General features: G+C 50.1%; 7 protein-coding genes across 22 annotated transcripts in view; 2 read left to right on the top strand and 5 right to left on the bottom strand.

Annotated features, from left to right (window-relative positions):
- The window catches only part of OPA3 (outer mitochondrial membrane lipid metabolism regulator OPA3), a 46,917-nt gene extending 16,585 nt beyond the window's left edge, over nt 1-30,332 (bottom strand). The window contains exon 1 of the mRNA XM_041746366.1: nt 29,810-30,332. Coding sequence (XP_041602300.1) covers nt 29,810-29,951 — 142 coding nt within the window. The 5' untranslated portion in view covers nt 29,952-30,332. The remainder of the gene's footprint in view (nt 1-29,809) is intronic.
- Nucleotides 30,333-32,028: 1,696 nt separating this feature from the next.
- On the bottom strand, nt 32,029-43,854 carry GPR4 (G protein-coupled receptor 4). 5 transcript variants are annotated; one of them, XM_041746350.1, is made up of 3 exons: nt 43,741-43,780; nt 38,534-38,670; nt 32,029-36,439 (listed from the first exon to the last, which is right to left on the bottom strand). In XM_041746350.1, exon 3 carries the CDS (start codon nt 35,608-35,610, stop codon nt 34,519-34,521), a length of 1,092 nt encoding a protein of 363 aa, XP_041602284.1. In that variant the 5' UTR covers nt 35,611-36,439; nt 38,534-38,670; nt 43,741-43,780; the 3' UTR covers nt 32,029-34,518. The 5 variants fall into 5 exon arrangements, with proteins under 5 accessions (XP_041602284.1, XP_041602285.1, XP_041602282.1 ...); XM_041746351.1 differs by lacking the exon at nt 43,741-43,780 and adding an exon at nt 42,176-43,678; XM_041746348.1 differs by lacking the exon at nt 38,534-38,670 and having other exon boundaries at nt 43,741-43,854.
- A 19,825-nt stretch (nt 43,855-63,679) lies between these two features.
- EML2 (EMAP like 2) lies at nt 63,680-89,463 on the bottom strand. Of its 5 annotated transcripts, XM_041746268.1 has the most exons (22): nt 89,174-89,463; nt 86,023-86,241; nt 85,808-85,931; nt 85,535-85,639; nt 83,628-83,656; nt 83,306-83,435; nt 79,721-79,870; nt 79,143-79,212; nt 78,930-79,040; nt 77,775-77,870; nt 76,728-76,862; nt 75,785-75,884; nt 72,737-72,891; nt 72,464-72,589; nt 70,479-70,610; nt 67,947-68,014; nt 67,182-67,270; nt 66,848-66,945; nt 66,319-66,406; nt 65,824-65,919; nt 64,424-64,554; nt 63,680-64,091 (listed from the first exon to the last, which is right to left on the bottom strand). In XM_041746268.1, exons 1-22 carry the CDS (start codon nt 89,343-89,345, stop codon nt 63,966-63,968), a joined length of 2,550 nt encoding a protein of 849 aa, XP_041602202.1. In that variant the 5' UTR covers nt 89,346-89,463; the 3' UTR covers nt 63,680-63,965. The 5 variants fall into 5 exon arrangements, with proteins under 5 accessions (XP_041602202.1, XP_041602207.1, XP_041602205.1 ...); XM_041746273.1 differs by lacking the exons at nt 85,808-85,931; nt 86,023-86,241; nt 89,174-89,463 and having other exon boundaries at nt 79,721-79,880; nt 85,535-85,553; XM_041746271.1 differs by lacking the exons at nt 85,535-85,639; nt 85,808-85,931; nt 86,023-86,241; nt 89,174-89,463 and adding an exon at nt 84,158-84,224 and having other exon boundaries at nt 79,721-79,880.
- A 3,923-nt stretch (nt 89,464-93,386) lies between these two features.
- GIPR (gastric inhibitory polypeptide receptor) lies at nt 93,387-106,587 on the top strand. Of its 5 annotated transcripts, XM_041746327.1 has the most exons (14): nt 97,042-97,197; nt 98,401-98,528; nt 98,927-99,026; nt 99,475-99,582; nt 100,811-100,914; nt 101,824-101,927; nt 102,128-102,272; nt 102,979-103,138; nt 103,348-103,408; nt 103,729-103,798; nt 103,916-104,004; nt 104,094-104,232; nt 106,177-106,218; nt 106,315-106,587. In XM_041746327.1, the coding sequence occupies exons 2-14, from the start codon at nt 98,457-98,459 to the stop codon at nt 106,519-106,521; spliced, it is 1,401 nt and encodes a 466-aa protein (XP_041602261.1). In that variant the 5' UTR covers nt 97,042-97,197; nt 98,401-98,456; the 3' UTR covers nt 106,522-106,587. The 5 variants fall into 5 exon arrangements, with proteins under 5 accessions (XP_041602259.1, XP_041602261.1, XP_041602258.1 ...); XM_041746325.1 differs by lacking the exon at nt 97,042-97,197 and adding an exon at nt 93,387-93,436 and having other exon boundaries at nt 106,177-106,587; XM_041746324.1 differs by having other exon boundaries at nt 106,177-106,587.
- Nucleotides 106,588-109,686: 3,099 nt separating this feature from the next.
- SNRPD2 (small nuclear ribonucleoprotein D2 polypeptide) lies at nt 109,687-115,449 on the bottom strand. 2 transcript variants are annotated; one of them, XM_041746372.1, is made up of 3 exons: nt 115,303-115,449; nt 113,381-113,560; nt 109,687-109,951 (listed from the first exon to the last, which is right to left on the bottom strand). In XM_041746372.1, coding segments are annotated over exons 1-3 (357 nt in total). In that variant the 5' UTR covers nt 115,305-115,449; the 3' UTR covers nt 109,687-109,776. The 2 variants fall into 2 exon arrangements, with proteins under 2 accessions (XP_041602306.1, XP_041602307.1); XM_041746373.1 differs by having other exon boundaries at nt 115,214-115,345.
- Nucleotides 115,450-115,969: 520 nt separating this feature from the next.
- Nucleotides 115,970-123,410, top strand: QPCTL (glutaminyl-peptide cyclotransferase like). 3 transcript variants are annotated; one of them, XM_041746340.1, is made up of 7 exons: nt 115,974-116,327; nt 116,827-116,970; nt 118,130-118,411; nt 119,890-120,051; nt 120,139-120,238; nt 120,690-120,806; nt 122,753-123,410. In XM_041746340.1, exons 1-7 carry the CDS (start codon nt 116,052-116,054, stop codon nt 122,896-122,898), a joined length of 1,227 nt encoding a protein of 408 aa, XP_041602274.1. In that variant the 5' UTR covers nt 115,974-116,051; the 3' UTR covers nt 122,899-123,410. The 3 variants fall into 3 exon arrangements, with proteins under 3 accessions (XP_041602276.1, XP_041602274.1, XP_041602275.1); XM_041746341.1 differs by having other exon boundaries at nt 115,981-116,327; nt 119,899-120,051; XM_041746342.1 differs by lacking the exon at nt 118,130-118,411 and having other exon boundaries at nt 115,970-116,327; nt 119,899-120,051.
- Nucleotides 123,411-128,268: 4,858 nt separating this feature from the next.
- On the bottom strand, nt 128,269-134,933 carry FBXO46 (F-box protein 46). The gene is made up of 3 exons (XM_041746304.1): nt 133,557-134,933; nt 131,827-132,150; nt 128,269-131,260 (listed from the first exon to the last, which is right to left on the bottom strand). The coding sequence occupies exon 3, from the start codon at nt 131,180-131,182 to the stop codon at nt 129,329-129,331; it is 1,854 nt and encodes a 617-aa protein (XP_041602238.1). The 5' UTR covers nt 131,183-131,260; nt 131,827-132,150; nt 133,557-134,933; the 3' UTR covers nt 128,269-129,328.
- Between the last annotated feature and the right edge of the window lie 3,999 nt (nt 134,934-138,932).

The raw sequence follows: 138,932 nt of genomic DNA, 5'->3' as shown, positions 1-138,932 counted from the left end.
GCCTGTGTCTCTGCCTCGCTCTCTTTTTCTGTGTGTTGCTCATGAATAAATAAATGAAATCTTAAAAAAAAAAAACAAAAAAACAGAACTACCATATGATCCAATGTTTCCACCCCTGGGTATTTATCCAAAGAAATAAAAAATACTAATTTACTGCAGGCCCATCTATAATAGCCAAGGTATAGGGACGCCTGGGTGATTCAGTTGGTTAAGCATCTGCCTTTGGCTTAGGTCATGATCTCAGGGTCCTGGGATGGAGCCCTGTGTCAGGCTCCTGACTCAGCAGGGAGTCTGATTCTCCTTCTGCCCCTTGCCCCACTCATGCTCTCTCTCAAATAAATAAAATCTCTACCAAAAAAAAAGAAAAAAAAAAAGCTAAGGTATAGGTATAGAGACAACATAAGTGTTCACTGACAGATGAACGGATAAAGAAAATGTGCTAAGTGTGTCATATACGTACAATAGAATATGATTCAGCCATAAAAGAAGAATGAAATCTTGCCATTTGCAACAACACAGATGGACTCTGAGGACATTATGCTAAGTGAAACACATCTGAAAAAGACAAGTACTGTATGATATGTGGAATCTAAAACAAAAGCCAAAAAAAAAAAAAAAATTCATAGCTACAGAGAACAGATGGGTGGTTGCCAGAAGCGGAAGGCAGAGGGGAGGCCCATGGGTGAAAAGAGTTCAGAGGAACAAACTTTTAGTTATAAAAAAACAAGTCATGGGGATGTCATGTACAGCATGGTGACTACAGTTAATAATACTGTCCTGCAAATTTGCAAGTTGCTTAGAGAGTAAATCTTAAAAGTTCTCATCATGAGAAAAAAATTGTATAACTACACATGGTGACAGGTATTAACTAGATTTACTGTGGAGACAACACAAATATCAAATCATTATGTTTCATACTTGAAATATCAAAAACATTGTTTTATACTTAAAACTAATATAGGGCGGCCCTGGTGGCTCAGCGGTTTAGCGCCACCTTCTACCTTCGGCCCAGGGTGTGACCCTGGGGACCTGGGATCGAGTCCCACGTCGGGCTCCCTGCATGGAGCCTGCTTCTCCCTCTGCCTGGTCTCTGCCTCTCTCTCTCTCTCTCTCTCATGGATAAATAAAATCTTAAAAAAAAAAAAACTAATATAATGGTGCATGTCAATTACACCTCCACGTAAAGCAAAACAAAACAATACAACTTCTCTAAGCTAAAAAGGTAAGCACTGCCTTTGGCTCTCCAGTCCTCTGCCCTGGCCTAGCCACCTCCCTGATCTCTGGTCCCATCCTCATGCACATTCCACACTCAAAGTCATCATATTAAAATGAACATCAGATCAAGGTACTCTCCTGCTTAAAATCCATCAATGGCTTCTACTGACTAAGATAAAGTCAGATTCCTTAAAATGACCTAAGGTCCCATATGATCAGCATATCTTCTCCTACCAGTCCTCCATATGTGCTGAACTACTTGCAGTGCTCAAAACATTGTTGTTGTTGTTGTTGTTGTTTTAAGATTTTATTTATTTATTTATGAGAGACACAGAGAGGGAGGCAGAGACACAGGCAGGGAGAGAAGCAGGCTCCATGCAGGGAGCCTGATGTGGGACTCGATCCTGGGATTCCAAGATCATGCCCTGGACCAAAGGCAGGAGCTTAACTGCTGAACTACCCAGGTGTCCCTCAAAACACTGTTATACATGTGCTCCCTCATCACAGGGCTCAGCTCAGGGGCCTCTCCTCCAGGAAGCCCTCCCTGACCCCTAGGCTAGGTCAGGTGTCCCTCTGGGCTCTCCTAGACTCCTAAGCTCCCCTGCCTGGCGATGCCCACTTGGAGCCACCACCGTCTAGGGATGAGTATGTCTCTTTCAATAGACTCAGAGTCCTAGGACAGCGGGACGGGGCCCCAGTACTGTCCAGCACAAAACTGGACTCAGAGTGAATACTCACAGGGCTTAGGGAATGAAAAAAAAGAAACGAAGGGAACACACCAAAAGTTAATGTTTAGTTATTAGTGAGAACCAGTACATAGAATGTGCTCTTTTATTTTTATCTATATTGAAATATTTTTCTACAATAAACATGGATTGTTCCTCTGTTTCTACAACAAACATGGAAAAATGCTAATTGTATATCCTTGGAACCACGGTTCTGACTCTAGGAGTTTGTTACTTCCTTTGCTAAGAAAGGAATTATGGATTTACAGAAAGTACAGAAAGATACCACGAAACATACTCCTGCCCCCAACACGCCTGGCCCATTTAGCAAGGAGCTTCCTTCAGCTTCCAGGCCAGGGACCTGCTCTACTCTCAGCCAACAGCGGGGGATGCAATCTGAGCACCAGCCACCCCTGAGGTGCTGATCTACAGGCTGCTGGGACTCTGAGAAGGGGAGTGTAGGGGTGACCTGTAGGGCTAGAGGCACGTGAGTGGTACCTGGCACCATCTGGTGACCCAAAGGTTTTATGGCCACATGACAAGTCACTTTGAATAATCCTCATCAGGACGACGGGTCCTTGGGATGTAATCTCAGTTGGGATCTGAGGAGCCTCTGGATCTCTTTCGGGAATCTTTGCTGCTGCTGAGTGTGCGTCCGCATGACGGTGGGCTCTGCCAGCAGCCAGTGTGATGGGGCCAAGGGCCTTGCTCCAGCTAGATGGAGAAACTTGTTTTTCAGCTCAGGTGCTGGGACCCCACACTCACCTGTGGAACCCTAAACCCAGCCCTCACTCTCCTCTCCCTTGAAATCCTTTGTCTCCTGCTCTGGCAATTCTCTGATGGATTACCCTGGCCATTCCCTGCCCTCTCTGAGTCTAGAACTCAAGGCTGAGCACAGGGGTGAGGAGGTGTGAAGGCTAGGATCTTCTGAGGAGAGGTGAACACACAATGTGGGGTGGGGTGAGACACTGAGCAGGAGTTTTTAAACTGCAGATCTACAATCATAAGCTGCAAAACTGATCTTGTGTATAATGACCAGCATCTCTTTATAGAAAAAAAATTAAGTACATACTGTATAATTTCAATTATATTAAATTCTGGAAAATGCAGGGATGCTTGGGTGGCTCAGTGGTTGAGTGCCTTTGGCTCAGGTCATGATCCCGGGGTCCTGGCATGGAGTTCCACATCAGGATCTCCATACAGGAGCCTGCTTCTCCCTCTGCCTATGTCTTTGCTTCTCTCTGTGTGTCTCTTATGAGTAAATAAATAAAATCTTAAAAAAAAAAAAATCGGGACCGGGAAGTCGGGGGGGAGGGGCTGGGATTACAAAAGGGCACAAGGATACTTTGGGGGTGCCAGATATGTTCACTCTCCAGATTGTGGTGACAGTTTCATGAATATAGATGCTGATCAAAACTTTTCTAATTGTGGGGTGCTTGGGTAGCTCAGTCAGTTAAGTGTCCAGATCCTGATTTCAGGTCATGGGCTCAGGGTCCTGAGATTGAGCCCGGTGTCAGGCTCTGTGCTCAGCACAGAGTCTGCTTGAGATTCTCTCCCTCTACCCCTCCCACCATACCCCCCTCCCCTGGCTCAAGCAGACTCTCTTTCTCACAAATAAATAACTAAAATCTTAAAAAAAAAAAAAAAAAACTTATCAAATTGAATACTTTAAATATGTGCAGTTAATTGTATGTCAGTTACACTTCAATAAAGCCACAAAATATAAAAGAAACGGGAGAGAATAAAACGGAACCGGATAGACCAAGCCGGCCAGGAAGGAAGAGGAGTCGGTACTGGCAGGGGCATGAGGAGCAGCTCCCGGGAGGGAGGTAAGAGCTGCACTTGACCCTATTTGAGGGAAGCCTCAATAGCCTCAAATAGAGCTTGGAAAGCACGGGCTTTTGAGGATCGCACTAACCACTCTGCCTCTACCCTGTCCAGCCGGCGCTAGTGCCCTATGACCCCCGAGCTGAGCCGCAGCTCTGGCCGGCTCTCCACCCTCCGGCCCAGCCAGCCCGGCCCTCTGCAGACTGGCTGCCCCAAGGCCCCAGTGGGCGGGAGCCAGTCCCTCCGTCTGCCCCGTCGCTGCTGCTTCTCCTGCCTGATGGGGACTGTGTGCAATTCCATGGCCTTCGTCAACTAATAGACACTACTGTCAGTTTGTCTGCAGTCTGAAGTTGAGGGGCGGTTCTTGTCAGCAGCCAAGGCCCTCTCCCTCCAGATCTGAGTGGGTTTCCCCTCCAATTCCAATGTATGGTTTTACATACATCTTCCTCTCCCTAGAGCTCACCTGTGCCGCTTACTGTAGGATGCAATCTCCCACCCCATAGATTCTCTGGTTTTCAATCTGTTCCACATCCTTAAAGTTATCCCTTTTTTTTTTTTTTTAAAGATTTATTTATTTATTCATGAGAAACACAGAGAAAGAGGCAGGGAGACAGGCGAAGGGAGAAGCAGGCTCCCTGCAGGGAGCCTGATGCAGGACTAGATCCCCAGAATCCAGGATCACGCCCTGAGCCAAAGACAGACACTCAATCGCTGAGCAACCCAGGCGTCTCAAAGTCATCCCGTTTTAGCTTCCCAATTCAGAAATCCTGACTCAGATTTACTAAGTATATCCTAAGGCTAGGATATACTTAGGCTCAGTATTTAATGGCAAAACATGGATCTGTTCAATAAAACAGGAAAGCTATTAAACAAATGGACAAAAGAGCTGAACTTGAGTGAGGAGGCGAGCGGGGACCCAGGGCAACCCAGGCTGAGCTGTTTCTGGCACACAGGTGAGGTGCTGGTGATGCACACGGAGGCCTGGACCTCCAGGATGGCATGTGGGGTTTCCAGTGGTGCTGCTGCGCAGCTGAGATGAAGGAGTTCCCAGTCATCTTCAAGAAGAGTACCAAGTCAGAATATGATGATGGCAGGAAATATAACAGGAACAGCCAGACCCCGTGAAGCATCCTCCCCTCCCCTCAACATCTCCTTTTTCCTCCTATGCCTTTCACTGTCTTTGTTTTTGCTTTTTTTTGGTAATTTTAAAAATATATATTTATTTATTTGAGAGAGAGAGAGAGAGAATCTCAAACAGACTCCATACTAAGCGCAGAGCCCAACTTGAGACTCGATCCCATGACCCTAAGATCATGACCTGAGCTGAAACCAAGAGTCGCTCAACTGACTATGTCACTCAGATGTCCCCTAAACCTTCCATTTTTAAGGGTTTGGGACATACCCAATAGTTCCTCCTTTCCAAGAATCTAGGTTAGAGGCCATGGGTTCCTATGGCATGATCTTGGGTAAGTCACCTTATATTTCTGGGCCTCTGGCTCCTTGTCTGCAAAACAGACCTAATCAGAGAAGCTTCCAGCTCTGACTGTGGAGTAAGTATGAAGGCCCAACGGCCAGGGAAGATGAAGCATGCAGTTCTGGAAACCCTTACCCAGAGTTCTTTGTGGAGGAGGAGATTTCCTTCTGTTAGCAAGTTCCTGGACTGAGTGAAGGCCCCAGGTTGCTGATTCCACCCCAGTCTGATGTAGGAACTTCTCTCTGTACCTCCTCCTTCCTGGCAATTCTCCTGAGCTGGGGCCTCTCCTCGGTCATCCTCATTGCACCTGAGAGGCAACAGGTCCAAGAAGATAAAGCTGGGCATTCAAGGATGTTTGCCAGAGTGAGGTTGAGAGCAGTTATGAAATGTGGAAACCACCCAACTGCTAGAAGATGATTCCCTGTTCCTGCACGCAACAGTCCCTTGGGACTGGACCTTCTTGTCCCATGACACTGCAATGCTCTAAAGGAAACTTCCCCAAGTGCCCTGGCACACAGGCCCAGGATGTGAGAGAGGGGACCAATGAGATGCATCATCCAGGATTTGCAAGATGGAAGGAGCTAGACAAGGCCTCCCAACTGCAGCTTCGGCTGGGTTCTGCTGGCAAGGCTGGACCACCAACTCTGCGGACACCATGGCTTTTTGGCCCCTGGATGGCATTTGGTTTATGGGTTCTTCAACACAATGTTTAAGTGGGCAGCCTCAAAGGCAGCAGCTCCCCTGGTGGGTCAGTCCTGCAGGGTCATCTAGAGGCCCAGCCAAGAGTTGATTCACACAGCCCTTCCAATGACTTGCAAGCCTCACTCTTTGTATTAAATTGCATTCTGCCTAATTTAGTTTGAAATGCATCAAAAATAAGATGGATCGATGGATGGACAGAGGGATGGACCAATGCGTCAAAGTGTGATAAAGCAAGTATGGTAAAATGTTAGCGGGAGAATCTCCACGGTGGGTATGAGGGTGTTCAATTTAAAAATCTTTCAGTGCTACTATATGTTTGAAATGTTCATAATAAAATGTTGAGGAGAAAAATCCTTTTTTCTGGGAAAAGCCAGAATGTTTTCTTTCCTAGGTGACCCCTGATGATGCAGTGGACCTCAAAAATGATGAGAGCTTTCTGTGGCAGATATAGAAATGTAATAGGTGAACTGAGCAGCTGTCTTGGCCTCAGCTAGGTGCCCAACAGAGGGAGAAATCTCCTAGTCAAGAATGGAGGCAGAATTGGGTACAATGCCAAGGTTCCAAGAATAGGGACCTCAAGAGTCACTGGATTTCTGACTCCCCTCCCTGGGTGGCCTGAGATGAAGGTGGGAAGGACTCCCTTGGGCTCCCTCATCCAGAAGAACATGCTGGTTAAGAGTTAGTAGGATTCAGAGGTTCCCAGGATGAAGCTACAGCAATACCCCCTCTCCAAGATTCAGTTTCCTTATTCATAAAATGGGTTTAATAATATTGTAGTTTTGTTTTTGTTTTAAGATTTTATTTACTCATGAGAGATACAGAGCGAGAGAGAGAGAGGCAGAGACACAGGCAGAGGAAGAAGCAGGCTCTAAGCAGGGAGCCCGACATGGGACTTGATCCGGGGACTCCAGGATCACGCCATGGGCTGCAGGTGGCACTAAACCACTGCGCCACCAGGGCTGCCCTGTTTTTGTTATTTATTTATTTATCTATCTATCTATTTAAAATATTTATTTATTTATTTATGATAGAGAAAGAGAGAGAGAGAGAAAGAAAGGCAGAGACACACAGGCAGAGGGAGAAGCAGGCTCCATGCTGGGAGCCTGATGCGGGACTCGATCCCAGGACTCCAGGATTGCGCCCTGGGCCAAAGGCAGGCGCCAAACCGCTGAGCCACCCAGGGATCCCCATTGTTTTGTTTTGTTTTGTTTTGTTTTTTTAGAAAGAGAAAGAGAAGACGTGGGGGGAGAGGGAGAGATAATTTTTAAAAAGATTTTATTTATTTATTCATGAAAGACACAGAGAGAGAGGTAGAGACATAGGCAGAGCCTGATGCAGGACTCGATCCCAGGACCCCAGGATCACAACCTGAGCTGAAGGCAGACACTCAACTGAGCCACCCAGGCATCCTGAGGGAGAGAGAATCTTAAACAGGCTGCACACCCTCACAGCCAGATGTAGGGCTTGATCCCATGACCCTGAGATCACGACCTGAGCCAAAATCAAGAGTTTGACATTTAACTGACTGAGCCACCTGTACAGCGCCCTAGGTTTAATAAAATGGGTTTAATAATAATCCTCACCTGCAGGGTTAGGTGAGATCCACCAAGACTGTTGCCTGGCTCCATCAGAAGGTTTTAATAAAGAGTAGCCACTGTTGTTATAATTAGGCCCAAGGCAGGGATGCTGAATCTCAAAACTGAAAGCTTTCATCTGGTGTAGAAGATGACAGAAAACACACTGGGATGTGCTCCTGGACACTTGGAGGACAAGCAATACCCAGAGGGGGGCCAAGCCAGAACTCAGACCCAGTCTCCACTTCCTCCAAGAGCCTCGTTTTCCATGTCAGTAGGATGACTGGGAAAACAGCCTCCAAGAAGAAAGGACAGTTCTTCTCACATCAGGCTTGAAGTTAATAAATGGAGAAGGAAGGAGATAAACAGAAATCAACCAGGCAAATACTATAATAAAAATTCTGCAGAAAGATCCACTGATGGATGCTAAAATTAGTGGGCAAAACTTGGAGGAGAAACAGGATATATGCATAATCTCAAAGTATCTTCCCCAAGATATTTAACTCATAAAGGGAAAAAAATAATACAGTGGACAAACCCAGCAGACACCACTTTAATCACATGACAAAGGGTAATCTGACCACAAATTAGACAAGCTGACATCATGATGCTCTGATGTGGTACACTGAGGAGAACACAGCATCGGTCCTGTGGCACTCTTGACAAAAAAGCAGAACCATCTTCCTGACTACGAGAAGGCATCAAACTAAAGGACAGTCTACAGAATAACTAATCAGTACACTTCCAAAGGGCCAAGGTCTCAGAGGGACATTTTTCTAGATATGTCTCCTGAAGCAAGGAGGAAAAAAGCAAAAATAAACTATCGGGACTACATCAAAACAAAAAGCTACTGTACAGCAAAGGAAACAATCAACAAAACTAAAGGGCAACCTACAGGATGGGAGACAATATTTGCAAATCACTTATCTGATAAGGGGTTAGTATGCAAAATACGTTAAGAACTTATATAACTCGGGGATCCCTGGGTGGCTCAGCGGTTTAGCGCCTGCCTTTGGCCCCAGGGCGCAATCCTGGAGTCCCGGGATCGAGTCCCACGTCAGGCTCCCAGGCTCCCGGCATGAAGTCTGCTTCTTCCTCTGCCTGTGTTTCTGCCTCTCTCTCTCTCTCTCTCTCTCTCTCTCTCTGTCTATCACAAATAAATAAATAAATAAATAAATAAATAAATAAATAAATAATCTTAAAAAAAAAAAAAAGAACTTATATAACTCAACAGCCCAAAGACAAATAATTCAATTAAAAATGGGCAGAAGACATGAACAGACATTTCTCCAAAGAAGACACAACAGATGGCCAACAGACACATGAAAAGATGTTCAATATCACTCACCCTCAGAGAAATGCAAATAGAAACCGCAATGAGATATTACCTTACACCTGTGAGAGTGGCTAAAATCAAAAACACAAACAACAGCAAGTGTTGGCGAGGACATGGAGAAAGGGGAATCTTCTTGCACTGTTGGTAGGACTGCAAACTGGTGCAGCCACTCTGGAAAACAGTACAGAAGTTCCCCCAAAAGTTGAAAATAGAACTACCCTACAACCCAGTCATTGCACTGCTAGGTATTTACCAAAAGAATAAAAAACACTAATTCAAAGAGATACGTGCACCCTGATATCTACAGCAGCAGTATTTACAACAGCTAAATTATTGAAGCAGCCCAAGTGTCCATCAATAGATAAATGGATAAAGAAGATGTGGGGATCCCTGGGTGGCGCAGCGGTTTGGCGCCTGCCTTTGGCCCAGGGCGCGATCCTGGAGACCCGGGATCGAATCCCACATCAGGCTCCCAGTGCATGGGGCCTGCTTCTCCCTCCGCCTGTGTCTCTGCCTCTCTCTCTCTCTGTGACTATCATAAATAAATTAAAAAAAAAAAAAAAAAAGAAGATGTGCTGTATATATATACAGAGGAGTATTATGCAGCCATAAAAAGAATGAAATCTTGCCATTTGCAACAACATAGACAGATCTAGGGGATATAATGCTAATAAGCAAAATAAGTAAGTCAGAGAAAGAAAGATACCATAGGATGTCACTCATGTGTGGAACTTAAGAAACAAAACAAATGGGCAAAGAAAAAAAAAGAGGGAAAGAGAGAGACAAACCAAGAAACAGAGTCTGAGAAACTCTCTCTATAGAGAACACACTGCTGGTGACCAGAGGGGAGGTGGGCAGCAGGATGGGGGAAATAGGTGATGACAATTAAGAGCGCACTTGTCAAAAAAAAAAAAAAGAGCGCACTTGTCATGATGAGCACCGGGCGATATATGGAAGTGCTGAATCACCATATTGTACACTTGAAATTAATACAACACTGTATGTTAATCTACTGGAATTAAAATGAAGTTAATTTAGAAAAAAAGAATCAAGGTCGTGGAAGACAAAGACTGAGACACCGTCACAGGTTAAAGGGGACCAAAGAGACACGCCAACTAAATACAACATGGGATACTGGATAAAATCCTGGGGCAGAAAAAGGACACTGGTGGAAAAACTGGTAAAATGTGGATGAGGCCCGTTGCTGCGGGAACAGTACTGAGCCACATTTGCTTCCTGGGTTTGCTTGGTGTTCTGTGTTTATACAGGGATGGATCATCGGGGGAAGCAGACCGAGAGGGATGCAGGACCTCTTTGCACTGGTTTTACAACTTTTCTGTAAATCTCAACATCAACTGAAGGCAAGAGATGAAAAAAGAAACAGCCTCTGGGTGGTGAGTCAGTGAGGACAGAGACCCTTTCCAACTCGCTGCTGCCAGTGTAAACGTGCTGCACACCCTTGAGTCGGTAATTCTGCTTCTGGGAATGGATGCCACATTTACCCGAGCAAGTGGGAAAGGCTTGCCTGGAACGTTAGTCTGGCAGCATTGTTTATAATAACTATAAACAAAAAGCTAGCAAAGACCCTACCAGACTACCTATGGCCTCATAAATTACAGTAATTCTGTAAGCAGCTGAACAAAAGAATAAGGAAGTTGTTTTATGTGCTGATAGATGTTCTCCCCAGGATAATGAGGGTAGTAAAAAGCAGTGAGGTCTAGCATGGGGTACACTGTTTGCTATGCTCGTGGCAAAAAGTTGTGTGTGTGTATGGGGAGGTATGTATTAGCATTTGCTTGGAAATGCATTTTTTGTTTTTGTTTTTTTCCAGAAAATATACAAGATAAGAGTGGTTTGCCTCCACGGAGGGGAACAAGGTGCCCCAGGGAACAGAAGTAGAGGGAGACTTTACATCCTCTTTTGAACCTTAAGCCATGAGAACTTACTATCTTTTAATAGGCTGTCATAAAATAACAACAATAACGACAAAACTAACCAACAACAAGCCACCCCAGAATCCAGGATTCCTGGTCAAGCCTGTTAGATTGAACACTTTACTTTCTCCTCAAGCCCACAGAAATGCCAGTCAAATGGAAAGAAGCTAGAAGGCACAAGTACACAGGGAAAAGGAGGGAAGTGAAAGAGAGGCATCCAGACAGGCCTCAGGGATGCAGATGGCAGTGAGGTGACTGCGCCAGTATGGAGGCCAACCTGGGTACCCATGGAGAGAGTGAGGATAAGCTGAGGACTCCCAGGACCCCTTCTGGCCTGAGAGGGAACTTCAAAGGGTAAAACGGGGGGACTCCTGGAACAGCTGATGGCAAGGTACTATGTTGAACACAGGCCTGCCCCCTAGCATGGGGCTGGTGGCCAATGCACAAAGGTCAAGAGTCTGCTAGGGTTTGGATTTGAAGGGGGCGAAACCACAGCTTCCCAAGAGGTACCAAAAGGGGCTCTCCTCAACTGTGAGCCTCGATCATCCCAGCAGTTGGAAAAGACTGGGCCAAGGACATCTCAGTGGCTTCCAGGCTCCTGCTCCCCTCTTCAGGAACACAGCAACCCCTCCCCTCTCTCCCTCCAAAGCCACAGTGAAGTGAGTATTTGCTGGGTTTGTTGGCCCAGCATCCATGCCCCTTTTTCTGGAAATTGCCCGACTCTCTTTTGGGGAAACTCATCCCTTACTCTTCCTCCACATGGTTCAGGGAAGGCCAACCCCACCCCCAGCTTTAGGTACTGGCATTCGGCCCTGGGATTTTTCCAGGAATGTCAGAAAAGAAGTTGTCCTCTCCCTCCTTTGGGGTTGTTAAGTGAACAGGATGTGAACCTAGAGCTACCGAGGCCATCTTGTCCCCCCAAAAAGAGAGCTTGCCTAAGAAAGAAAACAGCACAGAGAAACACAGGGCCCAGGGATGAGACAATGACTTCCTGGCATTGTCCGGGTTCCTGAACCTAGTTGAGCTTGAAGCCAGATACTTCCAGAGTGTTTAGGCATCTGTCCAGTACAGCAGGATTCTGTTGCTTGCAAATAAGGGCTGGGGGAGGAGCCAAGGTGAGGTCATCACCCCTTCTTGACAAACAGGACTGCAGGTAGCCATGCAGGGGAAACACCTAGAAGTAGACACCTATGAATGTGGGTGTGTAGAACAGGACACCAAATCACAGCAAAAAGGCTAGAAGGACAAACACGGATAGATTTTCTACACAGAGCAAGTAATACTTTTATAAACAGAATCAAACTTTCTTTGAAAAATGGGAAAGCAAATTCCTTTCAATTCCTTTTTATCCTCAGTTTCTTTTGTGACCACAACACAAGAATCCTCGCTGCTCTCTGGATCAAGTCTAAATGTGTTAACATGGCCCAGTGTGATCTGTCCCTGAACAGCCATCTGGGTTCTTCTCGTGCCACTTCCGATCCCACCATCTACTTTCGGCCATGCCAGCCTCCCATAAGTTGTCCTTGTTACACCTTGACCCTTATACATGCTGTTACCTATGCTTCCATGTTCCCACTTTGTCTGGCTCACTTCTCCTTGAGCTCTGACCCATCTGCTTCTCCTGGAAGCCCCTCCTCAAGCCCCTCCCCGAGCCCCAGACTGGCTAAGGACCCTCCCCTCAAGACTCCCCCAGCCTAGCACAGACCACTTGTCTGGGGACCGCTACCTAGCACAGGACCCAACACGGAGGAGATTCCAGAAAGTCCTGGATGGATGAATGAGAACAGATGAATAAACAAAGCTGGGACAGGGTGTCTTTTACTCCTGTGTCCCTAGCACCTACCACAAAGCATGGAATAAAAAAAAAAAATGTTCATGAGATGTATGTTGAAAGAATGAGACCAAAAGTGAAAAGTCTGAGTTATAAAACCATATCATCTTCATGAGAAAAAGATGCATTATTCAATCAATGCTGTTGGGACAAGTGGACAGCCAACTGCAAGAAAAGATAAGAAGGATCCCTACTTCGCACCTAATACCCCAAATAAATTGCAGATGCATCAAAGACTTAAACATGTACACAAACAGGACTATAAAATTACTAGAAGAGGGGTGCTTGGGTGGCAAGCATCCAACTCTTGATTTTGGCTCAGGTCATGATCTCAGGGTCCTGGGATTGAGCCTGCATCAGGCTCCAAACTCAGTCAATAGAGTATATAACAATATCAGGGTCATGAGTTCAAGCTACATCTTGGACACAGAGACTACTTAAAAAAAATAGTAATAATAATAAATAAAGTAGTGCGTAGAGGGAAACTTATATTTAAATATACCAAAAAAGAAGAAAGTTTAAAAAGCATTAATCTAAAGTTCTATCTTATTAAAAAGCAATACATTACACCCAACAAATAGATGAAACTAAGGATAAGAGCAGAAATCAATGAAATAGGAAACAGTTAAGAAAACTCAAATAGCTCACTCAGATAAGTATCTGACTCTTGATTTTGGCTCAGGTCATGCTCTCGGGGTCATGAGATCAAGCCCTACTTCGGAGCCAGCTTAAGATTCTCTCTCTCCCTCTGCCCTTCCCCACACTTGCACACACACCCCACGTTCTCTCTCTCTCTCAAAAAAACAAAGAAATCAATGAAATTGAAAACAGACAAATGAGAGGAAAATAACAAGGTCAAAGGTGATTCTTTGAAACATTGATAAACCACTAGCAGGACTAGTAATCAAGAATAAACACACACACACACACACACATAAATTACCACTATCTGGAATGGAAGAGGAGACATTACTACAGATTCTATAATTATTAAAATAATACAACAGGAGGGGCAGTCTGGCTCAGTTAGCAGAACATGCGACTCTTGATCTTGGGGTTCCAAGTTTGATCCTCATGTTGGATACAGAGAATACTTTAAAAAATAAAATCTTTTAAAAGACTATCAAAGGAATATTATTAAATACTTTATGCCAACAAATTCAACAACTTACATGAATGCTATATACATTGAAAAACATAACTTACGAGAACTGATACAAAGAAGTAGAAAATCTGAATAGTCCTATAAGAACTAAAGAAACTTGAAAAAAAAAAAGAAAAGAAACTTGAATGTTATTAAAAACCTTCTTTTAAAGAAAACTGAAAGCCTAGATGGACATTTATATCAAATATTTAAGGAGAAAACCATACCGGTTTTATATAAAATCTCGCAGAAAATAGAGAATGAGGGAATATTTTCCCATTTGTTTAATGGGATCAGCAAAACCATGATATTAAAACCTGTCAAAGACATTACAAGAAAATAAAATTACATAATATATCACTCATAACCACAGGTATAAAAAAAATCTTTAGGAATATATTGGCAAATCAAAGCCATCAAAATGTAAGAATAACACACCATGACCAAGTGGCATTTATCCAGGAATACAAGATTGATTTACTATTCTTTAAAAAAATAATTTGGGGTGCCTGGGTGGCTCAGTAGTTGAGTATCTGCCTTTGGCTCAGGTTGCGATCCTGGGGTCCTAGGATCAAGTCCTCCATCCTGCTCCCCACAGGAAGCCTGCTTCTCCTTCTGTCTATGTCTCTGTCTCTCTCTGTATCTTTCATGAATCAATAAATAAAATATTTCAAAAAATAAAATAATTAATATTTTAATTCATGGTAACAATAGAATTGTGGCTGCCAGCCTCCAAGATAGCCCCCGATAATTCCTGTCTCTTGGCATTATATAGTTCTTTCCCACATAATGTTAGAGTTGGTCTGTATGACCAATAGAATATGGCACAAGTGGTAGCATGTCATTTCCACAATTACGTCATAAAGACAATGACTCTTCAGTCTTAGTCATCTTCACTCTTGGATCACTCTCTTTGGGGGAAGCCAGCTGCCAGATCATGAGTAGCCCTAAGGAGAGGTCCATGTGCAGGGCAACTGAGCTCTTGGCCAACAGCTAGGAAGCAGACCTTTCAGCGCCTGGTGAGTTTTCCGTTTCAGACACTCCACCAGAACCACTCAACAAAGCCATTTCTAAATTCCTGATTCTCAGGAACTGTGTGAGATGATAAATGTTTATTATCACATGAAACAGTACTCAACATCACAATTCATCAGAGAAAAGCAAGTGAGTTGCCATTTTACACCAAATGGAATGGACAAAATTAAACTGTGAAAACAATGATTACTGGCAAGGATGTGGAGCAACTAGACCCACACTGGAAAACTCTTTGGCAGTTTCTTCTAAAATTAAGCATACCTTTATCTTTGGAGTGCCTGGGTGGCATGGTCAGTTGAGCATCTGACTTGGTTTCAGCTAAGGTCTGAGTCGAGGGATCAAGCCTCCTATCTAGCTTAGCACTTGCCACAGAGTCAGCTTGTCCCTCTCCCTCTGCCCCTCCCCCTGCCCTTGCTCTCTTTCAAATAAATATTTAAAAATCCCTAAATTAAAAAAAAAGAATACCTTTATCTTAATCATATAACTCAGACATATCACTCCTAGGTATTTACCCAAAATAAATGAAAACATGCTCCTATATAGACCCATACAAGAATGTTCACAGTAGCCTTACTGGTATAAAATTAAATTAAATTAAACTTGAATAAAGGACACCCAAATGTCCAAATGTCCATCATTAAGAGAGGTGATAAACCAAATATAGCATGGTCATATATTGGAATAAAAGAATACATACTAAGAGCACTAAAAGAAATGAACTATTGATACATGCAGCAGAAATATCTCTAAAGAATATGAACAAAAGCTAGACATTGAGTTCATATGCATGATTCCATTTATATGAAGCTTAACAACAGGTAAAACTGGGCAGCTCCGATGGCTCAGCAGTTTAGCACCGCCTTCAGACCGGGGTGGGATCCTAGAGACCCAAGATCGAGTCCCATGTCGGGCATCCTACATGGAGCCTGCTTCTCCCTCTGCCTGTGTCTCTGCCCCTCTCTCTCTCTCTCTCTCTCTCTCTCTCTCTGTCTCTCATGCATAAATAAGATATTTAAAAAAAATAAAAAACAACAGGTAAAACTAATCTATAGTGAAAGAGGTCACACAGGTGACAGACCAGGAAAGGAAGGAACTCCTAGGGGTGATGGAAATGTTTAGGATCTTGGAAATTGGTTACATGGGTATATGCCTTTATCAGTACTCATCAAGCTACACATTTTATCTTACTGTATTTTTCTCAGGGAGAGAGAGAAAGAGAGCACTTGCACAAGTGGGGTGGGGGGAGCGGCAGCAGAAGCGGAGGGAGAGAACCCTAAGGAGACTGCATGCTGAGCACGGAGCCCAACGCAGGGCTCAATCCCATGACCCCAAGATCATGACCTGAGCCAAAATCAAGAGCCAGACACTCAACCATCTGAGCCACTCAGGCACCCTTAAACTAACACTTTATATCTGCACATTGCATTGTATAAATATATTATACAATAAGGAATATGCAAAAAAATAAAATAATAATTAAACATAAGAGGAGTCTGGAAGCCAATGGGCTGATTTCTTATTCTGTGTTGCCCCAGGGAACTTGCTTCTCTCTCTCTGAGATTCTTTCCCATTCATAAAACCAGGACAATCATATAAACTCCCTAATAAAGTGGTTAATATCATTTGTTGAGATCATAGAAAGCATAAGTGAAAACTGTTATTATCAGTTGAGAATTATTACAAACAGTAAATAGCTTCGAGCTGGTCCCTGCCTGGGATGCCCTTTCCTGGATGTGTTCCAGTCGGTTGAAAGCCAATCCCAACACTGCTCTAGGTGTTACAAGATTTGTGGTGCCTCAAGCCAGGCAGGAGCTTCCTCCCACGGACTGGGCCCCATCGTCTATCGCTGCCTCTGTGAGACAGCAGTGATGCACGCTGCCACCAGTCACCACAGGGGACATAGTTGGTTCTGTCTACCACGCATCTGGGGAAACCCATCTCCCCCACGCTGGCTCTAAAGGATTCAGCAGTCGTAAACCCTACCCTTCAGACTGGCCAATCAGACTGCAATTCTCAGGCTACAATGACTAGCTCAAGGATGGGGATATGGCCTAGACTGGACTACTGAGATTCAGCTTGGGAATCTGGGTGGGACTGCTGGGAAGAAGGACCTCTCTGGGCTCTGGAGGCACCAGGCAGGTAATTTTTTTTTTAAGGTTTTATTTATTCATGAGAGATACACAGAAAGAGGCAGAGACACAGGCAGAAGGAGAAGCAGGCTCTCTATGGGGACCCTGATGTGGGACTTGATCACAGGACCCCAGGATCACACCCTGAGCCAAAGGCAGACCTGAGCCAAAAGCAAACGCCCAACCACTGAGCCACTCAGGCGCCCCACCAGGCAGGTGATTAATATCCTCACATGTGAGCTCCTTGGGAGCAGGGGATTTTTGTCTGTTTTGTTGACTACTAAGTCAAACCTCCTAGAATAGTTCCTGGCATACATCAAGAACTAAGCAAAGATCTGTTGAGTGAGTGGATTATCCAAATATGTCCTTGTTCCAGACAATAACCCCACCTTTAGTCCCCATCGACAACTGGAGAGACCACTTCGACTTAGTATAGGCGGCACCTGGGAATTCTGGAGGCACAGGAGAAGCAGCTAATAAATGAGGCTAAGGGGATCCCTGGGTGGCGCAGCGGTTTGGCGCCTGCCTTTGGCCCAGGGCGCGATCCTGGAGACCTGGGATCGAATCCCACATCGGGCTCCCGGTGCATGGAGCCTGCTTCTCCCTCTGCCTGTGTCTCTGCCTCTCTCTCTCTCTCTCTGTGACTATCATAAATAAATAATAATAAAAAAAATTTTAAAAAAACAAAGGAGGCTAAGAGTGCTCTGGAGTGTGCTCTGGGGCCAAATGGTCCTGGATTCAAGTCCTGGCTCTGCTACTTACTTGCTCTGACCTTGGGCAAATTTCTCAACCTCTCGGCATCTCTAGTTCCTCTTTCTCAAAATGGAGATCATTGTTCTTGGCTTGTAGGGAAGTTGGCACATTCAGGGCTTGTGCATGAACGGTATCAGGTCAGTGAACAGCTCTGTTCAGTTTCTTCATCTATTAAGGCAGTGTTAATGCTTAAGCCTTAGTGTTCATGATGATTTTTTAAAATGTATTTATTCATGAGAGACAGAGAGAGAGAGAGAGAGAGAGAGAGGCAGAGACACAGGCAGAGAAGCAGGCTCCATGCAGGGAGCCCGATGCGGGAATTGATCCTAGAACTCCAAGATCATGCCCTGGGCCAAAAGCAGACACTAAACCACTGAGCCACCCAGGGATCTCCTGTATTCATGATTATTAATGCTACTTTATACTTTTTTAAAAATATTTATTTTTTATTTTTAAGTGATCTCTACACCCAGTGTGGGGCTTGAACTTACAACCCTGAGATCAAGAGTTGCAACCTCTACCAAAAGAGCTGGTCAGGCACCCTCACTTTATTACACTATTTTTACTGCCTTATTGTTTTCTTTAAAGATTTTATTTGTTTATTCATAAGAGAGAGAGAGAGAGAGAGAGAGGCAGAGACACAGGCAGAGAGAGAGGCAGGCTCCATGCTGGAAGCCTGACACAGAACTTGATCCCGGGACTCCAGGATCACACCCTGGGCCAAAGGCAGGTACTGAACCACTGAGCCACCCAGGGATCCCCATCTTTACTGCCTTAACAATATCCTTCTCTGCCATTAATGTCTAGAAGTATATTCATCCTCCTGACCTCCCGCAGAGCAAGTGGTGGCATGCGACTCAATTCTGGCCAATAAGCAGTAAGGGAAGTCTCCTGTGGGCTTTTGGGAAAAGACTTTTCTACTTGAAAAGCATGCTGTTTCCCAGCCCCCCACCCCCAATTCCTCATACACACACAGACACACACACAAACTCCCTCCTTTGGACACTGCTGTATAAAGGCTCGATGTCTGGCGTTCCAGCAGCCCTTTGAAGCCTCGAGGAGAGTTATTGACTGAACACAAAGATGGTAGAGACAGAAAGAGTCCTCAGGCCCCTAATGACACCACTAACTCCAAACCAACCACAGAGCTTCCTCCCCCAACAAAAAACATTCTTTTGATTTAGGTTTAATTAAGATTTACTGGCTGGATTTTCAATTAATCACGGATAAGCACAAAGTGGTTCGTATCTTGATCTTTCTTTCACAGTAAGCAATATGTGATTTTTGTAAATTTAGTTGATTCAGAAAACCTTGAAGGAAAAAAAAACAACCACCCTAAAACCCAAAAGTAACATAAAATGTGTTTCCATTTCAAAAGAGATAAAAACAGCTGCCCAGCACACTAGGCCCTCAGGGGAGGGTAGCTGCTGTGGCCGTTTGCTCATCAGAGGTAGGATCTGGGGGGTTTGATAGCAGAGGGATAGCTGAGTAGAGAGGGGGATCAAGGGAGCTTCTGCCAAAATCACCAGCTATGTGGGGGCTTAGGAGTCTTAGGTGGGGCCAACTAGAGCAGGAAAACAGGAAAAGAGGAGGAGTCAAGAGTCAAGTCAAGAAGCCGGAAGGCGGGTAAGACTCCAGTGAGGGGCAGAGGCACATCCTGGGGGGCTGAGCCAGGAAATGACTACAGAGTCTCAAGGAGGGGTGAGCACAGAGAAGCAGACAAGGTGTTTGGAAGAAAATGTCAGAACTTCTGGTTATGCTTATGTTTTGAAGAAGGAGGAGGGAAGGGTGAAGAAAGAAGAGTAACAAGATGAAGGAAGGGGAGGAGGAGGAGAAAAAGAAATCAGGCTTTTTTAGTACCTCCCAGCAGGCAAGTGCCATCAGCAACCTCAGATGCTGAAAGGGCGACAAAGGCGCCCTCTCCTGGCCACTCTGCGTAGTGCAGCCTAGACAAATAGACTCCTGGGGACAGGGACAGTCTCGGGCTGCGAAACAACCAGCCCGCACAAAAGGGCTTCTTAAGGGGCCCCTGTGTGGCTCCGTCGGTTAAGGGGTTAAACGTCTGCCTTCTGCTCAAGTCATGATCCCTGGATTCTAGAATCCAGCCCCACATCGGGCTTCCTGCTCAGCAGTGTCCCTGCACCCTCTCCCCCTCCCCAACACTCTCTCAAACAAACAAACAAATAAATAAATAAGTAAGTAAATAAATGAATGAATAAATAAAAATATATTTTTAAGGCTTCTTTAAAAAGCCTCCTGCTCAAAAAACATGGACTAAAGATTTAACAATGTGAGCTCAGGCAAATTCCAACAAACTCCTCTGCATGTGAAGGGTGGGCCAGAAAAAAAACGAGCAGCGGGATTAAATGGATTAAAAACAGCTGACAGCACAGGTCTCTCATTTGGCTCTCTCTGCCAGCTCTGACGGCTGGCCGAACACAAAGAATGTCAAAACTAGTCTCTCACAGAGGGCTGCAGCAAGAGTCTCCAAATGTATTTAACAATGTCTGCATAAGAAAATATTTTTAGCGAGAGCAAAAGCATTTGGGTGGCCACGAACACATAAACTAAAACTTTTATTTTTTTTTTAAGGTTTTATTTATTCATTTGAGAGACAGTGAGAGCCAGAGATCACAGAGAGGGAGAGGGCAAAGCAGACTCCTTGCTGAGCAGAGACCACGATGCGGGGCTCAATCCCAAGGCTCTGAGATCATAAACTGAGCCGAAGGCAGCCGCTTAACTGACTGAGCCACCGAGGTATCACTAAATATTTTAAAGTATTAATTCCACGCCTTCCGATTTTTTAACATTTTTAAATGTACACCATATATTCACGGTATTTTATGTCAGCACTATATATGACTGCTAACTACACACACACACACACACACACACACACACAGGATGTGCAACATGTTTCCTTAACAGGAGAGCCTAATAAAAGTAGCCTTTGCAACATGTTTCCTTAACAGGAGAGCATAATAAAAGCAGCCTTTGGAGGTCACCAGCAGCAGCCTAGCTGTCATGCAACATAACTCATGTGGTGCTCTGGGGATTATAAATAGACTCCAGGGAAGTGATTTTCAAATGTTCAGGCACAGGAGGATCCTCTCTGGACAATGTTAAAAATAAAAATGCCTAGCCCTTCCTTCCCCAGATGGACCCAGTCAGGGCCTACAGGTGGTATTCCTCAGCAGCTCAGGAAAGCACCCCACAAAACTCGCTTTTTTTTCCTTCAGATATCTTTCAGTGCACCCATCCTCTCCACAGCTACATCTCATCTGGTATTTGCTTAGTCCTTATACTGAGCTCTGAACATCAGCTGTGTTCTGTTTGGCTCTTGTTCCAACTTCCTGGTCATTTCTGATTGGACTCATGCTTTCATATCCCTCCTATTTTATCCTTTTCCCATACAAATATAGGCAACACATCTGATCATTCTGATATCCAGTGTTTGCAGGCCTTGTGTTTGGTGTCTGCTGCTTCTCGCTCATGGTGCCTATTTCTCTGTCCAGTATGTAATTTATCATGAGATGTGCCGGAACTCCATCTGGAGGAATTCTCCAAGGCTCAGGCAGCAGAGGCACTCCTCCAGAGAGGAGGACTTCATTTCACACAGACTTCGTTTCACACAGGTTCATTTTCAGTTTGCTATTTCTAGGGCCTTTCAGAAAGTATAATTTAGGTTCCAGACCCCCAAGAAGGACAGTCAGTGGCTGTAAGTTGTCAAAGGAGGCTTTTTTTTTTTTTAAGATTTTATTTATTTATTCATGAGAGATACAGGCAGAGGGATAAGCAGGCTCCCTGCAGGGAGCCCAATGTGGACTCAATCCCAGGACTCCCAGGATCACGTCCTAAGCCAAAGGCAGGCAGTCAGCTGCTGAGCCACCCAGGTGTCCCTAAGGAGACTTTTTCAATCTCCATTCAGCCCTAAGGCTGTGCCTTTGCATGGTGGGGTTTTTTTCTAGGTCACCCCTTACCTAAGCAGTGCCTTTCCTGGGATTTGGTTTTGCACAAGATGGTCCCCTGCCCAGTGTTCCCACAGGACAGCCCCTGTTCCCAAGGGCATGTGAATCTGTCCATACCCCTGTAGTATATAAGGCAGCTTCAATACTTACACTCCCCTCCTTGGTTCCTTGCTCCTGCTTTCTCCTTGCTGGGGGTGGCGGGGGGGGGGGGGGGGGGAGTTGGGGGGGGTGTCAATTTCCTTCCTTTCAAGTACACATTCCATTTCAAAGGATGCTTTAAATATTCTGTGAAACCTCAGGTAGTGAGAGGCCTTCTACTCCCCCATACTGCCCTCTCTGTTTGACTTAGAGCTATAACTCCAAGCCTGGCCCCTAATCAGACAAACACAGTAATTGCCCCATGCTAGTGAGAAAGGTTCATGGGAAAGCCCAGCCCCTTCTGCCTGTGATTAGCCTGTGAGTGCTGACTGAGGAAGAGGGACTACCATCGCCAGGTGGGAAGTACTGACTGCTGGGCTACAGACAGCAAGCCAGGAGTGTGCAATGAGGAGGATCACACTGGAACGTTTAGCATTAAGGGGATGGTGATGGGGTGCCTGGGTGGCTTAGTCAGTTAAACGTCTGCCTTTGGCTCAGGTCATGATCCCCGGGTCCTAAGATGGAGTCTCACATTGGGCTCCCTGCTCAGTGCAGAGCCTGCTTCTCCCTCTCCCTCTGCCACTCCTCCTGCTTTATGCTCTCTCTCAAATAAAAGCTGGGACCCCTGGGTGGCTCAGTGGTTGAGCGCCTGCCTTCAGCCCAGGGCGTGATCCTGTGGTCCCAGGATGGAGTCCCACATCGGGCTCCCTACAGGGAGCCTGCTTCTCCCTCTGCCTGTGTGTTTGCCTCTCTCTGTGTGTGTTTCTCATGAATAAATAAATAAAATATTTTAAAAAAAAATCAAATACATAAAAACTTAAAAAAAAAAAGATGATGATGATGACAACAGTAACAATGATAATGATGCCTGCCATTTCTATACATTCAACAAACATTTATGCAGCACTTCAGGGCCGCGACACTGTTTAATGCTCTATGGATATTAGCTCATGGAATTGTCATAACAATATAATTTACAGACAACGAAAATGAGGCCCAAAGAAGCTAAATCACCTGGCCAGGGTCACACAGAAAGTGACAGGACCCAGATTCGCACACAGGCAGCGCAGCTCCAGAGGAGGGGTACCTGGATCGCTCAGCCACACTGCTGTTTACTGAACTTAGAACGTGCCAGGCCTATGCTAAGCATATTCGTGCATGCAACAGATCCTCCCTTCAGACCCTGGAGGCAAGGATTCTGAAACAGAGCTCAGGAGGCTGAACTCAAGGTGTCGGCAGGGGAGTATATGTTTCCTTGCCTTTTTCAGCTTCTAGAGGCTGCGTGCATTTCTCGGCTCGTGGCCCTTCCTCCCTCTTCTGTTTTGTTTTGTTTTTTTTTAAGATTTTATTTATTTACGCATGAGACACAGAGAGAGAGAGGCAGACACATAGGCAGAGGGAGAAGCAGGCTCCCTGTAGGGAGCCCAATGTGGAACTGGATCCAAGGACCCCAGGATCACGCCCTGAGCCAAAGGTAGATGATCAACTGCTGAGCCACCCAGGCGTCCCCCTCCTCCAGCTTCAAGACTAGCAGGGCAGGATGTTCAAATCATTCCCTTTCCTATCTCTTTCAATTACAATGACCCTTATGATTACACTGGCCCACCTGGAATATGCAGGAACCTCTCCCTAGGCCTAAATCCTTGATTTAATCACATCATTGTCGTGGAAGTTCAACAGGTTCCTGGGATTAGGATCTGGACATCTTTCAGGCACACTTATCTTGCCTACTATGAGCAGCAAACTGGAAAAATGACCAGTATACTCTAAAGGAATAAGCAGAAACAAACTGGGAATTTTCCTTGCAGGAAAGGTCCCAACCTGTCTGGCATCACCAAACTTTTATTTTCTTTTTTCCCCCAGAAACCCTGGTTTAAAAAGATCCTTGCTGGCAGACAGTCTCTCCTCCGCTGTCTTGCCTGCTGCTCCCCTGCAGTATATTCCAGAAACTTCTGTTCTTTTGTTTGACCCTGGGTGAATTCCTTCACTGCCTGTGGTGCTGGCCCCCACCCGATCTGGTTGCCCCACATTTGGTAGCCCTCATGGAGATCCTCTGCAGCTAAGGACTCTCCCCATGCTCTGGGAATTTCTTGGGACTTCTCCTCGGCAGACTGACTCCTTGGAGAGGTGACTCTTAGAAGCTCCAGGTAGCCCCAGGGGAACCAGCCGGACTGCCCGAGCCCGAAAGGGTGAGGGAATCGGCCTCTTAAAGGGATCCTTTCCTCCTTCTCCTTTCTCCTTCTGGCCCTCTGGCAGCCTAACCCTAGTACTCCTCAGACAACCCAAGGCCAGGGCAGCTCCCAGGTATGGTCTGCAGGTCTAAGGCCAAACAGGTCGGACTGTGTCGGAGCCTGTGGGGGTGAAGGACCTCTCCTCTCCCACTCTGGCCCCCGTGGGGCCTCCAATCCCAATGTGTGGCGCAGCTGGCAGTGGCAGCTCATCTGGGGCGAACCTGCACATGTCATGGGCTCGGATGGGTCCCTGCCCTGCTGCCAGCTGACTTTCAGCCACCTTGCTTTTCCCCCAACATCCCCTTTTCCTTTTGTTCCCGTAGGTCCAGCCACCATCTCTATCTACGGACAAAACGCATTCCTAGGCATCTGAGCGAATCCAACAATTCCACATACGAGACATAGTTCAACAAGAATTCCAGTCCAGGGGATCCCTGGGTGGCGCAGCGGTTTAGCACCTGCCTTTGGCCGAGGGCGCGACCCTGGAGACCCGGGATCGAATCCCACGTCGGGCTCCCGGTGCATGAAGCCTGCTTCTCCCTCTGCCTGTGTCTCTGCCTCTCTCTCTCTCTCTCTGTGTGACTATCATAAAAAAAAAAAAAAAAAAAAAGAATTCCAGTCCATCCCATGGGAGGGTCCCCTCCCCCTACATGCCATGGCCCTGGCCACCAAGGAATTCCACTCAAATTGCCTAGTAGCACATTAATCTTTTTTTTTTAAGATTTTATTTATTCATTTGACACAGAAAGACAGAGTGTACAAGCAGGGAAGCAGCAGAGGGAGAGGGAGAAGCAGGCTCCCTGCTGAGCAGGGAGCCCAACTCAGCTCCATCCAGGACCCCAGGACCATGACCTGAGCTAAAGGCAGACGTTTAACTGACTGAGCCACCCAGGCATCCCAGCACATTAATCTAATACCATGCTCTGGTCTGTCATTGCACAGACACCCCCCCCCCCACCATCAAGTCTAGGGAGGGACAGCACCCCCCACCCCCAACTCCAGCATGAAGCAGCTACTGAAGATGAGACCTCTGCCCTAATGCCAAAGTCTTGTCATTGTCCATCTATCAGCAGGGAATGTGGAAGCTGCTTTTAGGCAACAGGCTTGAGCACTGGAAACCGGGGGAAAGGTGAAAGGGCCCAAGGTGACCCCTGGCTAAATGCAAACAGACCCACTGGGTGGCCCACCTTGAAATATCCATAAGCTCCGGCTGACCAATGGGCTACTTACAACCAGGCACAGGTACCAAAAAAATCCCAATAGTTCCCCTTCCTCTTCACTGCCCCCTTAACTACAGCCCCCCACCACTGCCTCCCAGCAGACAGTCCCTCCTTTGCCATCCTGCTGGCTTCTCCCATGCAGTGTATCCAATAAACTTCTACCTCCATAAAGAGAGAAAGAAATAAAATTAAATTAAATAACACAGATCCTTGCCTCCCCAACACAACGCAATACTGATGATTTATGCTTCTTACACTTACTGTTCTTTCCTCAGGCGTCCACCCTTCCCACCCCAGCCTCCACTGTGAGAAGACAGCCAGCCCTACCCTGCTGAGTCAAAAGAACCTCAGCCAGAGACACAGATGCTAGATGTGCTGGTCAGCACCGGAGGCCTAACCCAGGAGAACACACAGCTGCTATAGGTGCTGGAAAATTCCAATCACACGGGCCTGGCCGGGGATGTGGGGGGAGAGGGGGGAGGAGGGGCGCACAGCAAAGGGCAAACAGCTGGGTGAGGATGGTAACAGCATAATTTTTTTTTCTTTTTCTTTTTTTTTATTAACAGCATAATTTTTAAAGTATAAATACAATCAGTCAGTGCAGCCCAATGTGTAATAGCATTGTCAACTAAACCCTGGTCATCAAACTGAGCCTCTGGTCCTTTCTGTCCAACGCGCTCCTCCTTCACTCGGCCCTGTCACGCCCACTCCAGGGGAAATCCTGCCAGCGCTGCCTTCCAAACAAATCTACTGGGTATTTATTCCTAAGGGGAAAAGGAAAGGTGGTCTTTCAGTGGTCACCACCTTAGCTAAGGGATCCAAGTCACCATCACAAATGACGGAACAAACAGCCATCAGGAGCCCCCTGAGGTGATGTCCTTAGACACACCATCGTGTGTGTGCTGTTTGTGCCAAAGATGCTCAGTGTGAATCAAATCAGAGGAAACAATCAGAAAACTCCAGATTGTGCGACACTATGGGACAACCTGGCTTGGATTCTTCCAAATGGCAATGACATTAAAAAAAAAAAAAAAAAAAAAAAAAAGAAGAAGAAGAAGAGAAAAAACAAGAATACCAGTATAGAGCCGGATCAGCAAACTTTTCCCATAAACGGGCACAGAGTCAATATTTTAGATTTGTGGGCCATAAAACCCAATACCACAGCCACAGACAAGATGCAAACCAATGAGTGTGGCTGTGTGCCAATAAAACTTTATTTACAAAGACAGGCAGTGGGTAGGATGGCTGAGCCATGCTATAGATTGAAAGATATTAAAGAGGCAGGACAGGGACACCTGGGTGGCTCAGTGGTTGAGTGTCTGCCTTTAGCTCAGGTTGCAATCCCAGAGTCCTGGGAGCGAGTCCCGCATGAGGCTCCCCACAGGGAGCCTGCTTCTCCCTCTGCCTGTGTCTCTGCCTCTCTGTCTTTCATGAATAAATACAAAAGAAAGAAAAGAATAAAAGAAAAGAAAAGAAAACAATCAAATATGGTGCATGATCCTTGAGCAGACTTTAGATTAAAAATAATGATAAAGAGCTAAAAAAAAGGACATTTTGCAGATAACTGGAGAAATCAGAATATGAGCTATATATATTAAATATTAGTTATATATTAAATAATATTGTTATCAATATCATTGTTAACAATGTTAAATTTTTCACATGTGATACTGGTGCTGTGTTATATACAAAAATGTTTTTGTTCTTTGGAAACACTGGCTAAAATATTTAGGAGTAAAGTATTATGTCCACAATCTATTTTCAAACTGTTCAGAAAAAAAGTGTGTGTATGCATATATACATACATACATATACAAGGGTGATGACAAGGCAAATCTGTTGGCAGCTAATAACTGATGAACTAGGTGGTGAAGGGTATATAATTGATGACTAGACCATTCTTCCTTTTATTTTTAATAACTTAAGCTTTTTTAAAGTTTATTTTTAGTAATCTGTACTATCAACATGGGGTTTGAACTCCTGATCCCGATATCCAGCGTCACATGCCCTTCCCACTGAGCCAGCCAGGTGCCCTTTTACCACCATTCTTACAACTGTTCTGAGGGTCTGAAATTTTTTTAAAAAGGGGGGGACGGGGCCCCGCCCGGGTTTGCCCAGGGGCTTCGGGGGTGGAATAGGGCAGCAGGGATGCATGTGGAAGGTTCTGGAAAGTTCTACTGCCACGGGGACTTGTTTGGATGCCCAGTGGACCTGTACACTTAGTAAAACACAGTGATTCAACCTGCAAACAATAAAAAAATAAAAATAAAAAGAAGGGGGGGAAATGTCTTCAGAAACTGACCTCTCCTTCCCACTCACTTCCCACCTGGAGTACCATGGTGACCTCCTCCCTGCATCTAACCTCACCCTATGGGGCAGCCTGGGTGGCTCTGCGGTTTAGTGCCACCCTCAGCCCAGGGTGTGACCCTGGAGTCCCGGGATCAAGTCCCACATCGGTCTCCCTGCATGGAGCCTGCTTCTCCCTCTGCCTGTGTCTCTGCCTGTGTCTCTGCCTCTCTCTCTCTCTCTCTCTCATAAATAAAATCTTTAAGAAAAAAAAAAAAAAAACCTCACCCTATGATTGCCAAAGGGATCCTATCAACCTGTGCCTCAAACCATGTCCTTCCTCTGCTAATAGCCTTCAGTGAGTCTCATCCACTTGGGAGTAAAGCCAAAGCACTGAAGTGGTCCACAATCCCTGCACAATCTGCCCCTCTTTCCACTACTTCCCTCTCTCTTCAGTCCCCGTCCCTTTGCTCAGGCCTCCTGGCTGTTCATCACACATACTCTCACCTCAGAGCCTTTGCATGTGCAAGAATGCTCTTTCTCAGATACCTGCACAGCTTGCTCCTTCCTCTCCCCCTTATTCCCAATGAGGTCTCCCTGATCCCCCATCTAAACTCTCAGCCTTCCCCCCAGACAGTCCTCTTTTTGCATCTCTGATGTTTTCTCCAGAGCAAGTACTGCTATCTAATATAATTCATATTTTCACAATTTATTTTTTTTGGTCGGTTTTTTGGTCGGTTCCCCCCATCCCTGCCCCAAGAATGTAAAATCCCCAAGGACAAGATTTTTCGCCTTTTCTTCTTTTCTGTATCCATAACATCTATACAACAGCCATATCTTTGTGCCACCCACTGACTTAACATTTTATATCCATTTACTCCTCACAACATCGTAAGTATTATTTACAGCATAAATGCACATACAGCCTATACACGAAATGGGAATAATAACAGGGTCTACCTCATAATTTGAGGATTTAGTGCTGAAAGACTATGCAGTGCTTAGCATAGGGCCTGGCACAAAGCAAGTGCCCATTAAATGTTGCTATCATATATAACCCATCGTACAGAAGAGAAAGCGAAGCTCTGAGGGGTAAGTGACTCAGGAGTCGTCGGGACCAGATTAGAATCCATGTCAGTCCCACCCAAGAAGTCACTTTCTACCCCACGGCGCTAAGACACATCACAGTGTTTAGGAGAAAAGCAGTGGCAGGAAACAGAAACCAGCCCTGGGAACCCGCAGTGCAGGATTTCAGTCCTGACTCTGCACAAACTTCCATGTGTGACCCACGCAATTCACTTCTGGTGTCGAGGCACGTTTTCTCTTCTGCAACCTGGGGGGAGTCGTTTCCTCTCCCTGATATGTGAGGGTCCGGGCAAGGAGGTGGCAAAGTGGTTGAGTGACTGCCTTCGGCTCAGGTCATGATCCCGGGGTCTTGGGATCAAGTTCCTCATCAGGCTCCCCGCAGGGAACCTGCTTCTCCCTCTGCCTCTGTGTATCTCTCATGAATAAATAAATAAAATCTTAAAAAAAAAAAAAAAAAAAGTGAGGGTCCAATGAGAGCCCACAGGAGAGCACTCTGGTAACTTCTCCCTTCCGAAGATCTGCATTTCTGGGGGAGGCCCCACTAAACACCAAAGGACCACCAATTCGGCAAACTTTAAGTACCCAGACTTAGAAGGAAAACAGGTACGTTCCCCTCAACCATCTGGCCTTGGAGCAAGCTCCCTGCTCTCCCTCGACATCATCCCCAGCCTGTTGTCTGGTGAGATTCTCCTCACCCTTCAGGTCCCAGCACAGAGGTCTCCTCTGCCAGGAAACCCTCCCTGAACGCCATGCCAAGGTATCTCACCTCCCAGGACGGGAGAGAAACTGAGGCAGGGAGTGGGGTTTAGGAAACCAAACTATCTAGGGATGGCCTGACAAACGACCAGGTCCAGTCCGTCCTCGGTCCCGCCCCTAACTCCTCTCCGTCCAGGGATGTCCCACCCACGTTACTCCTGTCTCCCGTACTATTGGTTCGTCCACACGTCAGTCTCCACGCGCTCTCTTCTTCTATTGGCTGGTATTCCCAACTCGGGCACCAGCACCCTGCCCCGCCCCCTGCCCCACGCCCGTTCTTACTATTGGGCTACCTGCCTGCCCTTCTTCCAAGGAACCTCCCTATTGGCTACAGGACTTTGCCGGTTGAGGCTGTGATTGGTTGTAAACAGAAGCCATCCCCTGAACCACCACCAGAAAGGGGTTGGAGAATGGAAAGGTTGGAGGGACGTGGGGTCAAACTCACGCTGAGCCGGCGGGAGGCAGATATAGGTCTTGAAGAACTCGCTTCGGCGGGCGGCCTCCTTAATGCGGTTGGCAAGCGGCTTGCTGACCTGCCGGATGCCCAGGTATAGCAGCTTCGCTATAGGGAACGCGCCCACCACCATCTTGGCGGTCGCACAGGGCACGCGCAAGCTTGCTCACTGGGCGGGGCGCCTCCGATCTCTCCCTCCTCCCCCGCCCGCTCGTCTCCGTGCGTGCGTACGTGCGTACGCTCAGGGGTGGAGCACTGCAGGGGCGCTCTCTGATGTCACCGCGTCGACGGTGACGCCTGACGGCCGATCGCTGAATATGCAAATAAAAGGCGGAAGTGAGGCGGGTCAGGGGGCGGTGCCGTTAAACGGCCGTTCGCGGGAGCGTGGTTGGATTCCCACGCCCGTCTTGGCTGCTGTCACCGTGTTCCTTCGTGACGTCTTGTACCCAGGTGGCTTCCCCGCTTGGAGGAGGCTCTTCATTAGTCCTAATTAGGGCTAATGAGTCCCAAATACGCTTTCCCCGCAGAGGAGAGCTCTCACTGGGAGTAAGAAGAAACCGACCATGTAGTGAAGGACCTGGGCTGGGAATTCCCAGCTCCGCCATTTACACGCTGGTGTTGTGAGGCCAGTGACGTCACCTTTCTGGGCATCAGTATTCCCGTCTGCAAAATGGGAATTTTAATAACACTTAACCGGTGCACCTGAGTGGCTCGGGTTGAGCGTCCGCCTTTGGCACAGGTCGTGATCCCGGGGTCCTGGGGTTGAGACCCGTATCAGGCTCCTTGCAGGGAGCCTGCTTCTCCCTCTGCCAACATTCTCTGTCTCTCTCTGTATGTCTCAGGAATAAATAAAAATAAAATCTTGAAAAATAATAACAGCCGTGTTGGGGAGTAGTAAGGCTTGCATGCGAATCTTGCCTGTAAAAACAGGGAGTGAACCGTGCTAAGTGCTTAGAATGGTGCCAGTCACAGTAAGCCCTCGAGGAACAGTCCGTATTGCTCTACGGGTCTGAACACTGACATCGCTCACTCCAGCCTGACGGTGCATTTCATCCCCAGAAATAGCTAATCCAACCCTTTCCTGAATAACTGACCAGTTGAAGCCCAGACGGGGGCCCCGGGGTGGGGGGTTGGGGGTACTGCTGGTAGAAGGTCTCTCAGCCCACAGAAGGTGATAGCCGGCGTCTTGGCTAATGAAACCTCACCCGTTCTCAGGCAGCCCCACTTCCTCTACTGGTGGGTGAGGGTCCCCAGGGAACTGGCTCAAGAAGGAGTTTAAGGACATGTCCCAGACTGTCCTCCCTTAGCCAGCAGGGAGCAAAATCATATAAACAAGGTCAGGAAGGGGTTGAGAGAAACTTCTGGATGGTGGAGTCTTGATGGGTAATTGAGAGGGCCTAGGAGAGGGAGAGGAGAGGGCAGAGGAGCAGTGTGTAGGAGGAAACAACCCAACAGAAGGCAGAGTCAGGGACCCCTGGGGTTTTCCAGAGGACCCAGGGCTTTCCTCCGTGTCCACTCTGACTCCTTTAATGTCCTTTGTCAAATGCCTGACACGATGGACCTCCGTTCCTCCGTCAGTAATGATGATACTGACATGCATGAACCTAAATATTCTAAATTCCTGCCAAGACCCCATAAAAACAACCCTTCCGGGGCGCCTGGACGGCTCTGTCAGTTCAGAGTCTGGCTCTTGATTTTAGCTGGGGTCATGATCCCAGGGTCGTGAGATCGAGCCCCACAGGTCAGGTTCTGGGCTCAGCCGGGAGTCTTTGAGATTCGCTCTCTCTTCTGTCCCTCCCTCTGCCCCCACTCTTTCTCTCAAATAAATAAAATCTTTAAAAAACCAAACAAACAAAAAACGAAAACAGACCCAAAAAAACCAAACAAATAAAAAACCCACAATCCTTCCCCAAGATCCCTTCTGGACTGAAGGTGTGACAGCTTGGGGCCTATTCGAAGTCCATTATCTATGTGGGACTGAGCCCCTCCCCATTTTACAGACTAGCCAACTGAGGCCAGAGGAAGAAAAGGATTTACCTAAAGCTCCAGGGGTAATCAGAATGGAGCCAAGGCCAGGATTTCTTGAGTCCCAGCCAAGTCTTCTCCTGATTCCTGGGGGTGTTAGGGGCCCAGAGACCTACTCGGGGGCTGAGGTCCCCCATGATGGGTTCAGGAAGCTTCCAAACTGTACGTGACTTTTTTTGTTTGTTTGTTTATTTCGCTACTGTTTCCTCAACTCCTAGAACAGTGCCTGGCACACAGTAGATGCTCAATAAATATTTATTGAATGAATAGGAATGAGCATTTGGTTGGAAAGGTAGAGGGCAAGCTTTCATCTGACTCCGAGGGGATGGTGTTCCAAAAGGTTCTGGCCCCTTACATCTCCATCCCAGTAGCTTTATGGCTTTGGGGTAGGAAAATTACTAGGCCCCATAGATCCCAGGCTTCCCTCTTTTCTCTCCACACCCAATACCAAAGCCCCAACTTCCTGCATCTCAGTAACCCCCCTCCTGCAAAACCATTTTCCTCATTAAATACATTTATTTTTCTCATTCCCGTCCTCCCTCCTCTTTCTTCTCTGAGAAGGATTTCCAGGAACCTTTTCTGGGAACTTCTGGGACAAGAGGCTGCATGTGCGTAGGAGGAGGACCTTCATGTCTCATCAGGAGCTTGGAGCCTGTTACATATCCATTGGGAGGAAGGGCGGGAGGTGACCTGTCAGCAAGGGCAAGGCCTGTCCAGGGCTGGGTGCTTCCTCCTGCTCTCCAGCCGGGTTAATGGAAGGATGGCCGTTCCTGGTGATCCCTGAGGGCCAGCAAAAGGAGGGTGACACCGTCAGCCAAGGCAGGCAGCCTCAGCCACCCTGGGGCATGGGAACAGAGGCAGAGATGTTGGAGAGGGGGAAAGGAGCCCAGGATAATCCCAGTGCTGACTCACCCGCTGTGTGACCCTGGCCTTGTCATTTGGCCTCTCTGGTGACCGCCTGGAATAGGGCCTGGGATCATTCCCACAGGTCCCAGCAGTTCAGGCTCCCTGGTCACCCTTTTCTCAGGATGGGCAAGGGGCTCATGTTACATAATCCCAAAAGTATCAAAATGATGGATGCTTCTTCCATCATTTTGAAGTATCCCTTCAAAATAAATCCCAAAGTTAACCACTGTTCCTTGCTTACTCCCCCCACCTCCACCCCCTTTCAGCTGCCAGCATCTCCTGGCCCAGCCCAGACAACTGCAGTCACCTCTCACCTCCCAGCTTCTGCCCCTCACATATTCTGTTTCCCACTCAGCAGCCAGCCAGCCAGCAGGATCCTGTTAATATTTAAGTCAAATCCCATCCCTCCTCTGCTAAGAGCCCTCTTGTGGCTCCCCTTTACTTCTGAGTAAAAGGCAAAATTCTCACCAGGACCTACAAGCCCCGAAAGATGGAAAGATTGGCCCCATCCCTTGCCAGTACCATTAATCACCATCCATTCCTCTCACCCACCTGGCCTCCCCCTGGTTCAGCTGCACCCCTCCCAACCTCCCCCTGCTCCAGCGGGCCTGCTCCATTAGCCCCCCTCAAAACTCAGGCACTCTCTAGCTCCAGGGGCTTTGCACTCATTTCTCTGCCTGAAGTCCTCTTCCACTCCCCCACAGCCACAGGGCTGACCCCCTCCCCTGTTCTTTGTCCCAGTGTTGCCTTCCAGTGAGCAGTCTCTTCACCTCTTTCTCTAGATCAGAGTCCACGTCATTCCCTCTCCCCTCACTTGGCTTTATTTTTCCCCAGTACACTTATCGATTCCAAACATTATATTTATTTTTATTACTTGTTTCCTGTGAACCCCATAAGGGTGGGGCCCAGGCATTCCTGGTCACCTTTTGTCCCCAGCCCCAGCCAGCACAGGACTGGGCCAAGAGTGGATATAAATAAATTTCTGTTGAATGAATGAATAAATATCCTTTTTTTGTCCTGAGCCTCTTCAAAAGCCTGTCCTGCTCACTGCTCTTCCAGCCAGTCTGCCCTGATTGGACTTTACTTGGGTTCTGACAGCCTCCCTCCTCCCTCCAGCCCTGACTTGGAGAATGTTATTTATCTAGAAACTCACACTTGTTCTTCATGCCCCTACTCCCATAGACGACCAGGGAATTCCCAGGGGTGAAAATGACCCACTCTATACCCTCAGTGAATTTTTTCTTCCACATTCCCCTTCAGCCACAAAATTTTACCTCCTTGTTGAAAATCATCCTTTTATCCCCCTCTTTGTTGTTATCTTCTGGATAACAAACCAAATGTTTGACTTACTTTACTTGTTCCCTCCTCCAGGAAGCCTTCTGTGACCCTCAGACTGGGTCAGATGCCCTCTGGGCTCACCTGTCTGAGTCCTACCCACTCTGGAACATCTGGGGACAGGTCTGTCTCCCTGATTGAAGTGGGAGCATGTGAAGGAAGGCCAGCCAGCATTGTCATTTGTCACCCCTGTGGTCACTTAGCACCACCCAGCACAGCACTAGGCACAGTTGGACTGAATCCCTAGGGGATCTCAGTGGAGGATGATGATTGACCAGTGACCCACCGACCTCAGCGACCTCACCAGTTACCCCGGTGCTTCTGCTCATGAATATTAACACTGCCTTATTTACATAAATTTGCATACACCCGACCAGCAGGGAAGGGACTGTGGGATAACATGGGGGTAGGGGGGGTCCTGTGCCAGTGGAGATTCACTGTGCCGCCGGCGGCAGCATCTTCAGCTGCACCTGGTCCGCTTGGGAGGGCGGCGCGGCCGCCCAGCCAGCTGCCATGGCCTTGGCCATGCTGTTCCTCTTGGAAGTGAGCGGGGTCTCCAGGGTCAGCGAGGCGTTGGCCATCTCCTGTGGCTTGTCACTGGCCAGGAAACGGAGCAGATTGTGCAGGGCCTTGGCCACATCGCTGCGGGCACCCTCGTTGACGAGGCAGTAGAGGATGGGGTCGGCCACGCAGTTGAGGCTGGTGAAGGCCAGCGAGCTGTGGTAGGCTGAGAAGACACGCTCCTCGAAGCCACAGTCCCAGGGGCGGCCCAGGTAGACGGCGCTGCGCGAGAGCAGGAGCACGTGGTAGGGCGCGAAGCACACCAGCACGATGGCGATGAGGCTGAGCGCCAGCCGCTTGATCTTGGCCTTCTCCTGGCGCTCGGTGGACACGCTGCCCCGCACGGCCCGCAGGATGCCCCGGTACGACAGCAGCATGAGGGCCCACGGGAAGAGGAACCCTACGAAGACCCGGTAGAGGTTCATCCAGGCCACCCAGCCCTCCATGGGGAACTTCTCGAAGCAGAAGGTGTGGTTGTAGCGGTCACGGAAGAGCTCGTCGTGGAACAGGGGGGCGGAGTTGGCCCCCAGCTCCGTGGCCCAGACCACGGAGCTCACGGCCACCGCCGTCTTGACGCGGCGCAGGCGGGCGAACCGCAGTGGGTGGGCCACCGCCAGGTAGCGGTCCACCGAAATGCAACACAGGAAGGCGATGCTGATGTAGATGTTGGTGTAGAAGATGAACCCGAAGAGCTTGCAGGAGCCGGGGCCGTGGATCCAGTTGTCGTGGTGCAGGAAGTAGTCGACCCACAGGGGCAGCGTGCAGATGTACAGCAGGTCAGCGATGCTGAGGTTCATCAGGTACACACCCAGCTCGTTGCGTTGCCGCACCTGGCGGTAGGCTGCCCACAGGGCCAGGCAGTTGGTGGGCAGCCCCACCCCGATGACGAAGATGTAGAGGGACGGCGGGAACAGGTGGTCCACGCGCGAGTCCACGTGGCAGCCCTCCCACGTGCGGTTGCCCATCCTCGGCACTGGGGCTTTAGAGGCACTTCCCCTGGCCCACGGGGGCTGTGGGGCCACAGGGGGCGGGAGGCCATTGGGCCCCCTGAGCCCCCTCCTTGGAGGCTCAGGGGGACATGATGGGGGGCAGTCCACAGAGAAGAGGTGAGGGTGACCGTGAATTGTGGGCCAGCCTGGGCAGGGAAGGGTAGATCTTGAGAGGTGAAAAATTGGAGGAAGGATAGAATTAAGATAGGAGGGAGGCTCGGGGGGTGGGGGGAATGTCAGGATTTAAAAAAAAGAGCTTTGTCAAGGGGGCGTTTATAGACCCAATCAGAGCATCAATGAGGGCATATTAGAGTAGCACAAAAATTGGCTGAGGGGGGTGTTTATGGAGGAGATGAAGGCATCATTGGGCAGTGGGAAGAGACCTATTTGTACAGGATGTAGAAAGTACGTGTGGCCATGTTGCAGTGGCAGGGGTGGAATGTACTAGAAGATGCGTGAAATCTATGAGGTAGTTTTGAGACAGGACAGACTACAGTTAGGGAGGGTTGAGAATACCACGCAAGGTCAGCAGGGTGCTGGCGCTTCCCAGGACCCCAGTAAGAAATAAGGAAACAAACAAGGTAACCAGTGAAGAGAAGACTGTGGAGGGGTGTCCTTGGTCTGGGAAATGTGAGCAGGGTGTTTAAGAAACAGGAAGAAGGTGAGCAAGGGCTATTATGGAGAACTACGGATGGAGTGAGGAATTTGAAGGGGGTAGGGGACGGGCTCCAGCTTGGTCTTGGTGGGAGCTGAGCAGATGGGATGAGGTGGCCCGTCTCACCATTCAAAGCTGACTTGACAGTGCCTGTGGAGAGAGAGGTCTGTGGTGAGGGGAGTCAGGGGCACCCCATTCTCCCTACAACCCTCGCCGTAAGCTGTGGGCTGCAGAGCCCAGACAATACTTAATTGGGCCTCATTCTAAGAAATACATCTCTATAACTGCAGATTTGGGGGCTCAGGTCTATGTTCCCTGATATATGTTTTTTTTTTTTTTTAAGATTTTATTTATTGATTCATGAGAGACAGAGAGAGAGAGAGAGAGGCGCAAAGACACAGGCAGAGGGAGAAGCAGGCTCCATGAAGGGAGCCCGACGTGGGACTCGATCCCGGGTCTCCACGATCACGCCCTGGGTTGAAGGCAGGTGCTAAACCACTGAGCCACCCAGGCTGCCCCCTGATAGATGTTAAACACTTAACTCAGATTTTAGAACTTGCTTCCAGAAACCGTGTAAAATGCACCGTGTAAAATTCAATCCTATCATTTCCCAGACATGGAGATGAAACCCAGAAAGGCTGCTCACTCCCACCAAGGATGCAGAGCAAGGCCATGATGGAAGGAGGGCTGGGACCAGTCTTCCACTGCTAACTCAAGACATCCCATTCTTGATGATGGTGACGATGGATATTAACAGATAAAGTCGAATGAAGTCCTACTACATCGCAGACCCTGTCCTAAGCACTTTGATGGGTAATGACTCATTACACGTTCAGGAACCCTGCGAGGAAAGCACTGTTATCCTTCCTATTTGACAAACTGAGGCACAGAGCAGTTCGGAGACCTGTCCAAGGTCCTGATGATGACAGAGGGACCATCTCAGCTCTCACTCTTTCTCCAGCCAGTGCATGTTTCCACCCAAGAATAACTGGACAGAGAGGGGCCCTGGGGTAGGGGGTAGGGGGTGCTGGATGTGATCACATTTGGGCAGCAAGGGGAAGGCCTGGCAGCAGGGCCCACGGTCCTCCCTCGGGACCACTTCCCACATGGCCTCTGCTCCACCTGAGTGACAACCTTGGGCCTGTTCCCCCCTTGGGAAGACCCACAAACACAGGGAAAAGGACAGTCATGGACCAGCCCCTGACCACTGTCAGCCCCAAAGGGTGGGGAATGAAGTCCCGAATCAGGGGCTACTTTGGAAGCTACTCTATCCAGGGCTTTCCACGGGGTTAGTTTTTTAACCTGTGAAAGCTTTTATTATTCTTATTACTATCATTTTAAACAAGATCGTAAACTGGAAACCCATCTAAGACAGTGGAAAAAAGTAGCTGCTCTGTGTTTTCAATGAAATGAGGTCGGGGGAGAGGGGCCACCTCTGCAGAATCCCAGGACACACTTAGAAAGCCACTGGTTGAGGGGCACCAGGGTGGCTCAGTGGTTGAGCGTCTGCCTTTGGCTCAGGGTGTGATCCTGGGGTCCTGGGATTGAGTCCCACAGGGAGCCTGCTTCTCCCTCTGCCTGTGTCTCTGCCTCTCTCTCTGTGTCTCTCATGAATAAGTAAATAAAATCTTTAAAAACAAAACCAAAAACCACTGGTTGAGTCAACTGGACTTATCAGGAAACCAAGGCACATAGAGGGGAAAGGATGAGCCCAATATCACACATCGGGTTCTCAGGAACCACCCAGATGCCAAAGCATCTTTCCACGGAGAGTTCTCTTGGCCCTACTTCCACAATAAGCCCTCAATCCATGCATGTCTCTGGGAACCCCCCCCCCGCCACTCCCTGCTCTGCACCACCATCATGGCTTGCTCGGACTGTTGCAGTAGCTCCTCTGCTTTCCTGGCTGCCATTCTGGCTTCCTTCAACTCACTTCCCACAAGGCAACCACAAAGGTCTTTTTAACATGAAAATCAGCTCTCCTTACTTCCCTGCTTGAAATCTCCCAGTGCCTTCCCAGTAGACTGAACTTTGGGTAAAATGTAAACTCCTTGCCCCAGGTGACAAGGCACTGCCTGACCTCTGCCCCCCTTCCCTCCCCCACTTCAGCAGGCTCAAGGCCTGTGACCTTTTCAGCCTCAAAACCTCTGTTCTTTCTCATATCTTCCCGGGACTGAGCCACCTCACTTCCTGCACTTCCTCAGGGAGATGCTACCCACCCTCAGGGCTCTCTCCTCACATCACCTTGTATCTTGTTCCCATCTGTCTGTCTGTCTGTCTGAAACGGACATTCCAGGAGAGCAGTAACCTTGTGTTGACTGCTCCAACTGGAGCAGCACCAACTGGAGAGGCCCAGCATATAGTAGACACTCCATAAATGACTGTGGGTTGAAGGAACAGGCATGGGTCAGCCCATCCCGCAATGCAGGCTCCCTCTTCCCTTGAGGCAGCTACAAGTTCAAAGAAGTCCCCCGCAGGGTCCCCAGGAAAAGAGCTTGGGAGGGAAAAAGTGAAAAGGGCAGGATCTATCCGCTGCATAATTGACTTTAAAAGGTCAGGGCTGGGACGCTTGGGTAGCTCAGTGGTTGAGCTTCTGCCTTCAGCTGAGGGCCTGATCCCAGAGGGGTCCTGGGATCGAGTCCTGCGTCTGGTTCCCAGCAGGGAGCCTGCTTCTCCCTCTGCCTATGTCTCTGCCTCTCTCTCTGTGTCTTTCATAAATAAATAAATAAATAAAATCTTTGGGGATCACTGGGTGGCTCAGCGGTTTGGCACCTGCCTTTGGTCCAGTCATGATCCTGGAGTCCTGGGATCGAGTCCCGAGTCAGGCTCCCTGCATGGAGCCTGCTTCTCCCTCTGCCTCTGTGTGTGTGTGTCTATCATGAATAAATAAATAAAATCTTTAAAAATATATAAAATAAAAAAATGAAAGGTCAGAGCTGAGTCCTCCTAAGTAAGCCCTCCCTACCTCCTGTGGGGTCCTTAGCAGCCCAGCATCTCCCCCACCCCAGATTCACGGACAAAGGTTCCTGGATCCTGTGGACAAAGGGTGGAGACAGGGCTTGTTCGAGGCTGGAACAGTGCAATCTGGCCCCTCCCTTTGAATCTTCTCCACCCAGACCAAGTCACTCAAAAAAAAAAAACCCTTGCTCAGTCTCCCCTTCTTCCTGACCCCTGATATCCGCCTCTCTCACCTGTCTCTCCCTCTTCTTGTAACATGGAGAAAATTCATTCTTTTTCGAGAGTCTCAGTTTCTCCTCCTTTTTAAAGATATTTGTTTATTTGTTTGTTTGTTTATTCATTTATTTATTTATTCATGAAAGACACAGAGACATAGGCAGAGGTAGAAGCAGGCTCCCCACGGGGAGCCCAACTGGGGACTCGATCCTAGGACCCCAGGATCATGCCCTGAACTGAAGGCACGTGCTCAACCACTGAGCCACCCAGGCGTCCCTCAGTTTCTCCTTCTGCATAAAGGAGGTGGGGGGCGGCAAACTTTTATACTAGTCCCATCACAGACAAAATCCTCGGTAGGACATAGTATCATTTATAACATATGCAGCATTTGAATAATTGTTGTTATTCCATGGGCACAGGAGAGCCGAGACAAGAAAGGAACCAAGGCTAGGAGTCCCCTTTACCCAACACTGTCCAGACCCTCCTGGGCTCAGCTGAAGCTGGAAGAGGGTAAGACAGGCATGAGACTTATTTCCGGAAGCCAGAGGAAATACACTTCTCATGGCTAATTTCCTCCAGGAGGAACTGGTTGGGTGCTCATCTCACCCTCCTCCCATCCCTCCTCAACCCACCTGCTTCCTGGGGATTCTGGGCATGGGGGAGGGGCACTCAGCTCTCTCTTCCCCACCCCCAACCCCCTGTGATCTGCCCACTATGAAACCCTCAAAAGCACAGACCCTGAGACTCTTAAGAATTCCACAGTGCCACAGGTCCATATGCCCCAACTGGGAGTGCAAGGCTATTTCTGATCTCTTCCTGGTACACATGGGGAAACCGAGGCCCAGAGTGGCCAGACAGTTGTCTGAGTCACACGATGTGTCAGGACTGGGCAGATCTCCCATCGTCCTTAACCTTAACCTAACCTTAACCGTCCTTAACCTTAACCGGAGAGCTTCCCCTTCCCCGAATGTTTTGTCTTCTCACTCCCTGTGCTCCTTGCAATGGTTCTCAAGTCTTTCGGGGGCTGTCAGCCCCCTTTGAGGATCTGCTAAAAGAGACAAGGACTTTCTCACTGCCAAAAAGCAGGTGGCCGTCTTTTGTGCCCCTCCATCACCTGATTCCCTTGCCCCAGGCTCCGGGGGGGGTGGGGGGGGGGGGGACGGGAGGCGGGGAGGTCTGGCTCCTCTTCAGCTGGATCTGGGTTTTCTCCCTTACTTGAGCTTTATTGCCGATTCAACCCCCAAATCTTTAACAAGAAGCTCCCCTTACCCCACAGGCCCCCCTCTCTGGTCCCTACTAGCCCCTCCCAGAAGGGCAGGGAAGGGAGATAAGACCAAGTGTGGAGCGATAGTGCAGGGACAGGAAAGACTGGTCAGACCCCCCGCCCCCACTTCATGCCTTGGCTGCTCAAGCCAGATAAGTCCCTGCGCCCCAGCGGCCACCCCGAAATCAAGCAAGGTTAAAGGACTCCGGAGAGTCGAGAGGACCAGAGGAAGAGGTGATGTGGCTTCCCACATCCCTGGTCACCCTCAGGGTTCACTCACCAGCCTTGTCCTGGAAGCAACCAGACTGCCGCCTCTCTGCACCCCCCTTCCCTCCTCTGCAAGCTCCCGCTTACCTCCACCCCCTGGGAAGCCCCGGGGGACCGGCAGGCTCCGGTCTGCTCATTAGGGGACGAAATGTGATCACCGCGCCTCGCTCCCCACCTGGTGCCCTGGCGGGCCGGCGGAAACCGGGGGACAGTCAGGCCACCGTGACCACCTCACAGGCTCAGTTTCCCCATTTCTATCAAAGGAGTCCCCCCCAACCCCCTCATTCCCACACCCCTCAGAAGGGACACCGGGGTCCTCCCCTCCTCCTCCTCTATCCCTCCAACGCTGTCCATTCCAGCCCTCTCAAATCCTCAGGATCTATAGTTAGTCCAGTTCATGGTTTACCGTTCTATTATTAAAACATTCTAGCGCTTTACCTTTCTTCCATTCTATTATTATTATCCTAGCGGCTTTCCACGTCCTCAGTTTCTAATATTCCAGGAGTCTCACATTCCAAGATTCTAAAGTTCTATTGTTAGAACGCTCTATGATTTTTTTAAAACATTCTACGACTTTCATAATCTATTATTAAACTCTCAGCGATTATTATCTTGGCCCAGCAAACACGAATACGTATTTCCCTTTTCATTTTTACAGAAATGGGAACATGCTCAGATATATGGTGAACCCCACTTCCTATTCCCCCCTTGTCTCTTTTGCTTTCTCACAGCCCAGCACCCCAAAGGTCTAAGGTCGCACGGAATTCCAAGACACTGGGGATTCGCGGGAGGTTGGGGGGTGTGAGTTGTCACCTCCACCGAGCTCCTAAAGTCTCACTGCCTGGGGACCCTGCTAGGAGCTCAGGCTGCCTCCGTACCCCTTGTCCTGCCGGCCTTCCCTCATCCCTCCCAGCTCGCTCACACCAGCTGAGTTATTATTTGTCTAGACACAAACCAAATTATAGGGCCTGTCCCGAGGGAGCAGTGGGCTTCATGGGGAGGGTCAGGAGACAGAAGCAGGCGGGAGTTAATCCCTGCACCCCCCTCACTTCCCTCCCCCTTCTGAAACTCCACCCTTCCACCCAAACCAACTCTGGTCCCCTCTCCCCTCCCTACCACCATGGTTTTGGAAATATTTTCTCTTCTATGCTCCCCTCAGGATTCCAGCTATTCATACTCACCCTGGCATTCTTCCCTCCTCACTGTGAAGACCTCTTTTCCCAAATTAATCCGACTTAGTGGCAGCAAAAGAAGCCAGGTCTCTGGATTGGGGCTTCGGTGGAACCGGAGTCCCAGCCCCCAGCCTGGCATGGATTCATTGTGGGGACTCCTGCTCTTGGGCCTCAGTTTTCCCATCTGTAAAATGGGTGCTTGACCTAGATGGCTCCGTAAGCCCTTTGAGCTCCTCCACTTTGAACACTGAAAGCTGCCAAGATTCCAACACTAATCTTTTTGGATTGAAGTGTTCATGTATCCCGAGGATCTTTGATTTGGAGCGAGCTTGTGCGGCCCCAGTCCTCCCTCTGATCATTCTCACGTCCTGAATCCTTCCATTCAAAGACTTCATGTTCATGGGTTCTTGATTATGATTTCCAGAATTCAGGAGCAGCCCATCATCTCTTATTTCCTCCTAGTAGGACCCCCCCCCAAGGAAAACCTCCCCATCCTCCCCCCAAACCCGAAGTTGAGTTCATTCACAGAGACAGAGCTTGGAAGGTGCCTTCTTGGTGGGTTCAGGGGGGGGTGGTAGCAGGGCCCTGGGGTGGGGGGTACTAGTGGGGCGGGCCCCTATCATCTCCATCTGTGCCAGCAAGTCAATCCCCCAGCACACATCCTGTCTGAGTGCACAATACACATCCCACTACCAACAATGGCTCACAGAAATTCCAGAACTGTCTCTCAGCCTCGTTGGGGGTGGTGGGATGTCCAGTTCAAGCGGGGGGTGGGGGGTGGGGGGAGTGAGGTGGAGGCAGGAAGGAGTTAATGGTGACCTAGCCAAATCCTGGAAGGGAGGAAGTGGGGGAGGAAGTCCACCCCCCAGCCAGGAATTCCTGAAATTGGAGGGTGGGGTGGGTGGGACCTCAGGAGCCGTGGGGTGACTCTCTAAAGGGGGCACTGGGGTCACAGCGTCACTCAGAGTGCACCTGGCCCAAGTGGCAACCCTACTCCTCCACACACACACACACACACACACACACACCCAAGCAGCTCCTCAGCCGAGGGGAAAGCTCTGGGATGCACGAGAATTTGGCATGAGATGACGGTGGGCTGAAGGTGCCAGACCAGGGTCTCCAGACAGAGAGAGAAAGAGACAGAAACACGAGAGAGAGGCAGCCAGACAGGAAGGGAAAGGGCGCAGAGATGCAGAGACGGGGAGAACCATGCAGCTGGAGACCGAGAGACCCACCGGGGTTGAGAGTTCGAGAGACTGAGGCACAGAGGCAGTGGGAGGCGGGGAGAAGGAAGGGATACGGGGACGCGGAGAGAGCCAGGGAGAAAGGGGCACCGAGACCTCCAGAGATGCAGAAGGGCGGGCACACCCGGAGGGAGAGGGGGCGGCGGCCAGAGACCCAGCGGACACGCGCGGAGACAGCGAGACGGACCCCGAGCGCGGTCCGCGCGGAGACGGCGGGAGCGCGGGCAGCGGAGAGGGGCGGGACGGGCGGGCGCGGGAGCCTGAGGCAGCGGGGCGCGGGGGCGCGGGGCGCGGGGGCGGGGGCGGGGGCAGCCGAGGTGCGGCGCCTACCTGCGCGCGGCGGCTGGACGGGGCGGGCGGCGCCTCTCGGGGCTGCGGCGGCGTCTGGGCTCGACCGCGGCGCAGGGACCCGGCGGCGACTCGAGCCCGCCCCGGGCCGCGCCGCCGGCCGAAGCCCCGCCCCCGCCCGCCCCGCCCCCGTTAGCCCCGCCCTTGTCGCCGCCCCTTAACCCCTTGGGGCTTTGCCCCTCCCGCAGGCTTCCAGGCCCGGGGAAACCTCGCCTGCCGCGGGAGCACCCCGCCTGCGCCTCCGAGGCCCCAGCCTGGAGGCCCCCGTCTCATTAACCCGTTTGCTTCCCTCCCTCCACCCGCACACCTCGTGCTGGACCCAGCCCTCAGCCTTTGACCTTCCTTGAGCTGAGCCATTTCCTCCCTTCTGAGGCCCCGAGTCCTTAACTTCGTGGTCATTGCATGCCTTCCTTCCCAAGGGAGAGAACAAACGAGTCTAAGTCCCCGCTCCTGCTGTCAGGGCCACCTCTTGGCCAGCCAGACCTTAAGGCTGGTGGCCTCTCTGTGCCTCAGTTTCCTCTTCTGTCAAAGCGGTCACTCACTCCTTTCGGCATGGAGATGTCATTTCAGTGTCAATACTATCAAGTCTGTAAAACATGCCCCCGGCCCCCTGCCCCATCCTTCTATTCCTCCCTGTTGTATTTACTTTTCCCCACAGAACTTTTGAAATTGTCTGTCCCCTCCCCCTCGTGGGGGGAGGGCTCCTGTCTGCATCTGGTTTGTTTACTGTTGTGTGTCTGTTGCCCACTGCCCCGGGGGGAAGACGAGGAGGCACATGATAGGTGTGCAAGACACATGTTTCCAGGGAGTGAATACGTGAAGGGTAAGTGCTTCAAAAGTATTTGCTGATTTTTATCATGACTATCACGTCCTTCATAAAGTGGTCCTGAGAATTCATTCTTGGTCAAAGCACTTCAGACAGACCTGGGATCATGTAGCACTCAGAAATGACAGTTATTGGGTTCACAAAAAAGTTTTTTTTAAGATTTTATCTGTTTAGTCACAAGAGACACAGAGGCAGAGATATAGGCAGAGGGAGGAGAAGCAGGCTCTGTGCAGGGAGCCTGATGCGGGACTCGATCAAGGGACCCCAGGATCACAGCTGAGCCGAAGGCAGAAGCTCAAGCACTGAGCCACCCAGGTGTCCCAATTTTTTTTTTTAAGAGAGAGAACGAGGTGGCGGGGGGGAGTGCAGAAGGAAGGGGAGAGAGAATCTTAAGCCAACTCTGCACTGAACATGGAGCCCCACATGGGGCTCCATCTCAGGACCCTGAGATCACGACCTGAGCCGAAGTCAGATGCTTTAACTGCCAAGCCACCCAGGCGCCCCTCATTCTTTATCGTTAATAAAAACGAAAATGTCCAGATCTTAAGGAACAATAGAATGAATTGTGACAGATACACTCTTGTGACTAAGCACTCAAATTGAGACATAGAACATGTCCAGCACCTGAGAGCATTGTTCTTTGCTCCTTTCCAGGTAATACAGTCTACTTCACCCTCAGAGGCAACTCTTTCTTTTTACACCAGACATTAGTGTTCCCTGTTCTAGAACTTCATATTAATGAAGTGATACAAGTAGTTCAGTACTTGAGTGTCTGCCTTCAGCTCAAGTCATGATCCAGGGTCCTGGGATCAAGTCCTGCATTGGGCTCCCAGCAGAAAGCCTGCTTCTCCCTCAGCCTATGTATCTGCCTCTCTCTGTGTCTCTCATGAATAAATAAATAAAATCTTTAAGAATAAATAAATGAAGCAATACAGTTGGGATTTTTTTAAGGTAGCTATTCTTTTTTTTTTTTAAGATTTTATTTATCCATTTGAAGAGATAGAGAGAGAGAGAGAGCAAGAGAGAGAGAGCATAACCATGGGGAAGGGTGGAGGGGGAGAGAGAGACTGACTCCCCACCGAGCGGGTCCAATGTGGGACTGGAGCCCAATGTGGGACTCGACCCCAGGATCCTGGGATCCTGACCTTAGCCAGAGGCAGATGCTTAACCAACTGAGCCACCCAGGCACCTATTGTTAATAGTCATTTGCTGTGTGCCCTCAGACAAGTGACTTCACTTCTCTGAGCCATATTACCTACTTCTTCTCAGGGCTCTAGAGAGACACAGAAAGTGAGAGAGTTAACTGAGCACCCAAGCAACCTGCAATGCACGAGGGAATAAAAGCATTTTCCTTTCATCCTCCCTCAAGGAGACAGGGAAAGCACCAAGGGAGATATCATGAAGGCTGTGGCCGCTCCCCAAGTAACCCCATACATATCCTATCAGTTTCAAACCAAGTCCCATAGAGCCCACCTGTCACAACCTTGGTCATTTCAATCTCCTCCTATAAAGAAATTCTAAGGGTCCACTGGTAGGGGAGGATCCCTCTCTCTCCTGGGCTCACCCTAGGTTTGTGCTGATCCAGTCCTGGTAGGAAATAGGTACCCACTGGGAGCTTAAGTGGGAGCACTTATGAAGGTACATTTCAGAGGGGTGGGCAGGATGAAGGAATCCACATAGTATGAAGGGCACCAGGGGACCAGCCACAGGGAGAGGCAAGCCTTTACCGCCCCGAGGGCAGGAAGCTGGAATTTGGGGGGGAGCCCATAGAACCTGGAACTCTAGGTAGGCCACTGCCAGAACAGCAGGGATGCAAGGAGGGGCGCCCCAAATAAATACTCCCACCTTTCTCCTCCCACATTCCGATTTCCTGTCAGTGCCTCCAATGGGCAAAACTCAACCGGAAGGCGGATGGCAAGGGATCCCCACGGATGGAGTCCACTCAGGGTAGCCTCCCAAGGTCCGGAGCAGGAGAAGGAAGGCTCAGAAGGAAGGGGGGGGGGGGCACTTGGAGAGACTCGCCTGCGCTTCTTCCCTGCAGGTCTAAGGCTGGGCACAAGGGGGCGACAGAGCACCAAGGGAACCAAAGAAAAGGATGCGTCACCTGCCCTGACCACTTCCAGAACTTGGATGGTTGAAAAGAGTCAAAAGGTGGGGGGCAGTAAAGGAGACTTTGATCCGAGAGCTGCAGAAACTGGCTTCTGAAACCTGGAGATCTGTAGGGGTGACATGATGGCTGAGTGTTGTCAGTTGAGTAGCAGTTCTCTGAGTGGACACTTCTAGACATGGTGGCAGGTGCAGAGGAAACAGCATATAGGGAGGTTCAGAGACACCAAATATCACAAAGAAGGGCAAATACGGGTGATTCTTTTTTTATTTAAATATTTTTGTTTGCTCATGAGAGACATACAGAGAGAAGCAGAGACACAGGCAGAGGGAGAAGCAGGCTCCCTACAGGGAGCCCAATGTGGGACTCGATTCCAGGACCCCGTGATCACTCTCTGAGCCAAAGTTCAACCACTGAGCCACCCAGGAGCCCAAATATGGGTGAGTCAAATGGCTGGAGATAAAAGATGGGGACAGGAGAGGATTCTGGCTGAAATAGCAAAGACAAGACAGGATTTTTACAAAGTAGGGGGAGGCAGCTCACATGCAACGAGCATTTACTACATTCCAGGCACTGTTCTAAGCACTTCATGTGAATATCTCATTTCATCCTCAAAAAACCTGCAGGGCGGTAGCATTTCACAGATGAGAACACCCAGGCACAGATGAGGAGGTCGAAGGGCAGGAGTTTTGGCAGCTGGGCTCCAGTGCTTTTACCACTGTTCTCCTATTTCTCGGGTTGGAAATTGAGTATTGAGGAGTTTGAACTTTGACCCCTTCATATAAAGCACTTACAACTACTTCAGACACTTCAACACACATGTAAAACTGACACTCATTCAGCAAACATTTCCTGAGCCCCCGCTACAGTGCTAGGCAGCCCTGGGAACCCAGCAGTGATCACAATGGCCATGGCATTCCCCTCCCAGGGCTGGCAGCCAGTGTGGGGGTGACAGATCTGTCCCTTACTGAGACACCTCAGGTCAGGGGGGATGCTGGAACCCAGAGGGGCTTTGTCACAGTTTGTTGGGGAAAGAGGAGGAAGGAGGGAAGACAAAACTGTCAGAACTTCCACCTGAAACACTCCCCCAATTGGTTCATTTCTTACTCATCTTCAATGTTCAACTCAGTTATCCCTTCTAGGAAGCCCTCCTGGATGCCCCCTTTGTCTTCCTCTGTGCCCTCAGGGTCATCATTGTCTGCTTTCCCCACTGGACTGTGAGTATTTTGAGGGCAGTACCGGGGATGTCTCACCACTGTGTCCAGTGATGCCTAACTCAAGGGCCTGGCTGAGAATAAATATGCTCCAAAAAATTAAAATTATAATTATTTTTTAAAGATTTTATTTATTTATTCGTGAGAGACACAGAAAGAGAGGCAGAGACATAGGCAGAGGGAGAGTCAGGCTCCCTGAGGCGGGGAGGAGACTCATGTGGGACTTGATCCCAGGACCCCGGGATCATGACCTGAGCCAAAGTCAGACACTCCCAACTAATATTCGACAAAGCAGGAAAGACTATCCACTGGAAAAAAGACAGTCTCTTCAATAAATGATGCTGGGAAAATTGGACATCCACATGCAGAAGAATAAAACTAGACCATTCTCTTACACTAGACACAAAGATAAACTCAAAATGGATGAAAGATCTAAATGTGAGGCCCACATCAGGCTCCCTGCATGGAGCCTGCTTCTGTCTCTGCCTCTCTCTCTCTCTCTCTGTGTGTGTGTGTCTTTCATGAATAAATAAATAAAATATTTTTAAAAAAAGATCTAAATGTGAGACAAGATCCCATCAAAATCCTAGAGGAGAACACAGGCAACACCTTTTTTAACTTGGCCACAGCAACTTCTTGCAAGATACATCCATGAAGGGAAGAGAAACAGAAGCAGAAATGAATTATTGGGACTTCATCAAGATAATAAGCTTCTGCACACCAAAAGAAACAGTTCACAAAACTAAAAGACAACCTACAGAATGGGAGAAGATATTTGCAAAGGACCTATCAGATAAAGGGCTAGTATCCAAGATCTATAAAGAACTTATTTTTTTTTAATTTTTATTTATTTATGATAGTCACAGAGAGAGAGAGAGAGGCAGAGACAGAGGGAGAAGCAGGCTCCATGCACCAGGAGCCCGACGTGGGACTCGATCCCGGGTCTCCAGGATCGCACCCTGGGCCAAAGGCAGGCACCAAACCGCTGTGCCACCCAGGGATCCCTATAAAGAACTTATTAAACTCAACAGCAAAGAAACAATCCAATCATGAAATGGGCAAAAGACATGAACAGAAATCTCACAGAGGAAGACACAGACATGGCCAACAAGCACATGAGAAAATGCTCCTCATCACTTGCCATCAGGGAAATACAAATCAAAACCGCAATGAGATACCACCTCACACCAGTGAGAATACGGAAAACTAACAAGGCAGGAAACCATAAATATTGGAGAGGATGTGGAGAAAGGGGAACCCTCCTGTACTGTTGGTGGGAATGTGAACTGGTGCAGCCACTCTGGAAAACTGTGTGGAGGTTCCTCAAAGAGTTAAAAATAGACCTGCCCTACAACGCAGAAATTGCACTGCTGGGGATTTACCCCAAAGATACAGATGCAAAAAAAAAAAAAAAAGATACAGATGCAATGAAACACCGGGATACCTGCACCCCGATGTTTCTAGCAGCAATGTCCGCAATAGCCAAACTGTGGAAGGAGCCTCAGTGGCCATCGAAAGATGATGGATAAAGAAGATGTGGTCTATGTATACAATGGAGTATTACTCAGCCATTAGAAGGTGGCTCATTTGCCTCTACATGGATGGAACTGGAGGGTATTATGCTGAGTGAAATAATTGGAAAAGGACAAACATTATATGGTCTCATTCATTTGGGGAATATAAAAATTAATGAAAGGGAACAAAGGGAAAGGAGAGAAAATGAGTGAAAATATCAAGAGGGTGACAAAACATGAGAGACACTTAACTCTGGGAAATGAACAAGGGGTAGTGGAAAGGGAGGTGGGCGGGGGGTGGGGGTGACTGGGTAGTGGGCATTGAGGGGGGCACTTGGCAGGATGAGCACTGGGTGTTATGCTAAATGTTGGCAAATTGAACTCCAATAAAATTTTTTTTTTAAAAAGACACTCAACCACTGAGCCACCCAGATGTTCCTAAAATTAAAATTAAATTAAAATTTTAAAGAATAAATATGCCCCTTTCCCATATTAAAGGATTCATTCACTGATCAACATATATTTGTAGAGTCTTTACTGCATGCTAGACACAGTAGATACAATCTTTTTTTAAAGATTTTATTGATTTATTTGAGAGAGAGAGTGCAGGAGCAAGGGGGAGGGAGAAGCAGGCTCCCTGCTAAGGTGGGAGCCTGATGCAGGGCTCCATCCCAGGGCTTGACAAGATGTAAAGAAGTGTATAAGGCTGTTCATTCTCCAGAGCATGTTTCCCGGGCAGCTGTCCTCAGCTGGGCTCGAATAAAAACTCTCTCTGGGACACCTGGGTGGCTCAGTGGTTGAGCATCTGCCTTCAGCTCAGGTCGTGATCCCGGGGTCCTGGGATCAAGTCCCACATCGGGCTCCTTGCAGGGAGCCTGCTTCTGCCTCTGCCTGTGTCTCTGCCTTTCCCTCTCCCTCTCTCTCTTCTTCTCTGTCTCTCTCATGAATAAATAAACAAAATCTTAAAAAAAAAAAAAAAACCCTCTCTTTCTTACTTTGAGAAAAGTAAGAAAACTCTCTCTGGGCACCTGGGTGGCTCAATTGGTTGAGCGATTCTTGCTCTCAGCTCAGGTCTTGATCTCCAGGTCATGGGTTCAGGCCCTGTGTTGGGTCCCATGATGGGCATAGAGCCTATTTTTAAAAGAGAGAGATTCTAAAAGGTTCATTTTATGTTGACAGATCCTTGGCTAGAAAGATAGAGGGAATGGATCCCTTTGACATGATTGAACGCCCTCCTAGAATTTCATGTTTGGTGCTGGGAGCTGTTGTTTCTGAAGGATATGAACATTTGAAGCCTTACAACTTAGGCAACTGTCCCTGGAGACTCACGGATATCTTTCTTACTGGCCAAATGGGGCTTTGCAGATTTCTCCTGCAATAATTTTTTCCTCTTTTAGGAAGAGGTAGGCTTGCTAAGTTGCCTCTCTGAAACTATAAGGCTCTGAACTTTCCATCCGAAGAGATCATCTTTACAGTTGAGACAAGGAAAAAAACCACAAAGTGTAATGTTCCACTTATTCTTTTTTTTTTTTTTAAGTTTTATTTAAGTAATCTCTGCACCCAATGTGAGGCTCAAACTATTGATCCTAACAGATCAAGAGTCACATACTCTGCCAGCTGAGCCAGCCAGGAGGAGCCCCTGTACAAAATTCCTATCTATTGTTTTGTCCAGAAAAAATCCTATGTTTGGTACCTTAAAATGTTTATTAGAAAAGTTTCTTGGGACCCCTGGGTGGCTCAGTGGTTGAGTGTCTGCCTCAGGCTCAGGTAGTGATCCCGGGGTCCTGGGGTCAAGTCCCTGTATCGGGGTCCCCACAGGGAGCCTGCTTCTCCCTCTGCCTATGTCTCCGCCTCTCTCTGTCTCTCATGAATAAATAAATAAAATCTTAAAAAAAAAAGAAAAGAAAAGAAAAGTGGTTCTCAAAGTGTGGTGCTCACAGCATCAGAATTATCTGAGAACTCTTTGGAAATGCAAATTTTCTGGAGGACCCCAGACTGACTGGAGTGGAAACTCTGAATGGGTGGTTAGGAGAAAATGCATTTTCAGTATAACACTGCAGGTGACTTTTTTTTTTTTTTTTAACATTTTGTTTATTTATTTGAGAGAGAGAGTGAGAAAGAGAGAGAACATAAGCTGGAAGGAGAGAGAAGCAGGCTCCCCACTGAGCAGGGAATAGGGGGCTCAATCCCAGAACCCCAGAATCCCCAGGGATCTTGTCCTGAGCCAAAGGCAGACACTCAACCCACTGAGCCACCCAGGCATCCCTCTGCAGGTGACTCTAATCCACCTTCAACTCTGAGAACTACTGAGAGAATAGGAAAAAAATTCCCAAAGCAACTCCAAGTGCCCCCAACATTAAAAACAAGATGTAATTATTTTTTTAAAAGATTTATTTATTTATTTACTCATTTTTTTTTAAAGATTTTATTTATTTATCCATGAGAGATACAGAGAGATGCAGAGAGAGAGGCAGAGACACACGCAGAGGGAGAAGCAGGCTCCCTGTGGGGAACCCGATGCGGAACTCAATCCCAGGACCCTGGGATCACAACCTGAGCTGAAGGCAGACACTCAACCCTTGATGAACATTAAATCCTAGCTATGTCTGACTGCGTGCTTCCCGGAAGGGACAGATTTGGAACTGTTACCCAGTTGGGGCGCTCATCTAAGGGGGGACCACTCCTTTGAGGCTGGATCGTGGATAAAGCTCACAAGAAAGTTGCCTGGATTAGATAGGAGTTCCATACTTAGGTTTTTATTTATTTATTTATATGTTTGTTTGTTTGTTTATTTATTTATTTATTTTAAAGCAATTCTTTTTTTTAAGATTTTATTTATTTATTTATTCATGATAGACACACAGAGAGAAAGAGAGGCAGAGACACAGGCAGAGAGAGAAGCAGGCTCCATGCAGGGAGCCCGACGTGGGACTCCAGGATCATGCCCTGGGCTGAAGGCAGGCACTAAACCACTGAGCCACCTGGGCCACCATGGGGGTTTTTTCATATCTTTCATTTGTCCTTACCCATGGGCTGGCTGGTGTTCTTAATCCTGCTCTCAGACTGAAAGTACTTCTAGCTTAGATAAATGACACTTAATGCAGTATGAAAGAGCGGTCCCTAGGGACGCCTGGGTGGCTCTGTGGTTGAGCATCTGCCTTTGGCTCAGGGCATGATCCCGGGGTCCGGGAATCGAGTCCCACATCGGGCTCCCCGCAGGGAGCCTGCTTCTCCCTCTGCCTGTGTCTCTGCCTCTCTCTCTGTGTCTCATGAATAAATAAATAAAATCTTAAAAAAAAAAAAGCAGTCCCTTCCCCGCCTCACTTTTTATTTTATTTTCTTTTTTAAGATTTTATTTATTTATTCATGATAGACACAGAGAGAGAGAGAGAGGCAGAGACACAGGCAGAGGGAGAAGCAGGCTCCATGCAGGGAGCCTGACATGGGACTCGATCCCGGGGCCTCCAGGATCACACCCCGGGCTGAAGGTGGCACTAAACCGCTGAGCCACCCGGGCTGCCCCCCACCCTCACTTTGTAAAAGATTTTATTTATTTATTTGAGAGAGTGAGCATAGAGGAAGAGGGAGAGGGAAAAGCAGACTCCTCGCTGAGCAGGGAGCCAGATGTGGGACTCGATCCCAGGACCCTGAGATCATGACCCGAGCTGAAAGCAGGTGGCTCACTGGCTGAGCCACTCAGGTGCCCTGGAGTGAATTTGGTTTCGAAGGAAAAGCAGCAGGGGCGCCTGGCAGGCTGGGTCAGGAGAGTGTGCACCCCTTGGTCCTGGGGTGGTGAGTCTGAGCCCCACACTGGGTGTAGAGCTTACCTAAAAATAAATAATCAATTAATTAAAAAGAAAACTAAAGAAAAAGCACCAAACCCAACCCCCAGGGTCCACGACTCTCCCTGGTGAGCTCACCTGCTCCCAGATCTCAAGAGCCTACTTTTTGCTTTAATACACTTTCCCACTGTGCTTGCTTGTGTCTGTCCCCGAATTCTTCCTCATGACAAGACCAAAAACCTCGGGGAACTCCTTGGGGTCTGGCTACATCCAGGTGGCCCCAGGGGTCCCCGGGGTCTCCCCAGTTCGCCAGGCGACATCTTTTTGGCGACCGCAAAGGGACAAAGTGTAAGCGCCGCGGGTTCAGTGACCCTCTTCCCCGGCGAGTCTCCCACTCTTGCTGGAGAGTTGCTTAGTCACTGTTCTTGTTCTCCTCTCTCTGATCTACCAGGAAGAGGCTAAAAAGGACACCTCGTGTGCTTCCTTCCTTTCTGCTCCTTTTGTAACACAGTTGGCCTCGATATAAGCTACGGGATGGAAAGTCTGATCAGAAAAATAGACCGGAATCCCCTATTATGGTCAGGTCTTTAAGGCCCTGTACCCCAAACTCTGATCTGTTCACACCCAAGGACACCCCTGTCTTCACCCTCTGGTCCTCAATACATCAGCAGCCCAGTTGCCTCAGTCTCTGCTGTTGACTGGCTGTGTCACCTGTGTTCTGGCCTGTTCTCTGCCCCGCCCCCACCATGTCCTGTGAACAGGTGGCTGCCAGGATCCTGTACCTGCCTCCTCCCTTCTGTCCTTCCTGAGCCACTCGGCTCCTCTCTGTTTGCTTCTGCTTTTGTGGATGGATCTGGAATAGAGAGGACCGGATGGAAGTTGCTGCGGGCCTCTGGTTCTATGCCAGGTTTTCTCCCTCTCTCGTTTCTGGATTAAGGGACAGGATAACTGGAGCCAATTGTCTAGTTAGTCCACCTCGGATCAGGGACTTTAAGGAATATTCCCCAGCAGCTGCCAAAACACCTTTTTTTTTTGTTTTGGGGAGGTTCCTGTCTTCTCTGGCTGGACGCGGATTGCCTATTTTTACTTCTTGTTGCTAGAAAAAAAAAAGTGTCTGTTCATCTGTCCAAGATGCTGAGCTTTAGGATGCAGGGTCCTTTCTCTCTGCCTTCTGGGCTTTTATCTGCCTCCAGGCTTGCTGGCGGCACCTCAGCTATTCTGCCTCCATCCCCCATCTTCCTGTTTCTGCACCACCATGGGCTCCACTTGCATAACTGGCTCCTATTCTATCCTCAGCGCCTCAGACCATTGGCACCTGCTCCTGCTCCCCTCACTATCAAAGAGTGAAGAGCACCGCTCCCTGGACTTAAACCGCCCACTTCAGATTTCCCCACAGGTGCCCCACCTAAAATTGACCAACTGGGGGACAAACTGACTTTTAGTGGACCCAGGTGCAACATTCAGTATTTTTTTTTTTAACATTCAGTATTTAAACTAATTTAAGTTTGTTGGTTTAATTAAGGTAAACATCTGTAGAGTTATCAGCATTAAATATAAGAACCTGGGATCCCTGGGGGGCGCAGCGGTTTAGCGCCTGCCTTTGGCCCAGGGCGCGACCCTGGAGACCTGAGATCGAATCCCACGTCAGGCTCCCGGTGCATGGAGCCTGCTTCTCCCTCTGCCTGTGTCTCTGCCTCCCTCTCTCTCTGTGTGTGACTATCATAAATAAATAAAAAATGTAAGAACCTTTTTAGGGGCATTTAGGAGGCTCAGTCGGTTGAGCATCTGTCTTCGGCTCAGGTCATGATTCCACAGGTCATGATTCCAGAGTCCCGGGATGAAGCCCCTCATCCTATCCCTGCTCAGCAGGGAGTCAGCTTCTCCCGCTCCTGTTCTCCCTACTTGTGTGCGTGCTCTCTCTCTATCAAATAAATAAATAAAATATTTAAAAATAAATAAATAAAATAAAAATTAAAAAATAAACAATAAAAACTATTCTAGGGGTACCTGGCTGGCCCAGTCCGTGGAGCCTGTGACTTTTGATATCGGATTGTGAGTTCAAGCCCCATGCTGGATGTAGTTATGACTTAAAAATAAAATCTTTAAAAAAAAAAAAAATCCGGGACGCCTGGGTGGCTCAGTGGTTGAGCGCCTGCCTTCAGCTCAGTGTGATCCCGGGATCTGGGATCAAGTCCCACATCTGGCTTCCTGCAAGGAGCCTGCTTCTACCTCTGCCTATGTCTCTGCCTCTGTCTCTCTGTGTCTCTCATGAATAAATAAATAAATCTTTAAAAAAATTTTAAAATCCCAAAACTTTTATTCTACCAAAGTTTAAAGGTCAAATAAGCTATTTATTATTTCTGTTGCAATTTGTCAACAAAAAGATGACTTAAATGATGGCTAATTTTATCTATCTCAAGATTTTTCTGTTAAGTAACTGGTTTTTTTTTCTTAATTTTTATTTATGATAGTCACACAGAGAGAGAGAGAGAGAGAGAGAGAGAGAGAGAGAGAGAGAGGCAGAGACACAAGCAGGCTCCATGCACCGGGAGCCCGACGTGGGATTCAATCCTGGGTCTCCAGGATCGCGCCCTGGGCCAAAGGCAGGTGCTAAACCACTGCACCACCCAGGGATCCCTGTTAAGTAACTGTTAAGAACAAGTATATTGAATAAATTAAAAAGTTTATAGGCAAAACTTGTAAATAGTTTTCAAAATCTTGGTAACCTGAAACTTTGAAGTGTTGCTAAGTTAAATGGTAATGGGGTTGAATTATTGGACATCTAAGTCTTTTCCAAATAAGATAGAATATGGAAGCATTGATTACTGAACAGAGGTTTATGCTTTTGGCTTCTTAGTACAGAGTAACCGAGGATACTTGAGTCTGTTGTAAACATGCATTATACTTTATTAAAAGGTTGTACTATGGAAAAACTCATGTTTTTAGAAATTATGAAATGTATTCATGGATTTCAGATCTAAAGAATTCTGGTCTAACAGTTCACAATGGCTTACTACTTAATTTTCACTAGAGACTAAGGTTTCTAAGAGTTAAAAAATTCTGCTAAATGTAATTAAGACTCACAAAAATAAGGGAAGAACTCCTTATGCAAGAAATGGTGTGGTTTTAAAAAGAAAGACATAAGGAATGAGAATATATTTTGTTGAGGGGAAAAAAGAAAGTAATTGTGCCCTAAAATAAGACTGGTTGGGGTGCCTGGGTGGCTTAGTGGTTGAGTGTCTGCCTTTGGCTCAGGTTGTGATCCCGGGGTCCTGGGGTCAAGTCCCCGGAATGAGCAGGGAGCCTGCTTCTCTCTCTGCCTATGTCTCTGCCTCTCTCTCTGTCTCTCATGAATAAATAAATAAAATCCTTAAAAAAAATGGTTGTTTGGAGAGAAAAGTTAGGACAAAATCTGAATGAAAAAGAAAGTTATAGGGGTGCCTGGCTGGGTCAGTTGGTAGAGCACAGGACTCTTGATCTCGGGATCATGAGCTCAAACCACACGTTGGATGTGATCACTTAAAAAAAAATCTTTAAAGAAAAAAAAGGAAAAGAAAAGAAAAAAGAAAGTTATAGAAGGTTTGTGAAGGGAAATATTTGGGGAAGAATTTTACGTGTGGTCAGGACTAAGATTGAAATGAATAGGATTTTAAAAGTACACTGGTATAAGATTGAAATTCTGCTTTTCTCTCTCTTACAGAGTTTTCTTGGATGGTTGGTCTGCTCTTGACATGAAAATGTAAACACAGTTTTTTTTTTCCCCTCTTCTTTATCTGCCAGGAAAACCAAAGCTTCTATGTTTTGTCTTTATTAGGTCTTTGATTACTTAAAGTTAAAATGGCTCAATATTAAAGGAACTGACTTTTGCTAACAGCTATATAACTTCCAGCAGAATTCCTTATTGTCATCTTGGTTAAATACAGTTTTGTAATGACCTGTAATCCTATTTAGGCACGTGCTTTAAAACCTTCCGAGATTTTTCACAAAATTCCCAAGATTTAAATTCTAAATGAACGTCTTTTGACTAATCAGGCTTGTTTATTTGGTATGTTACAGTTACTTGGGGTTTTTTGTTTTGTTTTGTTTTTTGTTTCATTTTTGTTTTGTTTTGCTTTGTTTTAGAGATTTTATTTATTCATGAGACACACAAAGAGAGATGCAGAGACATAGGCAGAGGGAGAAGCAGGCTCCCTGCAGAGAGCCTGATGCAGGACTGGATCCCAGGACCCCGGCATCATGACCTGAGCCAAAGGCAGATGCTCAACCACTAAGCCAGCCAGGTGGCCTTTTTGTTTCATTTTTTTAAGTATTTATTTATTCCAGAGAGAGAGAGAGAGAAGGGGCAGATGGAGAGAATATCCAAGCAGACTCAGCTGAGCACAGAGCCCAGATGCAGAGCATGATTTCAAGAGCCATGAGATCAGGACCTCAGCCAAAACCAAGAGTTGGATGCTTAACCAACTGAGCCACCGAGGCCCCTCCTCCTCCATTAAGTTACTTGGAAAGCATGTCAAACAAATAATGATAACCCTTAGGTTGTCCTGAATGGGTAAATAAGATAACTATCCAGAAAATATATGAAATTCCTGAAATTTTAATTTGTCCTGGTAAAGGTCATTACTTGAATTCTTGAATTATGTGTCACAGAAACAACCGGATTTCCTTGTCACTTGCATTATAATGAAGCCTCTTATCAGATCTTTTTTTTTTTTTAAAGATTTTTATTTTTAAGTCATCTCTGCACCCAACGTGGGGCTTGAGCTCACAACCCCGAGATCAAGAGTCACATGCTCTTCCGACTGAGCCAGCCAGGCGCCCCTAGGAAACTTTCTCTTAAGATATGAATGACTTACAGCAATATGATAAAGTATTCCTTTGTGAACAAGTTGGAACATTTAACTTTTCTCCCTACCTGAACCCTCCAGAATTCAGAAGCTCTCTGTGGGTATTCTTTCTTTCATAACAATTCCAGTTATTTGCATAAGTTCAATGAGAATCTGTTCTCCTTGTAACAGGATACCATTGGAAACACGGGTTATATTACCAAGGCTTTGACTGGAACATCACATTTGAGAGAAACATGCATAGAATCAGATATGACAAAAAAAAAAAAAAAAAAAGAATCAGATATGACTGGACAGTTTTAAGGTTCTAAAGTTGACTATATGGAACCAATGGAGCTCTTGGAAATGTTGTCCTGATACCTTGTTTAGAGAGTCCCCAGCAGCCTTATTAGTGGGTACAAAATATCACTTTCTGGAAGGTGCAGGAACCTGAGGATATTTGGGTGACCTCCAGAAAAGGAACACACCCACTCTACAGGAATTGCAGGCAAGGCTGACAACATGTATTTGGCTTGGCTCTGGCCCTCAAGATGCTATTAAGAGTTCAATTTAGGGGTGCCTAGGTGGCTCAGTCGGTCAAGCATCTGCCTTTGAATCGGGTCATGATCTCAGGGTCCCGGGATTGAGCCCCACATCGGGGCTCCTTGCTCAGTGGGGAGCCTTCTTCTCCCTCTCCTTCTGCTGCTTCCCCTGCTTCTGCTTTCTCTCTGTCAAATAAATAAAGTTGAAAAAAAAAAAAAGGTTAAGGGCACCTGGGTGGCTTAGTTGGTTAAGTGTCTGACTTCAGCTCAGGTCATGATCTCAGGGTTGTGGTATCAAGCCCCTCATCAGGCTTCCTGCTTAGCAGGGAGTCTGCTTGTCCCTCTGCCCCTCCCCCCACTCATGTTCACTGGCTCCCTCTCTCTCTCTCTCTCTCTCTGAAATAAATCTATTAAAAATTAAAAAAAAAAAAAAGAAAAGAAAACCATGATGAACCAAGGTCTCTGTTCCATTGCTATGACCATCTGACATCTGTTTTCTTTCATCAGTAGGTTTAGAAGATTTCAAATGGCACAGGGAGGCTCTTAATAAATACACAATTAAGACCTTAAATGATTCTCAAAGTAGCATTATTATTATTTTTATTTTATTTTTTAAATTATTTTTTACTTTTTAGAGAGAGAACACATGAGCAGAAGGGAGGGGCGAAGGGAGAGAGAAAAATCTTAAGTAGTCTCCACATCCAGCATGATCCTAACAGGGGACTCCATCTCACAACCCTGAGGTCATGACCTGAGCCAAAATCAAGTCAGATGCTTAACTGACTGAGCCATCCAGGTGCCTCAGTAGCTTTACATTGTTAAATGCTACAGTAACCCAAATGTGTAACACAATTCTACAAAACTGAATAACCAGGCAGCCTGGGTGGCTCAGCGGTTTAGCGCTGCCTTCAGCCCAGGGCTTGATCCTGGAGACCTGGGATCGAGTTCCGTGTTGGGCTCCCTGCATGGAGCCTGCTTCTCTGCCTCTGTCTCTGTGTCTCTCATGAATAAATAAATAAAATCTTAAAAAAAAATTGAATGGCATTAGATGTTTGAACAGCAGCACAAGCAGGAATGTGTGCCATTATTAAAATGGAATATTGCATCTACATTCCAGACTATGACAAAAATATAATAGGATTACTTAGTGATATAGATAACCACATTGATTCTCTTAAAAACTCTACAATGTCACTTAATGATTGGTTAAATGGAGGGAGACTGTGGTCCACCTCAAAGGGTCTTCTTACCAGACATTATTATTATAACATTGATCCTTTTTTTTAAAGGATTTAATTTATTTATTTATTCATGAGAGACACACACACAGAGAGAGGCAGAGACATAGGCAGAGGGAGAAGCAGGCTCCCTGTTGGAAGCCTGATACAGGACTTGATCCCAGGACCCTGGGACCATGACCTGAGCCAAAGGCAGATGCTTTAACCACTGAGCCACTCAGTTGCCCAATATTGATCCTTTTTAAAAGTTTATTTACTGGGATCCCTGGGTGGCGCAGCGGGTTTAGCGCCTGCCTTTGGCCCAGGGCGCGATCCTGGAGACCCGGGATCGAATCCCACATCGGGCTCCCGGTGCATGGAGCCTGCTTCTCCCTCTACCTGTGTCTCTGCCTCTCTCTCTCTCACTGTGTGCCTATCATAAATAAATAAAAATTAAAAAAAAAAAAAAGTTTATTTACTAAAAAAACAAAACAAAACAAAAAAACAACAAAATAACCCCTTTATTTACTTATTTTTTTTAGTGATCTCTACACCCAAGGTGGGGCTTGAACTCATAACCCTAAGATAAACGGGTTAACCCTATGCCCCCTCTAGACTCTATAGCAATGGCCTTTCCATAATAGTTGCTTGTAGGGACATCTCTATGACCCCTGCTGGCTTGAAGAAGTTACAGGTGTTGTGCCCTTTGCCTTTCAATAACCTTAAAGATTAAAAGTCAAAAAAAAAAAAAAAAGATTCAAAGTCAGTGGAGGAAAGAATGAGGGAGAGAAGCAGAAAAATGATCACCTTTAGCCCACAAGGCTGACCTGCATAGTTTTGATAAGGATCAAATAAGTACTGGTTGCTACATTCCTTTTTTTTTTTTTTTTAATATTTTATTTCTTGGGGCACCTGGGTGGCTCAGCAGTTGAGTGTCTGCCTTTGGCACAGGCGGTGATCCTGGGGTCCTGGGATTGAGTCCTGCGGGAAGCCTGCTTCTCCCTCTGCCTATGTCTCTGCCTCTATCTCGATCTCTCATGAATAAGTAAATAAAATCTTAAAAAAAAAAAAGATTTTATTTGAGAGAGCAAGTGTGCATAGGTTGGGGGGAGGAGGGTAGAGGCAGAGGGAGAAGCAGATTCCCACTGAGCAGGAAGCCCTGATGTGGGCTCTATCCTGAGACCCTGGGATCATGACCTGAGCTTAACCGATTGAGCCACCCAGGTGCCCCTGGTTTCTACATTCTTATAGAGTCTTGTGACTGGCCATACATCTCACGGACAGCTGATATTAAACTGAATGATAAGCACCAGAGAAATCCTGTTCCCGTGCTACTTGAAAAAAAGAGAAACAGTGAGTTGCACCATAAAAGATGCCACAACAGTTAAATTGCTGAAACAGCTGCATTCCAGAGAGTAAATAGTTGCTAATTAATAAAAGCAAAGATTTCTCCTCCTCGTCCAAAGGCAATAGCTGGGGGCCCTCAAAGCTTGATGCTTTTTTTTTTTTTTTTTTTAAGCTTGATGTTTCTGCTGAGCTAGTTCAAGGTGCCCCTCTTGACCTTGTGGCTCCTTGATGCTGGACAGACATCACCACCAAAAACACGCAAGCTTTCAGCCAGCCAGTCAACCCCTTCTGAGATCGTTATGCTCTTCCTGTCACGTTTCTATTTACTGCCACAACACCCTGAATCCTGCAGCTCCTCTGACCTCACCAGAAGAAAAGGAACCTCACGAGGGTCTTGCCTCCATAAGGGAAACTTCTCTAGCTCTGATTAGAGACTCCCGTTGAGAACTCTGATCTATTTTTTTTTCTATTATTTTTTTTGGTTGACGGATCGTACTTATGGTGGTCGATTTTATGTGTCAACTGGACTGAGTCATGAGGTGCTCAGGCAGTTGGTCAAAATTATCCTGGATGTTCTTGGATGAGATCAACATTTACTTTTTTTTTTTTTTTTAAGATTTTATTTATTTATTCCTGAGAGACACACAGAGAGAGGTAGAGACAGGCAGAGGGAGAAGCAGGCTCCCTATGGGAAGCTCCATGTGGGGCTTGATCCCAGGACCCTGGGTTTAAGACCTGAGCCTGCAGGACCACTGAGCCACCCAGGTGTCCTTCAAGATTAACATTTAAATGGTTAGACTGAGTAAGACAGATTGCTCCCCCCAGGGTGGGTGGGCCGCATCCAATTAGTTGAAGGCCCGAATAGAAAAGGCTGACCTGACTCTGAGTAAAAGAGAAATCCTATCTGACTGCCTCTGAACTAGGGCGGTGGCTATTTCCTGCCTTTGGACTTGAAACAAAAACATAAGCTTTCCCTGGGTCTCCAGCCAACCCAGCTTTCAGATGGGAGCTGCACCACTGGCTCTCCTGGGTCCCCAGCCTGCAGACTCACCCTACTGACCTTGGGATTTTCACCCTCCATAATCACGAGCCAATTCCTTATAAGAAATCTCTCCCTCTCTCCCTCCCTCCCTCTCTGGTCTGTATCTATATGGCACGTGCCCTAAGATGGCTTATGAATTTCGTGATGTTCAGAAGAAATCAAAACAATAGTATTTTGTGGCAGATGAAGACGAGAAACTCAAATTCCAGGATCCATTAATAGGTTTATTTGGACACAGCCAGGCTCGTTCATGTATGCATTATCTGTGGCCATTTTCACAGTGTTAGTTATTTGGGACAGAGAATGGGTGGCTCAGAAAGTCTCAAGTATCTACTACCTGGCCCTGCAGGGAACCAGTTTGCCGACCTCTGATTTAACCATTCTGTGGTGTAAGTTGAGGTAGCGGTCGCTCTGGGGGGCAGCGCTTGGGAGGGGGCACAAGGGGACTTCTGGGGGGCTGGGGATGTTCTGTTCATCCACCTGGGAGCTGGCTGCATGGATAGCATCAGTCTGCGAGTTCAGCAGACGCGTTGATGAGTGTGCTTCTCTGCATGTTTGCTCAATGTCAATAAACAGTTAAAAATGCACTCAAGTTGGGATCCCTGGGTGGCTCAAAGGTTTAGCGCCTACCTTCGGTCTAGGGCGTGGTCCTGGAGTTCCGGGATCGAGTCCCATGTCAGGCTCCCTGCACGGAGTCTGCTTCTCCCTCTCTCTCATTAATAAATAAATAAAATCTTAAAAAAATATATTTAAAAATGCGCTTAAGTTTATGGATACTAAGAGAAATCCCCAAGAAGAGAACCCTGATAAGCACAGTTGAGTCTCCTGAATCCAGCTGGGCCCCTTTTGGACCACCCACTATCATGACCTGGTAACGTATTATTATTCATGCTGGAGAGTTGGGTTTCTGGCTCTTGCAAACCCAGAGCCCTCATATGCCATCTCCCAGACACTTACTGTCATCTGCCCGCTTCTCTGAAAGGGTTCCTTGCTCTGCTTTAACCTGTGGCTCAGGGGGAGGCTTCCTCTTTCTCACACAATCCCATCCCCCTGGCCACAAGGATGGGTTCCTGGGGCTGATCTTCACCCAAATGGAGCCAATCACAGTAGCCCAAGCAGCAGGCCAAGTTGAAGGATCTGCAGATGCGCCAATCACAACTTCTCCCTGGGATTTTTCGGATTTGAGGCCAAAGGCTGGCAATTAATGCACCTTGAAGCACCCCCTCCCCCCTTTGTGTCTGTGGTGTGGAGGATGCTGGTCTGAGAAAGATGCTGATTCACGAAAGGTCAGAGAAGGTCATGGAGGGAGCATCCTGATTGCCCTCCAATCTTTGGTTCGATGGCCCTGACATCCAGAGGCACATCTGTCCTTCCTGTTTGGTGATGTGGGCCAACTGAGTCCTCTTTCGTCCCTCATCGCAGCACTGTCATCGCCACACACCCCGTCCCATGCACGTGCTTAAGGACACCGAATCTGTGGACACATACACAGACCCTGACGCTCCACTTCAGTGCATGTGTCTTTATTTCTGGATGATATAAAAGAATAAACTTAAAAAACACTCCAAATCAAATACTTTAATGGCTCCCCCAAAGCAATGTGACCCCTCTTCCCACCCTGATAAATAGCGACTTTTGTCAGCCTACCCTCCCACCCCCATAACCCCCTCTGCTATAGACATACTCTGGGTATATATTACTCTACTCGGCAATAGACATCTCCCGAAAATAGAATTCCAGCCCTGCCACCTGACTCTCCCCTGCCCCACGTCCCTGGGATTCTCCTGCCCCCTTTAGACCACCCGCCACTGCAGCACACTGGTGTCCTTGCCCCCCGTGGTCAGGGCCATGCTGTCATCCCACAAGAAGGCCACATTCGTCACATGGCTGCTGTGTCCGCCGTATTTGTGGCTGAGGGCCTGTGAGACGGAAAGAAAGAAGTGAAAGGAGGTGATCTGTCACGTTCGTTGCTGCAGCCCCTGCGCCAGGCACACAGGAGGTGCTCAATGGATATGTCTTGTGTTAATAAGGCTCAAAGAAGCAAAGAGCTCAGAATCATAGGCTCTCAGAGCAGAGCGTTAGCGCTACTACAGACTCTGAAATTTACCAACTTTGAGGTTGAGAATGACCCTTGGGATCAAGCCACTGGCTCCTTGAACGGATGGGGAAACTGAGGCCTGAAGAGGGCTGCCTCACTCTTGCTCCCAGTGCCGTGGTATCCCCACCCTGCCGGCCCCTCAGGGAGACTCACTCGGGGCTGACAGCAGGGGTAGCTGAACAGGTGGACTTTGCCAAAGTCATCAGCTGAAGCCAGCAACTTCCCATCATGGGAGCGGGCCACGGCATTGATGTCAGTACCATCCGCTCCCTCAGACCAGATCCCTGTGGGCAAGACGAGGGGCGGGTGGGGTGAGATGTCAGCTGGGAGCAGGGACCACTGAGGTGAGCAGGCCCCAGCCTCCCTGCCTTCCTCCTACCAGTCTGTCTCCAGCCAGGGACGAGAACTGGAATGATCTTTTATAAATGCGTAATTGATCCCGGCTCTCCAATGCTCAAAACCCTTCTCTGGCTCTAGCTGGTCTTGGGAGAAATCCCAGGCTACTGCTGCTGCTTCTTCTTTTTATTTTTTTTTTTAAATTTTTTTATTTATTTATGATAGTCACAGAAAGAGAGAGAGAGAGGCAGAGACACAGGCAGAGGGAGAAGCAGGCTCCATGCACCGGGAGCCCGATGTGGGATTCGATCCCGGGTCTCCAGGATCGCGCCCTGGGCCAAAGGCAGGCGCTAAACCGCTGCGCCACCCAGGGATCCCTGCTTCTTCTTTTTAAAGTTTTATTTTATATAAGTAATCTCTACACCCCACATGGGGCTTGAACTCATGACCCTGAAATCAAGAGTCGTATGCCCTTCTGAGCCAGCCAGGAACCCCAGAAAGCTCAGTATGATCCCCAGGCTCTGTGCCACGCTGCTCCAGCCTCCTCCTCCCTGCAGTTCTCCTTGAATTCTGCAATGATTTAGCCCTCCTGTCTTCTTGGATTTCTCCAAATGCCAAGTTTTATGGCACCTCCCTGCTCTTGTGGGAGACATGCTATGGTTCCCTGTGCCTAGAGACTGCTTTCCTTCCTCACTATACCTCCGCATCCTCCAGGTCCAGCTTCGACAGCCCTTCCTTCAGGAAGCCCTCCATGATTCCCTCCTAGGCTGGGACAAGCCCAGTCCCAGCCTAGTCTACTAGGGGTTGTCTGGGGACAGGTGCATCTCCTCCACTGGACTGTGAGGCTCATGATGGCAGGGCTGGGGCTGTCACGGTCACCACTGTGTGCCAGCTCTGGCCCGCTCAGGGCTGGGCACAGAGGTGCTCAGGGAAACTGTTGGCTGCACTGATGCTTGAACAAATGGGTGGCTGGGACACTGGCAGTGTGACCGTCTCTGGGCCAGGCCCACCACCTATTGGTCTCACTTCATTACAGCTCCAAGGGCCCTAAATGGTCACCTCACCCTGCCCTTCCTCTTACCCAAAAACTGCCCTTGTGTATAAAAGAGTGAATTTTTCGCCCTGGGGGTAAGCAAGAGATTACAAAGGCCACTAGTCGACAATGTTTCTTGGAACTCCTGCTCTCAATGCTCCTGCTCCCCCATTCCAGAACTTACCGAACACCCCAAACCCCAGGACACAAGTAGCTGTGGCCCATTCCACATTCCTCACAGCATCTGCACTGGTGATCTGCTTACAGGTAGCTGGGTCCCCTGGAGCAGAAAACAGGGGTGTTGAGGGTTCAGAGCAGGAAAAACTACTGACTTAACCCATCTATTTCACAGTTCAGGGACACAGAGGTCCGAGACAGGAGGCTAAGGTCATTCCACCTCTCCAGACTGGGCTGAAGGGGTGGATCCTGGATGGTGACTCTCAAGGCCTGAGCAGGGGCATCTGCTTAGAAACCCGGACTCTACCCATTGAACCAGGAATAGGAAGAAATCAGAAGCCAGGAGACCAATCAATCAGAACAGCCCCTGAGTACGGGAGCCAGAGGACAGAGATCTGAAAGCCCTGTTTCCCTTCCCTAGAAGTTGGGGAAGTGTCTGCAAATCACACAGGTAAGTTAGGGAGGCTGAAGGAGCACTGCCTTTAGGTTTTGGAGAACTCACAGTACAGAATCTCGTAGTCGCCGGAGTTGGTGACAAAGCAGCTACTGTCCCGGGCCCAGTCCAGGTGGGTGATAAAGCTGGAATGCCCCTGAGGGGGGAGGGGAAGGGGTGGAGTTAGAGCTGGACGGGGTGGGATGAGACCAGGAAAGGTGGAAGGCAAAATACAGAGGTAGGGTGAGAACACAAGGGGGCTAAAGGAAGGATACACAGCCTTTGGAGCATGGGGGCGGGGCCAGACTACCGGGGGCGGGGCCAGACCGTGATGGGCGGGGCCAGACAGAAAGGGCTTAGAACACAGTGGGGTTTGGAACAGGTGGGCACAGCTAGACACAGAGGGGCGGGCTTGTAACACAGGGGTTGGGGGGGTAAGGGAGGGGGTGGGCAATGTGTGGGCGGGGCTAGGACGCCTGGAAGTGATCAGGGCAGAGTCAGTAGCGTTGAAGCTGTGCTCCCTTGAAGGAGAAAACTGGTTAATTCTGCAGCCCCTGGACGGGGTGGCGGCGCGGGCTGGGGGCCACTGCCCACTCACCGAGCACTTGCCCAGGCGGCTGACCTTGCGGCCGCCCTGGTCCACCGTGTACACGTACACCAAGTTGTCGTGGGAGCCCACGGTCAGGTACGCCCCGTCTGGGGGAGGGGGAGGGGGGCTATGAGGAGGCACCCAGGCTCTACCCCCTTCTCTGTCAGATTCAGCCCCCCACCCCGCTATTCCAGATTCCTCAGCTGTCCCAAGCTCCAGCCCCGCTACAGTCCTAGACCGGCCCCTAGGCCTTGCCACACAGCTCCACTCCTGCCCCCTGCTAGGAACTGAGCATCAGTTTCCAGGCCTGGCTTTTCCAAGATCGCTGGGCCCCGCCGCTTACCTGGAGAGAAGCTGACCACCGAGATCTGTTCATTGCCATCGGTGTGGATAGCCACCAGGTCATGGGTCTCTGTGTCCAGTAGGAGCCATCTTTAAGGAGAAGGCATGATTGGGGGAGGGGATGGGAGCTGATCTGGGGGGGGGGCGGGGACAATCTGTGGGGCTTAAGGGAGGGACCCCAGAAAAGATTTGGAGAAAGGGACGGCTGGGTGGCTCCATGGTTAAGCGTCTGCCTTCGGCTCAGGACGTGGTCCTGGAGTCCCCAGATGGAATCCTGGAGTCCCCAGATGGAATCCCACATTGGGCTCCCTGCATAGAGCCTGCTTCTTCCTCTGCCTATGTCTCTGTCTCTCTCTATGTCTCTCATGAATAAATAAATAAAATCTTAAAAATGGGACACCTGGGTGGCTCAGCGGTTGAGCGTCTACCTTTGGATCAGGGCATGATCTGAGTCTCGGGATTGAGTCCCACATCAGGCTCCCTTCATGGAGCCTGCTTTTCCCTCTGCCTATGTCTTTGCCTCTCTGTGTGTCTCTCATGAATAAATAAATAAAATCTTTGTTTAAAAAAAAAAATCTTAAAGAAAAAAAAGATTTGGGAGAGAGAGGCAGACTCCAGAGAAATGTTGAGAGAACAGTCATTGGTGAACAGTCTCTTAATCACAGATTCTGTGGGCCCTGGGGACATTGGGTAGGGGGGTGGGTGTCAAGGGACAGTTCTCAGGGGAAGCAGAGAGGCCCTCCCCAAATCCCCTACTCAGCTTTACCTGCCAGTCACCGTGCCCACAGCCAGGACAGAGCCACTGGGGTGGAAGCCAGCAGAGCGGGCAGGGTCCTAAGGGAAGACAGGAAGCAGGGCTGAATTAGAAATGACAAATACCCACCATTTGCTTCGACGTGGATGGAACTGGAGGGTATTATGCTGAGTGAAATAAGTTAATCGGAGAAGGACAAACATATGTTCTCATTCATTTGGGGAATATAAATAATAGTGAAAGGGAATAGAGGGGAAGGGAGAAGAAATGTGTGGGAAATATCAGGAAGGGAGACAGAACATAAAGACTCCTAACTCTGGGAAATGAACTAGGGGTGGTGGAAGGGGAGGAGGGCGGGGGGTGGGGAGGTGACTGGGTGGCGGGCACTGAGGGGGGCACTTGACGGGATGAGCACTGGGTGTTATTCTGTATGTTGGCAAATTGAACCAATAAAAAATAAATTTATTACTAAAAAAAAAAGTATGATAGAAAAAAAAAAGGAAGCAGAGCTGAGAACTGGGGTCTCCAGTCTACCTGGCCATCAATCCTGGACCTCAGAGCCAACTCTCAGCCCGACCCAAGGGCCCTCACCTTCCTGTGCTGCCCTCTAGTAACCCGCTGCCACACACTGCAAGATGGCTTACAGGAAGTGCCCCACAAAGGCTGGTTATGAGTATAATTACACAGGTGTTGGGCAAGTGATTTTACCTTTCTACATCTATTTCTAAGCAAAACGGGATCAGTTATCCCCACTGCCTTATGGAGGTTGTGAGAAATTAAAAGGATGAAGTGGGGTAAAGTGCTAAGCCAGTTCTCTGGGCATGGTCAACAGACTGCCCAAATCAGAAGAATCTAAGGGAGCTCATTACCAACTTGCAGATTTCTTGGTCCCAAACTCAGATCTCCTCCTGAATCAGACTCTGTGGACGGGGTTAAGGATTCTGTGTTTCTATCAGCTCCCAGGTGGTTCGATGCCACAATGAGGACGATGATACATGGCCCTAACAATTTCCAGACCACACCATCCCTGACTCAGAGAAGTTCAAAGGCCATTAAGCATTCCCAGATCAGAGTTAACCCTGCATTCCTGGAGCAAAGCCTCAAACAGTGGTGTGGGGGATATGCTGGACTGAGGTTCCAGTGTCCCACACTGTATAGGCAGGGGAGCCTAAAAATTACACTGCCCAGAATCCTTTGCAGCTAGGGTCCCACTGTGATTTGGGTCAGGTGATCCGTTGTGCTCTTGTGGGCTCTGGAAGACAGAAGGCAGAGGTCCTGCCCTTCTATTTCCACTCAGCATTTGGGCTCTGAAAGCAATGGCATTTGCTATGCTCCTGAGCTGTCACTGGCCTTAAAGGGTAAGAGCACAGAGTATCCAGTATCCAGTGCAAATGTAGCCAGTGGTGGGTTGCTCTAGGGCAAGCCGGTCCCTCAGAAGCCTCCACAATGATGGAGAGGTTCATGGTCTGTACTTCCCAATATGGTGGCCACTACCCACTTGTTTGAAACGTAGCTAGTGCAACCGACAGACTGAATTCCTGATTATATTTATATTTTAAAGTTAATTGATAAGCCACACGTACTGAACAGAGCAGCTACAGAGCTAGCACTTGCAGTGACCACAGTTTCCTGGATCCTGGGCTACAGCTAAGACGATGGCATTTTCTTGAACTCAGTGTTCCTGACCCCACCCTCCTGACTGGAGAGGCAGAGGCTCCCCTGGTAGATTGGTTCTGTGATGGTGCTCTGGGCCGCCTTCCAGGGGAGAACCTGCTCCCAGAACTTCTAAGTAAGTAAGTCTGAAAGCACCCAACTCTCTGCATTATATCCCCTTCTTGGGGCACCTTGGGTGGCTCAGTCAGTTAAGCGTCTGCCTTCGGCTCAGGTCATGATCCCGGAGTCCTGGGATGGAGCCCTGCATTGGGATCCCTGCTCAGAGGTGAGCCTGCTTTTCCCTCTGCCTCTGCCTGCCACTCTCCCTGCTTGTGCTTTCTGTCAAATAAATAAAATCTTTAAATAAAAATTAAAAAATCCCCTCTGCTTAGGGGTGCCTGGGTGGCTCAATTGGTTAAGCATCTGACTTTGGCTCAGGTCCTCATCTCAGGGTCCTGGGATAGAGCCCTGTGTCAGGCTCTGCACTCAGTGGGGGAGTCTGCTTATTCCTCTGCCTCCCCGCCCCCCACTCCTATGCTTTTACACATGAATGCTCTCTCTCTCAAATAAATACATAAAATTAAAAAAAACTGGAATGCCCGGGTGGCTCAGCGGTTGAGGATCTGCGTTTGGCTCAGGGTGTGTTCCTGGAGCCTGGGGATCGAGTCCTGCATCAGGCTCCCTGTGAGGAGCCTACTTCTCCCTCTGCCTATGTCTCTGCCTTTCTTTGTCTCTCATGAATAAATAAAATCTTAAAATAAAATTTTATATATATCAAAATCCCTGTCTGCTTAAAAACACCAGATGTGGTTTCCATTTGATGCACTGAGCCCTGACCCACTGAGACAGACGGTTCTGTTAGACAAGGGTGCCGGGGCCCCATCCCCTTACCTCGATGATCCTGCTCCACAGGGGCTGGTGGGACTCCGCGCTCCACAGATGCACCAGCTTATCCTGCCCACATGTCACAAACTGTGCCCGGCTGGGGTGTGTGGCCAGGCCCCACAGCTCTTCCACGTGGCCCTGGCAGAAATAGGAGACAGATGTATGGAGACTGCCAATCCATGTCCATTCCCCACCAAGCCTGGTGGCAGAAAGAAGTGCTAGACCAGGGGTGCCTGGATGGCTCAGTCAGTTGAGAGTCTGCCTTCGGCTCAGGTCATGATCCTGGGGTCCTGGGATCGAGCCCCACGTCAGGCTCCCTGCTCAGTGAGGAGTCTGCTTCTTCCTTTTTCTCTGCCTCCCCTCCTGTGCTTTCTCTCTCTCTCTCTCTCTCTCTCTCTCAAAAAAAAAAAAAAAGCTAGACTAGCCCCAGCAATACACTGGGGTCACAGGTGCCCCACGGAAGATCCTTTCCCCAGAGTGTCTGGAGGAGGCTGTGACAGCAGATCCTGGCCCTGGTATATGGCTTGAGGCAAATGCTGCCCCTCCCCCCAGGCCTGTCTTCTCCAGCTGGGGGGACAAGAGACATGCCGGGTGGGGGCTCAACCCTGGCAGTCAGGTGGCTTCCAGAAGGCTGTGGGATCCCATGGAAGGTACCTGGCCTGGTCAGTCTGACCTCAGCCCCATCTTACTGGCAGTCAGATGACTTCTCCCTGGATCCTCAGTTTAATCTTCTGTAAAAGGGGACTCATCACCATATATGTTTCATGACACTGTTGTGCTCATTTGAATCATGGGTGCAAAGTGTCCGAGGCGCTCACGAAATGGAAATGGCTAACTATTATTATTAATATACACTATTAATATTAGATAACAATGAGCAGTAATAATATAATTATTGACGTTAGTATAATTTTTAATGTTAATAATAAAGCTCTAATACATTAATCTATTAATAATATAATCAATAATATGTAATATTGCTACTATGTGTAGGAGTCTCTTGGGTCCCTTCTGGCCTTGGGACATCTAGAAAATCCCTCTAACCCTTGTTTTCCTTCATGTTCTATGGAAACCAGAGCCAGAAGGAGATCTAAATGCAGGAGCAGGGATCTCAGCTAGCCTGATGGGGAAAATGCACAAAAGGATAAGTGGGGGAAGCAGAACTACTGACCAAGGAGTAATTTTGGCCAGGACTTCTGGGCCAGGCACCATTCTAAATGCTGTATATGAAAAATAGATAGATGAAAGATAGATAGATAGATAGATAGATAGATAGATAGATAGATAGATAGATACTATATATGAACTGATTCATGGGGTCCTTACAAACCCCCCATGAAGACAGGTTCTGTGGTTGTCTCACTTCATGGAGGCACACAGGTGGCTCACTTGCCTCACATCACACAGCTAAACAGCAGCAGGGCTGCGATTCGACTCCAGGCAGTCCCACTCCAGAATTCCTGTTCACAACCACCATACTATTACCATCCCCAGTAGGGGTAGGGTGGGGTGGAAGGGTGTTAACTGGGTTTGGGATAGGGTTTGGGCACATTAGGAGGGAGGAGTCACATTTGAGCTGCAAGAAGAAAAACTGGCAGACTCCAGAGGGCCTTCTCAGATCTGTGGAGATGGCACCTGCGGGGTGTGTGGCCCAAGGCACCTGCCGTCCATGTGACCACCAGCCAGGACACTTAACCAACAGAAAGGGCCGCCACTCCTGATCAGAAGGGCAGGGGTGGCACGGCTGTGGCAGGGTCCTGGGGACCCTCTGCTGCACCAGCTGGTAACTCGTTGGCTGCTGGAGCACAGAGAGTCCTGGGAGGGGGTACTGGGATAGGGGTGGGTTCTTGGGTGGGTGCAGGTAAAGGGGAGCTGAGTGGGGTTTGGCAGGCCAGAGGAAAAGGGATGGGGCAGGGAGGTGGGGCGAAATGGAATTGGGAAGAGAGATGGGAAGATCCGAGGAGGAGGACAGATGCAGGAGGAGCACTCACCTGGACAAGCAGTGAGAAGCCCGTGTGGACAGAGCCCTGTAGGATGGAGTTGCGGGTAGTGCCCACGTACAGGGTGTCCCCCCGGCCCTCTGCCACGGTGCGCACTGGGCCGAAGTCCTCTGGGACCTGAGGGTGGAGGGGGTGAGGGTAGATGAGTGTAGGAGCATGCAGGGAAGGGGTGAGGGGAGACCAGCCGGAGAGGAGGGTCTATTCAGAGCCTTGGTGGGGTAGGAGATCCCCTCACCTTCATAGGAGCCTCTCCCCACTCCTCACCTCCACCTCCTGCAGCTTGCTGTAGTCGGAACCCCAGAGGACCACTCGACGATCACGGCCTCCTCCGGACACCAGCGTCCCGTCCCGCAGGGCGCAGAGCCCAAACACACCACCATCATGGGCGCCCAGCATCGCCTGTGTGATGCGGTTCCCACCTGTGAGGGTGAAGCGGGGGGGGGCCAGGGGCAGGGATAAGCATGGGAAGGCTGTCCCTGTATCGACCCCTGAAAGCACCTAGAATGCCCAATCCTACATTCAGCTATTCACTCACTCACTACCTATCTATTCTAATATCTTATCATTCATCCATTAAACCATCTGAACTAATGTCTACCCATCTATCCTTCCACTTTTGATCCATCCACCCCCTCATCCACCCATCCATTCCTCTACCCATCCGTCTGTCTACTGACCCAACCACCCATTCATCCACCTCTCATCATCCATTCCCCTTTCATCCAACTATCATCCACCTGCCAATCCATCCTTCTATCCAAACATCCGCCCATTTGCCTGCCATCTCTTTTCCGGCCCATCTACCCATTGCCCCATCTATCCACTCATCTGTCCATTTGACCATCCACTCATTCATCCATTAATCCACTCAATCAACAATTATTTAACTTGAATTTACTCTGGGCCCAGCTTCATGCTGGGGACACAGTGGTGACCAAGATGATGTCAGATCTTGCTGTTACAGGGCTCAGAGTCCAATTTCAGAGACAGATCTAGTACTAGTCAGTGGCAACCCAAGGTAGTTGGGGCTAGGATGGGGGGAAACCCAGGGGACTGTGGGATCCCAGAGAGGACACCCAGCCTGGTTGTTGAAGAAGGCTCCCTGGAGGAGAAGATGGCTGAGCAAGGATCTGAAGGATGAGTAGGAGTCAGCTAGGACAACAGAGGGTGGAAAAGCACTATGGGCAGAAGGAACAATGTGCACAAAGGGAAAGAGAGGAGAGAGCATGCACTGTTTAGGGAACCATAAAAAACCTGGTCTGGGGCACCTGGGTGGCACAGTTGGTGAGCATCTGACTCTTGGTTTCGGCTCAGGTCATGATCTCAGGGTCATAATATTGAGCCTAGAGCCCCAACTAGGGCTCAGTGCTCAGTGCTCAGTGCAGAGTCTACTTGGAATCCTTTCCCTCTTCCCCCCCTCTCCCACTTGTGCACACGCATGCACACGCTCTCACTCTCAAATAAATAAAATCTTAAAAAAAAAAGAAATCTGGGGATCCCTGGGTGGCGCAGTGGTTTAGCGCCTGCCTTTGGCCCAGGGCGCGATCCTGGAGACCTGGGATCAAATCCCATGTCGGGCTCCCGGTGCATGGAGCCTGCTTCTCCCTCTGCTTGTGTCTCTGCCTCTCTCTCTCTCTCTCTGTGACTATCATAAATAAATAAAAATTAAAAAAAAAAAAATTTGGTGTGATTACATGTAACATATGAGGGGCAAGGGAAGGTACGGCCAGACCACACAGGGTCTCAGAGGCCTCAGTGAGGAACCTGGACCTTGTTTGGAGGGAACTAAGGAGGAATGGAAGAGTTTGGTGGAAGAATGGGGTCAGATTTACACTTGGTTGAGAAGAAAGGGAATTCCAGGAGGCAAGACTGAAGGCCAGGGACCAGGGAAGAGGCTGGGGCAGCAATTCAGAGGGACAGTCCTCTTCAGTGCCCATCTTTCAACTTATATGTGGTATCACAGGTACATATACCATCCTGTCCTCTTACCTCTCCACCACCCCGCAGTCCCATAGGACGGACTCTGTGGTGGGTCTGGGGTTACAGAAATTAATCAGACCCAGTCTCTCCCCTTGGAGAGCTCATAGCCTGATGGGAAAGACACACTGCCAACTGTTCAGAGCTTATTCTCAGCTGTCTAAGCTCAAGGGAAGCTCCAAACAGCACTGTAATGAAGGTAGTGGTATTACACCCATATTACTGATAGGACAACTGAGTCTCCATCATAAAGCAGCACCTGACTCAGGCCTGTCTCCCATATACTCATGTGCGGTGGGGCAGGGTGCCTGGCTTGGTCATTTGCTGGGTCATTCCCTTTCTCTAAGCCTATGGTTTTTCTTTTTCTTTGTTTTGTTTTCAAGATTTTTTTTTTTTTTAACATTTTTCTTTCTTTATTCATGAGAGACAGAGAGGCAGAGACATAGGCAGAGGGAGAAGCAGGCTTCCTGCGGGGAGCCCAGTGCAGGACTTGATCCCAGGACCCTGGGATCACGCCCTGAGCCGAAGACAGATGTTCAACCGCTGAGCCACCCAGGTGCCAAGATTTTTTTTTTTTAAGTAATCTCTCCACCCAACATGGGTCTGGAACTCACAACCCTGAGATCAGTAGTCACATGCTTTACTGGCTGAGCCAGCCATGCGCTCCGGGAGCCTATGGTTTTTCATCTGTGCAGCCTTGAATAAGGAGCATCATGTATGTGAAAGCAAACGTACCCAGGCCAAAAAACTCATTGATTGGTTCATGCCACCCATCTGCTGGGACAAGCCATTCATTTCTTCCTTCACAATTCATGCAAAGGCTGGGGCAAGCTTTCATTCACCCCATTAGCCTTTGCTGGGCCAACACACCAACCCATCGGTTGGGACAACCATTCATTCATTTACTTGTTCATTCACCTCATCACTCGCCATTAAGGAGGACAGTGGAAGATGCTTACTCAATCTTCCACTCATCGGGCAGAACAACCCTTCATTCACTCCCTTATTCTTCATTCACTGCTCTGGGACAAACCATCTCTCCACACACCCATCCACACACCTATCCGTCCATTCACCTGCATCTGGGTTAACCAGCTCATTCGTTTATAATTCAAACTTGCTCCCTGCCATGGGATTTGCAGAAGACAAGGCTGGGGGAGTAAGTCAAGAGTTCGTGGAGATGGGGACAGGGAAGCTGGGCCTCGATTGGGGGTGGGAATTAGGCAAGTGAAGATTCGGCCTGGGTTATCTTATGTTCCACACAGCTAGGACAGAGGGAGGCTGAGTCAAAGGGAGTTAGGGAGGACTGGACCACACAGGTGGGGTGACACTGACCTTTGCCCCAAACATAGAGGTTCCCCCCAGAGTCCCCGGTGACCACATCGCCACCCTCCAGAAAGGTCACACACAGCACATACTTCGGTTTCTCGTGTTTCTAGGGTGGAGGAAGAGGGGAAGGTGTCAGAAGGCTGCTGAAGCAGACAGCTTCCCAGAGCTCACTTGCCATCCAGGACCGTGGTCCTGGGGACACCCCTCCATGCTTCTGGGGGTGAGACCCAGTGCGGAGCATCCCGTCTCCAGCCTGCCTGCATGGATTGCTCCATGGTCTAGAGCTTCTGACCACTTCGTCTCCCTTGCCCAACCTTGGGCCCACTTCCTGCCTCTTCTCTGACTTTTCTTCTATCCTCTCTCTGTCCCTGGGTCTCCCCCTCTGTCCATTCCCAGGTCTCCCTCCTCTGTTCCCGTGGTCCCCCGTCTGTCCCAGGTCTCCCACTCTTTCTGTCCCTGGCTTCCCCGCTCCACCCCTGTGCCTCTCTCTACCTCACCCCACCTTCCCTCTCCTCAATCTCTCTGTTTCATCTGTGCCTGGTGTTCTCAGGGCCCCAGTTCTTACCAAAGGCAGGCCAGCCCTGTCAGAGGTGCCCCTGCATCTTCCTTTCCAGGCCCCCTACTTCCTGCTCAGCATCTCTCTGTCTGGGTACATATCTCAGTCGGCCAGTCAGCCTCTGACCTCTGTGTTTTTCCATATTCTCAGCAAGCACAGCACTGCTTAATGAGCATTTACTATCTGTCAGGAGCTGCTATACTCTTTACCCCATTGAATCTTTACAACTTTAGAGTTAAGGAGGATTATCTTCCCGGTATGGATAAGGAAATTGAGGTAACATCTCATCATCCCCATAATCTCCAGCCTCTGGGACCCTCGTTTTGTTGTCTGCCTGGGTGTCTCTGCCTGCCTCTCTCAGGGTCAGCCCATCCCCACACCCCTGGCACTCACCTCAAAGAGGCCCTGCCGTTTGCTCAGGCTGCCCCCCTCCAGACTCCAGAAGTAGATGTGGGATTTTCCGCAGGTGATGAGCAGGGTGGGGTCTGTGGGGTGGAAGGTGGCCACCAGCACAGCCTCGTTGGAGCACTTTGGGGAGTGGGGAAGATTCTGAATGAGGACCTCAAAGCCACCAGGGCCACCCCACGTAGGACTGCCCTATATAGCTGCATGGGTTACGCACTCCACAACCTGTGTATTTAGTATAAGGCAAACTAAAGTACAGGAGGCAGGGCCAGCCTGCCTAAAGTGTTATTTATATCTAAAGTGTTATTGCCATCTTCATCAATATAAAAGCAGACCTTGGAGAGCCCCGACTCTCCATCAAGTGCTGTGCTAAGCACTTTATCCATTAATTCCTGTAATCCTCACAGCACCCTGTGAGGTAAGGCTCATTAGTGCCCTCCATTACCGATGAAGATGTGAGGCTCAAAGAGATGAAGTCTCTTGCCTTAGGCTATGCATGCAGCCAGGTGAGAAAGAGTCAAATCCAGAATCAACTCAAATAGATCTGATTCCAGAGCCTGGCTTCTCAATCACTGAGTCTCTATCCCCTAACTGGGCCCCAACCAGCACCTAGATCTCCTGCCCCATACCAAAAATAGGCACATGACCTTGTGCAAGTAGCTGTCTCCTCTATCATGCCTCATACTCAGCTAGAAGTCAGGCCACCACCAGAGATCCAAGTCAATGTCCTGGACATTGCAAGGCTCAGGTCAGTAGCTGCCTCGTATGGACCTATTTTGTAGGCCTGGTCCAGCCACCTCATATCACAACATCAAAGTCAGGGCCCTGCTAGGAAGATCTTACCATTATCCCCATTTTACAGATGAGGCAATCAAGGTTCAGAAAGGTAAGCCTCTTGCCTGAAGTCACACAGCCACCACATGGTAAAGCTTGGACGTAAACATGAGTCTATCCGATTCCAGACTCCTAACTGCTGAGATCCAGCCAGTCCCACAGAGGCACCCCAAGGAGAGAGGATGAGAACAATCATCCCACCTTGCCATCCACCACCTTGGCCTCCTTGGCCCAGTCCCACACAGAGAGCATGTGATCGTTGGATTCGTCCACTGCACACAGCAGGTTGCCCCCATTCTAGAAAGGGGAGAGAGGTGGCAGGGGGTGGGGGTGGGAGGAGGGCGGAGAAGGTGGGTCAGGATCCATCTCAACACTTTGCCCACAGAAGCATTCCCCACTCAGGCTTGTTTTAAGATTTTCAAAGCTCCTGGCCCACGATATATGAAACACATTCAAATACTTTCCCTATCCAGCAGCCGGACACACATTTTAAAGGGTTTCTATAATTTTCCCTTTTGAAATGACTTGCTCCCAAAGAAATTAATCTCATTTGCCCTCAGCTACTTTTTCTCTGCAGCCACCACATGGTCAGGAATCCTGAGACCATTTAATCTGCCCTCTTAGATGGCATGATTTTTATGTACATGAATTTCAACAATCAAGTTGGTAAAATATTGGGTATTTATACTTTTGGTTGAACAGGTTTTGATTTTGTAGGGCTCCCCGCCCCATCCCCATATACACACCGTGTGACAACAAACTAGCTTTTCTCCCCCCACAGCCAGTGCTCTCAAAGCACTCCTTAGGCCTCAGAAAACTTCTGAGGCTCTAATCCAAGTGTTTCTTACACGATCGGTGGGAGGACCAGTTGTTTTTTATTCCTCAATCCATTGCATGTCAATACTTAGGTAAACTACATTTTGATAAAAATGTAAAATATGATGAAAAAGCCCACCGATCTCAGACTTGGATGTTGTGGGAAATATCAAATTGCTCTACAAATTCCTAAAGGCTTACTCTCCATTTCTGTGCTTATCTCACCCAGACCTGCCAACGCCCATCCTGCCAACATCCATCCAGGCCGCCCACAGGGAACCACGCTGGCCCTACACACTGGCTCACAATGCCTAAGGGATAAGGACCTTTCAAGAATGAAAGTTGGTGCCAAAAATAATGCCATGAGCATGAGCATGAGCATGAGCTGATCAAAGGATTGCTGAGGAGTTCGTCTGGGGACGATCAGGACATGTGAGTCCCCCTCACATGGGCTAAGAGCATCCCCGTGAGGTCACAAAGATAGGCGCTAACTCCTGACTCTGGAGGTGGGGGGCAGTCGAAGGGCGGCGCAGGACTCACAGATTTGGAAAAGCCTACACAGCACACAGCTCTGTCAAACACCCCCAGGCCCAGCACATGTAAGGTGGAGAGGGAGACTGAGTCCCAAATGCGCACGTGTGGTGGTAGTGGCTGCAAGGAAGAAAGAGGCCTGTTACCTGGGGGGGGCCCAGCTGTCTGCCCCCACCCCCACCCCACCCCAGTCTCCAAGTCCTGCCCCCTCCAGTCTGTTACCTTCCCCTCTTTAGTGGTGCCTGCCACCTGCCCGGTGGCAATGGTGACCATATCAGGGTGGACAGCCAGGCTGAGAGAGAGGACAGACGGACAGGGCTCAGTGGGAGGGAGCGGGCTCACGGCGGGCCCTGGACACCCCTCCCATGGCAGGCTGAAGTCACAGGGCCTGGGCTATTCATTCCACAAGTTGGCTGAGTGATAAACATCTATTTTGTCTTTCCGGAAGGGTAAGGGAGGAGGGGGGCACTCTCTGGGTACTCAGCCTCAGAAGCAAGCCTCTGGTCTGGGGTCTCTAACTCAAATGCCTGCCAGGCTCAGGCCTGCACCCAAATGGTGGCCAGGAGAGCGCCCCCACTTATAGGGGCTCTCTCTACCTGGCTCCAACACGCTATGGGATTGTCTGGGGGCACCACCTAGGAGGTTTCGAAAGAAGTGCAACATCCAGGCATCTGAGGGAACTCACTGACCTTTAAGATACTGATAATCGATCCACATTTTTTCCCCCTGAGTTCAGCCTGTCGGCCCAGCAAAGTCCTGGCCCCTCCCCCCACACCCCCACTGCCCCTCCCAGGTCTTACCATTTGATGTCATCGTTGTGTCCCAGGTAGTGCCGCTGCCTCTGCTCCTCCACACTGTACAGCACGGCCACGGAGGCCACGAAGTACACTATCTCCCCGGTAGGCAGCAGGTAAAGGTTGGCCCGACAGTCCCGGCCGCGGTAGCCATAGCTGGAGATGCCCGGGGGCCGGTCAAGGAGCCTGTTTATCATTCCACATGTGCACTGACTACTGGGGGCACCCACTTGGGTTAGGTTTTCCTGCTTTCACTAAGACCCCCTCCCCCACTGGGGATACACCACCCCCAACACTAGGTCTACCAAAATATTAACCCTCCCAACCTATGAATGTGACCTTACTTGGAAAAGGGAGTCTTTACAGATGTAATTAAGGATCTCAGGATGAGATTATCCTGGATAATCTGGGTGGGCCCTAAATCCAAAGAGAGTGCCCTTCTAAGAATCAGAGAGGAAAAGCCGAGAACAGGCCGGGGGAGGTAAGGGGGTGGGATGGGACCCTCAGGAAAATCAGAGTCTGGAGTGCTGTGCAGTGGCTACAGGTCAAAGAGCCCCAAGTGCTGCTTGTAGCCACCAAAAGCTAGAAGACAGACATGGGACAAATTCTCCCCCAGAGCCTCTGGTGGAACTGTGGCCCTCCTGGCATCTTGATTTTGGATTTCTGGCCTCCAAAACTGGGAGAGAAACATTTTCTGTTTTAAGCCACCAAGTTGTGGTAATTTGTTACAGCAGCCACAGAACATGGATATAACCTCCCCCTCCCACCCTTTCTCCAGAAGGATCCTGTTAAGACCTGTGAACACTAAGTTAGCTCACATCTGCTCCAACCTTCCCATGGGTCCCGACTAACTCAGGGCAAAAGTCAAAATCCTTACGAAAGCCCAGGCACGAGGCCTGGTCTGATCTGGGCCGATTCCTCAGTCTGGTTCCACTCACACTGGCCTCCCTCTCTGTTCTCACCTCAGGGCCTTTGCACTTGCTGTTCCTTCTACCTGAGTACTCCTCTCCTTCATCTCTCCATGGCTCCCTCACCTTCTTCAAGTCTCTGCTCTACTGTCAGCTCCTCAGAGAGGCCTTTCCTGCCCATACTATTTAAAACTGCAAACTAGGGATCCCTGGGTGGCGCAGCGGTTTGGCGCCTGCCTTTGGCCCAGGGCGCGATCCTGGAGACCCGGGATCGAATCCCACGTCGGGCTCCCGGTGCATGGAGCCTGCTTCTCCCTCTGCCTGTGCCTCTGCCTCTCTCTCTCTATCTCTCTGTGACTATCATAAATAAATAAAAATTAAAAAAAAAATTTAAAAAAAAAAAAAAAAAAAAAAAAGAATTCAGTATTGAGAAAGGAATGACTGACACTCCTCTGTTCAGAACTTTCTATGGTTACCCCCATCTTGGCCTGGCGGGTCCCTTCCTGATCTCAACAGGGCTTCTCTGATCTTGGAATTCCTCAAAATGCCAAGATCATGACTCTGGCCTTGACAATGACCTTTCCCTTTGCCTAGTATACTCTACCTGCTACTCTTCTCAGCTGTCACTTCCTTGAACACTGGCCTCATGTCACTCAGTAATTATCTGGTTAATTGGTTAACTGTCCCTATTCCCCAATGAGACTGTGAGTTCCGTGGTGGCCAAGACTGGGCTGTTTCATTCACTTCTTTAACTCCTCCTCTGCCCAACTGGGGTCCCCCATCCCAGCCTTGCTCACTGTGGGTTGTCACTGTCAAAGATTTTGTCTCCACACTGGATGGGGAGCCCTAGGAGGGGAAGAGGTCATGGTGACTACTAAGTCCCCAGCCCTTGGCCCCAGATGTTCAGAAATTATCCAGGGGCGCCTGGGTGACTTAGTTGGTTAAGCTTCTGCTTCTATTCAGGTCATGATCTGAGGATCCTAGGATGGAGCCCTGTATCGACCTCCCTGCTTGGCAGAAAGCCTGCTTCTCCTCCCTCTGCTGCTGCTCTTGCTTGTGCTCTCTCTCTCTGTCAAATAAATTAAATCTTTAAAAAAAGAAAATATCTGAATGAATGCTGACATGTCTATCTTGACCCCACAGAAAACTGCTCTACCCTGCAGTTATTTCTGAGATGGGGCATCTGAGGCCCATACTGATTTTTGCAGCCTCAGCTGATCCAGCCTGGCACAACAGCTGAGTATGCTTTGAGTCTCGTGAATATTTCCAGCTGTCTCAAAGAGACCCTGGCCTCTAAGATCCCTGCCTCCTCCAGAGCAGAAAACCAAGGCCAAGAGAAGAGGACAGATACTGGGTCCCTAGGATGCTGATCCCTAGCCCCACTGGGCTTTTTAGAAAAAGCTTGGGCCACAGAATCAAGATTTCTTTGCCTCAGAACACTTCTGACTCCCCAGGACAGTGCTCAGTGCCCCCTCTTGGACTGTTTTCTCATCCAGAAAGTGGTGGTCATAATTCCCAAACTGCAGGCTTCAGAGAGCTCTCAGACGCTGCTCGTTGTACAAATACATTCTCAATTCTACAAGAGAAGGATCATATCATTCACCATATCTATACATAAAACACTTTAGAACAGTGCCTGGCATCTAAGTCATCAATAATGAGTAGTTACTATTTTATCAATCTGTTTATAAACCACATATCTTGAGCTTGGCACCCTTATGCACTGTTTCATAGCCCTCCGAATCTGAGATCACGAAGCCCCTTTTTTAGAGGACACAGCTGAGGTAGAGAGGCGAGGCAACTCGTCCAGGGTCATACAGCCAGCCAGAGGCTGGGCGGAGGTTTCAACCCATTCCTGCCAGGCTCCGAAGATAGGATTCTTCTTCGCCATTTCCAATTTCTGTTTCTTAAATACATCAAGCTCGCTGTGGCTGCAGTGCCCTTGTACCTGCCATCCCTCTGGAACATTCTTCTAGTTCTTCCTATGCTGGCTCCTAATTGTTCAATTTACGCAGCTCAAAGGCCCCCTCCTCAGAGAAACACAGTGACTCCTCTCACATGACCTTGGGTTCCTGTGTTCCCAGCATTTATTACCTTTTTAAAAAAGTATTTATTTATTTATTTATTTATTTATTTATTTATTCATGAGAGACAGAGAGAGAAGCAGAGACATAGGCAGAGGGAGAAGCAGGCTCCCTGTGGGGAGCCACATGCAGAACTCAGATCCCAGGACCCCAGGATCACGACCTGAGCTGAAGGTGGATGCTCAACTACTGAGCCACCCGGGCGCCCACCAGCATTCATTACTTAACTGAAATTACCTTATTTGACCACTGGCTTCTGGTATCTTCTGCTCTCTCCCCACCCCTTCCCCGCCCCCTCCTTAGAAGTTGAGCTCAGGTTGATGGCTGCAATGTAGGAGAATATCTGACATATGGAAGGCACTCAGCAAACATTTGCTGCTTTCCTGAATCATAAAGGGTCATTCAGCTAACCTGCTTTCCTGCTGCTTCCTCCGGACTCCAAGATCATTCTGACCCTTCAGGCCACAGACCCCTGCCAGTCCCACCTGATTCAGAGCAAAGACCTTCCCTCCTGGAGTCTCAAACCTGAAAGACATCTGGAGATGGCCCCTCCAGACTGGGGGATGAAGGGCGGGGAAGAGATTAGGGCAAAAGGATACACCCAGTCCAGCTTGAGCCGGCTAGGAGGCAGCTCGGAGCGCGTGTCCAGGCTGTAGGTGGGCGCCATCTCATCAGGAATCAGCATGGGCACAGGGCGCCCCCTCAGGAACATTTTCACGGAGCCCTCCTCTGCCAGGACACCCCCCAGAGGTCAGGCCCCTGCACCAGCCCCCATCCCTATTCCCTCTCCCCTTCAGGCTTCACTTAAAAAAAAAAAAAAATGGGCGGGGAAACTGAGGCCAAGGAGGCAAAGATTCAATAAGCCAGGTCTCCTGACCTCCAGCCATCCCCAGCCATGCCCCTCCCCCTGTCCCTACTCACCCATGCTGAAGATAACTTCTTTGGTTTTGCTGTCAGGAAATGGGGAGAAAAAGCGCCCTAATTAGCAGGCAGGTCAGACAATGGGGAGAAACCACTGCCCCCACACACACACCGCTCCCGGGTGGTCTGATGAATAATGGGGGCCGCGTAAGGAGCGGAGCGCTGCCTCTCTGCAGGCCGTGTGCTTTGCTCGGTTGATCTTGCAGAGCCTAAGACACAGGCCCAGAGAGGCAGTGATCGCCAAAGATCACACAGCACGAAGTGGCAGGGACGCGATCCTGGAAGACGCGAGTCACCAGGGACCCCTCCCTCCTAATCAGCACCGCGCTCCCAGCGCTCCCCACCCCCAGTCCCACAGCGCCCCAAACTTCAAGCAGCAAGGGAAGCGGTGAAGGGGCGTGTCTCCACAGTCCCCTCGCCGGCGGAACCCGGCGATACTCGCGGGCCTGGGTCCCTGGCGGGGACGAGGGGAGACCGGGGATCCAGGCCCCGGGAGTGCAGGGAGGAGGGGGTCTGCGAGAGGGTCTCACCCAGCTCCAAAGCTACTCATGGCGGCGGCTGGCGGAGCTTCGGGGCCGGGGGTGGAGCCGGGACGGGCTCCGCCGCTTCCGGCCCTGGGAGGCGCCTGCCCCGCCGCGCCCTGCCCCGCCCTCCGCGGCCGACCCCGGGAGCCGGCCGGTCACTCTGGGTCTCAGATCCCGGGCTGTGGGGTCCTGACACCAGGCTCTTTGGGTGGGGGGGGATGGGGGAGAGTGTTGTTTGAGCACAGGGATAGGGGGCACGTCTGTCTGAGTTCAAACCCCAACTCTTCCACTTCCTAGCAGTGTGGACAAGTTGCCCAACCTCTGCCTCGGTTTCCCCGTTTTAAGAATGGGGATAACAAGAGTACCCACCTCGCGGGGTGATTGCGAGGATTACATTGTTTAATTCACGCAAAGTGCCTGGAGTGGTGTCTAGCACATAGCACTATATGCATGTTTGCTATTATTTGAGTGGGGTTGAAACGTGTGGTTGTGACTCAGCTCCAGCCTTAGTTCAGCCCCCAGGCCCACAGCATCGTGACTCCGTCCTTAGGTTTTTACTCCTCCCAGACCTTCAGTGTGGTCCAGCTTTTGGAATCGACCACGCCCAACATTGTGATCACACCCACCTCCCTTTCTGATCCGTCCCCAAAGTTGACTCCTCTCTTGATAATTGACTGCTCCTCCCGGCCCTCTCCCCGCCTCGGGTCCCGCCAGGCATTCTGACTACTACCTCTTTACCGGGACCCAGACCCTGGGTTGAGTTCTTTCAAAGCTTCCAGGTTGACTCCGCCTCCTCGCGTTTTGGTCACGCCCATATATGGCTCCGCCCCTCTGGCCTAGTCTCAGACTCTGCTCCACTCTCTTCTAGTATCACACATGCCACCAACTGGTATCCCGCCCAGTGATCTGCAGCCCAGGTTCTGGTTCTGCCTTGGCTAACACTCTGGCCATGCTCTCAAATCCGGATCATACCCCTCCCTCTATTCCCCTGTTCCCTGCAGATACTCCTTTGAGGCTTCTGCTCTTCGCCCCACCCCTAAGATTCAATATGAACTTTTACCTTAAGGGCCATGCCCACAAGCCTGGTTCCTCCCTGATTTCCCTAGACACCCTAACCCCTCACGTCTCCTAAATCCTGGCCCAGCCCCTTAAGGCTTGACCACGCCCCTCAATGTTGGCTCCGCCTTCCACTTGGACCATGCTACCTCGGAATCGGTCTCTCCAAGCCTCCGTCACTGTGCCCGCATTCTGAGCTAGATGGCCTCGCTCTAAGTCATCACGTCGTGGCTTGGGGCATCACCCCAAATTCCCCATCCCCTCTTCCATGACTATCTGGGGTCCTGGCCGCACCCTCCGTGACGTGACCCCACCCCAGACACCTACCCTTCCTTTTTGGCGCTGCAGTTACTGCTGGAAGATGTGGTGCGGCTGCGGGGGTCCTCGCGGCGCACGGAGGCGAGGCGCTCTGGTGACAGATAGCGGCGGGCGCTGCGAAGACAGAGCACGTAGTTAGGGACGGAGCCTTGAGGTTAGCAGACCAGGGTCCGAGGCGAGCGAGACCCTCCTGGGGCTTTCCGTGGCTGGAGTTCGGGCACAGTTCCCCCGTCTCCCACAGGTCTTGGAGGAAGGCTAGAGACCCCGGCTTCCGTGCCTTACCTGCGCCCGGAGCTCGCCTCCTTCTTGGGGGAGGACGGAGAGGTGGCATAGCCGCCCACGCGCCGCGGGGGTCCCGCACCATTGAGGGGCGTCCTGGTGGGAAGGCCTTTCAAGAGCTGACACACTAGAGGATGGGGTTAGAGGACAGAAGTAGTGAGTATGAGGTCCAGGTCCTGACCTCTCCCCATCTCATCCCTCTGGTCCGGTAAAGATACCCGAGGCTGTGGTGCCTAAGCGTGGAGGCGCGCGGCCCTTGGGGGTTCCCCGCGCGCGCAGCGCTGCGCCCTGCTCCTCGCATGCCCGCAGGCGACGCAACGCGTCAGCCAACGCCGCCTTTAGGACCGCGAGCTCGTCTTCCTGCAGCTGCAGCCGCTGCTCCAGCGCCGACACGCGGTCGTCCACTTCCATGCCGCTCGTGCCCGACAAATTGTCATCTGGAAGGAAGGGTAGCGCGGGCTGCGGGGGCCACTCCGGAGCTCCAAGGCCCAAGCTGTTCCCCCGCGCGCCTTCCCGCCCTCCTGCCCTCCACCTTCCCGAGTTAGAGGGGCCAGCCACCGCACCGCCCCTTCCTCTCCCTCAACCTGCAGCTGCCTGGGACGCTGGCAGATGGGCCAGGAAGAGGGCTCCGAGGGGAAGGAAATCCCCACCGCTCTCAGACCTATATGCCCCCACACTCCTCTGCCCGCCCTGGAGGTGTGACCTTTAGGGAAGTCCCTTCCTCTCTTACTTTCTAAGATTCTGACAGTCAAGAGCCTTTCGGCTCTGATTTTAAGATTCTATGACTAAGATGCTAAATATCTGTGAGTGATACCAATATTTTAGGTTTTTTTTTTTTTTAAGTAGGCTCCACGCCCAACGTGGGGCTTGAACTCACAACCCTGAGATCAAGGGATCCCTGGGTGGCGCAGCGGTTTAGCGCCTGCCTTTGGCCCGGGGCGCGATTCTGGAGACCCGGAATCGAATCCCATGTCGGGTTCCCGGTGAATGGAGCCTGCTTCTCCCTCTGCCTGTGTCTCTGCCTCTCTCTCTCTCTCTCTCTCTCTCTCTCTCTGTGTAACTATCATAAATTAAAAAAAAAAAAAAGAGTTGCACGCTCTACCGACTGAGCCAACCAGGCGCCCCCATATCAATATTTTTTTAAATGACACCAACTTATTCCTAGTGACACTATCGCTCTAGAATTGATTTTCAACATCCTCTGACGAATATTAATATTTTATCGCAGGTACTAACGTTCCCTTTCTGTTTCTTAAGACTTTCTGAGCCAAAATGTCATGCCTGGTCCCTCCGCTTCCCATTATCTCCGGACCAAGGGGTTCGACCCCAGAGTCGGCTGCAAGGACAGAGTTTCTGCGGCCCCTGGCGGTAGATTTGGGGGTTGCAGGCAGCGCATCTCAGACCCAGGAGACCCACAGGAGGGAGATGAGGGCGGGGATCTGACAACCAAACTCTCTATCCCAGCCGGAGCTTCTCCCCTGTTCCTCTTCTTTATTCCGCTTCTGTATTCCACGCCCCAGATTCTCTCTCCCTCTCCTCTCCAGCCCATGGGTGCAGCCAAAAAAACTCCTCCATCACCCCCCCACACACACACACACCCAATCCATTTTCCCCAAGTGGGAGGGGCTGAGGTGTCCCCCTCCTCTTTCCCTCCCAGACCACTCATACCCAGACTCATTGCTGCCAACAACCGAGGAAGACCTGGCTCCCAGCCGGGTGGAAGTAAAGGTGGTATCATTAACAGGGACGGGATGTGGAGGTCGCACCTGCTATCCCGCGTCCGTAGGCCGCCCCGCTGGGCTCCGCAGTGCAGCCGGGTCCGTCCCTCCCCTCCGTCTCCCCCCCGCCCCCCCCACACCCCTAGCGGCCCAATCGCCAGCCCGGCCTCGCCCGCCCTGCCCCCCCCACCCAGCGCCTCTTTGGTCCGGTGCTTGGCCCTGCAGAGGAAGGTGGGGGGGCCTCCCGAAGTCGGAGGAAGGGAGCGGTCAGGACTTAGAACTCCGAAGGGGTCCCGCTGGCATCACGTTTTCCAAAGGAGGAAACTAAGAACGGAGGCTGGGGGAGTGTGCAGAGACTCGCCAAAGGTCACCCAGTCACTCGATGAAGGGGCAGGAGGGCCCAATCACCTCGTTGTGCCAGGCTCCCTCCTCTTACCTACCATTACTAATACCGCCCCCCCCTCAAAAAAAAGAATAGAGAGGGAGAGAAAAAGAGAGACCCCTTCTAGCATTATAGTGAGCAGGACGCTTCATGCAAACACTTAGCACGGTTTCCTGGCTCATGGTACATGCTCAGTAAACCCAGAATGCAATTAACTATTCTTGTGGTACCTACTGCTCCAGGCAATTCTAGTAATGGTAGTATTATATCCATTTGAGAAGGAGGGGAGGAGGGAGAGGATTGAGGCCCAGAGGGATGAAGTTACTTGCGCTTGGACACACAGCCTTGCAGCCGCAGAACAGATACTGGACTCAGGCTTAGGCAGCCTGCCTCTTAGAGGGGCAGAGGGGGCCAAAGTAAGCATCCTGGTCCTCTGCCAACTCCAGCGTGACCAGGGGAGTGAGTCTCCAAACTGGAGTCCCTTCTCAGGGCCCCCTGAGTGAAATGGATGGGCTTTCACCTTGGTCCTTCAAGCCCCCTCGCAGAGAGGCCACAGCTGCATTCTTGGGCCAACCCCGTCCCCCCTTAACTCAATTCCTCTGCTCCGTTCTGAGCATCCACCCACCCTCAGCCTTTTTGCCCAGAGATCAGCGCTCTCTTCTCCCCTCCACCTCCACCTCTCCTCCACTTCCCCTCCACCTCCTGCTCCCCTCATCTGGGCCTGATGCTCACAGTGGCCCTCAGTGGCCCTTCACGCAGAAGGAAAGGGTGTCTAGGAATAAGGGGTGAGTCTTGATTGGGAGTGGTGGGGCCTGAGGATTTGGGGGTAGAGTGGAGGCTAAATCCTCTGGTCATCCTACCTGCTTCCACACCCAGCCCACAAAACAACACCAAATGCCACCCCCCCTAATCTGTCAGTCCCTTTGCCAGGGAGAAGGGGAAGGGTCCCAGAGGACTGGGAGGGGATAGAACAGAGTTCCTGGTCTCCAGGCCTCCACCCTCAAACCCCAAGCTCCTGAACGTTCTGTCCTCCCCTCTTCATCCAGCCACCTGGGGAGAAGGGGACGGTCGAGATGGGTGGAGAACTGGGATCAGGGCTTTGGGGATCAGGGACCTTGCTCTGGGGTCGGGGTCCTCTGTGGTGGCGGGTAAGGAAGGAGGATCTTCAGCAAGGGGAGAGGATGGAGACTTGGAAGGAGGAGGTTGGGGCAGGAAGAAATGGGTCCGGCCCTGGGCGGAGCCAGGGTCGGAACTGAGGAGGGGTCTCACCGTTGCAGTATTGAAGCAGCGAGGACGTGTCGTAGAGGCCGCAGAAGGCCGGGCCGCGCTCCGCCATCGCCCCGCCACAGCCACCGCCGGCCCCCCCAGCCCCAGCCTGGGCCCGGTCCCCCCCTCCAGGCCCTGCCTCCCGTTGCCATAGCAACGCCCTTCTTTCCAGCATCCCCGGCTCGGCCCGCCCGGCATCAGGCGGCCGGCGCCGGGCCTGGCACCGGGGTCATCCCCCAGGATGCCGGGAAAGGGGGGTCGGGACACCCCCTGCCAGGCCCCCCAACACAATCCTTGAACCGGGATTGGTCGAGCTTAGATCCCCCTAGGTACTGTCTGGTCCCGCCCACAACCGGCGCGTATTCTCTCTAGACCCCCTCCTCGCCAGCTCAGGACCAATGAGAGCCTGTCGCGCAGGCCCCTCAGCCAATAGGGATGCAGAAATATTGGAAGGGGCAGGGTCTTCCCTGCTTTTCAGCCTGAAGCGTAGCCCCCGGCTCTGAGAAGAAGATAGGGTGAAGCAAGACACTCCCAGAAGCCCCAAACCTTCTCTCTGATCTTTTACTGAATTTCCCAAAAGCCCTCTCTCAGAACCGGAGCCCAACTCCAAAGCCTCAAATCTTCCTAGATATCCACTAGCTCCGCCCTCTTAGAGTCCTTGTTTATTAGATGTAGACCCGCCCCCAGGCTCTTGGCTCCACCTTAAGAATCCTGCTGGAGCCAAAGTTCTATTGCGGCCCCCAGAGCCTTTGGCACGGCCCCCAAGGTATCCGGGAGCTATAGTACATAGGGTCCCGCCCCCAGAGCCCTTGACCTGATCTTCTTATAGGATTAGCTCCGCCCCGAGGTTTAGGCTCCTCCCCCCAGGTTGGCTGTCCATCCCCAACCTTTCCTTCCTTTCTTATAGGTCCCTTGGTTCCTCCCCTACAGCCCTCATCTCCCACAACTTCATTATCCAGTCCGGGTTTTGACAGAGGCCCCGCTGTGACGCCAGGGAAAGCTGGCGGTGTCAGTCGGAGCTGGCTCTGATGTTGGGGGAGGAGGGGAGGGGAGAAAACCTGACAATGGATTTAAAGAATAGTGGACCACCTTCCCCCAGTCCCCATTGAAGGTCAGCACCTAGTCCTAACCAGGCCATGTTTTATACGAAGGAGAAGAGAGCCCAAAGCGGGAAGAGATTTATTTACAGTACGCACCAGCAGGCCATGAAAGCCCTGGGTTTTGGAATCCGATGGACCTGACTCCACCAATTTCTGGTTGTGACCCTGATCTTCATCTTCCGCATCTGGAAAGTGGGCGGTCATATCGTGCCTCCCAATCTCATTCACTCAAAAATCTTTACTGGAGACTCCTGTGTGGCTCAGTGGTTGAGCCTCTGCCTTCAGCTCAGGTCATGATCCTGAAGTCCTGGAATCGAGTCCCTCATCCAGCTCCCCCGATGAGAGCCTAGCTTCTCCCTCTACCTGTGTCTCTGCCTCTCTCTGCGTCTCTCATGAATAAATAATTCTTTTTTAAAAATCTTACTGATTAAAAAAAGAGGGGGAACAAAAATGTTTACTGAGCATCTTTGGTGTGCCAAGCTCTGTTCTAGGTGCTAGAATTTCAGTAGAAACCAAGTCAGAAAAAAAAAGGCGGGGGGGATCCCTGGGTGGCTCAGCGGTTTAGCGCTTGCCTTTGGCGGGGGGGGGGGGGGGGGGGGGCGTGATCCTGGAGTCCCGGGATCAAGTCCCACATCAGGCTCCCTGCATGAAGCCTGCTTCTGCCTCTGCCTGTGTCTCTGCTTCTCTCTCTCTCTCTGTATCTCTCATGAATAAATAAATAAAATCTTTAAAAAGAAAGAAAGAAAGAAACCAAGTCAGCCCCAGACTTTTTTCTCATGGCTCTTGCAGGGTGATGGAGGAAGTAAGCCATCATATACAAAACAAATAAGTAATAATAGCTAACATTTAATGAGCACTTACTACATGCCAAACACTCAGTTACCTTCACCACGAGCCCTATTTTTGCCACCATTTTACAGATGAAGAAACAGGCACAGAGCTGGTAAGATAATTTCAGAACCTGGTATTCCAGAGATAAGAATGAGTGTTGTAAAAAAAAAAAAAAAAAAAAAAAAAAAAAAAAAAAAAGAATGAGTGTTGTGACCAAGGGCAGGAGGGTGAGGCTAATTTGGGGAGAGTGGGGCAAAGGGAAGTCTCTCTGAGGAGGTGACATTTGAGCTGAGATGTGAATGACAAGGAAGCAATCATGCATGAAGTTGTGGGTGGGGGGAGCTTTCCAGACAAAGAAATCAGTAAGTGCAAGGGTCCTGAGGTAGGTATGAGTGTGGCATATTCCTGGGGCAACAAGAAGCCTGGTGAGGCTGGTGCTGCAGAGGGAGAAGAGAGCAGGAGGTAGACCAGGTCAGTGAGGTGATGGGCCCATCAGATCCTCTAGGGCCTCCAAGATGTGGGAAGATGCTTGCAGTTTGTTACTGTATCCTCCGTGAGCCCTGGTGAAGCCACAGATGTAAATCACACAGAAGTGCAGTGCCTGGCACACCTAGGCACATGTAAATGATAGCAACTCCTATCCATTTCTCAGGGACCAATGAGAGCCTGTCGCACAGGCCCCTCAGCTAATAGGGATGCAGAAAGATTGGAAGGGGCAGGGTCTTCCCTGCTTTTCAGCCTGAAGCACAGCCCCTGGCTCTGAGACGAAGATTAAAAATAATGAGTCCAAAGTGACACCAAAGTAGATCTGGGCCGTTATCATTCTATGATCACAGCTGATTGTGTTGTTGATAGAAGCAAACCAGGAACCCAGATATCCCACCTCCCAAACTCCTACTTGTCCCATCCTCTACTTCCATGAGCTCAGAAGTCTACACAAGCTGCAGTGTGCTAAGGGCTGTTACTGGAGTGCCCCCAGTAGGGGATACCTACCAGTGGGAGCCCAGAGTTCAGATCCTGTAAGCTCCACATGTTGGGGGAGGGATGTGGAACTATAGGCAGAGGAGTCCAGCCCAGTGGGTTGTGTGCTTGTATGTATGTGTGTGTGTATGTGTGTGTGTGTGTGTTGGGGGGGGGCGGGTGTGACACACAAAGTGAATCTGTCCTTGCCCTCGAGGGGTCAGGATCTGTGTGAGCTCAGTGACCTTGGCCCACTAGCTTTTGCTTCTCTGCAAAATGGGAGCCATTCCAGCACCCACTTCCCAGGGGAGAGGAGCAGGTTCAGTGAGCTCAGTCCTGTCAAGTGCTCAGCACAGTGGCTTTTGGGTACAGCTAATGGAGCTAGTTTCATTACAAGCACTTTTGCAGGGAGATGTCAAAGGCCTGAAAGACAGAGAGTGGGGCGGGGGGGCGGCTGTGCCAGGGCGGAGGGGGCAGGGCTCCCTGTTTGGCTTCATCTTTTCTCTCTGCCTCTAGGTTTCCTTCTCTAGGTTTCTTTCTGGGCCACTTTTCTCTCTTCTCCGCCTGTCTCCTTTTATGTCTCTGACTGGAAATGGGTCCTCTATCCCCATCCCTTAGGAGCTATGTCACCTAAAGCAAGTTACCTCCCTTCTCTGCTACTGCTACTAAGCCTGCATTCTGCTTTTCCGTCAGCTTGATTTTCCCCATCTTTCTGATTCTTTCTTTTTTCTTTGTGTTTCTCTTTCTATCTCTCCTTCTGTTAATCTGTCTCCCGGGCAGCCCGGGTGGCTCAGCAGTTTAGCCCTGCCTTCAGCCTGGGGCATGACCCCGGAGACCTGGGTTCCCTGCATGGAGCCTGCTTCTCCTTCTGCCTGTGTCTTTGCCTCTCTCTCTCTCTCTCTCTCTCTCTGTGTGTGTGTGTGTGTGTGTGTGTGTGTCTCATGGATAAATAAATAAAATCTTTTAAAAAATCTGTCTCCCTATTTGGGTCTATGACTGGGCTGGGCAGGAGGGCCGGGCCTCTGGGACCTCCAGAGTCCAGAACCTGATACATAATAATTACCCAGTAAAATGAATAGAACCCTGCTCTGTGCCAAACCAGTGTTGGGTGATGCGTGGGGCCCCATAAGCTACTGAGAGAGCCCTGATCCTGTCCTAACAGAGCTCAGAGTCCGGGAGAGGAAGTTGTTATTGGTTGAATGGATAAGTGAGTGAGTGAGCTAACTTTGAGGCAGGCTTGGGAAACTCGACAGAAATTGGGTGGAGGCAGTTGAGGCAGAAAATATTGTGGGAACAAAGGTCAAGGGCTGGGGAAGAATCTGAAGAGCTGGGACATCTTGGAGAGAAGGCTGGGGAGCTCAGCAAAGGCCTGGTGGTGAGAAAGGAGGTGGTGGTGGGGAGCCTGAGCTTCCTCCTGAGGGCACTAGGGAGCCATTGCAGGTTCTGAGCTGGAGAGGGATGGGAGAGTTTGTGCCTTAGTATGACCACTCTGGCCACCTAGCTGTCCTATGCGAGGTGGGGCTGCAGATGGAAAAAAAGAGGGATGTGACTCGGTTGAGAAGGGTCCTGGGCCAGAACAGAGGCTGGGGGAAGATTCTAGAAACCTGGAGAAAAATGCCCAGCCCAGCCTGCTCTTGACGCTGGGAAAGGAGCTTCGGGGCTGGCCCGCCACCACCAGGGGGCAGCCAGGGCTACAGGTTTTAATCTCTCAGTGTCTTTTCCCAGGGTGGGGAGGTTTACACATTGCTTCCAAGGTGGGTAGGGGGTAGTTGGAGTTGTCTGTGGGGACCCGGCTGAGAGCCCCTCTGCTCTCCTGCCCCCATCCTGGCCTCTTGGGCCCCTGGAGCCCCCACCCCACCAGCAGGAGATTATGTCAACACAGCCCCGCTGCTTCTAGCCAGGACAATATTTGCCCTCAGGATCTGGGGAGGTCTCTATGGCAACGGGCTGCTGGTGTGGGGGCGGGGAGAAGCACCCCTCCCGGAAGAGGGCGAGGGGTGCTAGGCATCTCTGCCTCATCTCTGTCTGATTGTGTCTTTGAGAGTTTACCCCCACCCCCATCTGTCTGTGTTCCAAACCTCTCTATCTGAACCATCCCTCCTCCCTATCTCCATCTCTCTCTCTGGATTCCTGTCTGTTTATCTCTATCTCTCAGGTCTCATCTCTGTGGGTCTCTGTCTCTGTTTCTTACTGTCTCTTTCTGGGTTTCATGTCACTATATCTTAGTTTCTCTTTGGGTCTTTGTCTCTCACTTGGATCCCATGTCTGTTTTGTCTCTCAAGGCCACTATCTCTGGATCTCTGTCTCTTTTCTGTCTCTGGGTTCCTGCTTTCTCTGGACCATATTTGTGTGTATCTGCAAGTGCAAGCACGCATGCGTCTCTGTAGATCTCTGTGGGTCTTTCAGGCCTCATCTATCTGCAGTCCTGAATCTCAGGGGGGATCCTGCAGCCTCCCATTTCTGGCCTTGGTCCCCATGGGGTGCCCCTTCTTCCCATCTCTCTCTGCCTCATTTCTCCTGTACCATCTGCTGGCACACCAGGCTCCTGCCTGCTTCCCACAGGCTCTGCTTGGTCACAGCCCCAGCAGGGCAGGCATAGGCCTTCCAGCTTCTTCCCTGCCACCAGCCACCTTGTCCCTTGGGGGTCACTGCCTGCTCCCAGCGGGGGGGTGGGATGACCACAGCACCCACCAGGCCACAGGACCAGAGGCAATGGAGAGAGAGACACCCAGAGATGGCACCCTGAGAGCTGATAGGAGATAGGACAAGGGGAAGAGAAATGGGAAAGGTTAAAGATGGGAGACAGTGAGAGAGAGACACACACAGAGAAAGAGGTGTGGGAATCAGAGAAGGCTGCGTGTGCATGCATGTGTATGTATGTGCACATGTGTGTGAGTGTGTGCGTGTGTGTGTGTGTGTGTGTCCCTGCTGCCCTCTCCCCGGACCCTGGGAGAATGCAGAGGACCCAGGAGGGCTGCTGTGGGCAGAGGGCCAGTCTGGGACCTGGACACTGCCCCTCCTGTGCACTTCGTGAACTGAGGTCCCCTGCAGGGGTGAGTGAGGAGCTCCAAGCCACAGCAGCGTCCTAGCTGGCTCGCCTCTCCTCAGGGCCCACCTTTCAGGCTCTCTCTCCCTCCACTCTCCCCATCTTCCTCTCAGTGTGGCCTGTTCACTGTCCCTGTCCGCCTAACTCTCTGTCTCTCTCTCTCTTTCATTGTCTATGTCTCTCTCCCTGTCTCTCTGTGTATCTTTCTCTGTCTCTTCTGATCTCTTCCTCTCTGTCTCTCTTGGTCTCTCTCGTCTCCGTCTCTTCCTGTCTGTCTGTCTCTGGTCTCTCTGGGCCCTTGGTTTCTCTTCCTGTCTCTCTCACCACCTTAATTCCTCTCCACAGCTCCCCTCTTCCCCAGTCTCTCCCCTCCCCATACGCAGCCACCCCCCCTGCCCCACCTTCCCAACCCTAATCAAGTGGCCCCCCAGGCTCTCTTGGGGCCAAGGAGAGACTCCCTCCCAACCCCAGCCTCTCCCCGAGGTGCTGGGTTATCTCAGACCTCTCTCCCTCTCCACTCCATGAACTGAGCCTTTCCCAGGACCCAGAGGGCGCCAGGAATGTGGGGCAAGGAGCAGGAAGGCCAGCTGGAGGCCAGGGAGCCAGGACCACCCCCCCTTGGCCACCCCGCTCTCCTAGACTTGTCTCCTTCAGTCTCCTGGTGCAAGACGCATCCCCCCAACTCCCTGCCCTGGCTGTGCCTTAGGGTCTCAGTTTCTCCTCTGCAAAGTGGGCATATTCACCTCTGCCCCACTTATCTCCTAGGTCCCAGGGGAGTGTGTGTTCCTGACTGTTACTAGTTGACTAATGTGCACAAATCTGTGCTAGTGGGGGATGAGAACGCTGAGAACTGGAACTCGGTTTTTAAGGCTTCCCCTCTCATGTAGATGAGATGTTCCCTGTGTTTTAGGGCAAAGGAAGAGACTGGAAATGGAGACTGTGGGAAGGTGTATGATTTGGTGGTGACTGTGACCGTGAGACCTAGTGAGGCTGTGGGTTCGAGTGTGATCGCAACATGATGGTGTGTGATCCTTTGTGCATCTGTGGGGATGTGTGGGATGCTGTGATGGTGGCATCGTGGCATGTGATGTGTGTGTGACTATGTAGGACTCATAAGTGCGGGTGAGGACAGGGTGCAGAGTTGAGTGTCCGTATCCTCATGGCTCTGGATGTGACCCTGTGAGGGTGACAGCGTGACGAAGTGACACCGAGAGTGTGTGCCTTAGTGACAGTTGGAGAAGGTATGTTGTTGGGATATGACTGTAGACTCTGGTGACCGTGTGAACTGTGAGAGTGGTAATGAGTATGGTTGTGTGACCTTGTGTGTCACAGGTGATGGCACCAAAGGATTACATGTCTGTGAGGGACCACATATGGGTGCGTGTCTGTCATCAATGGTCATTCTTCTAGCCTCTGCTCTATGCCAAAACTGTGCTGAGTGACGCTGGGGACCTAGAGGTGACTGCCAGTGAGGAGACAGAAGGCGTTTGTGATGGGACCTAATGATTGTGTGACTGCGTGTGTGACTGCCCAGGATCATCAGCACTGTGGGAAGTGGTGATTGTGTTGCTCTGTGAGTGGAGGAGCCTGCACTCCAGCTGCACGGCTGTCACTGTGGATGCCTGTCAACCTGTAGGGAGAGACCTTGGTTCTCTGAATGTGACTGTGGATTGCGTGACTGTAAGTGACCATCAGCAAAATATATTTGCAGTGAGGCTCAGTGTGTGCCTCCGTGCTGTGCCACTCCATGGCTTGGTGAATGGGACTACGTGTGACACTGTGTGTGGCTACGTGACTCTGGCTGTGTGCCATGGCTGGGTGGGTTGGGTGGGATGGGTGGGACAGTGTGAAAGACTGTGGGCCCGGCTCTGTGACTGCTCTTCCACGTGAACTTGAGCAGCAATGACCCTCACTTGCCGCTGGCCCCAGACTCTGGGTCTCAGCCCCAGAGCTCCCCCTCCTGCTCCCTGGCCCCGCCCTCTCCCACCACCCCAGGCTGTCAACTCCTCCAGAGCCCAGGAGAGGCAGTGGAGGCAGCGGCAGAGGCAGCAGCAGCCTGAGTGAGTGATCAAGGGAAGATCTGGGGACAGGTGAGGGCTTCCCCATCCCAGCTCGTTCCCCTGCCCCCATGTCCCACTCAAGTCCCCGGGGTCCCCTCTTTCTCTGTGTCTTAGCTCATGCTTTTGTCTCTTTGTCTCTCTGTGCCCTCATCCTTCCTTCCGTCTGCACGTCTCTTCATATCTCTGTTTAGCCTCTGGATGGCTCGGTTTCTCTACGTTTATCTCTCCTTGGATCATTTTCTGTGTCTCTCACCAGGTCTCTATCCCCTGTTTGTTTCCTAACCCACATTTTTGTCTGTCTTCTGCTCTCTGGTCTCTTGCTGTGTTATCTCATTCTGTTCAGTTTATGTATTTCTGTCTTAACCATTTCTGGGGCTCCCTCTGAGATCTTCCCCGCTTCCCCCTTTCTCCACATGGTGCTGTGGGGGAGTTACTGGGGTTAGACGGATTTTCAGGCATGTGGGCCCCTGCAAACCTAAGCCCAGAGTCTGGCTCCTCTCTAGTCCCTAGGGAGAGGGTTGTTCCATTGACTCTGGGCTTCATCCACAGCGGGCAAGTTTTTTTTTTGTTTTTTTTTTTGTTTTTTTTTAGATTTTATTTATTTATTTGAGAGAGAGAGAGAAACAGAGACAGAGACAGAGACAGAGCACAAATATGGGGAGGGGCAGAGGGAGTGAAGCAGAGGCTGCTGAGCTCGGAGCCCGCCCGATGTGGCGCTTGATCTCAGGACTCTGGGATCATGAACTGAGCAAAGGCAGACCCTTAACCTATTGAGCTTCCCAGGTGCCCCTACAGCGGTCAAGTTTTATAAGGTCGGGATCCTCCCGATCTGCCATTTGAAAACCCTCTGGGCTTGGAGAGTGGGAACTCCGACGGTTATTTCGAGCTCATGCCAGACAGTTTCTATGCCTTCCTCTCCAAGGCAGCCCCCAGATTCTCCAGAACCCCTAGGTCTAGACTCAGGGTGACATTAGCGCTTCCGCTGGGAGCAGCTCTAGGGCAACCGCGCCCTCAGCAAACACCCCCCTTCCACCGCTGCTGCCCCAGCAACAGTTGGGGGCGGGCCTAGGAATCACGTGCTGGATCTTGGCCTCGCCCACCCTCCTCCACCCCTCGAGTCATCACTTCTGGGGGCCTGGGGAGGGGGCCCCTGCCTCCTAGTCCGTTTGTTTGGTGGCGCTGGGGCTGGAGGCGGAGGTCAAAGGCTCCTGACTCTGCCTCCTGACCCTTCAGGCCGGACTGCCCCTACGCGACCAGGCCCTCGCCCCCCATGCCCTGCCGCCCTCGCAATGCCGATCTGTCCGCCTTGGCGGCTGCTACTGCTGCTCTCGTCGTGGAGGCCGCTGCTCGGGAGGGCGGAGGTGAGGACCCGAGGAGCCGCAGGAGTTCAAGGCTAGAAGGGAGGTCTAGAGACGGTTTTAAGTCTCCCCGCGCTGCAAGAGAGAGTTTTAAGACTGCCCCGCCTGTCTAGATTCAAGTTGTTTCCAGTCTCTTCTTTCCTCTTCAAATCCTCCTGATGATTTCCAGCCACTCCTTCCCCTAATTTTGCTGAAAGTTTTCAGCCCTCCACAGCAACTCCGCTGGTCTAGGCACCCCCCCAGACTTAGAAGGGATTTCTAAGCCACCCAAGACTCCCGGACAAAACAAGGCAACCTCTTCTAATACCTGTAGGGTGTCTCTAGCCCACTTGAGCCCTGCTGCCTGAGAGTGGGGATCGGTCGAGTGTGTGGGGGGTGTCCTCCCTGCTCTTTTTCCATAGACAGACTCTGTCGGTCAGACGGCGGGGGAGCTGTACCAGCGCTGGGAACGGTACCGCAGAGAGTGCCAGGAGACACTGGAAGCCGTGGACCCCCCAGCAGGTGTGACTGGGAGCGGGGACCGGGGATGCGGGAAGGACTAGGGCCGAGAGGGGTGTGCTTGAGTCGGGCTAGGGCTGACGGTTCAGGGGGGCCTGAAGGAAGTCTGGGGTAGGGGTGGGCTGGGTTAGAGCCGCCTGGGTGATGCTTGGCTTGGGTGGGAAGGGCCTAGACCTCAGTGCGCGGAGGGACGCAATTCCGACCAGTGGGAGAGGCCTGGGAAGAAGCTTGAAACCGGGCGGGGCCTCGGCGGGGCTGCATGAGGTGGGCGGGGCCCGAAGGGGGCGCGAGTGGGGCGGAGCCTGGGGTCTGGTGAGAGGGGCGGGGGCCGGGCCGGGCCGGGCCACTCCAGGTGGGCGGGGCTAGGGAGGAGCTTGCCTGTGATCGGCCGAGAAGCCTTGGGTTATGTTCAGTCTGTCCCCACGACGTCCGGCCTCCACGCCCACCCCAGACCTCGCCTGTAACGCGTCCTTCGATATGTACGTCTGCTGGGACTACGCTGCACCCAACGTCACCGCCCGTGCGTCCTGCCCCTGGTACCTGCCGTGGCACCGTCACGGTGAGGTGCCCCCTGGACCCCAGGCCCTTCCCTGACAAAATTAACTTCTAACCCTGCCCCAGACACCACTGCACCCCTCCCCAACCCCCCACTCCGAGTTCGCCTACACTTGATCTCCTGCTCCTCTCTGGCTGGGTGTCTCCGTCTGCCTGACCAACCCTGGCTCTGCCACTTAGTGCCCCTTCTCTCTCTATCTCTCTGAGGATCACGGAGTTCTTATTTTCTCTGGGCGTCTTGGTCTTTCCATCCTAACTGGCTATTTGGCCTGGAGCAATTTATTCAACTTCTTTATGCCTCAGCTCCTTTTTTTTTTTAAATAAAGATTTTATTTATTTATTTATTTATTCATGAGAGACACAGAGAGAGAAAGGCAGAGACACAGGCAGAGGGAGAAGCAGGCTCCCCGGGACTCCAGGAACAGGCCCTGGGCTGAAGGAGGCGCTAAACCGCTGAGCCACCCGGGCTGCCCACCTTCTTTAAAAAAAAAAAAAAATGGGATCCCTGGGTGGCGCAGCGGTTTAGCGCCTGCCTTTGGCCCAGGGCGCGATCCTGGAGCCCCGGGATTGAATCCCACGTCGGGCTCCTGGTGCATGGAGCCTGCTTCTCCCTCTGCCTGTGTCTCTGCCTCTCTCTCTCTCTCTGTGTGACTATCATAAATAAATACAAAAAAAAAATTTAAAAAAATTACCTATTTATTCATGAGAGACACACAGAGAGGCAGAGGAAGAAGTAGGCTCTACAGAAGCCCTATGTGGGATTCGATCCTTTGGCTCTGGGATTATGCCCTGGGCGGAAGGCAGACGTCCAACCGCTGAACCAGCCAGGTGCCCCAGCTTCCTCTTTTGTAAGATGTGGTTGATAATAGTGTCATTTTCATAGGCTTGTTCGGAATATTAATTTAATTAATATGCATAAGGGTGTATTATCATCACATCACTTTGGCTATCTCTGCCTTTTTTTTTTTTTAATTTTTATTTATTTATAATAGTCACATAGAGAGAGAGAGAGAGAGGCAGAGACACAGGCAGAGGGAGAAGCAGGCTCCATGCACCGGGAGCCCGACGTGGGATTCGATCCCGGGTCTCCAGGATCGCGCCCTGGGCCAAAGGCAGGCGCCAAACCGCTGCGCCACCCAGGGATCCCTATCTCTGCCTTTGTCTTACTTTTATCTTTCTGTTTCAGTCTCTGTTTCTCTGTGCCTCTGACCCCTTCCTTTGTGTCCCCACAGTGGCTGCAGGCTTTGTCCTCCGCCAGTGTGGCAGTGATGGCCAATGGGGACCTTGGAGAGACCATTCTCAGTGTGAGAACCCAGAGAAGAATGGGGCTTTTCAGGTAAGAAGTGTTGAGGGATTCAGGTCAGAATGTGCAGGGAGAGATGAAAAGGCAGCTGCCTCAGGCTAAACTTGAAACCCCTTGTACTATTCAAAGACTCTAGGTTCCAAGTGATAGAGATCTAACTTTTTAAAAAATATTTTATTTATTTATTCATGAGAGACAGAGAGAGAGAGAGAGAGGCAGACACACAGGCAGAGGGAGAAGCAGGCTCCTTGCAGGGAGCCTGATGTGGGACTTGATCCCCGGTCTCTAGGACCATGCCCTGGGCCGAAGGTGGAGCTAAACTGCTGAGCTACGGAGGCTGCCTGATAGAAATCTAACTTAAATAAGTTGGAGAAAGAAAAGTGGAGAAAGAAGAGAAACATATTGGCTTCTGTGATTGAAAAGTATAGGACAACAGCTTCAGGCATAGCTGGATCTAGTGCTCAAAAGATGTTGTTGGGAATCTTTTTGTCTCTCCTCACACCATGATTTTGCTTTCCTCTGTGCTGGTCTCATCTTTTCTGTGGGGTGGAAAAGTGTGGTCCTCTTAATTAGCACGAGGCTCACATACCATCAACCAAGCAAGACTGTGAGGAGACTGAACTTTGTTCTTAATAGCTCTAATGTGATGTCCAAGGATTGCCACTTTGGGTCATGCATCCACTCTGCATTAATCACTGTGTATGTGTGTGTGTGTCTGTGTGTGTAGGGGGTTATATAGAATGCTCTGATTGGCTGGTCACATGCTTAGCCCTGGAGTGAGAGGTGGAGTCGGCCCCACTCAAACAAGGTTGTTGGATTCCCAAGAGAAAACTGGGATGCTAGCCAGGAACAAAAAGCGGGGCCCCTTTCTGACCCTGGGGAAAACACTGAACTCTGTTCCTGTGTCCTCCTACCCTCCTGAACTCTCCTACCCCAACCTAGGATCAACGGCTGATTTTGGAGCGGCTGCAGGTCATGTACACCGTGGGCTACTCCCTGTCCCTGGCCACATTGCTGCTAGCCCTGCTCATCTTGAGTTTCTTCAGGTGGGACCTCTAGCCTTGAGTCACAGCAGAAGAGACTGGGTTCCAGTTTGCCTAGTAAGATGGGGTAGTCAGGCTCCCCTAGCAACAAGCATCCAATGGTGGTTCTGTGGGACAGGCTGGGAGGTGATTTGATTTAAGGGGCTCTGTGTGGCCAAGGACAGGTGTCCAGGGGTCCCCAGACTGTGCCCCAAATCCCTTAGGCGGCTGCGCTGCACTCGCAACTACATCCACATCAACCTGTTCACGTCTTTCATGCTGCGTGCGGCGGCCATCCTCACACGAGACCGTTTGCTACCTCCACCTGGCCCCTACCCTGGGGACCAGGGCCCCGTCCTGTGGAACCCGGTGAGCATCGCCCCTCTTTCTTAAATTGGGATTTTGCCTCCTCTGGTGGGGCCAAGAGATTCCCAACCCATTTACTACCTCCTACACTATCAACAGTTTATCTCTCTGGAGCTCTCCAAACACATTTGAAGAGGGGTCCTTCCAACTCAGCCTCCTCCTAGTCCACCCCATCACCTCCTTCCTCATTATCTCCCTGGACTTTTTCACCAACAGAGAGGGTCCCTCTGCTGGAGATGGGGTGTGGCAGGATGGGAGAAACTAACCCGTGGGGGGTGGGGTTTGGTAGATACCAATCTGTTACTTGAGACAAAGGTGGAGAGGCTAGAGGCTGGGGGTGAGAAAAACTTTCAGGTGAAAAAAACTTTCCCGTAGCGAGCTGGGTCATACCGATTGTGAAGAAGCTATGTGCTGGGGGAGTCCTGGTGCTGTCCCTGAGAGAGGCCATAGTTGGGGGGGGAATTTGGGGTGGGGGGGGAAACTGACAACAAGATGGGAAATACCAATTGTTAAAGTGGTAAGAGCTGGACAGCTCGTGTGGGTAGGGAAAGAGAATAGAAGAGAGAAATCTATCACAGACGCCATCCTCTGGCGATGCAGAGCAGGAGGTAAATAGTCGAGGGCAGGAGATAGGGTGGAAGAATGACCAGGTGGATGGAGGAGGAAGGCTTGGGGACACCCTGGAGGCCCTGACTGCCCCCTCCCCCAGGCCCTAGCTGCCTGCCGTGCGGCCCAGATCGTGACCCAGTACTGCGTGGGTGCCAATTACACGTGGCTGCTGGTGGAGGGTGTCTATCTGCACAGTCTCTTGGTGCTCGTGGGAGGTTCCGAGGGGGGCCACTTCCGCTGCTACCTGCTCCTCGGCTGGGGTGAGCCCCGACCCTGTCCCCTGCCCAACCTGGCACGACTCCACTCCCCCAACTACCCTGCTGGTCTACCTCAGGGGTGCTCCTTCCTTCTCTGGGCTTTTGCCTCCCCATCCTGGCGGGGGAAATTCCGCGGGTCTTGGGCCTGGCGGGGCCTGTGCGCGCGCTGACAGCTGCGGCGGGGTGGGGGGCGGGGGTCGGGGTCTGCACAGGGGCCCCCGCGCTTTTCGTCATTCCCTGGGTGATCGTCAGGTACCTGTACGAGAACACGCAGTGAGTCTTGGGGTCTGGGGTGGGGCCTGGGAGGCGGGCGGAGTTCTGAGGGACTTGGGCGGGTTGTGATGGAAACGTGGGGAGGTTCGGAGGGCAGGTAGGGGCTGGGAGGGCGTGGATGGGTTTTAAAGGAATGGGGAGCTAGGAAAGGTGGTGTCCTGGAAGAGGGCGGGATGGGGGCGAGGCCTGGATCTTAGCGGGCGCGGCTTTAAAGGAACGGGGGTGTGGCGCTCAGGAAAGTGGGCGGAGCTGGCGAGAGAGGGTGCGTGACCCTGTGAGTCCTGGGGTTTTCTCTTAGTTCTACTCCCCCCCCGCCCCAGGTGCTGGGAGCGGAACGATGTCAAGGCCATTTGGTGGATCATACGCACCCCTATCCTCATGACCATCTTGGTACGGCCGACTCTGACGCCTCCTGGCCCTCTGGAACTTCCCACCCTGGGAAATGGGGGCCTACCCTCTGTCCCCAGGACAGGATTGGGCCGGCTCAGCCTCTATCTCTCCCTGCAGATTAATTTTCTCATCTTTATTCGCATTCTTGGCATCCTCGTGTCCAAGCTGAGGACGCGACAGATGCGCTGCCCGGACTACCGGCTGAGGTGAGGGAGCAGGACGGGCATGGAGGGAGCGGGGCGGGGTGCGAGACAGGACCTGGGGCAGGGGGACCACTGCCACCCTCTACCTCCAGGCTGGCTCGCTCCACACTGACGCTGGTGCCCCTGCTGGGCGTCCACGAGGTGGTGTTTGCTCCGGTGACAGAGGAACAGGCCCGGGGTGCCCTCCGCTTCACCAAGCTCGGCTTTGAGATCTTCCTCAGCTCATTCCAGGTGCTAAGGCGATAAGTCGGGGTGCCGGGGTTACACCCCTGGTCCTGGGGCCCTCCTCCCCAGAGGAGCATGGGGGCTGCAATCGTCCACTGATGCAGCCACCCAATAGGGTGTAAACATGTTCACAAGTTCATTCATATATTCTGGGCAAAATACTGAGCTAGCTCTGTCCAGAGCTGGGGAGGTAGGAAGGACCAAGAGAACAAAGCAGGTAGCCTTAGCAGTACTGCCTCCTAGAGACGATGGAGGGCATTGCAGCCCAGGCAAGGACAGGACCAACTTTGCAGCTCTGTGGCCTTCACCTAGGGTCTAAGTCTAGGGTGAGGTAAATGAGGTGCCTGAAGCACAAAATGTAAGGAGGCACCAAAATTCAAGGCCAACAACCTTGTGCTTGCCTACCTAACCCTAGTTGCCATGCTGCTTTTCCTTGCTGGGCCTCAGTTTCCTCATCTCTAAGTGGAAACAATACTGATCTCACCTCACAAGGCTCATTCATTCATTAAATTCAGGAAAAATTTACTGAACACTTACTGTGTACCAAGCACTTTTCCGGGCCAAGAACCAAATGGTCCCTACCCTCTATCAGGAGAGACAGATTGCTAAACATTCTATGTAAATAAAATATCCAGAATGTCAGATGGAGAGATATTCTTAGAAGTGGGGGTGGGGGGAAGCAAGAAAATAGAGAAGCAGACAAAATATGGGGTTATAGACAGTGGGTGAGGGCCTCACCGAGAAGACGGCCCCTAATGTGGAAGAGAGTACCTTTCCCGATGGAAGAAGGCCAACATGCCTGAAGTGGTGGGAGCTACAGGGAGCAAGGGGGAGACATGACAGTGAGGTAACATACCCGGGCAGATCCCTGGGCCAAGTGAGTACCTTGGCTTTTCCTTGAGTGACTCAGGAGCCACGGGAGCAGAGGGAGGTGATCAGAGGTAGATTTTAACAGGATCATGAAAATGAATAATAAGATTTGTAAGATCTTAACATAAATAATTCATTGTATTAGTTTACCAATTTATTTATTTTTTAAAAGATTTTATTTATCCATTCATGAGACACACACACACAGAGGGAGAGAGAGGCAGAGACACAGGTAGAGGGAGAAGCAGGTTCCATGCAAGGAGCCTCATGCGGGACTCGATCCCGGGTCTCTAGGATCACACCCTGGGCTGCAGGCGGCACCAAACTGCTGCGCCACCGGGGCTGCCCTAGTTTACCAATTTATTTGTAGTTATATATTACATATATATTTTAAAGATTTTATTTATTTATTCATGAGACAGAGAAAGAGGCACAGATATAGGCAGAGGAAGAAGCAGGCTCCCCAAGGGGAGCCTGATGTGAGACTCGATCCTGGCCCAGGACCCCAGGATCATGACCTGAGCCAAAGGCAGATGCTCAACCACTGAGCCACCCAGGTGTCCCTATATATTTTATATTTAAAGTTTATATGCAAAATGTATAAACTTATATAAAGATAATTCTTAAGTAAAATTAATTTATTAATAATATGTAATATATATAATAAAAAGTTATATCAAGCTTAAGAAAAAGGTTTAACACTGTGTGCTGGGCACTCCAGCTTCTTGCATAGGATTATCTTAATTCTGACAACCAGCACTATAATATGACCCCATTTTACAGATGAAGAAATGGAGGCACAAAGGGGTTAAGCACTTGCCCAAGTGGGTCAGAAAATGGGGAAGCCGTTATCATAATAAGATGGCCTACCTCGGAGGTTCCCTTTTAATTAACCCCCTTCTTGCTCAACAAACTGAGGCAGGCAAAGGGGAGCCTGGAGCTTGAGGGTGACTGAAATGGCCTAGGACCAGGGTAGTGGCAGCCTAGGTGGCCTGGAACCAGGTAAGGGTCTTAGCTTATACAGGGGGTGTCTGTGATCCTGCCCCCACTTGTGATTTAACCCCTTGCGTCCTCCGGCAGGGCTTCCTGGTCAGCGTCCTGTACTGCTTCATCAACAAGGAGGTAGGGACGGCCTCGGCTCGCCGCCCGCGCCCTCTGGCGGCCGCACAGGGAATGGCCGGGAACGCAGGGAATGTTCTGAGCGCCGTCGCATTGCAGGTACAGTCGGAGATCCGCCGCTGCTGGCACCGCTGCCGCCTGCGCCACAGCCTTGGGGAGGAACAGCGCCAGCCACCGGAGCGCGCCTCCAGGCCCCTGCCCTTGGACTCAGGCCCCTGCCGGGTTGCCGCTGACGGTGCCCGGTCCTTGGGGACCCTGCCGGGGTCTGGGGATGAGGCCAGCCGGGTCTTGGAAAGCTACTGCTAGGCAGTGGAGATCCTGTGTCCGTTTTAGCACGTATTCATTGAGCACCTGCCGTGTACCAGGCCCAGTGTGGAGGGCGCTAGAGAAATTGGGGTGTAGTGGGAGGGGGAAAACAGAAGACAAAGTCCCCGTTCTTCTAGAGTTCACAGTTCACAACTGAGGGGGGTGAGCAGCAAAGACAAAACAAGTTATACATACACTGTGGAACTGGCTAAAGAAGAACAATTAAAGGGAGCCTAGGGTGGCAGGAGGGCATCTCCAAGGAGGTGACACTTAAGCCATACCTGCAAGAGGTGAAGAAGGCTGCTTTGGGAAGAGGATTCTAGGCAGAAGCAGCAGCATCCGCAAAGGCCTTGAGGCAAGAAAGAACTCAGCCATGCATGAGGAACAGACAGGTGGCCTGCATGGCTGGAGTGGGATGAATCTGGGCCAAGAGATGTGGGGAGAGAGAAGCAGGCAAGGGCATTGAAGATTCCTAGCAGCAGCGTCTCCTGGGCTAATGTTTTTTTTTCTTTTTTCTTTTTTCTGGGCTAATGTTTTAAGCAGATCCTCTGTCTGCTATGTGAGGGAACAGATTATTAGGGGCAGGAGTGGCAGCTTCAGAAGCATGTGAAGTAGTTGGGCTCTGGCACTATTTTAAAGGTAGAGCTGAGGATTTGCTGATGTTTTGCATGAGGGAAGTGCAGCAAGAGAAGTCAAAGAAGACTCCTAGGTTTGGGATGGTGGAGAGAGAGGGAGATGATGTTCAGTGGGGGTTGAGCCAAGAGTGTTCTTTGGACATGCTGGGCTGGGAAAAATGCCCTGGAGCTCACAGGACAGGTGAGAGATGGAAAGAGAAATGTGAGCAGCACTGGGGGCCAGAAAGGACTTCGTGTGCAGACTAAACATGAGCCATTCAAGGCAGGCCTCAGAGCTGCAACTAGGACAGACCACTGCCGGCTGCGGGTATGGACGCACCTCTCCACCCTCCTGGGCAGCCCTTGGAGACTGGGAGAAATAGGGAGAAACCGACAGCCTGTGTCTGGACCACCTGTACACACACAAGACCCTCACTCCTAAATCCTTCCCCCACTTAGAACTGCACTTAGATTTAGTTAGTACCTGGATGTTATTTCCCTTGGGGTCCCCAGTCCCCTGGACAGATGTGCCCCACAGCAGCTTAACAGAGTCCTTCTTCATAGGTTTGGGGTGTGTGTGTGTGTGTGGTGCTAAGGTAGGGGCCTTGTAAATAAAGCATGAGAAATAGCTGTACTTTTTTTGCGTATGAGAGGAGGGTCAATCTTCTCCCCTAGGTCATCAAGAGAAATGAGGGGTGGGCTGTGTGCTTGTGGTAGCCTTGCAACCCCTTCAGTCATGTGTTGCCACAAGAACAGGGACATTACACCACCACTGTCCCCCATGCCTAAGAGAAATCCTGATTGGGACTGTTCATGTGATTTCCTGATACTTTACTATTTGCAATGTATACAATTAAAATATTGTGTGTGTGCCAAACAATTCTGAGGGCTGCTTCTCTAAAAGATAGTATAGGAATAGTAAGGCTGCAGAAACCAGCCTGGTTCAAACTTCACTTGGCTACTTATTCACTGGGTGACTTGGGAAACATTCCCAGCCTGTGCCTCGGTTTCCACTTCTGGCAAGCGAGTAGTGATGGTACCTATATTCTACGGTTGCCTGAGATTCCAGTGAGTTATTCTTAGGATACTTCCTGGTGCACGGTGCATGCTTTTCCTGCATTCTGTTTTTGTTTTCACCCAATGACAACTAGGCAGGGGTGGGTGAAGATGTGAGGAAATTCAGACTGATGCCAGGCAGGGTGCCTGAGGCTGGAACTTTGCTGCCAGGTTGCAGGGCAGGGAAAAATCCCATTTCCTGGGGGAGGATAAGTCAACAAGAAGGGGAAGCAGGGCAAGGATCTGGATCTGAACCCAGGACTGTGATTGCAGGGCTTGTGCTATCCCAGCTCCTGTACAAGAATTGAATCCTTGCAGGGTGGAGAGTGGGGCAGGAGTATCTCCTGCAGCAGCACCACTACTGCCACATCACAGATAACTTGGCTCCATCATTTCTTGAGTGACCCTGGGCAAGGCACTTGCTCTCTCTGGGTCTCAGCTGTCTCACCCATAAAATCAGATAGCTCTAGTATCTACCCACCAGATAACTGTTCTCATTAGATGTGAGCCACTCAGTAAACGTGCATCTTTATAACCTCATAGCTGTTGCCCTATGTCAAGCCTTCTCCTACAGGGTCCCTTGCTCTGTCACTTACGGACTCATGGACTAACTCAGGATGTGCTTTCACAACTCAGTGTATCAGACGTCTCATTTTTTCTGAGGCCTGCAAACCCCTGCACCCACCTAGTATTTGGTCTTATTTGGGGAACAAAGCAAGAGATGCAGGTAGAGACAGAACACAGAGACATGGGTGGGGGAGAGCACGATGTGTGCGAATCAGAGCAAGACAACGATCTTCCTTATACCCCCACAATAAGTGAGCCCCCCTGTCCTACCTCTATCTCCATATGTGTCAGAAAATTTCTCCCAGGGGTAATTAAGTTGTAACTTGTGGGCAGTGGAGCTCAGGGTTAAGCCCCAGGCTCTGGCACAGGGGAGGTTTGAATTATACCATCACCGCTTCCTGGCTGGATCCCCTCCGGGAAATGCTCTCTCCTTTCTGTACCTCAGTTCCCTCCTCTGGCAATGGAGGTCATAATGAACAGTGTCTGCTCACAGTGTCTGCTCAGCACAGAGGAAAGGGCCTGGCACCCTAACAGCTGGCAGGTGTTAGTGGCAATCACTACCACTGTTTGGGTACCGACTACTCTAACTATATCCTCCTCCTCCTCTCAGTGAGGGGCTGGTCAGGGGTCTCCTGGGTACTGCTGTGTCCCCAGCACTGCAGCCAGACCTCAACTTATTGAGAGAGAGGCAGAGGAAGGGAAAAGAGACACAGCGATGAGAAGCTAGAAAAGATTAAGAAGGGAAAGAGAGCCCTCTGTATCCAACCCATTCACTTCACAGATGGGGAAAAAGAGGCCTGGGGAGGGGCAGAGACAGGGCCTCTTCACGGGATCAGAGAAGTCTGCACCCTAGCACCTGGCCCCACACCCAGCTGCCTCCCTTCCCCAAGCCTGTCCCTGTCACAAGGCTCTGGGAACAGACAGATGCCACTAGACAAAACCCAGGACTTTATTATTCCCATTACAAAGGGCAGGTCTTCGCAGGAGGGAGCAAATTCTGACGGCGGGGAGGAGGCCGCTACTTGCCAGCGATGAGCGGGTTCCGCAGGACCACAATGACGGAGTCCCCACGCAGGAACATCTTGGAGATGTAGCGGTCCTTGTTGACTGGCTTGGACTTCTTCTTGCCCTTGCCGCTCTTGGGGACCTCGGTCCACATCTCCTTCACATTCTCCAGCACCATGTTGCAGTGCCTAGGGGTAGAGGGCAGGCACCAGGAGTGAGGGGGAAGCCTTCTGCCCACCCCTCTTCCAGCAGCTCACATGGGATGAAGGTGTGGGCCTGGGACAAGGACAGCCAGGGACCCCCCACACCACCTCTGCCAGTCTTCAGGTTGAGGCTTGGCCAAAGGACTTCACTCCTCTGTGCCTCAATGTCCTGCTTTCTGACATGGAGTCATTCACAGTGCCTCCCTCATAGGGCTGCTGTGAAGATAAATTAACCAATACAGCATTCTTGCAAAGACTTAGAAGAGGGCCTGGCCCAGGGGAAAGGTAAGCAAAATGGGTCTGCTTGTGCTTCTCAACTCCAAGTACTTCTGAAAGCATCAGCAAAGGAACTGCTGCTATTTGTGGAGCCAGAGGCCCCTGGGGCCTATGGAGGTACGTGATGCCTCCGCCGCAGTTGTGCTTGGTCCCTATCTCCTCAGGGTGCCAGGTGGACACGTTTGAGGACAGTACAGATTAGCCCACTCAGCAAGCACCTGCAATGAATACAGCAGTGAAGCTGACAGATGCAATCCCTGCCCTGATGGGATGTGAGGAGAGAAGAATGCTAAGCAAGTAAACAGATGGATCTGATACACTGTCAGATTACAACCCCTGCTATGAAGAAAAATTAAAGCCAGGTGAAGGGATAGAAAGATAGAAGGAAATGTTACTGAGTGGCAAGAAAAATAAAGTATTTAAGAGTGGGGAAGCTCTGTGCCTTGCTGTGGAGTAATATACACGAGAGACTGTTGAGTAACAAAACCAAATATGCAAGTGATCTTTTGAAGGGAAGAAAGGGGGTAGGAGAAGCATCTATACTGCCTGCCTCCTTTTGCTTTGTACAGTACAGAATCCTGGAAGACACTTGGAGGCCGGGGACAAGCTGCATGGAATGTTATCATTGGACTGCTATTACTGTTTTTGGAATCCTGTGAATACATTAGCAATTCAGAGAAAAATAAGCTTAAAAAAAAATGAAGTAGCATACCCACGTGGAAACATTCCAAGGCATGTTGTCAGGTGAAAAAGTTGAGGTCTAAAACTGTGTGGTTTGCTATTAGCAGTGATTTAAAATAAAGCATCCTCTTGTGTCTGTCGGTCTGATGTCATGTGAGGGGACCTGAGGAATTTGCCGTGGAAGGATTCCTGGGGAGGGCAACTGACTGACAGGGAGAAAAAGACTTGTTCCTCATTGAGCACGTTCGTTTCTTTTGAATTTTGCCTCAACTGCATGCACTGCTCACTCAAGAAAGGAACATAATTAATACAATAAGTAACAGGGTTAAGAATGCCTTAGCTGACCTGCAGGGATGTTCACAGATCACTGAAAAGTGCGAAAAACAAGATGCAGAGTAGCACATGGAAGATTCTATCTTAAAAACAATTACATTTATGATATGACAACATGTCAATTCCACCTCCATAAAGCTGTTAGCTGGGGACCCGGGTGGCTCAGTAGCTGAGCATCTGCCTTTGGCTTGGGTCGTTATCCTGGGGTGCTGGGATCAAGTCCTGCATGGGGCTCCCCATGAGGAGTGTGGTTCTCCTTCTACCAATGTCTCTATTTCTCTGTCTCTCATGAATAAACAAAATCTTAAAAAAAAAATAAAAAATAAAGCTGTTATTTAACACCACAAAGAAGCCCGTGTGTGTGTGTGTGTGTGTGTGTGTGTGTTTGAGCATGAGTGAGTGAATTGTGGCAGGATACACATTAGGGTGGGAAGCTGATGTGGGGGTATGAGGAAGAACTGGGGGAAAGTCCTCTTAAAAAAATGTGGGGGGGGGCACCTGGGTGGTACAGTTGGTTGAATGTCTGACTCTTGGTTTTGGCTTGGGTCATGATCTCAGGTCATGAGAGTGAGCCCCACATCAGGCTCCTGTTCAGCATAGTCTCCTTGGAACTCTTCCTCTCTGCCCCTTCCCCCCAAAATAAATGAAATAATCTTTAGAAAGATGTGGACAGGGGATCCCTGGGTGGCGCAGCGGTTTGGCGCCTGCCTTTGGCCCAGGGCGCGATCCTGGAGACCCGGGATCGAGTCCCACGTCGGGTTCCCGGTGCATGGAGCCTGCTTCTCCCTCTGCCTGTGTCTCTGCCTCTCTCTCTCTCTCTGTATGACTATCATAAATAAATAATAATAATAAAAAAAATTAAAAAAAAAAAAAAAAAAGATGTGGACACACAAATGTATATGAATAAACCACTACCTATTGTGCTCTTACTAAGCACCCAGGTGCCCTCTTCTAAGCAGTAAGCCAGTAATTCTCACTACATCTCACCCCCAGAAGGAAAACACTAGTATCACCTCCAGCTTGCAAAGCAGGACACTGGAGCAGTGGGATGATGTTTTAGAAGTGGCACAGCCCTGTTCAAATCTAGGTCTATCTGCCTTTTTGGGCCCAATACTTCCTGTTCTCACTCTTACTCTCCTCGAGAAGAAACCGAGGCTCCGAGTGAAAAGACTTATTCATGGTCATGTAACAGCTTGTGGCAACATTCTAGACTTACACTTCGCCATACCACATCCCAAATGCTAACTGAAGGCTGCAGGTTTTATGTTTATTGAGCATTTATCATGTTAGCTACTGAGCCAAGTACCCTTCCTACAGAAATATTTAATCCTCACAACTGTTCTACGAGGGGTATTTTTATGACGCACAGTTTGCAGACAAGGACGCTGAGGCCGAGAGAGGAAAAACCACTTGTTGTTCCTTCTGGCTGAAACACTCAGACCCTGGCTTGCTCCTTCATTGTATTTAGGTGTGTTCATCATGGTCTCTTCCTATGGGACCCCTTGCGTTACCGTCTAGGACAACACCTCCTTCCCAGCACTCCACACTCTCACCTGCCTTTACTTTTCTTATGACACATTGTTTGTGTCCTTGCTGTTGGTTTCCCTACCTACAGCATAAGCTCTCTTAAGTATAGGAGTCCTCTTTCAGTCATTGCTATGTCTCTGGAGCCTAAAAAAAGTACTGGGCATGGTACTTTTATTTTTTTCTTTTGGGGCATGGTACTTTATATCGTAACTGCAAAACCTGATTAATAAGAGCTTCCTGGTGCCAGATGCTGTACTTCTAATGATTGTATTACACATCACATGTATTAAGTCACTGAATCTCTGCAATCACCAGAATTACTGCCATTGAATGGAAGAGATAAAGTTACTTGCTGAAGGTTTCATGGCTGCTAAGAGGCAGAGTCGAGATACAAACCCAGGAAGCCTGGCTCCCAAGTACATGCCCATCACTACTGTCCTGCACAGCTGGAAGGACAACAAGACACCGTTGCACTTTGAGGTCTGAATATGCTTATGCCCCAGGACTCTGAAAACCTTGTATTTGGGTTCCTCACACTGGAACTGTGTCTGCATTTCCAAGCCTGGACAGAACACCTTCCAGGACCCAGGTGCTCACCTGTCGAAGGCCTTCACACGGCCCAGGAGCTTCTTGTTGTTGCGGCAGTTGATAAGCACCTGGGTGTTGTTCTTGACTGACTGTGTGAGCACAGAGAGCGGACCCGTGTTAAACTCTTCCTCCTCCCGCTTCTGTAGCTCCTCTGGGGTCATCTCACTCTTGGGTTTGTTGAGGAGGCTCCTGAGGGGCAAGCATGGAACCCGTAGGTGAGAGGCCCAGAGCTGGAGCGTGGGTGGTCACATGGTCTCCCCAGCCCACCCACCCCCCTGCTCAGTCCCTCTTGCATGGCATCACCAGCTGGATGCTGAATAGACATTTCCAACCGTATACATCCTCAGTTGAGCTCCAGATCTCCCACTCAAACCTACTCTTTCCACAGCCTTCCTCATCTCCATCATTCTAGTTCCTTGAGCAGAAACCCTGATATCAACTTGACTCTTCTCTCTCACATCCTACATTCAATGTCAGCAAATTCTGTCGTCTGCCTCTAAAATATACCCAAAATCTGTTTCTTACCATGGCCTAAACCTTTATCATCTCTCTCCTGAGAGCCTTACTTGTCTCCCTACCTCAGCCCATGCCCCGGACCGTCTGTTCTCCACAGCAGTCCCAGAGGTTGTATCAAAACCTAAGTCATATCATTTCACTCTTCGAAACCCTCCCATGGCTCCCATCTCTGTGTAAAAAGTAAAACCCAAAGTTTTTACAATGCCTGGCATCTTCTCATCCTTCTTTGTTCCAGCCAGTGGCCTTGAAGGTGGTCCTTTAAGATATTAGGCAAGGGGCGCCTGGGTAGCTCAGTGACTGAGCATGTGCTTTCCGCTAAGATTCTGACCCGAGGCGGGAGGGGGGGAATCCCTGGGTGGCTCAGCGGTTTAGCGCCTGCCTTTGGCCCAGGGCGCGATCCTGGAGTCCCGGGATCAAGTCCCACATCAGGCTCCCGGCATGGGGCCTGCTTCTCCCTCTGCCTGTGTCTCTGCCTCTCTCTCTCCCTATGTCTATCATGAATAAATAAATAAAATCTTAAAAAAAAAAAAAAAAAAAAAAGATCCTGACCCAGGGATGCTGGGATCTAGTCCCACATCGGGCTCCCTGTGGGGATACTGCCTCTCTGTGTCTCTCACAAGTAAATAAAATCTTTAAAAAATATATAAGATATTAGACAAACTTTCACCTTGGGCATCTCCATTCGTTTTCCCTCTGCCTGGATACCTCCCCAGGTATCTTTGTGGTTCTCAGGTTCTTCAGGTCTCTGCTCAACTGCTGCCTTCTCAATGTGTCCTGCACTGGTTATTGAGTTACTTTCTCTCAAAACGAGTACTCCCCATTGTTTGGATCCTGCTCTTTTGCTTCTTTACTCACTTAGCTCTGATCACCTAACACACGCCACACACTTTACATTTTTATCACCGGTGTGTTCATTGTCTGCCTTTTCCCACACCCATAAGCTGCAGCAGGGCATTTTTCTTGCGGGATGGGGGTCGCAGTCACAGATGTATCTCACGTAGTTAAAGCAGTGCCTAATACGTGAGTGCTGAATGAATACCAAATCAGGAAAATCATTAAGGCGATTCGTGAGCCGAAAAAGTCGCGAATGAGGTGAACTTCTCCAGCTCAAATTGTACGGGTAAGTCCCGTACCTCAAACAGTTATTTTTAAAACTCCGCACTCCCGTTTCCCAGGTTCTTTGCTTCCCCTTAAAATCCATTTCAACGAGACTCATTATCTGGGAAATCCCGGCTCATTAAATGATCAAGTGCCTTCCCTCGAACTCAGGACCCGTCAAAGGCCCCATGCCCATCCTCAAACTCGTCAGAACGGTGCGTACTTTACCCCTAAAATCTCTGCCTCCGATCCCGCCTCGCCCACCACCGGCAAACGGCCACATCTACGCCCTCGACCCCACTCCCGCCGGGCCTCACATGGTGGTAGCGGCTGCGCTCGCAGATCAGCTCCGTCTTCCCCGCGTTGCTCCTGCCTCTGAAGAGAGGGCTACAGGCGGGACTTCCGTTTCCTGTGGCCCACTTCCGTCGGCGCCTGCGCAATCCCAACCTGCACGGTGTGGGCGAGGCCTGTTGCCGTGGCAATCCGCGCCGGCCCCGCGCAGACGTGGAGTAGAAGCACTGCGTAGTAGTTCAGGGTCTTTCAGGACCATATGGAGAGAAGACAATGGAGACAAGAATAAAGCGGGTCCGACTCAAATCGTTTCGTTGTAGAGCGGCACAAGTTGAAGAAGGGACAGGACACGGCATTCCAAAAGCCCGCCGGCTCCGCCCTCGGGGGCGCGGCCTCCGTGTGGCCAATCGGCTCCTCGCTTCTGGGACGGACACCGCCCCTTTTCCATCGGTGTCGGTTCGTTTACGTGTCTATTGATCTTTCCGACTTCGAGTAACCAATCCTTTGCCTTCCTACGGGAGGGGCGGAGACCTGCTCCTAGGTCCAACGTTTTTCAGGATCAAACATTGCTCATTGGCTTCCGTTCCTCCGCTGAGGCGGAGCCTCTCCCTTTCGCTCTACCCTTTTGGGTTGTGCAACCCTCAGGGGAACCAACCCCAAAGCCCCAGGGAGACAGGAAGGCGTGTTCTCAGAGTGAGAGTCGCCATTGGTTTCACTGACCGAGGGTGGGTGGGATGGTGCAGCCGCTCTTCGTGTTCATTGGTTCGGTGATTCCATGGGGTGGGATTTGGCTGGGCCTAAACTATCCGCGGTCCGGGACCGGTTTCGGGGCGAAGCTGCCATGCCTTCCGGGGGCCGCGGGCGGTCCCGGCTACGGCTCGGGGAACGTGGCCTCTTGGAGCCGCCCTCCCCGCCCAAGCGCCGCCTGCTCCCGCGGGCGCACTTCTTGCCTCTGCTTCTGCTGGCCCTGGCCCTGGCTTCGGCGACCTACACCATCTGGAGCGGCTGGCACCGCCAGACTGAGGAGCTGCCGCGGGGCCGGGAGCTGCGGGTGAGGCCCGGCAGGGGCACGGGCACCGCGGGAGCCCTCATTCCCCGCCTCCCCTTCCCTGAGGTCTCAGGTTGACGTGGCTGTGTCGTCTGGCCCAAGCTGCAGGTGCTGCGGTCTCCGTCGTTAGAGCGCATGCCCGTTGCTAACGAACTGAGGCTTTGGGCTTGTTCTGTAATAGGTGGTTCTACATAAGAGGAAGAGTCTGCAGTAGTAACACTGGGAGTTCTGGGTTCCAATCTGAAAGTCAGCTATTTGGAAGAGTCCCTTCCTCTCTCTCGGCCTCGATTTCCCCATCAGGATTGAGGTGGGCTGGACCTGGTGGGTTTAGAGGGACTTTCCTTAGCCTAGGATTTCTTCTGGAAACCTCCGATGCTGGAGGTTCGAATTAGGAAGAAGAACCGGGGCTTCTTAGGGGCGATGGCGTCCGGGTTAGGGTTGGAATGGGGGTTGCCCTCACGTTCGGTTCTTCTCTTCCTTCTCCTTGCTCCCTCCTCCTAAGGGCCGCTTGATCGGAAGCCTCTCCGAAGCCCGGCTGCGGCGGGTGGTGGGGCAACTGGACCCACACCGTCTCTGGAACACTTATCTGCGCCCCCTGCTGGTTGTGCGGACCCCGGGCAGCCCCGGCAATCTCCAAGTCAGAAAGGTAAAGGGCTCCACCTCCCACCTCTGACCCAGCAGCCTGCCAGGGAATTGGAACTAGGCATTCTTTTTTTTTTTTTTTTTAAGATTGTATTTGTTTTCTCATGAGAGACACAGAGACATGGGCAGAGGGAGAAGCAGGCTCCCTGCGGGGAACCGGATGCCGGGGCTCAATCCTAGGATCCCAGGATCAGGACCTGAGCCAAAGGCAGAGGCCCAACCACAGAGCCACACAGGTGGAAATAAGCATTCTGCCCCAAATCCCCCAAGCAGCTAAGACCCCCAGCTGAGGCTCTGACTGGAGCTAATCGGAATCTAGAATCCCACCTTGGTAACCACAACTGTATTGCCCTCTGTATGGCCCCCAAAAGCTGAGAGTGTGCTAGGCAACAGCTCTATGGGGTGAGTACCAATGTAATCCTCACTCTGCATATGGAAACTGAGGAGCAGAACAGTTAGGCATTTTACCCAAATCCCACAGCTAATAAATGGTATACCTAGGGTTTCAACCCAAACTTCAGGTTGATTCCACAGCTGGCACAAGAACATCTCTATATTGCCTCCCAGAAAGCATCCAGTCATTTGAATACTTACCCTCTGAGTTCAAATCCCACATCAGGGATCCCTGGGTGGCGCAGCGGTTTGGCGCCTGCCTTTGGCCCAGGGCGCGATCCTGGGGCCCCGGGATTGAATCCCACATTGGGCTCCTGGTGCATGGAGCCTGCTTCTCCCTCCGCCTATGTCTCTGCCTCTCTCTCTGTGACTATCATAAAAAAAAAAAAAAAAAAAAAAAAAAAAAAATCCCACATCAGCCACTTGGAGTGTGACCTTGGACTAATTTCTTAACCTTCTGTGCCTTAGTTTCCTTATCTGTGAAATGGAGCCATTGACAGTCCTCACTCCTATAGAGCTCCTAGAACAGGGCTTTGGCACACAGTTAGTGATTTGAAGGGTGAGCTGGGATTATCTTGGCATCGAGCTGCAGAGTCACAGCACACCTGGCATTCTGTAGGGTCTCAGCAAAAGCATGTCAAGGGAATGACTGAAACCAAAGTGGGGATTATGAGTCAGCCCAACTACTGTGCATGGCTCAGGTCACATGGCTCTTTTCCTGACCTCCTCCCCAGTCCCCACCCATCCTCCCACCTCTCTCCTGCCACTAGTTCCTGGAGGCTACACTACGGACCCTGACGGCAGGCTGGCATGTGGAACTGGACCCCTTCACAGCCTTGACACCCCTGGGGCCACTGGACTTTGGCAATGTGGTGGCCACGCTGGACCCAGGGGCTGCCCGTCACCTCACCCTTGCCTGCCATTATGATTCCAAGCTCTTCGCATCTGAGTCGGTTCCCTTTGTGGGGGCAACAGATTCGGCTGTACCTTGTGCCCTGCTGCTGGAGCTGGCTCAGGCCCTCGACAGGGAGTTGAGTAGGGCCAAGGAGCAGGTGAGGAATGAGGGAAGGTGTGGGGGGCTGGGGCTGCCTCTACCCTAGTCCAAGCCCCCATCCTTCCCTGCCTGGATATGTCTTCCTACCTCTGTTCCACACACGTAGTCACAGGGACTTTTCATCCCCTGAATGTCCAGTCCCAGCTCTCCTCTGCCCAATACCCTTCCATGGTTCCCACCTCATTGCAGGCATAAACCTTATGCCTTATAGTGGCCCTCATGGGGCCATGTAGATCCTTTGCGTTCATAACTCACAAGGATTACTCCCACCTGAGAGCATTTGCACCTGCTGTTTGCTCTGGCTAGAATGTTCTTTCAACAGATACCTTCCTGGCTAGAAATGTCACCCTTCATTCAAATGTCCTCTCTGATGTCACCCCCTCAGAGATGGTTTCCTATCCACCCTGAAGGAGCTCCCTGTCACTGTCCCAAGCATTGTGGTGCTTTATGTTGTTGCATTTGTCTGTCTTCCCAATAGGCAGGGTTTTTGCTGCTTTTGTCTTCTGCTGTATTCCCTGGGCCCAGAGGATTACCTGGCATAAGTTAGGATGTCAAGAGAAATGTGTGGAATGTATAAATGAAAGAAAACACAAATCTCCTTCTCCTGCTCAGGCCCCTTCCATGGCTCAAACCCCCTCTAACAAAGCCCAAGCTCCCTGCACTTGCTCATACCTTAGGCCTTTTCACAAAGCTCTCTAATCTGGCACCGGCACTTGGCCATGTTGCTTCTTGCCTGGGAACACCTTTCCCTCTGCCCCATTTCACCAGGCCAGCTCCCACTCACCTCCATACAGACATCCCTTCCTAGCCGACTCAACATGCTCCCCAACTCCCTTCCTTTTTTAGAACCCCATAGTTCTTTTAAATTTTATTTATTCATGAGAGACATAGAGAGGCAAAGACATAGGCAGAGGGAGAAGCAGGCTTCCTGCAGGGAGAGCCTGATGCAGGACTCGTTCCCGACCTGAGCCAAAGGCAGATGCTCAACCACTGAGCTACCCAGGTGCCCCTAGAATCCCATAGTTCTTGGAAGCATTCGTCCCATGTGCATTTCACTGTATGAGGACTCGTTGTGAGTCTGTCTCTTCTGCTAAATGAGCCTAAGGAGTAACAATAATAATCAGGGCTGACTCTTTTTGGTTACTCTATGTCAGGCACTATTCCAGGACCTGGATTCTCATCCTACTGTGTGATTAGAATTGTTATTAACCAAAAAAAAAAAAAAAAAAAAAGAATTGTTATTAACCCCATTTTGTCATCTGACACTTTGAGATGTTAGTCACTTACCCATAACTACTCAGCTATAAAGTGGCCGAGCCAGATTTGAACCCCAGTGGTCTGGTTCAGAGTCTACACTTCTGGCCACCATGTTCTATGAGTGAGGACACCTAGTTTGCCCTATTCAGTGGTGCAAGTGGGCAGGAAGGTGGACTGGTTGAGGCTGAGGCCTGGAACCAAGCTGGCCCTGACCACCAGCTCCCACAGGAAGCCCCGGTGACTCTGCAGCTGCTCTTTTTGGATGGTGAAGAAGCACTGAAGGAGTGGGGACCCACCGACTCCCTCTATGGCTCCCGGCACCTGGCCCAGCTCATGGAGTCTGCACCCCACAGCCCGGGCCCCACCAGGATCCAGGCTATCGTAAGACCAGGGCCCCATTGGGTTCCGGTGAGGGAGGGAGTGGGCGATGCAAGGTTGCAACACCCCACCTGGACTCTCTCTCCCTAGGAGCTCTTCATGCTCCTTGATCTCCTGGGTGCCCCGAATCCAAACTTCTACAGTCACTTCCCTCATACAGCCCGCTGGTTCCATCGGCTGAGGAGCATCGGTAAGGGGGAAGGTGAAGGGGGGCACCTGCTTTCTGAGGGGTCATCCAGACTGCCCTCTACCTCCTGAGGCACTAGGGCAGAAACATAAAGATCCCATGGCAATCAGGTGTCGTGATTACACACAGGCTCTGGGGTCCAGTAGCCCTGGGTTTGAATTCTGGCTCCGCCTCTTACCGGCATGTGAACCTGGGCAAGTGGCTTCATTCATCTCTGAGCCTCCATTTCCAATCTGTAAAATGGGCATGATAGTAACAATAATAGAGGTATCTCCCTCCTGGCTCAGAGAGAATAGAGGAAACTGGGAATACAGCCTGTAGTAGGGCTAACTACCTCCTTTTGGGGGACTATCAGTGCTTTACCCCAAGCCTCCTGCCAGGCCCTGATCTGTGAGCAGGGGAACTTTTGACCTTGAGGTGCTGACCTTTGCTCTCTAATCCCCACCACCTGCAGAGAAGCGCCTTCACCGCATGAACCTGCTGCAGTCTCATCCCCAGGAAGTGATGTACTTCCAGCCCGGGGAGCCCCCTGGTTCTGTGGAAGATGACCACATCCCCTTCCTCCACCGAGGTACTTGCTATGGGGGGGAGGGGTGGAAGGTAGGTGGGGGGCGTCCAAGGGAAGTTCAGGTAGGACCTGGCCCTGACGGCTTCCCAGGGTTGGGGACTGGTGATAAGTGCCTGAACTTTTCTTTGCCTTATCTTTCTCATCTGTAAAATGGGGATGCTAATAGCTCCTATCTCAGAGTTGTTGAGGGGATCGAATGAGCTCATATACTTAAAGACGTTACTTGCACAGTACCCGGCACACAGTAAGCATTCAAAGAATGTTAGCTACTACTGTCAGTGCCTCCATGACCCCAGATTCCAGTACTTGGCTTTTAAGGTCCTGGCAGCCCAGCAGAATCACCTGAGGAGCTTCGAGAAATGCTCAGTTGCATTTCAGGCCTGCTAAACCACACTCTTGGGTCTCTGCGTTATTTTCACCAAACTTCCAGATGATTGTGTTGCACAACCAGGACTGAAGACCTCTGGTAGAGGGGTTCAGAACATAGGTTTTAGAATCAGACAGGGTTGGGTTCTAGTGTCTGCCACTTACCATTGGCTGACCTACAGCAGATTACTCAGGCTCTCTGGTTCTGTCTCCTGTGTTTCTTCTGGAAAACACACCTGTATGTGGATATTCATAATCATGGGGTTGGGAGGATTGAATGAGATTAGGTACATAGAATGCTTTCTCATGCAGTACATGTCATAATATAGTAAGTGCTAAAAATTGCTTTTTAAATTTTTACTCTCGGGATGCCTGGGTGGCTTAGCAGTTGAGTGTTTGCCTTTGGCTTGGGGCGTGATCCCGGAGTCCTGAGATTGAGTCCCACATGGGACTTCCTGCATGGGGCCTGCTTCTCCCTCTGCCTATGTCTCTGTCCCTTTCTCTGTGTCTCTCATGAATAAAATCTTTAAAAATAAAAAATAAATTTTACTGATTTACTTATTCAACAAATATGCCATTCCTGACAGTGCCTTCTTTATTGATTCTTTCAGTGATTATTTCCCAACGTAGGTCCTGGGCCAGGTGTCAGCAGTCCAGTAATGGGCCATAATCTGCCTGGGTCCTGTCCAGTGGTGGGACAGACATTTAGCGAATCTTGACACACACAGAGGGAAGTGCTCCAAGGACAGGGAAGCCATCTTAGTGCAGGGATTAGGATCACAGACTTTGGAGATAGGTGGCCTGGGTTCAAATTCTCACTGTGCTGTTTGCTAGAGGCAGGGCCTCAGGCAAATCACTCTGCCCGCCTCTGTGCTTCAGTGTCCTCATCTATAAAATAGGGATAAATGTAGGATATATATTTTAAGATTTTTATTTATTTATTCATGAGAGACAGAGAGACAGAGGCAGACTCCCCTCAGAGTGGGGAGTCAAATGTGGGACTTGATCCCAGGATCCCAGGATCCCAACTTGAGCTGAAGGCAGACGTTTAACTGACTGAGCCACTCAGACGCCCTATATAGGACTATTGTAAAGGATTACTGTATGGGTAAAATTGTGTGTGGAGGTGTGTGTGGCCTTAGATGAAGGCCTGGAATAAAACTATGTATGACAGAAGTGCAAGCTAAGGGTGCCTGGCTGGCTTAGTCAGTAGATCTTGGGGTTGTAAGTTTGAGCTCCACATGGGGCATAGAAGTTATTTAAAAAAACAAAAATTTTTTAAAGGTGCAAGCTATAAATAAAGAAGAGAAAAAGAGCCTATGATATACCTGGCAATATGATGTCAAAGACCTCTTTCCCTTCTGGTCTTTTGCATAATCCATTAGGTTTTGAGTTTCTACAATTTGTGTGTGAGAACAATAGATATACTGGATATATCTTTTTAAAAAACTAACATGTTGCCCTCACATGCTTAAAATCATCATTCAGGGTTCTTCACATGCCAGGACAGAGTATCTTCAGGGTGGGGCTGAGGCAAGTTTACCCAGGCACAGATCTGACCAAGCCTCCCCTCTCCCCTACAGGGGTCCCTGTGCTCCACCTCATCTCCATGCCCTTCCCCTCCGTCTGGCACACCCCCGATGACTCTGAGGCCAACCTGCACCCACCCACCGTACACAATCTGAGCCGCATCCTCGCCGTGTTCCTGGCCGAATATCTGGGGCTCTAGCCTCCTTGGCTGATTCAGAAGGAGCAGTGCCCAGCCAGGACGCACCAAGGACACTTGGAACCAGTGGAGCTCAGGCCAGGCTGCCTGGGATATGCTGAATAATCCTTTTTTTTTTTTTTTTTGGTTCCACTTGTGCAATGATTGGAAGACCCTCTTTCCTTTGGCTCTTTCAAGCTGTCACTCTTCAAAGACACAAAAGAGACGAGACCACTGTGAGGGTGACAGCCAAAGGAGTAAGAACTTAGACCCTGTCCTGAAGGAAGCTCTTGGTGTGAAGGTTTGCAAGGGGTCAATGCTGCTGTTTTATAGTTAGCACATCTTGGACTGGCATCTGGGGCAGCAATACCACCCCACCAAATGAATTCTCTGTGGCTTATGGTTTAATGTCCACAGATTGCTGTGTGGTGTCCACAGGGGATGTGCTGGTAAGCAGGAACAGAGGAGGTAGAAGCCAATAGTTGGGAACTCGAGTCTGTCAGACCCAAGAGCAATAAACCAGTGTTTCTGTGAAACATATTCTACAGAATTAGCATAACTAGGTGTTTTGTGAAAAGGGGGATCAAATATGCGGGGTGAGACATTAAATGAGTTTCTTCATTGCACAATGTGAATTTTCAAGTGTAAGACAATTAATGCAGTGTTGTTTCCCCAAAGCATTTCCCCCACGGAACCCCTTTATTGGGAACTTCATAGAACTAGGGTACCACAAAGGATACTTTGGGAAACACTGGGTTGTGACAGTTTGAGTGTGTTCACAGAAAGAATGAGTAAGATGGATTCATTGCCAACTAGTTCTACCAAACCATTCTTTCCCTTTCAGTTGTGGGCATAGGCGTATGAGATGGTGGATGTCACTGCAACCCCAGTGATGGCTTTGAGGAAGTATTTCCCACCCCAGCTCATGTTCAGACTCACCTGGGGTGCTTATTAAAAAAATGCAGACTCCTAGGTTTCACCCCAGACCTGCTGAATCAGAACTCCAGGGAGGGGCTAGGACTCTAATGAGCACCTGAGGGAGTCTCCTGATCAGTGAAGTTGGGGAGATGATGTCCATAAGAATAGAGTGGCATGTTCCCTGCGATTTAGCAAACCTACTCAAAAGAAAACCATAAAAGGGAGGGCACCTAGGAAGGGAGACCTCTGCTGGGCTCTGTGCCTGCCAATTTTGTGACTCTGCTGGAGCCCTGGTAGGTTAACAGGGAGACCATGTAGTCTCTGTCCAAGTCCTGAGGTAGGTACAATTTCTGTTCTTTTGCAAAGGTGGGTAGGGCTGAGAATTACGATCCAGTTGTTTACAGCACCCATATGCTCACCCACACCTGGGCTCCTGATACCATGTCCCATCTCCCAGAGATCACCTGTGCTGGACCAACAGATGGTTGGCAAAAAGTAGCTCCTCCTGAGATTTAATTGACTGCAAGCTAGAGTGGGGTTGGGGAGGGGCAGGGGGGTTGGGGGAGGCTAATGACCTCTTTGAGGGTGGAGGTGGCATGAGTCCTGAGTTGTTTTTTTTTTTAAGATTTAAAAATTTTTTTATTTATTTATTCATGATAGACATAGAGAGAGAGAGGCAGAGACACAGGTAGAGGGAGAAACAGGCTCCATGCCAGGAGCCCAATGTGGGACTCGATCCTGGGACTCCAGGATGAAGTCCTGGGCCAAAGGCAGGTGCCAAACCACTGAGCCACCCAGGGATCCCCGAGTCCCAAGTTTAGAACTAGAAATTGACAGACATCAACAGCCAGGGTGGCAAGGCTCTCAAACCACAGGAATGGTTCCTGTTTGTTTTTGTGTGGCAGGTGCAGTGCCAGACATGTGAAAGTACCCTCTCTCCCCTGAGCCTCACAGCCACCCTGAAAGTAGGTGAGACCATCACCTCTTGTGTTAAGAGACTGGGAACCACGTGTTGTTATGCCCCAGGCTTTCGGTGCATTCTTGCAAGACCTCCCAGTTGAGTATTGCACACCAGGCACCGGGGAAGGGGGCCTGATGCACACTTTTCCCCGGTGAATGTGGGGCAGGGATTGTTAGACCCATTCCATAGATGAGGCTGTTGGTGCTTGGCAGGGTGTTTTCCCCAATTTCCATCCATCCCCCAAACTTCGCACTCCAAAGAGGCCACTAGGTTTACCTGATAAACACAAAGGCTGAGCACACTCTAGGTGCCAGCATCTCACAAATCAATCTTAAAGGACTGTCGGGATTTCTCATTTTTCACTTGAAAAGATAGCTTCAGAGCAATTAATGGCTGTAGATCACATGGCTGGACACTTTCACTGCCAACATGTCTAGGTGCACTTTTTAAAAAAATTCATTCTAGAGCAGCCCAGGTGGCTCAACCTTTTTTTTTGTTTTTGTTTTTTTAATTTTTATTTATTTATGATAGTCACACAGAGAGAGAGAGAGAGGCAAGCTCCATGCACCAGGAGCCCAACGTGGGATTTGATCCCGGGTCTCCAGGATCACACCTTGGGCCAAAGGCAGGTGCCAAACCGCTGCACCACCCAGGGAGATCCCCTGGCTCAACGGTGTAACGCTGCCTTCAGCCCAGGGCCTGATCCTGGAGACCCAGGATCGAGTCCCACATCAGGCTCCCTGCATGGAGCCTGCTTCTCCCTCTGCCTGTGTCTCTGCCCCTCTCTGTCTCTCATCAATAAATAAAATCTTAAAAAAAAAAACATTCATTCTACTTATAACTCATTGGGTTTATCGGTGTCATTCATCAGTCTGAAATTCACAACCATCCTGTCTTGAAATATTATCTTTGCACCATTGTCTCTCCTGATTCTAGAAGGGCAATTGAATGTGTTAGTCTCACTCTATCCTTTGTAACATTCTTTCAGTTTTTTTTTTTTTTTCTTTTGGTTTGTTTCTGCCTCTGCTACTTTTTGGACCTAGCTCTAGAGCTAGGTCCAAAAAGCTAGATTTTCAATAAATCTTTTTTTCACTTGTGTCTTGTTTACTTTTGAGGCCAAGCACTGAATTTTTACTTTAGGTTATTGTGTCTGTGGCTTTTTTCCTTTCCCATCTGCTAGGCCATTATCTAGTTCTGGGTTGCTTGCAGAGATTTCCAAGCTCTTGTACACGTTTGCCCTGCTAGCCAAAAGCAGAGCAATCCAGCGGTGGCTGGGTGGTTCAGTCAGCTAAGTGTCTGCCTTCAGCTCAGGTCATGATCCCAGGGTCAGGCTCCCTGCTCAGTGGGGAGTTTGCTTCTTCCTCTTTGCCCCTCTTCCCTGCTCATGCTCTCAACTAAATAAAATCAAAGAAAAGAAAAGAAAAGAAAAGAAAAGAAAAGAAAAGAAAAGAAAAGAAAAGAAAGAAAAAGAAAAGAATAGAAAAGAAAAGAAAGAGAAAAGAAAAGAAAAGAAAAAGCAGAGCAACCCTATGGAATCTTTCATAAACTGTAAAGAGTATTCTCTGATTTCCAAAAGTTTGTGTCACGCCACTGCACTTTCACAAAAGACCTACCTTAGTACATGATCTAAGAGAGAGATCTAAAGAGGATTTTCACTTTTATGAAAAAAGCTATTTCCGTATTAAGGTACGTCTTCTATAAAAGAGAAAAGCGGTGTAATTTGAGTTTCTGGAAAGTTGGGGAAACCCATATTTTAATCTGTGACTGATGGGTTCACCATTCGAAGTCCCTGTGAGTCGTCTTTCGTTCTGTTGTCTCTGCTGATTCTTGCTTGTGCTGCTTTATTTCCATACATGTTTGATCACTTAACCATACTCATTGTCTGAAAAATCATTTGTGGGGCTTCTAGAAGACAGGTCCTTAACCTGGAGGATTTCTGTTTGTGTTTGCCAGACAGCCGAGCTTAGAAGTACCCTGGAACACACCGATGATGCCACAAACCTGAGCCTAGGGTCAGCCTGTGTCCACACATTCTCAGGGTCCACTTTCTCCCTCCTTTGGTCTTGTGTCCTCGCAGTTTAGAACATCTTCTCTGCAGTCTTCTGGGTCATAATCCTTACCTGAGCTTGTAGTCTGGTGGGATCCCAGCTCCTATTAGATTTCCCACCTTGGGGGAATCCCCCACCTTGGCCTTGACTTCCCCCTGCTTGTTCCATTAAGACTACCAATAGGAAATCCAGGTCTGTTGGCCCGAGCAAATGCCCTCAGAGCAAAAGTGGCTTCAGGGACCCACATAAATTTCCCTTACATTTTTGGCGTGGTGCATCCTTTAACTATATTTTATTGGTTAGCTGATGGTTTTGATTTTTTGACTACCTCTTTTAAGCAGGAGAGTCAAATCTGGCCCCTCCAGAGAAAACTGAAGTCCTACAAAGCCAAGCCAAGACTCAAACCCAGGTCTCTTGATTCTAAAATCTAAGTATTAAAATAACTACTATGAAACATCCTAGTCTCTCTGGTCATTTTTATTTCCTGATAAGAATGTCAGAGACTGTTGGGGCGCCTAGGTGGCTCGGTGGTTGAGTGCCTGCCTCAGGTCCTGGGATCGAGTCCTGCATCAGGCTCCCTGTGGGAGTTGTCTGTGTCTCTCCCTCTCTTTGTATCTCTCATGAATAAATAAATAAAATCTTAAAAAAAAAAAAAAAAAAAAAGGATGTCAGAGACTGTTGGGGTGCCTGGATGGCCCAGATGGTTAGCATCCCACTTTTGATTTTGGCTCAGGTCATGTGATCGAGCCCTGTGTCCAGCTCCTACACTGAATGTGGAGCCTGCTTGGGATTCTCTCTTTTTCTCTCAAAACAAAAAACAAAAACAAAAACAAGAACCAGACTGTAATTATTTCTCAATATCCATCCTTCCCTTTTCCTTTATATTTGAATTTTTAAAATCACACAATTCCCCTTTTTACTTAGTAAATGATTGACTTTTTGAAGCTTTGATTATATGGATCTTTAGTAAAAGAGGGTTGTTTTTTTTGTTTTGTTTTGTTTTTTTGCATAATGTACCCAGCTGAAAAACTACATGTCCCCAGTCTCCCTCACAGCCCTTCCATATGGCTGAAGTTTGGATCAGTGAAATATACATATAGGTATAATGTAGTACTTCTGGGAGGAAGGAGCCTTTTCTTCCTGCAAATTGGTGATGGTTGGAGTTCTAGCGGGGCCACAGCCAAAGGACAGTGAGCTGGAAGCAGCCTGGGTTTCTGACAATTTCAGGGCTACCATAGCTGCCCACTCTGGATTTCTAAAGAAATGAAAACTATCTTGCTTAAGCTACTACTATTTTGAGATTTTGAATCCAAACCGACACAGATGAAGAGTCAAAAATAATCTCAAGCTAAGGGACTTGGCTAAGGATCCTTCTCCCAATCTTTTCCAGCTCACCATGCAGTAATCCTTGGCTCCCTTCTCTCCCCAAACCCCTCCCTGAACAACACACAAACCAGTCTGGGCCCAGCCTTATAAATATCGATTTTATAGAAAGGACCAATTCAAAACTGGTCAGATGCCACACACCAGAAGCTTCCAGAACCACAAGGATGAAAAAACAAAAAAACAAAACCAAAAAACCCCAAACAGAACAAACGAAAATACCCCAGACCAAACTGCCTGAAAATCAAGGTCTCCGTTGACCAAAGGATTCTGAAGAAACATGTATGGCTGAGGCTGGAGAGACCCCCACACCTGAATGAGTACCCAGAGTGGAAGGAAAAACAATCCAGAGATGCAAACTCACAGTCCCTGCCCACCGGCCCCCCACGCTGTCAAGAGCGAGGCAAAGGGCTTCACAGCTTTTTGGGGGAGGGAAGAAGCGATGATAATAGCTTCAGTGATGGGGGAGGGGAATCTACACTTCAATTTCTTTTTTCCCCTTCTCTTCCCCTTTGCGGGAAGTGAAGAAACTGGTAGCTTTAGGTTAAGGAAAAAACAATGATTTTTATTGTTTTAATGGAGCCAATGTCTAGAAATGGCAGGCTGCCATGAAAAGGGCCGCCACATCTGATCTGTGATCCCGTGGGCCCCAATTCCTAAAGAGGAGGTGAGCCCGGGTGTGGTGGGTCAGGAAAGGTGCCAACCTTGCATGCTGCAGCCTCTTGAGGGAGAACATGGCTCCAGAGACAGAGACCTGGGGGAGGGGGTGGGAGGGGGCCAGAATGGGGGAACCCTTGCGGAATACCAAAATTAGCTGCCTTCTGCTCCCTGCTGGTGGGTCCCTGGGGTGGAGAGTGGCAGGGAGGGGGTTGGGGCTGAATGGAGGAGAAATTGAGATGCTGATAAAAAACACCCTCCTTGAGGGTCCACGGCCCTGGGTCTGAAGAGTAGAAAATCAATAGGGGTCAGTTGATCAGAGTGCTTTCTCAATCATCCCCCTGAACCCCATCTCAGTTCTGGAGGGGGTGGGGATCAACACTGCCCGGACTGGGGGGCACAGGCTGGTGACCCAGTTCTGGCCCTCAGTTCCCAGGGGAGGGGGGAGGGGTGGGCATGGTGGGCTCTCCCCTCCCCTCCCCCGGCTTCACCTCCCTTCCTCCCGGCCAGCCCGGCCCCCACTGCTGCCAGTGCTGCCACCACCGCCACCACTACTGCCGCCACCTGGCCCATTGCAGGGCAGCACCCAGTTGTTATCGTGCAGACCCAGGCGGCAGCCAGGTGTCTCGCGGTCAGCTCGGCGGCAGCACATCCAGTAGGAACGTCCATAAGGCAGGTCGTGGTGGTAGGGCTTGGGGTGCCAGCGGCAGAGCGACACATCACCCTTCTCATATCTCTTGCGGCACTGCTTGCAAGGGTCATCGCGATACAGTGGGTCGCGGCTCCAGCGTGAGTCTGTGGCCCGCACACCGAATGCCTCAATGATGCCCTTGAAGTGGTGGCAGGTACACTTGAGGGCTGCCAGGGCCCGCGTGGGCAAGAAGCTAAAGATCTTCACCAGCACGTGCTCGGGCAGCAGCAGCATGTACTGTCGCGGCTCTAGCAGCCGCTGGATCTTGAAGCGAATCTCCAGGAAATCGTGTGACACGTGCCGGTACAGGCGGCACAGAGAGGTGTCTGCTGTCCCCTCGGCATCATCCGGGCCTGGTGCGGTGGCTGGTGAGTCGGCTGGGGGTGGCTCAGGGGGCCCATCTGGACCACGGGACTGGAGGAAGAAAAGCTGGCCAGGTGGGGGCGGCTCCTCAGGGCTGACCGTCAGGCACACCGTCTCCTCTTTGACGTTCTTGGTGCCGTCCTTGCCAAAGAAGATGCATTCATCCACCACACCCGTCACCACCACATCCACATGGAAGCCTGATGCTCCGCAGTCCCGGGCAGGGGGTGGAGGGGGTGCTGGGGGAGTGTCCTCAGGCCTGGCAGGGACTGGCGTCTCCCCCTCGCTGGCTTCATCCGCCCGAGCCAGAAGGAACTCCACGTTGCTGGGCAGGGCGTCCCGGGAGGGGCTGATGAGCTGGTACAGGTCGCAGGTGATCTTGTCCTTGGCTCGGGCCCCAGGGCCTGGGCTGCCAGGGTAGGCACAACCGGGCCGGCCCCCACTCCCGTTGGGCAAGCTGCCATCGGGTGCACGGGGCTCTCGGCCATTGGAAATGCGGAAGGCAATGCGCACCTCCCCTGGACCTGGCCCAGGACGCTCCTCTTTGCGGAGGCCTTTGGATGGAGGGCTGTCCCGCTGGGCCTCGAAGTGGGCCACTGCCTCGGCCACACGGCTGCAGTCCCCACCACCAGACCGCCGTTCAGATCCCAGCCCCTTAGCAGGCCCACCCTGCTCAGCTGACACAAAGACCACAGGCGCCGGGGTGCCGGGGCGAGGGTAGTTCTGCAGGGCCAGGGCGGCCCGCTGTTCCACTAGGGCTACCATCTCAGCCACAGAGAGCAGGTCGACGTCCTCACCAGTTGAGGTTGGGGCCTCCTCAGCAGCGGGGGGCCCCTCTGGGCCCCCTGGGTCCGGTGGAGCCTTGGTAGGTTCAAGACAGCGCCTCCTCCGCTTGGCCTTGGAGCTATCACTGCCCCAGTGCCCCTTAACCTTCATGGAGCTGGCCCGGCTGCCCCCACCACACTGGTGGGCCACAAAGAAGGCCACCTTCTCCTTTGTATTCCCGGGCTTGATGACGTACCACGTGTCCAGCAGGACTCGGCCCTCATCGCCAGCAGCAGCTGCTGAGAGGAGTGGAGCAGGCTGGGAGGCAGGGGCCTCTGTGGCCAAGGCAGGCGGGGTGTTCTCTGAGTGGGCAGGCCCGTGGTCTGGCTCAGCCCCGCTGCCTGGCTCTGAGCAGGCCGACGGCTTGAGGGCTGCAGTAGGTGGGCGTGGCTGGTTCTGCGAGTAGGTGCCAAAGGGTCGGGGGCACCACAGCTGGAAGGGCAGGAGGCTGCTGCGGTCCATTCCGGAGAACGGTGGCAGACAAGCAGGGGTTCACTGCATGGCAGGACCTGGATGGTCAGGGGAGGTTCCACAGGCTACCTGGAGACAGGGAAGAGAAGGTTGGGGAGTTGGGGGACTAGCCTGCCCTCTTCCTACCACCCCAACTTTAACTTCTGAGGAGACAGACCAAATTAACCCACTAAGAACTCTAATCTTGCCCCACTGCACAGGTGAGCAAATGGAGGGTTTATAGAGGGAATGAGAGCTGGTCTTTAAACACCCAGAACAGGGAGGCCTGGGTGGCACAGCTGGTTGAGCGGCTTGGTTTTGGTTCAGGTCATTATCTCGGGGTCCTGAGCTCAAGCCCCACGTCAGGCTCCTCACTCAGCATAGAGTCTGCTTGAGCTTCTCTCCCCTTCCCTCTACCCCTTCCATGCACGCACTGCCTGCACTCACTGTCTCTCTAAATAAATAAGTAAAATATCTATAAACAAAATAAAATAAACACCCAGAATGTAACTAAAGCTAGCACCTTGCTCCAACCCTGCAGGTCATACTACATGGCCCAACTGCCTCCACTCATGATCCAGAGGCCTCCTGCTGCCATAACCCTGAACTTAAGTGAAAGTACCAACTAAAAGTTCCTCCTTCTTCCATTTGCTCACCCAGTAGCCAGTTCCTGAAAAGACAAGAATTCCCAGCCCTGCCCACAGCTATGGCTACTTGAGCCCACGGAGGAAGGAATGAAGTAGGCTGGGCGGAAGAAGAAAATCTGAGGTGAGAGGAGCCAGCCAGGCCCTTAAGAAATCAGCTCTTTGGGCTGCCTGGGTGGCTTAGTCGGTTGAGCATCTGATTCTTGGTTTCGGCTCAGGTCGTGATCTCAGGATCTTGGGATCGAACCCCGCGTCGGGCTCCGCACTCAGCACGGAGTCTGCTGGTCCCTCTCCCTCCACTTCTCTCCCCAGCTCGTGCGCTTTCTCTGGCACTCTCTAAAATAAATAAATAAATAAATAAATAAAATCTTAAAGAAAGAAAAAAAAGAAATCGGCTCTTTACTTTGTTTGAGTCCCAGGGCTGAGAATCTCTCAAAGCTGTGTATCCTCACCCAGAAAAATGCACACACTTGCATAAGACTGTGTAGGTAATTAATTCCCTTAAGCACAGGCACAGAGCTCTGAGATAAGAAGGCCTTTTCTAGTCTAGTTTCCTCTTCCAGTTGGACACTGGCAGACTGAGTAGGGAAGGGTTACTTAGCATAAAACCAGGCCCTCAAGGGGCACCTGGTGGCTCAGTGGTTGAATGTCTGCCTTTGGCTCAGATCATGATCCTGGGGTCCTGGAATCGAGTCTCGCATCAGGATCCACGCAGGGAGCCTGCTTTTCCCTCTGCCTATGTCTCTGCCTCTCTCTCTGTGTCTCTCGTGAATAAATAAAATCTTAAAAAAAGAAAGAAAGAAAAAATAGCCCCTCAAACTTGATTTTAGAACGTTTCAATTCAGGGCTCTCTCAACAATGACCATTTTATTTTGCAACGACTTCGTGCATGATCTAATCTGGAGGCAATTCTGCTAATGAGTCTGACATGACCACTTTCCACTGCAGGACCAACAGGTAGCATAATCCTCCATCTCTCTCTCTGTATCTCTCTTTTTAAGGTTTTACTTATTAAAATACGGCCCCCTGCCTATCTTTCCAAGTAAAATTTTACTGAAACATGCTCATCTCTTTATGGCCACTTTCACACTGCAATGGCAGAGTAGTTGCAACAGAGGACATATGGCTTTAAAGAAAAGCCTAAAATAGTCAGTATCAGGTCCTTTATAGTAAGTCTGCTGACCCCTGTAGTATAGACTGAGCCCACCTATGGCTAAATTTACCAGCCACCAACACATCTAAATGCCCAGGAACACGCATGAACACAGCAAAAGCCATTTTCTATAGATACAATCTCTACAACTTGGCTACTCCCTGAAATCCTCCAATCAGTTCCTACCCTCATCTCCAGAATACAAACGCTCTCCCCCAAATATCCAGACCCTTTCAAATCCTAATTTAAACTTCCAAACCTATAAATATCCCCTTAGCACAGAAGGCCCCAATCTCAAGGAACGCCTCACAAATCCCACGTCTACCGACTACTCCAACACACACAGCAATCTCCCAACCTCACACATGCCCCAAAAGACCAGCTTCCTGAAATCCTATACTCCCCTTCAAACACTTTCTAAATCTCCACATTTCCTAATTCATAACAGAAGCCCCCCCACCGCCAACTGAAAAAAAAAAAAACCCTCATGAAAACATAAAAGCTCCCTAACACATAAGACTAATTCCAAACCATGTATTTCCCAAAGCCCCAAATACCACCCCCGCAAACACTCCCGAAGAATCCTCACCAATGACACGTGCTTATTGCAAGGCGCACGGCTCAGTGGAGCTTATAAGGTACTGTTCTAACAATTCCTGCTAATCCTCCCCGGTCCCCAGGAAGCAGGCAGTGTATTAGTCCCAGTGTCCAGATGAGGCACAGAAAGGTTTAACCCCAAATCGCGGGTCAGACAGGTAGGAAGAACTCGAGAAAGGCGAAAGCCCAGGCATTCCGGCTCCAACACGGGCACTCCTGGCTTCTTGACTTTGCTTCTAAGTCTCTCCGGGAGCTCCCCAAATCACACGCCCACCTACCATCCCAAACCACAAAGGAGACCCCTACAATACAACTGAAACTTCCCCGTTACAAAAGAACCCAAAACCTAAACCCCAAGGGAACCCCAAGAATCCCCCACATCCGTGCACAAACACTTCAAGCCCCCAAATACCGCTTAAGTGCAAAGGGAGCCCCTCAATTTTGTAACCGCCCCCCCACCCCGCCAACCCACTCAGACTACCCTCGAAAGCTAGACACGCCCCCAAAGTACCCTCATCCCTGAGCCCCGCCCCCCTGCGGCGGGAGAGGGTGGCCGCACGCAGGCATGCGCAAGGGGGGGGGAGAGGGCCCGCCCCCTCGCTCCTTCCCTCCAGACGTCGCGCGGCCTAGCGCGCGACTAGTTTCCCTCCGCCCCTTTGTTGACAGACCCGCGCGTGACGCCCCCAGCCAATGAGCGGCTGCCGTTCGGGGCCGTGCCCATATAAGGAAGGCCTTGGCGAAGGGGCCTAACTTCGAAAGAGGGAGGAGTAGGCGAGAGGTGACTGGGGTGTGGAAAGGGCCGAGTGTAAGAGAGCGTCGAACAATTCCCAACTTCTTGCTAAAACGGAGGAACAAGGCCGGGACAGAGGCCACGGTATTCAAAGGAGAGGTTTATTGCACGACGTTCCCTCTCAACAGGAGCTCTGATTGACAGTTGAGATTTAAAGGGCCAAGCGGCTCGGGGATGGAGATTCGAGGGCGGAAGGAAACCGGGCAGAGAGGTGCGCCCAGGTTTTGGTTGGGAACCCTGAAGAGCGAGATTCCCTGCGGGGGAAACTGGGCAATGGGATCACTTCATCCTTGAAGAACAAATGGCACAACTTTGCGACGACTCCTGCGGCACTGGGTTCGGCCTTTGGGCTTGGCATTCAAGGCTCAGGCTGTGTGGCCAAACGCACCTTTCTGTTCAGCCTTTCCAACCAAGCCCCCCAAATCTGATTCAGACTCAGTACAAGAAAAGAATATTAAATGCCCCAATAATGCTTTCTAAATACTAATTCCCTGTTAAAATAATACTTAGGATATATTTTAGTTAAACAAGATACTTAAAATTAACTTCATCTCGGTAAACCTGGGTGGCTGAACGGTTAAGCACATCTGCCTTCGGCTCAACTGCTTTTTTTTTTTTTTTTTTTTTTTTTTTTTTTTGCAGTTGGCGGTGGGGGGCTTCTGTTACGAATTAGGAAATACGTGTGGATCACTCGAATTAGGAAATACGTGTGGATCACTCGATACCAGGATCGAGTCCCACATCGGGCTCCCTGCATGGAGCCTGCTTCTCCCTCTGCCTATGTCTCTGCCTCTCTCTGTGTCTCTCATGAAAAAATAAATAAAATCTTAAGAAAAAATTAACTTCTCTTTCTTTCGGCTTTTTAAAATGTAGCTACTATAAGTTTTTAAGTTACACATATGGCTCGCATGGTATGTCTGTTGAACACTGCTGGTCTAGATCCTTTCAATGCCAGGCAGATTCAAGAGACACCCCAAGATGGCTCCACCGTAGGCATCAGTCCAGGAGTCAGCTGTGCCCCCACCACCCTGCCCCCCCCCCTTGCCTGCTTCCTATCATCCTGTGCCAGAGGGTCTTAAAGCACCAACCAGACCCCACCCTATCCTGTTCAAAACCTACCACTCTATCCAGTGCCCTCGGGGAAAAAAGCCCAGGTACCCAGCAGGTCCAGCCTCTTCCCTCCCCACCCCTCCACACCCCCAGTGGACCCAGGTGAGCACCAGATCTGGCATAGAGAGAAGTTAGAGTACTTGGGCCTTGTCTGATCCTCAGTAGAAGCTATTAGCCTCTCCACTGTAGGAATAAAGAAACTGAAGCAGGACAGGTTGCTCGCATAGAACTGGTATGAGTTGGAGCAGGGATGTGAACCCGAAGAATCTGATTCAGGATCACTGTGCTCTATTATTGCTTTGCTATCTATTCTCTGGCATCCTAGTTCAGCCATTCCATCCTCGAAGAAGCTGATCCACCAGGCTGGGTCAGACTCCACCTCTGGGCTCCTACACTGGCCAACTTGCTTTTTTACTCCTCAGTCACAAAGCTCTCCCCTTCCGTGGTCTTTTTGTTGTTCCCACTAACTGGAATGCTTTCCCCCCAGATATCCATATGGCTCAGTTCTTTATTTCATTTGTGTCTCTGCTCAAATGTAGCTTTTTTTAAAAAATATTTATATTTTTATTTTTAATGATAGTCACAGAGAGAGAGAGGCAGAGACACAGGCAGAGGGAGAAGCAGGCTCCATGCACCGGGAGCCCGACATGGGATTCGATCCCAGGTCTCCAGGATCGCGCCCTGGGCCAAAGGCAGGCGCCAAACCGCTGCGCCACCCAGGGATCCCTCAAATGTAGCTTTAACAGAGAGGGCTTGCCTGAGCTCCCTTCCTGGAAACCTGCCACCCGCCCAGAGGAGGGCCTCTGGGTCCCAAATCCTAGCCCTGACCACTTTGAGTTATCAATGTGTAGGGATGGATCAGTCTCCTCTACTGGACAGGGAACCCAGAAGGGCCAGAGTAATCAGGGTCATCAGGTGTCCCCAGCAGCACTGGCCAACATGGGAATGACTGAATGGAGCAAAGCTCCCTCCCTTGCAGCAACATGTCCTAAAAAATGTATGTTTTAAACATAAAGTGTAAACCTTGGTTTACACTTGTCACTGTCTGTGGTTCTGTCTGTGTCCTAGGTCACTGGGGCACAATTTTCTAATTCCCCCACACTGAGCTCTCTACAAAAAGGTCCTTTACTAGGTCTGCTTTCAGAAAATGCTCCATGAAGATCCATCTATTTGTAAAACATCATGACCCAGAAAGCCTGGAAATCTTAAAAAATGGAAAAAGACTAGATAAATGTGAATCAAGAGACAAGTAGAAGAGTGACAATATCATTAAAAAAACAAAATAGTAATGGGGGGTGCCCAGCTGGCTCAGCCCTGGACCTCGGGGTTGTGGGTTCAAGCCCTGACTCAAAATAAAATCTTAAAAAAAAAAAAAAATGTAACAGGGACGCCTGGGTGGCTCAGCGGTTGAGTGTCTGCCTTTGGCTCAGGGCATAATCCTGGGGCCTGGGGATCGAGTCCTGCATGGGGCTCCCAGTGAGGAGCCTGCTTCTCCCTCTGCCTATGTCTCTGCCTCTCTCTCTGTGTCTCTCGTGAATAAGTAAGTAAAATCTTAACAAAAAAAGTAACAGCTGACAAAAGCAAAAAGTACAAGTAGGCACATAGGTGGTAACGAAACAAACTGACCTGTTACACACAAAAGTTCTCAATATACATGCTAACATGATGGCTTCATATATAAAGCAAAAAAGCAATACGCTTTGTTGGTACACACTTCAGCAAATCCACAATTCTTATGAGAAACTGCAATAGATCTCTCCGTAAGAGATGGGCTGAAGAGATAAAATTGATAAGGAACTGAACCACAAGATCAACACTCTCGTGGAATGCCCCCAGCCATTCCAGAATCCAGTTTACATCCCTTATCTGACATTCCGAAGCCCTCCTGTGTGCTGGCTCCGAGTTAGTCGCTGAGCATGCAGAGATGACGCTGAGCTCACCAGAAGGAGCTTGTGAGAAAGGGGGCAGACATCCAAGTAAACCATCATGACCCACATGAATCTATCAAGAGAGAAACTGATCACAATGGCAGTTCACACCCCAGCACTGGGAGCCAGGCTTTGCTCCAGGCATTTTACAAATATTAATTCATTGGATTTTCATATCATCTCACTATTTTTAACCTCATTTCAAGGACGTGGAGGCACGGAATGGTGAAGCAATTGCCCTCAGACTCAGCTTTGTGGCAGGAGTTCCGGAGGCGCCAGCAGGTTTAGTCACTGAGTAGGACTTTGTCCGGATCATCTCACTGGGTCCTCCAACACTGCAGTGCCCTTCACCTACGGCCATACACACTCGCCTTTCTCTTCCCCATCTATTTTTTTCCTTAGCACGTATCAGTATCTAATGTACTAGAAACTTTGTTTATAAAGTTTTTTTTTTTAAGATTTTATTTATTTATTCATGAGAGATAGAGAGAGACAGAGGCAGAGACATAGGCAGAAAGAGAAGCAGGCTCTCTGTGGGGAGCCTGATGCGGGACTTGATCCCCAGACTCAGGATCACACCCCCAGTCGAAGGCAGATGCTCAACCGCTGAGCCACCCAGGAGTCCCTATTTTTAAAGTTTATTGTCAGTTTCCCTTCACTAAAAGGAAATCTCCCCCAGGACCAGTATTCTTGCCTACTTAATTTCACTGCTGGATCCCCAACTCTTAGAACAGCACCAAGCTCTTGGCTCCTCTGAGTGAGTTCCCTGGAGCAGTAGCCCCTGGAGCAGTGTGCCCCTGGAATGCATTAGGAATGGTGTCTCTCTTGCTGCCCTACACCTGCAGAACATGCACTTTGACAGCTCTCTAGGGGATTCATAGGCACATCTGAGAAGTCATGCCCTAGCACATCAGAGGTGTGCAATGCATGTTTATTTGAACAGACTCCTCTAACACCACCCTGCTGTCTGTCTTCACAGGTGCTACTGGGGACCTCTTGGGAAAAGCTGGCTGTTTCCAGCCAAGTCCACGTGTGGAAATCTTGCTCCCAGGATGGAGGCAGGATGGCACCTCCTCCAGGAGTTATTCCAGTGTCCTCCCAAGCTATTCAGGATTCTCTTCCTCCTGAGACTTCCGCTGGCAGCACCTGGCTGGCAGCACCTGTCACCGTCATTGCTGAATGACAATGAACTGGGTAAGGGCCTCTCCCCCCTCTAGCCTGTGGGTTTCTGGAAGGCTGGGACCTCTCCTCAAAAGCACAGCTGCTCCAGCCTCCGCACTTGGCTCACTGGCCTAGTTTAGCTCTTCAGGCTCTATCCTTTCCCTGTAGCCAGAGAGACTGCTGCTTCAAACATAAATCGGACCATATCACTCCCCTGCTTAAAACCTTTCTGTGAGAGGTGTAAGTTTGCACAAACAAAAATACCATGTCTGGGAGCCCTTCTCAGGAAACTACCGGAGGATTTGCTTCCCCAAAATGAAGCAGTGAATGAAGAAAAGGAGCTATCAGATCAAAGAAACAGGTCTAGCCTGGAAGGGAG

The sequence above is a fragment of the Vulpes lagopus genome, chromosome 2, assembly GCF_018345385.1.
Source record: "Vulpes lagopus strain Blue_001 chromosome 2, ASM1834538v1, whole genome shotgun sequence".
NCBI classification, from domain to species: domain Eukaryota; kingdom Metazoa; phylum Chordata; class Mammalia; order Carnivora; family Canidae; genus Vulpes; species Vulpes lagopus.
The sequence above is the reverse complement of the archived record's forward strand: the minus strand, read 5'-3'. Positions and strand labels throughout refer to the sequence as shown.

Coding starts and splice junctions, on each gene's coding strand:
- SNRPD2 (XM_041746372.1), bottom strand. Junction 109,952..113,380: donor CGTGTGAAGGCCTTCGACAG/GTGAGCACCTGG, acceptor CTCTACCCCTAG/GCACTGCAACATGGTGCTGG.
- FBXO46 (XM_041746304.1), bottom strand. CDS start 131,182: ATGGACCGCAGCAGCCTCCTGCCCTTCCAGCTGTGGTGCCCCCGACCC.
- GIPR (XM_041746325.1), top strand. CDS start 98,457: ATGCCGATCTGTCCGCCTTGGCGGCTGCTACTGCTGCTCTCGTCGTGG. Junction 103,139..103,347: donor CTACCTGCTCCTCGGCTGGG/GTGAGCCCCGAC, acceptor GGGTCTGCACAG/GGGCCCCCGCGCTTTTCGTC. Junction 103,409..103,728: donor TACCTGTACGAGAACACGCA/GTGAGTCTTGGG, acceptor CCCCCGCCCCAG/GTGCTGGGAGCGGAACGATG.
- QPCTL (XM_041746340.1), top strand. CDS start 116,052: ATGGGGTGGGATTTGGCTGGGCCTAAACTATCCGCGGTCCGGGACCGG. Junction 116,971..118,129: donor GCAATCTCCAAGTCAGAAAG/GTAAAGGGCTCC, acceptor TCCTGCCACTAG/TTCCTGGAGGCTACACTACG. Junction 118,412..119,889: donor TGAGTAGGGCCAAGGAGCAG/GTGAGGAATGAG, acceptor CCTGACCACCAG/CTCCCACAGGAAGCCCCGGT.
- EML2 (XM_041746268.1), bottom strand. CDS start 89,345: ATGCTGGAAAGAAGGGCGTTGCTATGGCAACGGGAGGCAGGGCCTGGA. Junction 72,892..75,784: donor CCTCTATGTTTGGGGCAAAG/GTCAGTGTCACC, acceptor TCACCCTCACAG/GTGGGAACCGCATCACACAG. Junction 66,946..67,181: donor GGTGGTCAGCTTCTCTCCAG/GTAAGCGGCGGG, acceptor CCCCTCCCCCAG/ACGGGGCGTACCTGACCGTG.
- GPR4 (XM_041746348.1), bottom strand. CDS start 35,610: ATGGGCAACCGCACGTGGGAGGGCTGCCACGTGGACTCGCGCGTGGAC.